Here is a 119,506-nt window from a genome sequence, read left to right on the forward strand (position 1 = left end):
AACAATAGTCATTTTAATATTCTCTCAGAAACTCTTTAGATGGAAATAACCGTGACCTTAACCCTGCCACCAAGTCTGCAAGAAAATACGATCTACAAAAATGCTGAATGCTCACAAATAAGCTATTAGTTACACTGAAGGCTATTTTCACTTCAGAGCTCGGCGTAAATGCAATCGAAGACATTGTGTGCTCCAAGATATAAAATATAATGTGACTATAAAAACATACAGTAATAGGAAATCATGATATTGAATATGATTATTGTGACTGAAAATGCACACGCGCTTGCATACACGCTCAAGGAATTGAGTTCAAATGTTCAGGTCATATTTTCCCCAAATAACATGATATTTTCTGACATTTAAGCCCTGACCAACTTACTTTAATGTAAAAATAAATAAAATGTTTGCATTGCAACGCAAAGTTATATATATATATATATACAATACTGTGAAAAGTATTTTAGATACAAACAGAAAATACAGGAAATATGTACACAACATTAAAAACAAAACATTTTCAGAGCTAAATTTCTTCTTCAGGCATCGGTCCGTATTTGTGACTCTCTTGGCACGACACACATCTTGAGCTTTTTTGAGGAGGCTGAAGTCCTGAAGTCATTCGATTAGAATTAGAAATTAGGATTTAATTTTATTTAATTTTAAGAGATCCTGCAGTTTCCTGATATTGCTCAAGTGAAAGAGGAGTTTACCTTTAAATCTTGACACTTCAGCTTATACTTATTTTATACTTATTATAGCTTATACAGCGTATATACTTTTTTTAATACTACATACAAATTCTCTGTATTTTCTGGTTGTATTCTTATAAAGAGACTGAGAAAGAATTATATATGATTGATAGGATAGCATCTTGCAGTTGATGGAGATTTGTGGGATGCACATCCAAGGCACGAAGCTCCCGTTTCACCACATCCCAAAGATGCTCTATAGGGTTGAAATCTGGTGACTGTGGGGGCCATTTTAGTACAGTGAACTTATTGTCATGTTCAAGAAACCAATCTGAAATTATTCGAGCTTTGTGACATGGTGCATTATCCAGCTGGGAGTAGCCATCAGAGGATGGGTACATGGTGGTCATAAAGTGATAGACATGGTCAGAAACAATGCTCAGGTAGGCCATGGCATTTAAATGATGCCCAATTGGCACTAAGGGGCCTAAAGTGTGCCAAGAAAACATCCCCCACACCATTACACCACCAGCAGCAGCCTGCACAATGGTAACAAGGCATGATGGATCCATGTTCTCATTCTGTTTACGCCAAATTCTGACTCTACCATCTGAATGTCTCAACAGAAATCGAGACTCATCAGACCAGGCAACATTTTTCCAGTCTTCAACTGTCCAATTTTGGTGAGCTTGTGCAAATTGTAGCCTTTTTTTCCTATTTGTAGTGGAGATGAGTGGAACCCGGTGGGGTCTTCTGCTGTTGTAGCCCATCTGCCTCAAGGTTGTGCGTGTTGTGGCTTCACAAATGCTTTGCTGCATACCTCGGTTGTAACGAGTGGTTATTTCAGTCAAAGTTGCTCTTCTATCAGCTTGAATCAGTTGGCCCGTTCTACTTTGACCTCTTGCATCAACAAGGCATTTCCGCCCACATTACTGCCGCATATTGGATGTTTTTTCCTTTTCACGCCATTCTTTGTAAACCCTAGAAATGGTTGTGCGTGAAAATCCCAGTAACTGATCTGAACTTTCTTTCCCATTCTGACATTCAGTTTGTAGTTCAGGAGATTGTCTGAATGAGAAATTGAACAGGTGTTCCTAATAATCCTTTAGGTAAGTGTGTATCACTATACAATTGTCAAAAAAACAAATCTAATGGAAGCATGGTGGCCTAAAACTTTAGCACAGTACTGTTCATCATTGCATTCTTTTGGTGTAATGCATTTAGTTTATGGTGATCAGTACAATAAGACATTGTGTATTTATTGCTATATCTGAAAAAGAGACTTTGAGAGTTTTATTGTGGGATGAAGCTATAGGGGCACTTCAAGCAAAGATGTTACCAAACACAGAAGGTGTAAAGCAGAAAAATGCACTGTAAGACATGCCCTGTGTGACAGAAAAGCATGTAAACGTCACACCGGCATTCCCTTTCGTTTCGAATCGACTCCTCAGATAATGAATCGATGTTTGGCTCACCATGAGAGGTTCACAGCACGACACTGTAGTACCATCACAGCTATACTCTTATCTCTCTGAACTGCTGTAGTTTTGTTACATAATTACATATATCAATATAATCACTTAATCCCATTCCTTTTTGGCAGGCTTTTGATTGGCTGGTCAGTGCCAGGCTGTTTAACACAGTCAGGTTCACAGACACGACAGCAAATCCCAGACAGCAGACAACGCCCACAGTGAAAGATGTGATGGATCAGTGGTTCGGCGTCCAATCGATAGCCTCTGACTGTCTCACGGTCTTTAAATAAGACCACAATAACAATCCATATATTGATTCCTGTTGTGAAAGTGAACTTTTTCCCCTTTTCTGCTGTTTCATGGTGCAGTAGAGCGCGTCAGGGTGATGGTATAAATAACACTGATGTACCTGATTGGGGGCAATTACCAAACTCATCACTGACGTCATGTGTTATGAAATGGCCAGAAGCCTCCTAATCCTCCAAATAAAAAGTGCATAAGCTGAAAATTGTGTTGGATCAATCTTTGTCTCTTACTGTCTATATCAGTGCTTTAAACTAGTTTTGGGTCACGACAGAAGCGGCATTGCTTGCACAAACCATTTATTCTTAAAGGGACATACCATGAAATTTGACTTTTAACATGTTTAAGTGCTATAACAGTGCTTTTATCAACCTAGGAAATGTGAATAAGCAGTAACTTACTTTTGGTGAACCATTCTCCACAAGCAATTTTAAAAAAAAAGTAATTGAAGTTTGGCTCCCCTGGTGATGTCATAAAGGGATAATACCGCCCCTAACCTGCACTATCCAACCACGACACTGCCATTTAGTGCAGAGATCAACTCATTTGCATGTTAAAGGACACACCCAAAAACAGCACACACCTATAAACAAACAATTTTAACTATTTATAATAAATTATTTATAGGATATTTTGAGCTAAAACTTCACATATGTACTCTGGGGACACCAAAGATTTATTGCACATCTTAAAAAGTCTTGTGAAATGTCCACTTTAATATAAACAAATCTGTATTTAATGCAGTGTGGCGTTTGAAGTTAAGGTAAGGATTTTTTTATCTGCACAGGAACAAATAGTTTTGAATTTGCTATTTAGTAGCTTGTTTGATATGGGCTGGTTCCTAATTGTATAGTGTTTATCCTGCTGGCTAGACAGCATGCGTTTAATGAGTTTGCAATAACATCTAATATGAAATAAAGTATATTTGGCATGCTATCCGAGGGGAGGGGTTGGAGCTTGGAATATTAGCCCGAAACATGAGTACTTCCCCCTCCCTAACTGGGATAGATGTACCAGCATAGAAAGAAGCCATGGGGTGGAGAAAGGATGCTGCAAAAAAACTGTCATGGGACAGAGGTGAGGGATGGCTATATAGAGATCTCTTTGTGCTGATTTGTTGAATTACATGACCATGCTCCTCCCGAACTTCGTTCAATAAACTGCATTTATGTTCGATCTTCAAACTGACCTCAACATGAGTCACACTTCTGCGAAAGACCTGCCAAGTGGTTGTGATGTGTGGTTGTAAATTGAATGCGTCCTCTTTAAACTTTAATTTGGCACCATACAGTATGGATAAAAATTACGTAACGGTAAGTATTTAGGTAGTATCTATCTTTCAGTTCATCCATCCATTCTTCCAATTTCCTTCTGTTATCCAAGACCGTGTCTAAAAGGCAAACAGGCCACATACTTTTTCTTTGGCCACTTCTTCCAGCTCCTCCTGTGGGATCCCAAGAGTTCCCAGGCCAGCCGTGAGATATAATCTGGAGTCTATTCCTAGTTGGACATGCCTGGAGCCCTGGAAGGCACCCTGGATCCATCATGTCCAATCGTCTAAACTAAATGGTAAATATACTTTATACACATCTGGAATAATGATTCATACTATATACAAAAATTTGACCTTATGTATGCTTGTAAATGTGTAGTGGCAGTTTTACTAGAAAATATTTCTAAGTTTATAGCAAAAGTTATATTTTTGGAAGCTAATAAAATGTTGTTTGAACTTAAACATTGCCAGCATGTCCTTTACAATACTTTTTGTTGTTTTTGTAGTCAGTGTATGCTTTTTTTGTAGTTTTTTCTTTTGTTAAAGAAAAACATTATTATTATTGCCTTCAAGATTAATTACTTAAATTTTTTTTCTTTGTAAATCTCATTTGACGTAAATAGTAAAAAGTGTCTGCTTTTCGATTAAATATGTTCAATGGTTTTTGTCACGGCGAAACTATTACGATTTTTTTTTACATTTCTTCATGAAAAAAACCTTTTTGATTGTTTTCCCACTCTTTGGCCATCCAAAACTTCTCAGCCAAATATTTTCATTTTTCTGGCAGACCAAACTCATGCCAGGACATTGCCAAAAATGTGCATTTTGTTTGGCTAGCCTCACGCCACATCTCCCCCGAATGTTGGTTCACACAAGGGTGTGAGAAAAAGAGAGCCAGAATTAAAGGGGATATTTCACAAGACGTTTTTAAGATGTAAAATAAATCTTTGGTGTCCCCAGAGTATGTATGTGAAGTTCTAGCTCAAAATATCAGATAATTTATTATAACATGTTAAAATTGGCACTTTGTAGGTGTGAACAAAAATGTGCCGTTTTTGGGTGTGTCCTTTAAAATGCAAATGAGCTGATCTATGCACTAAATGGCAGTGTCGTAATTGGATAGTGCAGATTAAGGGGCGGTATTATCCCCTTCTGACATCACAAGGGGAACCAAATTTCAATGACCTATTTTTTACATAATGGTTTACCAAAACTACTTACTGGGTTGATCTTTCACACATTTTCTAGGTTGATAGAAGCCATGGGAACCCAATTATATCACTAAAACTTGAAAAAAGTCAGATTTTCATGAGATGTCCCCTTTAAGACAGAAACGCCCAATGCAAACCAGATTTGTCCCAGAACATGTTGCTTTTTGGGAATTTGGGTATTGGAAAATCTCAAATCCATGGTAAAAACAAGTCATTTTAAATGCAAATAATTCACAAGTAGTTATAATATTAGGTTAATATAGCTTATGTCATATAATATTAATGGGTGTTCATAATGTATTTAAATATATTGCTATATAACTTACGATGTTTTTTCTTTTCTTTCTTGCATTCTGTTGGCATTATTGACCGCTCTCATTTTGATTTACCTTACTTAATTTACATAATATTTTAAATAGTTTTAATGAATGAGCGTTGTTTTCGATTATGCAGCTCCCTCGTGCGGAATTATGTTGTAAACGTCATCAAAGCGCAGAGGACGCTTGCGCATGCGTGATACCAAACCCGGAAGCGTTCGCTTTGTAAACACGCTTTGTGTCGTGTCTGCTCAAATTGCCACAATAAGATTTACGTAAAATATTACTTTTAAATGACTGATGGAGTTGATTCAAACGTAAATTCAAACAATTTTCTTGATACTACGTCGTGTAAAATTGTCGCTTGGAAAGCAGCAACTTCAGGAGTAAGGTAGCAAAACATGTTTATAATTGCTTCATCATTGATAACTGGAAAGTAAAATGTGTTTTGTGTCTGACTAGATGTACACCAATGCTTTACATAAATAGCATTGGTGCATGATGGTGTTTTTAAAATCATATGTTTGTTATACAGTCAGGAAAAAAGATGCCACCACGAAACATGATGAATTCTGGAGTGAGATACTCAAAACTGGCTAGTGATGATGATGGATACATTGATCTCCAGGTAAGAGAGAGCACGAGGCTTTTAATGCACTCGAGTGTAATTCACTTTAATATGAATCCATTTCAGAGAGTAATTCATACATCTGTCTGTTTCTCTCTTATCAAAGTTTTGGAGTTACATCTGCATTTGCGATGCACTTCTTTATTCATGCATTAATTCATAAATTGTATCATTTATCTATGTGGTTGCCTGTCTGTCTGTAAATAAAGTATATTTTATTTATTTTCACCCCTGCCCATTACTGTTCTTTATACTGAGGGCTGCAGTAATGCATCGTATTATTGTGCAATGTTATTTCTTCTCTCAGTTTAAGAAGAGTCCACCTAAAGTCCCTTATAAAGCGATCGCCCTGGCAGCAGGTCTCTTTCTCATTGGCTCTATCCTGATCGTCATCGGGTCTCTCCTGTTAGCAGGATACTTTGAAGTGAACGATGTGAGTGTTGTACAACATTATTATGGTTTTTATTACATTCTGTTATGTCTTCTCTTCAGATCAATATATACAGTATTGGTGATTTAAAAACCTATTCCTAAATTGTGCTTTGTGTGTGCATTCATTTGTTGATAATGTGATTTACACAGTCCAAGTAGTCTTATAGTCTTTTGGCTTTTATTAATGCATGTAATGCAATGTTATGCATTTTACAGAATAGTACCAAAGCTTAACCTGGATATGCGAATGTAAAATATCGGTTAAATTGTGAAACGGTCATTGGTTAAATGTGTGGCAATTGTGACTTACATGCTCAATACATTAAAATCTTGCTTCATAGTTCGATGATTTTTAGATCAAATTCATTTTAAACATCTTTTCTAGTCTTACTTTATATTATTCTCACCATGAATATAGCATTAGAAGCTGGCATGGCATTTAAAGAAAGAAAGAAAACCTTGTTTAGTCAATCTACACCAGTGGTTCTCAAACTTTTTCACGGCGTGCGGCCCCCCTTGTGTACGGTGCATCCTTTTATGGCCCCCAAAAGAAAATGTATAACATGAAACATTCCAAAAATAAAAATTTTAATTAAACAAAACATATTCAATTATGCAATGTGGGGCTGTTGGTTATTTGGTTTATTTTTCTGAGGTTTAATTACACAGAATTTATGATAAATTAATGTATTTTATAAAATGTCATTTAACTGCACCCCCATGGCCCCATCTCAGGGCCCACCACTGATCTACAAATCATTTGATGATACAGCATCACTATATCAAATGTGAGGATCTCAAACTGTTTTAATACATAGTAGCAGATTGAGATTAAACCGTGCTGCTCAGTGCACCCGATTCAAGGGTTAATCCCTGTAAGGTGTTCAGATTTAGTAAGAGATCACATGTGTGCCCCATTTTTTTTCCAGATTGTCGAAAGGCCAGAAAGATTGGAGTATTTTACCATCCAGATATCTAGTATTTAAAGGGTAACTAAACCCCTGTTCAGACCCTGACTCCACCCACTGGCAATATTAAAAAAATGCAAGAAAAGTGGGAAGACCCCAAAAGAGATAGAGGGGACGAACTGAGCTCATACCAAGGGTGTGGGGAGATCGTAAAAGGGGCGTGGTGAGCTTCAAATTGCTTAAGTAGGGTCGTATCACTTATGTCACGCGGTACTGCAACCTTCAATAGGAAAATTCAATTGCAGTAGCCACCGTTCAACCTGAAGAGGGCAGCACTTAGACGTTTTTACACCATATATTGTAGCATTGAAGCACTTAATACCCAAATGTCAAAAAAGTTACTCAAATCCATGAACAGCTCTAATAAAGGTTGCATTTTTTATGTTAATCTGGAGTACCAATAGTAGTATTTAATCCTTAATATCTCCGAAGAGTTAAAAGAAACATTTGCTTTACCGAATCTTTCCGATAATGTACGAAAAAATGAAGAAGGAGGAGTTAGGGAGGAGCGGGTACGAGTCATGCAACACTATACAACAATGTTTAACTTATGATTCACAACATGTTCGAGTCATTTATATAATATGCACGCGCCTATTTTCAACATAAGACAGAAGTGTTACTTACCACATGCAACTCATGACCCGGTTGGGACTTTTCAATGAAATCCAGTGCATCAAACACACACGCAAAAGCTACCCCAGATAATAAACTATATCCATTTTTTCCATAAGGCTGGCTTTCTTCTCCTTACATCCAAAAACACACTTCTTCTTTCGTGCCATTGTTGAGTTTTGAAATTAAACAAAGTTTGTCGCGTGATGTGATGTTTGTATGTTTTAGCATCTCCCGCTGATTGACAGGTGGGCGGGGTTTTTCAGGGGAAGTGCCCATTTAAATATGTGATGCGTATAGAAACCCCTGAAACGTAATCGAAAAAAAACTTTTACGAACCCTGGCGAAGTGCATTCGGCACAGAAATACTCCCTAGCACCCAACTTCTTTTTTGTTACTTTGCCTACTTTAAGCATGAGGAAACAACTCTATAACTGTGTTAATAAGTCAGAATGCATAAAATATCATTGAAGCACCCCTTTAAATAACATAAAAACTAAATATAATGATGAATGTAACCGGGAGGGTTGCTGTTTAAAACAATCCAGTTAGTTTAGGAGTGTCACATGCATTACATTTGTATGAATAATCTCACAGCTATGATTAGGTCTGTTGTGGGAACCAGGCATGCAAGATATAGCAAAACGATCGCAAAAGTACATATCACAATAACCAAATGTTTGAAGTCACATATAGTTAAAGTTTTAGGTTGATGCAGATGGCAGAGAGACTGATAAGACGAAGAGAGTGAACTTTTCTTTCTTCCAGAAGAAATGTGATGTATGTTTAAGTTTAATTCGACTTTACAAACTTAAAAGAATTATCGCATTTTTAAGCAAGTTTTCACATATTGCTTTTTTCCCTTCAATATCGTACAGCCCTAGTAGGAACGTAGCCTTTCATTTTAAGGCAGGTGTCAGGTGTGGCTTATTTATAAAGTGATGAATCATTAAATGTCCAGCTCTTGTTGTAACTATAGCCAAAGTCTTTGAGGTCTTCTGAAAAGCTGTGCTTTGTGACAGTTACCTGACATGTACTTGACATTTGTGTCTTTCCGTCATTTCACAGCACCGTGATCGAACCATTCCTGTCCTAATTATCGGAATCCTTGTCTTCCTCCCTGGATTTTACCACCTGCGCATCGCCTACTACGCCTACAAGGGTTACCGCGGTTACTCTTACGATGACATCCCAGACTTTGATGACTGAAGACAGCGGGCGTCCGAGGAATTGAGCCTCGTTCACATGCATGGAGACGCACCTGCGCTCTGATGCATCTAAATGGCCTGACCGGCTCTGTTTATTTAAATTTCATCGACTGAGAAAGTGGTTTGAATTCATGAAGTGCTATGATTACTTTCATGTGATGAAAAGCATTTTATATCAGAGAGAATTCATCATCAGATAACATTATAGAGTTCACTGTTCAGTTGCTATATTAGTATTCTGTAGTGAGTTACGGGCATGCAAAGCCTCCAGCAAGAAAACTACAATTTGTCTGATTTATTTGCAGTTTAGAGTTTAAATGTATTATTAATAATCTTTGGCTTATTTTTAAACCCAGTGCTGCTGTAAAGATAAAATGTTACTGTTAAGGCCACTTGGCACAGCAGTCACTGTGGTTTCTTTAAATTTGAAGCAGAAGTGGTTCATGTTTGTAATTTTCATAAATCACTTGCAGACTTGTGTATGACGTGACTCGCGTCCCCGCAATGTCTGCATGTCGTGCCACTGGATTTAAATTATTTTCCATGATGTGAATTTTTCCCACACCAGAGAATGCTCTGATTAAATAATTTGTCGTAAATCACAGAGAGCTTCTTTCCATGATTTTGTGGTTTTTGAGACTTCAGAATTAATCAGTTTAAGGTGAATTCAAAGGAAATGTTTTTCAATAATGTTCATGGAGTTTAGTGGCGCTGGTCAACTTACGCCCCCGTGTGGATGAGAAATGAATTTGCGCACATTTTAATTTAACTGTGCTTTATTGTCATGACAAAAACTACATGGTTTCATGGAAATCTTATCATAGTCTCAGACTAAAATGCATGTTTGAGCTGTCCTTATTTTAAAACATCTTGCACTGACACATCTTAACATATATCAATGGCATTGTTTTGTCTCAAGATGCACACCTGTATTGTTTTTTGCACGGTTTGTTTTTAAAAACTAATTAAATGTTCTAATATAACTAAGGCCTAGTCCTGGATTAATCTAAACCCTGTCTCGGAAACCGCCCCCATTTGCAGAAAGCATTTTGGAAAAATAAAAATGTATATTAAATAAAAGAAAATGTACAGTGCAATATTAAAAGTAAAGTAGTTAGTTAAAGTAATAAAATCAAAGAATAAGAACAGACAGCTAAACACAATAGAATAAAGCAGTAATATACATTAAGTATTTACATATAATGGAGACATTACGTCACAAAATAACTAAATGCATTGTTTAATTTGGATAACCTGATATTAAAGCGAATGCAGTCTGTATAAAAAAATTATAGTTTAACTAAATAACATGGTTTTGAATTTTAAAATCAGAAAACAGTTGCTCAATAATGGCTATATATAGCTAGTAAAAATACATTGAATTCTGTAAAAGTAGAAAAATATAATAAGAAATATGGCTTGGCTAATACTTCAGTTATTATAAAGTTACAATGTCCTAATTTTAAATATCCTAATTTCCTAATGTTATATATATATTTATATCTTTTATATATATATTTTATTTATATAGATATATATATACATATACATAGAGAGAGAGATTTAATATAAATATCGGTAACACATCTTACAATAAGGTTCATTAGTTAACAGTAGTTAATGTATTACCTTACATGAACAAACCATGAGCAATACATTTGTTACAGTATTTATTATTCTTTGTCAATGTTAGTTAATAGAAATAAAGCTTTTAATTGTTTGTTCATAGTTCACAGTGCATTATCTACACTGTAAAAGATACTTTGCTGCCTTAATTTTTTTGTTGAATCAACTCGGATTTATAAGTCCTTTCAACTTAGTATTATTTATCTTGACTAGAGATGAGTTGTTATAACTACAGGTCAGTTGTTATAACTTATAAAATTAAGTTGACTTCTCTCAACTATATTTTATAAGTTGTGACAACTCATCTCAGTTGACATAGCTTGTAAATCTTAGTTGATTTAACAAAAATGTTTAAGGCAGCAAAGTACTTTTGTAACGGTAACAAGACTTTAATAAAGTATTAGTAATTGTTGAAATTAACATTTACAAAGATTAATAATAAATGCAGTATAAGTGCAGTTCATTATTAGTTTACTAACGTTAACCTTATTGCAAAGTTATACCTAAATATCAAACAATTAATATAACAATTCTGTAAATAATTTATGTTTCTTATTCACTATACACCATAAAAAACAAATAAATATTGTACATTTTTGGGGCTCATAAAAGACATAAATGACAGCATTAAAAAATGAATGAAAAATTAATTCCGTCATCATTTATGTAACCAATGTTTGTAACCATGAGCCCCTTTCACTTCCATGCTATTATTATTTCCTTCTATGGAAGTGAATGGGGCTTTAAAATGGTTACATTCCTTAAAATATCTTTATCTGTTTACATCAAAACAGGTTTGTCACAACATATGGTTGAATAAATTATGACAAAATTTTAATTTTTCGGTGAACTACCTCTTTAAAAAAAATTTTTTTTTGAAAAAAATCTTTTTGTTAAACGTTTTGTGTTTCATATGTGTTCAAATGCTTTTGAAATGTGACATAAAAGGTTCCTGCCAAAAAATACTTTGAAACCGAGAGAGAGAGAGAGACAATGAGAAAGAGGGAGGGAGGGAGAGAGAGAGAGCGCGAGCGCGCGCTGTGAGAATCACTCCGTGTTTGTGAATGGATGGGCAGTGTTACGATGTTTCCAGCGTGTTTCTCTCTCTGTGTGTTTGTAACGCTGATGGATGAATTCAGAAACTACAGAAAGTTTTCACGGGACTCAAACCTTCAACCCTGAGAAACTTTAAAGGACACGAGACCGCGCGCACGAGGATTTTCACTTCGCAATCTGTATGAACGTCAAACTGCGTTTAATAAACACAACAGCAAACGCGTGCGCGAGTGAGTGAGTGGGATTTGTGTTTTTTATTGAGGTTGCTGCTCGAGGAACTTTGAAATTGTGATTTTCTGACAGTCTGAAGAAGACATCCTGAAGTTTCAAAGTACGGCACGATTCATTGTAACAAACGTGAAGACACATTCGAGTTGATACATAGTCAGTATTTTGTTTTTGTTGTTTTATTTATCATATTACTTCCCAATTGGAATTTGAGGAAAACCATAATACCATCGATGGAGTGAGCTGTTTATTTCATCATTACAGTCAAGTGCCTCATTAAGGTAAGACAGACACACCTGCTTATCTACAGTATATGTATATTATATGCATGCATATACAAGTAGCCATATTGCAGTCGTGTGCCCGCATATGTTATTCTACCAACATACATAATTCATAAATCAGGCTATCAATCACTTTTTATTTAAATCACAAGTTGCATGAAAGATTTGCAAATAGTATAAAATAAAATGAAGTGTTGCTCGTGGCTTGACTTCTCTTGCATTGAATTTCAAATGCAACATTTTTATGGGAACACATGCAGGATTCAGTTCTGACCAAACACTTGCTTCTTGTTCATACTGCTTCAATACCTTTCTAAAACTGCATTTAAGTATGCCATAAAGCAATAAACTCTGAAGCAAAGATCAGATGAATGATATGTATATTTCACATTCATTGGCCACACAGAGATTTAAATGTCTTTGCAGATGCATTGGCCAAAAGTCAAAATTTAGGGTTATCGTATTTAAATGTTGGCTTTGTGTGGCTCAATATATGACAAGATAAGCAATCAGGTGATAAATGACTTCATCAATGTACCCAAAGGAATTAAACGGTTGTCTAGTGTTTGCCAAACACGTGCTTTCTGCTCTCTTGGCTAATATTAAAGCCGTTTAACTTGTCTTGCCTGGATTAGTTTCTGGTATTCTCTGGTCATTGGATCATGGTTAACCATGTCATAATGCATGGCTTTAACTGGAATAGGGATGAGGGTCAGGCTTTACTGTCTTGCCTTCTGCTCATGGTCTCGTGTTCCTGAACTGTATTTAAGCAGGTATATTGACCCACATTAAAGAGCGTGTTGTCATACACACAGCTGCTCTGAGATCAAAGGTTGCACTACAGGAAGCACAGGTTCATCATCATACAGTCTCATTTCTTTGTCTTGTATTCTTCTCTGTCTGTTTTTAAGGCATCTATTAATCCATTCGTACAATGGCCACACACATACATTGATGTGCCTTTCATAACTCAATAGCTTTGACGTATGGTATTTGCTCATGTAAAACTAGCTTTGCATTACATTCTCTAAAGGTTTGCCAAAGCATGCATTGCTATTAGTTTCCAAAGCAGATTACGGTCATTTTGCAACAAATGAAAATGTTGTGTTTATTGTAATGAGATCATGCATGCAGAAATCACAAGATTAAGTCTGTGGTTTTATCTCATAGTTGATCAAGTTAAAGGGATAGTTTACCCAAAAATAAAAATTATTTCATTTACTCACCCTCAGGTTGTTATAAACATGTATAAATGTCTTTGTTTTGAGCAATGTTTGTAACCAGCAGCATTGACTTCCATAGTATTTTTGTTTTCTACTATGGAAGTCAATTGTGCTCCTGTCCTATAAAATCTACAGTTGTGCATGCTTGCGGGTGCAGACGAGCTGCTCTGTGCACAAATCAAAGCATGCAGTCAACATCTGTGTAAGTATGCAGGGTGTACCACATGTAAAATAAGTATAGGGTTTAATAGACTTACAGTATGTCAACCTTTTATTTTCCGCGGCATTCAGACACAGATGCTGTGTCTCACAACAGGTTTTCAGGAACTTGAAGTTGAACAATGTAGCTGACTACACTCGTATACAAAAGATTAATCGTGATTAATCGCAAACAAAATTTGTTTTTGCATAAGTGTGTGTGCACTGTGTATAATTATTATGTGTATATATATATAAATTAATTGTATATATAATTGACTGTCACTATTGCACATTTTGGCACAAAATACTGAAAGACTTTTAGAGCTGCCTAACGATTATTCGCGACTAATCGTTTGCAAAATAAAAGTTTTTGTTTACATAAACTTTGTGTAATGTGTATAATAATTATGTATATATAAATGCACACACATGAGTGTATATATTTAAAACAGATTTGCATGTGTATATACATTTTTAATATTTACATGTAATTTATATTATATATAAATATAAATATTTCTTATCAATATTTTTTCCTTAAAATTATGCATGTATCTGTATGTATATATATATATATATATATATATATATATATATATATATATATATATATATATATATATATATATATATATATATACATGATATATGTTGAGGTACTGTGTATAATAATTATGTAAACAAAAACTTTCGACTAATCATAAGGCAGCCCGAAAGACTTTCACTGTTGCCAACATAAGCTGGAGTAGGGATGCACCGATACCACTTTTTTTGAATACGAGTACGAGTACGAGTACTTGCATTTCAGTACTTGCCGATACCGAGTATTTGATTAAAAAACATTATTTAAATTTACAGGTAACAGCTTTAGTCATATAATTTAACAAAAAGTTTTCCAGTTTGTTGTAAACTCTGCCTCTTTGGACAACACAAGAGGCATTAACCCCTTACACGCCGCTCAAACATAGACATTTCTCAGACCATGGTATCGATTCGGGGTATCGCGGGACTTTTAACAACTACAAGTACTTTCGAAAATGTCGTATCGAGGCCGATACCAGGATCGGTATCGGTGCATCCCTAAGCTGGAGTTTATGTGACATTTTGATGTGACGCATTATTCATTTTTCTTTATTTCAAAAAGTGTTGTTTTTTTGTTAGTTTGTCGTTGTAAATGTTCCAATTGGGACAAAGATTGTGCCATTTTCAAAGAGTTTAATTTAGGGATGCACCGATACCGATACTGGTATCAGGTATCGGCCTCGATACCACATTTTCTAAAGTACTCGTACTCTTTAAAAGTCCCCCGATACCTGGAATCGATACCACGGTCTGAGAAATGTCTATGTTTGAGCGGCGTGTAAGGGGTTAATGCCTCTTGTGTTGTCCAAAGAGGCAGCGTTTACAACAAACTGGAAAACTAGTCGTTTGTTTTTTTGTTAAATTATATGACTAAAGCTGTTACCTGTAAATTTAAATCATATTTTTTTTTTAAGTACTCAGTATCGGTCTCGGCAAGTACTGAAATGCAAGTACTCGTATTCCAAAAAAGTGGTATCGGTGCATCCCTAGTTTAATTAATTGTTCATGTTATATATTTCGGTTGCATTTAAAGGTAAAAAATGTAACATAGAAATACCATAGAATGAGCTGAACCGTAACCGTGCCGAAGAAGCGGACAATGTATCAGCAAAAATCGCATTGCAGAGAAAATTGTGGTTTTTTTTAAATGTATTAAATCGTAATGAACTGTCAGATTTACACCGGATGGATGGATAGATAAATGGATGGATAGATTGTTGTTTAGTTAGATAGACATAGATAGATTTTTATTAGTGCTGCAAAAGGTTAATCGTGCTTAATCACATAAAACTAAAAGTTTGTGTTTTCATAATGTGTGTGTATATATTATGCATATATAAATACACACATACATTTATGAATTTAAGAAAAAATTATTTAGGTATATTTTTTATTTATAATATAAAATATATCAAAATATATATATATATATATATATATATATATATATATATATATATATATAAATACATGTAAATGTTTCTTAAATAGAAACATTAATGTATGTGTATTTATATATATAAAGTAATTTTGCACACGCATAAATTATGAAATAATGAAATTTTATTTTGTATGCGATTAATCGCAATTAATCTTTTGACAGCCCTAATTTTTATATATTTTAAATTGTATATAAATAAAAATTATTTACATGCCTACATGTATGTGGGTATTTAATTTATATAATAATTTCACACACAAATGTATTATGCAAACACAAACTTTTATTTTGTATGCGATTAATCGCGATTAATCTTTTGCGGCATTAAGTTAAAGTACTTCAAAATATCCATAACTTTCAGTTTGGCAAACTAAAAAAAATTTTTTTTTAATGTAGCTGCCCCAAACACAAGTTTAACCGGTTTAGATCACAGTTTCAGTCAGGTTTCTGGTAGTTTATGTTTCCTATGATTACTCTTTGTGAGGATAGATTTTTCCTTAAGGCTTTTAAAGATCTCATGACCTTTATTATCTAGACAGAAAGTTGATATTTATACCAGCGTACAGTAGTCGGTTATTCCAATATGCAGAGATTCAATTAAATCTCCGTGTAGCTTGATATTATAGCCTGAAGGACGTACCAGTATTCAATAGAGACACTGGACTGTCTATGTTTTGTCAGTTGTTCTAGTTGGGTAGACCACAGTACTTTATCAGCACATTGAAAAAACCCACCAGTTAAGAAGTAATTTCAGGTTTTGTCTGATGTATGAAATTCACTGTTTAATTGTTGGAGACATTTTGTTCACATAACATGATTTTTACACTCTTAGCATTAACACACATTTAAAAATGCATGGATAAGGGTTTTCATTGGTTTTCTGTTCCCAATTCATTCTGCTTGGCCTGTTTTAGCGCCCCATGGCAGCCTGGATCATCTTGGATTAACTACAGAATAATACAGCTGCTTATCAGGCTGTTTCTGGCACCAACAGTCTGCACAGTTAACTACGGTAAAGAGCAGGTGTACCACGTTTTATCTCTGTAGTCTGAAGTTTGTTATGTTATTACTTTGAAAAGTTCTATTTTTTAAGTATTTTAGCATAAGTTAGATGTGTTTTTGTGTGCATTCATACAAATGCTGCATATTCAACTATCGTACGAGTTAAGCTTTGGTCCCTTCGGGTCTTCAGGTTTGTCTACATTTAGATGGATTCTCTAGTCTACTATTATTTCACCACTAATACGTGTTTAGCTTCAGAAATAAAGCTCAAATATGAAAACCTTGAGTAGCTATACGGGCCACCTTTGGCCTTGACAGTGATAAACACTGGACGACACACTGCTTTTAAAGCGATTAAAATGGCAGACGTCCCAGCGAACAGCTTTAGTCGAAGTACGTACATACCTGTAAATCCTTGATGTTAATTCAATTGAAGAGATGACAGTCCTGAATCTTGTAAAGGTAAAGCTGAATATTTACATGTTTGTGAAAGGGAATAATGGCATCAGTGGAGTTTAGTTCATTTCAGTTATCCGATTGAGATTATAAAGTACCACACAAGATCATTTATCACCTCATGACAAACTGTGGGTGCACTTAGGTCAATAACAGATGATACTGATCTTAACTTATAGTGATGATACGGTCATTATTAGACAATTATAAGACAATAGCTGCGTTTCCATACCACGCAAATTGATATAGCGAATTGGAGATGTGCCCAATGGAAACCCAGCATTTTCGTATAAACTCCTTCATATATTGCAAACAAGTTTTTACGCTGAAGTGAGGTGGTTTTACAGGCAATTAAAAAATAATAATAATAAACTTTATTTTATATAGCGCCTTTTAAAGTTACATCTCAAAGCGCTTTATAGAATCATAAAAATACACACATACATCAAATTTAAGAACATATAAAAGAAGCATACAAAGGGAATAAAATCACTTATAAGCTAACCTAAAAAAATAAGTTTTAAGTGAGGATTTAAAAGTATTTAAATGCAAAAGGATGCGTGTGTAAAAGTCACATGATCATTTTTTAAATATGGCGCATATGTTTGGTTGGAGGACAAGACATAAAAGTACATACTTTGATGTCATCTGCATGTCGGTTTGCATAGTGCCGTGTGAAGTTGCCATGGTTTTTGGAATTACTTTAGTCGCATGAATTCAGTTAACTTATTCAGGGTTCCCACGACGAGTCCTTAAAAATCCTGGAAAGTTTGTGAATCTGGGGGAAAAATTCAAGGCCGTGGGAAGTTTTTGAAAATATACATACATGCATACAGGTCATTAAAAGTGCTTGAATCTATTTTATGCAAGAGGTTTTCTGGAAAAAATCCTTATTATTCCCTGTGTAGTGTGGGAAAATTTCATAAAAGTTGAAGACTTTTTAAGCACACGTGTTAAACTGTTCACTTTAAATGCTTATATCTTCTGTATGTGAATGTTGATTCATACCAAAATGCTTTCTTGCATAGTTGTGTTGGACACATGAAAACGTCTCGGGTTACGTATGTAACTGTTGTTCCCTCCCTGAGAAGGGAACGAAACGCTGCGTCTCCCTTGCCATACTTCCTGCGTCCCTGTAACGCCGTCTTTGGCAATATTTCAGATAGCGATATACTTCCTGGCTCCCGCATCACCCTGTCTTTGTCGTTAAGCCTCACCATTGGTGAATTTGATATACACGTTCAGACGCACTTACCCCTGGAGTCGTTCCCAAAGTGTCACCGCAGTGACGCAGCGCGAGTTCCCTCAAAAGGGAACTGTAACAATGTATCTTAAAAGGTAACTCGATGTAACCTTGCTCTCACTTGAAATGTGTCCCCACATTTAGTCCTCCAATTTAAGGTATTGGATCTGGAAAGTCCTTGAAAGGTCCTTGAATTTGAAGTTAACTAAGGTGTGGGAACCCTGTTTATTCCATGTCAGCATTTTTTTTTGATTTTCACAAAAGTTTACAAAATGCATAATATATGTTAATATATAAACATAAAAATATATCAAATGAAAGAACAGATCCTCTGCTTTCAAACAAACAAACAAAACAAGTTCAAACAAAAAAATGTTTAACAAAAAGCTGAAATAATTGCATTTTTGTAAAGGAATTTTATAACAGATCAGATTCAGAACTATTATCAACATACACAGAGATTAAAATTACTTAAATTAGTTTTTGCTTAAATTTTTTATAATTTAAAAAACTACAGATTACCATAAAAACTCGCCAGAAAGGCGTTATTGGCAGGGAAATGTTTTCTCTTAATTCAATGGTGGGGAAAGGGAAGAGTTAAGGAAACGCTGTCATTCCGCGATTGTTTTTGGTAGACATTAAGAAAATAACGCAAAAGTTTTAAGCAAATTTTTAATTGAAACGCCACGTCTGTGTCTTGTAATGTAGGACAGATTTTCCAGTGAATGCCGAGATCAAAGACCAAAGTATTTTCAGAGCATGTCCCATCATGCAGGTGATGTGACCTCTCCTCACCTTATAACCTGTCTTAAGCATCTGCTTCAGCTACTTTACCTTTTGAAGACGTTGCAAGGGCTTATTAAGAGAAGATGAACTGATTTCAGGTTAAACCTCCTACATTTTTCAACTTCAAACTTCGGTCTTGCAGATTAAGATTGACACGTCACAAAGATTAGATTTTCTCAGTTAGTTTTGCACTTTTGTGATGTTTGATACTTTCAAGGTTGTTTTCTAAAAACTAGGACATTTTGTATCAGATTGAAAACAACAAGTTAGTTCCTGTCACTGCATGTGTAGGGTTAAAAAAGCAAGCGGTGAGGTATCACATAAACACATTTGTTTTCTGTCATGGATCTTTCCAAAGACATTTAAGAGCTTCTGCAGTAATGATCAGGTTTATTTGAGACACCTGTTATTCGGTTCCTTCTTTTCTTTTATAGCCAGTAAAGTTCAGGGTCAAGCATGTGTTCAGCTCATGTGTCCTATTAACTCAATGAGTTTAGCTAGATCTTGCCCATGGAATTAAATTATGTTTCCTCAGAGGTACTCTTTATTACGCAGATATGAGATGTTGTGTCTTATATGTCTTGCTATCTGTGATATACCTGTGCACTTTGTGTTTCACAGAAGTTCATCATTCTTGTTAAAATGTTTAATAGTTTTGTCCAGAGCAGCAGGACACACCTGGAGTTTTGTCTGATGTCACATGGGGTTTTTTTCTGTGTCATTCTTTGCGTGTGCTTGGCGTTTGTTCTCGTCTCACTGAAAGACACTTTTACAAGGAGTCCTTGTTTAACAGCTTTCCTGGTCAGAGACTCATACAGATGGACACAATGCCCTGCCCCTCATCTGGTAAATCATAAGGGCTGATTCAGGATCTGTTCCCGCTGCCGTAAACCTGTGTGAGGTTTTTGTACAAGCAAATAAAGGACTGACTTGAGAACAGATGCATAGTTTAAATGGGATTATGACTTCTAGATCTTGGCTTATGCATTCACATGACTCCACTTTTATCGCCTACTTTGCATTAATGTTTGATAGCTGGTTTGGTTATTTTGTTACAATTGCTTGTACTATGGGTGATTGGGTGATTTAAACAAAGTATTAAACCACATGTCAACATCCTGGCAAGCACAAGTTTTGCACAGACAAACATCAGTCAATTGTTAAAATTTAGTGTATGCTATATATTGATCTTTTAATGTAACAAATAAAGACTGACAGGATTAGAGCGAAGGTTGTTTGGTGTTTTGTAAAGGACCGTGAACATTTAAGGATAATTATTGAGATATTTACCCTCCATTAAGAATTGTGCACAAATTAAAATGTTAATTTTGTAGTTTTTGTTGTTCTTCATAGCTCATTGAGTTGATCTCTTACTGTGTTTTCACATAATATATCCCAAATAGTCATAGACACAATTAAACCATTTTCATCATTTATATATTTCCCCTAAATTGTTTATCAAGCCTATTTTATTTAAAGATAAAGTGCATCATTCAAGTAGCTGACCCAAATGGTTAAACATTCAGGTCATTCTTTCGATAAAGACATCTAGTTTTATTATGCTGCGTTCACACCAGCCGTGGTAGAGGCGTCAAGCGTGATTTCAATGTTAAGGCAATGTGAAGAGGAGGTCTCGCCTGGAGGTCTCGCGGCACGAATGAGGCATTTAGCATGACAGACGCAATTTCGCCTTATTTGCGCAAAGTGAAACGCGCGAGTTGAAAAATTTTAACTTTGGCGGAAAAACACATCGCTTTAACCAATCAGGAGCTTGCTCTAATATTGACGTGATTACAGAAAGCAAGCGGAGTTGCAGATGCCCCTCCCATGACGCGAATATCCGCACGGCTTTCACACACGAATGAAGTGAGTAAACTGAAAATGTTCAAGCAGCAAACTAGACGCGGTAGATGCGAACAGTGCTGGCCCGAGCCTCTTAGGGGCCCTAAGCAGAATTTGTTTGGGGGCCCCTCTCACCATTTTTTTTATTAAAAATATTGCGAGCTGAACTGTGGATGGATCACGGATCAAATCCGATCTGTCACATACCTTTATCTTGCTCTTTTTTCTGCTCCTCTGTCCTTTTCTTCTTTCTCTTTTCGGCACCAAAGGGATACATCCTTTTTTGTGACATGGCTTATCATTTATTACAGTTACGAGCACTTACACGCCGGCGCGAATTGTCAAAGCACGCAAGGTGTCTATATTACGCATGACGCAAACGCTAGCACTTCAGACACACAGCAGTTGTCTGCAAATCAGATTTTTTTTGTCTTGAATTATTCATTTATATTACTTTTTTAAGTTATTTAATTGCAAAAAAAAAAGATTGGGGGGGCCCCCTGGTGGCTACGGGGCCCCGAGCAGCCACGTAGTTGGCTTATGCCTCGGGCCGGCCCTGGACGTGAATTTCACGCCTCAAACGCGGCTGGTGTGAACCCACAGTTAAGGCCGTTTCACACGGTACGCGGCAACCGCAAGTGTTTAGTTCTTTTTCAATAGGAGACGTGCGGAAAGCAGCAAAACGGGGGCGGTTACAGAGGTGAAGCGGAGTTGGTCCACATGCCTTGCTCGTGCACCCAAAATCCTATTCCTTCTCCGGACATGGTACTTTATGACAGGCGCCTTTGAAGATAAACATATTTGCACTAAATGCTGCACAAAACGCTTCCAATGCAAGAGAAAAGCTGAAGCCGCGCAGCGATTTTGCCGCTTACCGCGTACCGTGTGAAACGGCCATTATAGTCGTCTCTGCATGGATAGTTCCATTCTGTCATCATTTACTCACCCTCAAGTTGTTTTTAACTTTTATTTTTTTGTTTTGCTAAACAAACACAAAGATATTTTAAAGAGATTTTCTAACCAAGCAGACCTGGGGCACCCTTGACTTGTATGTTTGGTTATTAATATTTTTCAAAATATTGTCCTTTGTGTTAAGCACTACAGTGAAATTTATACAGGGTAGAAACAACTTAAGGATAAGTTAATGATGACAGATTTTTCATTTTTGAATGAACTATCCCTTTAAGAAATGCCAAGAGAAAATATTTTAACTTTGAAAATTTCACACTTTACTGTTAAAAATGAACATTTTCCAAGAAACCAAAAGCATTTTCACACGCTGTGGATATTGTGGTTTGTTTCATACCTGTGGATGTTAAAAAGCTAATTATTTTCTTTTGCAACTGTAAAAAAAAATGCAGCATGAAGTTAATTCACTTCTATTTTAAATGTTGACCTGTGAGAAGTTGACAACTAATAAAACAAGTTCAAGTTGTTTATCTTCATTTTTCAAGTAACATACAAATATATGTTGATTTGACAAAAATACTGAATTTTTGCCGTTTGGATTTAGACAAAAATTAGTGACAAAAAAGCAGATGAGGGATTTACATTGTCTTTTGTGGAGTTTGCTTTGACAAGTCTGCTTGCACAATCCAGGTTTCACGTGGCCTCCAAATCTTTTACCTGAAGAGATGGTTGTGAAACAGATGCTTATATCTTCATTTCACTGATCTTTGTTGCATTCTTTCAGATAAATGTGTGCTGAAATGAAAACAAACAAAGCGTGTGCATGCTTTTTCATCTTATGAGCCTCCTTTAATTAACCTACAGTAATAAGCTGGTATTAAAGGTTTTGAAGTTACTTTATAAATAAACCAAAGCCCTTCACAATGCTGGAGAGAGTTTATTACTGTAGACGCACAGGCGTGTGCAGTTTCTGCTTGTATGCAGGGTGATGTTCAAGATGATAGGAAGAGTTTATGATGGCCATTGTTGTCTGAAGTTTGCTAAAGCGATCTAAATCACTTTGTTTACAGTTTTAAAGGTTTTGACTATACATCTGAACAGAAACATCTGGTATGTAATTTATCAAGCATCAGACATACGTCAAGATTTACAAAAAAAAAACTCTTAATATGAAATAAAAACACATTGTTTTGATTATCTGAAGTATTAAATGAGGAAGTGAATGCTAGAGTTTCATGCTTAATAAGTGCATAATCTCCTCCTTTATTATTTTAAAGTGAAAAATAATCCTAAGCTAGTTCTTTATACCATATAGGACAAATGCATAAACTAGATATAGTGTGAAATGAAATCTGTAAAGTGAAACATAATTGATCCAGGAAGTATCCTGCGCGTTGTCTTATCTATTGTAAAGTGTTGGCAAAGAGTGACTGTTCTGTTGGTTCTCAAATGACTTTTGTGTGTGTGTCTTTGTGTTTCAGGTGGGGTATGTGTGATGGTATGTGAGTGTTTACCATGGTACAGAAGAGACTCGGGTTTCTGAATGTCACCATTGTCACCGCCCTCTGTATACTGTGTAAGTATTTTCCCTGCTGCTCAACCCTAGTGACCCACGACCCAAAACTGCAGTGCCCACAAAAAGTATTTTGACACTTTAGTCATGGGAATGCGGTAGAGATAATAAATCAAAGCCACTGGCATCTGTGAACAAATAATACTGGTGCTTTTCACTTTTCTGTGCAATGATTTACCAGTTGGTGTTAAAAGGACACTCCACTTTTTTTTTAGAAAATATGCTTATTTTTCAGCTTTCCTAGAGTTAAAGGTGCAGTGTGTAATTTTTAGAAGGATCTCTTGACAGAAATGCAAAATAATATCCAAAACTATACTATCAGAAGTGTACAAAGACTTTTTTATATTGAACCGTTATGTTTTTATTACCTAAAAATGAAAAGTTTTTATCTACATACACCATGGGTCCCCTTACGTGGAAGTCGCCATTTTGTGCCGCCATGTTTCTACAGAAGCCTTTAATGGACAAACTTTTTTTTACTAAGTTGTCACCGACAATAACATGTTTTTCTGGTGGCGGCTACCGTAGCTTCTCTTTGCGTTTCAAAAGCGAGGGGTGAGCAGTGAACTGAGCCTTTGGTTCCAATTCGCAACCTCACCACTAGATGCTGCTAAAATTTAAACACTGCACCTTTAAACATTTGATTTCTACAGTTTTGGAATTCATTCAGCGGATATCCGGATCTGGCGGTAACACTTTTAGCATAGCTTAGCATAATCCATTGAATCTGATTAGACCATTAGCATCGCGCTAAAAAATAACCAGAGTACTATTTAAAAGTAGACTTTTCTGTAGTTACATCGTGTACTACGACCGACGGAAAATTAAAATGCGATTTTCTAGGCCGATATGGCTATGAACTATACTCTCATTCTGGTGTAATAATCAAGGACTTTGCTGCCGTAACATAGCTGCAGGAGGCACAATGATATTACGCAGCGCCTGAAAGTAGTCCCCTTGGTAACTTTCAATAGCAGGGGACTATTTTTGCCACTGCGTAATATTATTGCGCCTCCTGCAGCCATGGGTATTACGCCAGAATGAGAGTATAGTTTCTAGCCATATTGGCCTAGAAAATCGCAACTTTTAATTTTCTGTCGGTCTTAGTACACGATGTAACTACAGAAGTTTTAAATAGGAAAAATATCGAAACTCTTTGGTTATTTTTAGCGGGATGCTAATGGTCTAATCAGATTCAATGGATTGTGCTAAGCTATGCTAAAAGTGGTATCACCAGACCCAGAGATCAGCTGAATGGATTTCAAAATTGTAAAAATCAAATGTTTAACTCTAGGGGAGCTGGAAAATAAGCATATTTTCAAAAAAAGTGCAGTGTCCCTTTAAAATTGATTTTCCAACTCTCCCCATTCTCTTAATTATACAGTGTTATCTCTCTGTTTGTGTCTTGTTTTCTTTATCTCCATGATCCCTCTGCTCACCTCTCCACCAAGCCCGAACCTGTGGTTTATAAGATTTAGTTGATTATTTTGCTACCACCATCTCTACATGCCACCAGGGGTTTGGTGCGACAGTGTTTACTCTCAAAACACGTTTGGTGGTAGGGGGTTAAATCTGGGTCATTAATAAACAGACGACCCTTTTTGCTCCGTATGGCACACAGTCTGGCCAGTGAGAGCGTTTGTGGTGAGGTGCGTGATTTAGGGGGAAACCTCACGACATCTCAGGGGGGAAAGGGAATCAAATCCCTGCCAAAAAAATGAAATCTGCAAATCTGGATTTAGATCAGCCTGGGATTAGATTTTCCCTTCTGTCAAGGCACGCTTTTGTCAGTGATGTGGTTCTTAAAGGTTTTTGGCCATATGCGTGCCCCAGGGTGTCATGCGTTAGGGCAGTGGTTCTCAAACTGGGGGGGGGGGGGGTGTTACACAATACATTAATTTATCATAAATTAAACCTCATTAAAATAAGGCTACTTACCAACTGCACTATATTGTGTAATTTAAAATGTTTTGTTTTAAAACATGTCTTTTGAAATTGTTTTATGTCATGAATTTGCTTTGGGGGGATGCACCATACTCCGAAATGTTAGAGAACCACTGGGTCTGAGGGAGGGAGGTTTTTTATAGATTTTAAATGTCTGCGTCTATCATCATCATCTTTGAAAGATTACCCCTAATCGCATGACTAGACGAGGTGCATACCACACAGAGAAAGAGGGGGTTACTCAAAGGCTTCAGAATGCCCAAAAGAGGTCATTTACACCCCCCCAAAAAAACATAAGACAAACAATCAAGGATGCTTCAACTTTCAGTAGTCGACTGAAAGATGTGATTATATGTAAAACCATTTAGGAGAGGTTTCCTAGACAGGACTTATCCTAGTGCTAGACTAAAATGCATTTTTGAGCTGCTTTAATTTAAAACCTTGCCCTGACATTTCTTAAACGGGACATATCATGACATGAAAATCTGCCTTTTTTCATGTTTAAGTGCGATAATTAAGTCCCCATGGCTTTTATCAACCTAAAAAATGTGTAAAAGAAAAACCCAGTAACTTAGTTTTGGTAAATCATTCTCTGCAAGCATGTGAAAAATAGGTCATTGAAATTTGGCTCCCCTTGTGATGTCAAAAGGGGATAATACTGCCTCTTACCGTGAGTTCACACCAGCCGCGTTTGAGGCGTCAAAAGTGATAGACCGATATATCGGCCGGCCGACATCGGGCCGATATTTGCGAGTTTTATGTGTATCGGCATCGGCCAATATGTGGCTGCCGTGTTCGCCGATTTTTTTCCGGCTTTATTTACAGACAGAGTGCTGGAAGCCGCAAGCGATTGCAGGTCATGTGACTAAAAACAACCAACCTTTCCATGACAACATCAAAAGATGGTTCTATAGCACCCTCCCCTGTTTTTACTATTTGTTAAATATAGTTTTTTTAAGTTCTATACATGTTACTTTTTTAAATTGAGACTTGTAACATTTGGCATCATCATTGTGTCATTTTTATGATGTAAATTGAGTGAGCAAAAGCAGTATTGGCTCCAAATATTGGCTCAAGAAAATCGGCAGCCTGTATCGGTCATCGGCTAAGGCTAATGAAACAAAAATCGGTATCGACAGCGGCACTGAAAAATCCATATCGGTCGATCCCTACGTCAAATTTGCGTCTACCGCCCCGAGTTTGTCGCTTGAACATTTTGTGTTTACTCCCTTCATTCGCGCAGGAATTCTAATCATGGAGACATTCATGCGGAAATTCGCGTCATGGGAGGGGCTTCTGCAACTCCGCTCGCTTCCTGTAATCACGTCACTTTTAGAGCAAGCTCCCGATTGGTTAATGCAGTGCGTAAACCCTATCTGCGAAACCACCCCTTAAAGTTTTCAAGTATTTTTTAATGTATTAAATGGAATTTGCAGAATTTAATTTCTGTATTGCATAATAAGAAACTGATGTTTTGCATAACAGAAATCTGATTTTTGAGGTAAAGTTTTATTTCCGTAGCCATTTTTCATGATATTTATTCACACAGCACTGCGTTCAAAGCACAGACTGTTGCGTCCAACAAAATGTATATGCTGTATGTTAATTTACATGCGTAACATCTTCCCAGCATCCCCCCATCCTTAATCCTCATTAAACGTGTGTGTGTGTGTGTATGTGTGTGTGACATCATCCCATCGCTTGTCCTTTGTGTCGTGTTTTTCCTCAGTCACGCTCATTTTCCATCTCACTTTCTCCTGTTGGCTGTTTTCCCTGTTTTCTCTCGTTCCTTTTTTTTCAGTAGCTGCAGATAAAATGGCCAAACATTAACAAATATGGGTTTTCCACATTGGGGATTTGACCACTGAGTTTAAACAGAAAGCAGATGTCAGGTGACAAATACAATGTGCTCATCTCTTCCTCTTAATGTTTAGTTTTTTCTACAGACCCCTTATGAGCTAAATAAAATGTATATTAATTGAGTAATTGAGGGTCAGCGTGTCATTGTTTTATGGGGCATACACGAGTTCAACGATTTGCGCGAGTAGATTACATAAAAAGTCAATACAAAGACGCGATCAGACGCCTCCTTGCGCGGGGCGATGCGAATGACGCGAATCTGGCTGCGCAATTGCCGCAAAAACACCTTCGCCTCAAATGTGCCTTCGTGCATGTTAAAAACATTCAACTCAAGTGAAAAATTTGCATGACACAAAATTATATCTTGCGAGTAATCTAGAGCAACCAACGCAATGCTATGCATTAGAATTGCATTACAGTCAAAACAGTTTGTCTTTGTTATCGAACTACTGTATATCCACAACCCTCCATGCTGAAACAATCAGCTAGCGACCAACATGTGTTGTGTTTTAATGCGGATGTGCCGGTGACTCTACCAGAATCTTAACTAGCAAAACTTCCTTGGTTAACCAGCTTCATAATCTTAGCTTTATTAACGAGCAACCTGATTAACCAGCCAGCATGGAAAGCTCATGAGTTTATCTCTGTATTCCTCAGGTCCATCTCTGAGTGCCGATTCGGTGGTCCAGGGAAGAGTCGGGGGTTTTGCCGAGCTGGGTTGCAGCCTGACAAATCCATCAGAAGGAGGCACCACCCCAAATCTCTTCCCTTTACATGTGGTGGAGTGGGTCCGGCTGGGATACAACGTCCCCATTCTCATTAAATTCGGCGGTTACACGCCACGAGTGCATCCGAAATACAGAGGTGAGTGTCACTGTAAACATAAATCGGTTTTCCATTAATGTAATGGAGAAAGACACCAAAAGCAATTTTGCTTGTCGAGTTTGTAATTTTGCGGGAGACGTTTTTAGAGATGCCGTGAAATGTGTGAGCACTTGCTTCTGAGTTATTGAAAGCTTTTAAAAGGTTTATTGCTACAGTATTCATTGGCTCTCTGTTTTAGAGGCACTTGTTTAGACGATGGGGTCATATCCGCACCACTCGAAAGACCCATGATATTTCCGGTTGTTCTTTCTGTAAAGTTCCTGATTTATTTTAGGCGATTCAGCACAAAACAACTTTCAAGGATTTTAAGGTGCTTCACGCGATCGCAGAGAGGTGCTTCCCGGGGTAATACAACCGTTTACCCTGCTGCTTGTAAAGGAGGGGTCGTGCTCTGGAATTTATTAAATGGGGGAAGGACATTGTGTTGTTAAACGAATATCCCCATATAAATGACCCACCCAAACAAGAGCCCTGTAATTATGTAAAGTGTCTGTGTGTGGTGGAGATGTGGTGCACTTGTAAATGGATGCAGATGGGGAGGTGGGGTGGGCAGACGTAACGGCCCCCGGGGGTCGAGGGGTATTGAGCGGGACCCTGGATTAGAGAACGCCGTTAAACTGCAGCGGGTTGGTAAGGGCCCACTTGTCTGTGCGGGGGATCTAGGGGGGTTGACCTAGTAGGAAGGAACGTTGTTTCTCAGCACAAATACATGAAGAATATATGTCACCCTGGACCACAAAACCAGTCAATTTTTTATTTATTTATACATAATCTGATAGCTGAATAAATACGCTTTCCATTTATGTATGGCTTGGTAGAATATCTTAATGAAACATGATCTTTACTTAATATCCTAATGATTTTTGGCATCATTTTGACCCATACAATGTATTGTTGGCTACTGCTAAAAAGATACCCGTGCGAATTATAACTGGTTCCTAAAGGATTATTAGGAACACCATACTAATACTATATTTGACCCCCTTTCGCCTTCAGAACTGCCTTAATTCTACATGGCATTTCTTTCAACAAAGTGCTGAAAGCATTCTTTCGAAATGTTGGCCCATATTGATAGGATAGCATCTTGCAGTTGATGGAGATTTGTGGGATGCACATCCAGGGCACGAAGCTCCCGTTCCACCACATCCCAAAGATGCTCTATTGGGTTGAGATCTGGTGACTGTGGGGGCCATTTTAGTACAGTGAACTCATTGTCATGTTCAGGAAACCAATTTGTGGCATGGTGCATTATCCTTCTGGAAGTAGCCATCAGAGGATGGGTACATGGTGGTCATAAAGGGATGGACATGGTCAGAAACAATGCTCAGGTAGGCCATGGCATTTAAAAGATGCCCAATTGACACTAAGGGGCCTAAAGTGTAAATTTTTAAATTTCCTTTTGTCTGTGTGCAACTGTCTCGACCTCTCCATTATCAGCCTGTAGTACCCAAGTTTGTTGAGTTTCGCCATGCATGTTATACACCTTCAAGTATGCATGAACATAAAAATGTATCCACTTTAATTTAAATTTTTGTAATGTTCAAATAAACCAAAAAATTTTACATTGTATAAAATGTTTAATTAGAAATATGAACATCTATGCTTTTTTATTATCTCACATGGCATGACGGGCTGAATAAGCTATAAGTCCATACATACCTTTTTCATCTCCATGCGTGACGTAACTCTGTCGGATGCACCCACTGCTAGCCTTAGCAGCTTAGCACAAAGACTGGAAGTAAATGGCTCCAGCTAGCATACTGCTTCCAATAAGTGACAAAAACACACCAACAATTTCCAATTTATATGTTGTGATTTGTATAGTCACAGCATGTACAAATAACAAGGTCATATGAGACACAGTCATCTTTTAAACGTATACATACTGGGAAATATATTCTTAGAAGACGAAGCACTGCTACTTGGGCGGAGTGATTTGCTTGCAGCACCTGAGAAGTAAATAGTTCCCAGTATGGTCTAAAGATGACTGTTTCATATGACCTTGTTATTTGTACACGCTGTGACTATAAAAATCACAATATTTAAATAGTAAAATGTTGGTGTGTTTTTGTCACTGAAACCCCATTCACACAGACCTCTGGTCCCAGAAAATACCCGTAAAATTGCCAGACAAGCGTCTGTGTGGACCTAGTAAGATACGCGGGTGACCCTCTGTGTGCACAGAAAGCCGCAAGAATGCCGTAATGGGCGTGTCGAAGTGAGGACACGCGCGTCATCATCACAACACAAGTTATGGTTCAGCTCCTTACAACGAGAGATAACATGCATATAAACATTCACCACGAGAAATGGTGCAAACTAGATTGAAGCAGTTATCAGGAAATTATAAATGAGACGCATAAACAATGACGCACGTGCCGTAGTGAGGACGCGCGTGTCATGGCAACATGAAGTTGGTTCAACACTTTAAAATGAGGGATTTACAACATTCACGACGAGAAAAGTCAGCAAACTGGACTGAAGCAGATATCAGGTAAGTTAGCTCGTTACTTACTGTGGTGAAACGGAGATCATTCAGCAGCATAAAAGAATATCGCGTCACTTGCTCATTTGAGCTATAATACTGGAAAATACACGCTCGTCATCCTAACAAGATATATCGTTCAGCTCCTCAAAATGCGGGTTTTAAATGCATATAAACAATCACGATGAGAAATGTCTGAAAACTGTATTAAAGCAGAGATCAGGGAGGTCGTCAAATATCCACTCAGAAGATGAGATCATTCACCAGCATAGAACTGTGCATTCACGCGCTCCTTTATAGTCTTATCATAAACAAAAATGCACGCGAGTTGTTTCTGGAGAGAGAAATAATAAAAAATATGCAAACTTCAGACGCTGCGTAGAAGAGAGGGCGGGACTTTCAACAGGTCACGTGTCTTTCCGGGACCGGGTAATCATGTCAGTGTGAATTAATAAAATATCAAACTGTCCCGGAAAATTCCAGGATGCCTTACCCGTGTACCTTACGGCATATCTGTGTGAAAAGGGCTTTATTGGGAGCAGTATGCTAGCTGGAGCCATTTACTTCCAGTCTTTCTTTGTGCTAAACTGCTAAGGCTAGCAGTGGGTGCATCCGACAGAGTTACGTCACGCATGGAGATGAAAAGGTATGTATGGACTTATAGCTTATTCACCATATCCCCCATAGTTAAAGTCCCAAAAAGTCGGTGTGTTCCTTTAAAATTTCATAAAATGAACAGTAGCAAATTATAACAAATTATTTCATGGACTCCCTAAGTATTGTGGACCACCAGGGTTTTCCGGATCCTTTGAGAACCTTTTGCTTTAAAGCTTCTTTGTGGAACTAAAATGGTTCATCTATGGCTAAAAATCTGCAGAACCCATCTGCAAAAATGGTTCTTTATTTCTACCTTATTTTTATGGGTGTATAATCTAATAACGTTTGTACCATAGTACCTCTACTCTTCTTTTTGTGAGGACCTCATTGGTTCACTTGAATGAGTTTTGATAGAAGATCAAATAAAAATTTCCATGTTGTCCCAGTGGGTCTGTTGTGATTGTCAGGAGGTGTGGTTGTTTCACAGATGAGACCCTCGCTGTCCTGACCCGACGCTCTTTTGTCTATCAGCACACCAGAGGAAACCAATCAATTAACATTAGTTCTGGGATGTTTGGATAATGAATCATGTGAGGAAGAAAAAATGAAAATATGGAATTTATTCCTGGCTAAAAGGCAAAAACAGTCTGAAGGAAAACAGCATTTAGAAAAGTAGAAGAGATTAAAGAAAGACAATGAGGGGAACAAAGGACACGTTAGTCAGAGCATGTCAGCAATTTCATGTATTTCCATCTTTTAAAATGAAAGACTGAAGCATGTCACATTCCTAGATCACATTACCAACCTTACATAAGACAGTGTGAACTGAACCTCTTCGGTTGAGTCTCACGAAATGCAGATTAAGAAGGTGTCCAGCATCAGAATTTTTAAAAAACCCTTGAAGCTATTTTTTGCACATATAAGATTAAGGTCTGAACTTACTATAACCATTATGTTTAGAGGATTTAAAACATATTTCCTATACAATTTTTTGATTATTATTATTATATTATGCCACGGGTCTGTTGAATGCTGTATTCTGATTGGCTGAGAAATGTTCCGTGGGTATGCATTAATTTCTGATAACCGCACCCCTAACTTGTCAAATGTCTTAAAAATGGGCACCAGAGCAATGTTTGTGGTAACCGTGGTATAAGAGGAATAATTGACTCCGGTCCTTTGAATTATTTGAAAATAATGCGCTTCGCGTCGTGCCGCATTGCACATTGGATGTGCATTATTTTCTTATAATTCAATGGCCCGTCATCAATTATTCCTTACAAAAAGTATAATTACCGCAACATGATATTACATTAAATATATGCATTTACTAACTCATGTTTCGGTAATGAGAACTAAAAAGTTGTCTAGGTAGTATGACAAACAAAATTTCAACTTTTATCTGGAGAGAAAAAATATGAACTGCTTACCTGGTAGCCATCTTGAGTGTCACAGTCAATTATGTCCCTTCCAACAATTTTTTTGTTGAAAATGTTAGTTCCTTGAGGGCTTAAACAATGATTGAAAATTGTTTCGGAGGATGAGAAAATTGGTGTTGGACACATATATTCCTTATTATTGTCTCTACATTTATCAATGATCACCAAATACCACATGTTTCTTTACTGTGAATGTTTATAATATAACATGCACTCAAGCTTTTTATTTTTTAGATTTTTTAAATTATAAATATTTCCATGTCAAAGAACCCAAATCCCGTCATGGACACATTGCGGTAATGAAAATTTTCCCATTAAATGTGGAAAAAACAACAAAATTGGTTTGTATGATGTCATTTGAAATCATGTGCAAAATAGTACACGAGATGTTTATAACTGTATGCTTCTTATTTTGATACTCTTCTTTGCATTTACTTTTTAATCAAAATGTTTCAGTCTAATTTCGCGAGAATCACCCCTTCGCATCTTTAAATACGATCCTGCTATGAGACCAAACATGTTTTTATGACCATGTACAGATGATTATTTCATAATGACATGTGTAATAATAATAAAGATTTTATTATCAGTGTTGTGTTCATGGCACAAATTTCTGTTTGGATTTCTTTATTGTGTTTTTATGACACAGAAACCTTTGGCACTTCAGCCATCTCATCTGTTTAATCTGTAAATGTCCAATATGTTTTTATTTGTAAATGTCAGCTTAAATTGGATTTTCAACCTCTTTTACTTCCATAATGTGACTCATTTCTGAGTAAAACAGCATATTCAATGAGAAAAACATGCAGAAATGAGCATGAAATCAAGTTTGTTGTGTTTTTGGAGGTCTTGCTATTATGGTCAAGTTCATTCTGCAATGCATTTCTGTATCGTGTCGTCTTTCTCAAAGCTATCATTATTTGCTTTATTACCATAACTGTTGCTATGCATCACTATTACGGTTACTATATGTGCATTGAATTAGTGCATTTTGATCTCATGTGCAGTATTGCGTATTGGATCAAATGAACCAGTGTCGGTTTGGTGGTTGTAGCCCTCATGACATCAGCTCGGTTCAGTCAGATGTCAAATCTGAGTTTCCACTTCTACCGCAGCCCACATGATAAGATATCTGCTCAGTTTCAGATTAGCATGAGAGCTGATTGCATTCTTGTGTGGTTAAAGTCGCTCCATGAGGTTTGTGGCTCATGTTGCTTTTAACAGAACCATATGAACATTAGTCAATGCTTTCAAGACTTGGAGGTCGTGCAACACAAACTCGTTCATAAAATACCTAAGTAACTCGTGCGTGTCCGCCTAATGGGCATTTACGTAGAATTGGGGGTTGTCCCTGAGTATAATTATTAAACGTAAAGTTTACTGCTTGAGGTTATAGATTTGTTGAAGGCTAAATCTGAACAGTAGTGCTGTTTGCTAAGATGTGCAATGTGCATGCATGCTATAGGTTATATGCTTTACCATCACCAGTCAAATCCTGATAGAAACCATCAACCTGCATTATTTTCTTTTAAAGTTATGTCACATTCAAGATGCTGCTTTGTTCATGTTGACATTTGCCTTTATGAGCAGGTGGATGTAGATCAGTAGAGCGTTTGTGTTTGGGTCTCGTATGCTCGGTCTGGCCTGTCAGGATTAGTTAGTTTTGGAAAAGATGATCAAATGTTTCCTTATGGGAAATTAGAGAAAGACCCCAAGAGGGTCAATAGGTCTGATAAAGACACAAGACACAAGACGGCCGTCTTTAGCTCTCACAATGTCTGCTCTTTTGTTTAGAGCCGCTCAGACTTTTTAAAGCCTCTGGGAGGAAAATTTTATCTCATGAGATGCTGTTGCATGCTGTCTGTGCACAGAATGATGTATATGTATTACTTTACTTTATTATCCTTGGTTTGAAAAAAAAATTATTTGGATGTTTACAAAAGATGTATGAACTTCTTTGTTGGCATGCAACTGAATAGCAAACCAGTTTATGCAAGGTTGGAATTTGCACAGAAGTGAAATTTTCCTATTTCACGTTTCTCATTTTTCTTGACTAATGTACAGTTTTCTTCTCATTTCTTCTGGGTAACCACAGTGAATAGCAACACTTTCCATTCTTAACTTGACCAAAAACCACCAAATGGTTAGACCCTCGTGTCCTGATCCCCTTCCCCCTGTCTCTTTCATCGCTCGACCTATTCAAAAGAGAAGTCACTTTACCTTTGTGTGACCTCTTGGCTTTGGTTTTCTTCTGGTTTTGGTTTCGCATTTCTTAAATTCCACACCTGACGTCTAGGAAACTTCACGTGTTTAATCGGCCAATAAGGAAACGATGAGAGAAAATAGCAGGGCGAGTTTGTGTGTTGAATGTGAAACCTGTCTTTCTGCCCGGACTGAGCAGGTACGGTCGTCTATAGCACGGAAAAAAGAGCAAGGAAACGAAACGCATCGTATTTCAAGAGCTTTAGGTGAATAAGGACTGTCCTAAACAAAGACAAGAGTTTAATCTAGGGCATCAAGGAACCAGATCAGAACATTTTTGTGCCAAGCTATTGGGATGTCCCAGCCTGATCTCAAGACAATTTATACATATTTTACAAGTTGGCTATGAATCGTATGAATTCATATGAAGTAAATTGAGCAAAAACGTATGATTCTCATGAAAAACAACAACAAAACCCAACCCCAACGTCACAGGGGTCGAGGCAAATACTTACAAAAAAAACTTACAAATGTAGAATTAATACGAATTAGCCAACTTGTAAAATATGTACGAATTCTTGTGAGATAGCGTTGGATGTCCATATATAGCTTTGCTCCTCAACAAGAAGGTTAAACACCTATAAGTACAGACAGACAAATGATAGACTTGAACTGACAGGTGGTTTAGAGGGGGGTTAAGATTTTGACAGCCCAAAAGCCTATAGGGCGTCTAAACCAGATGTGTACAGAGGCAACCAGACGGTTTTCATTATAATCAATAGCAGTCCCTATACCTTTTACGCAGATATTTCGGTCAACCTCATGTTAATCTTGAGTACCTATAGAGTACTATTGCATCCTTTATAATCCCCGGAAAGTCTTTAGTTTTATCAGATTTATAGAAGACAGATACAGTTGTATCGTTTCTTTCCGAAAACAGTCGAGCGTTCCTGGAGGCATGCTGTGGACGGAGCAAGGTATTTTCCCCTGGATTCACTATATCAGGGGTGCCCAAACTTTTTCCTACCAAGGGCCAAAAATCAAACCTGATTGAGAGCCATGGGCTAAAAATAAATGTTGCTGTTTTATATTAAAATTAAAGTTGCCCTCATTTATTATTTTCTAATATTTAAAAAATAAATAAGGAAACATCACTCTTTTTATGCATAACTAATGCATTTTTACTTTCAAACATAACTGTTGTAAAAAAGAAATCATTTTGCCAATGTACAAATGTACAAAATTGTTATATACAAATAAACAATAAATGTTACATTTTATAAAATGTTAATTAGAAATATCTGCGTTAATGACGTTTATCTTTTTTTCTTGTCTCATGTGGCGTGACAGGCCAAATTTAAGGTAATTTTGGTCCAACTTTGGCCCTAGTTTGGGCACCTCTGCACTATATGGTTGTGTTGTTTACATTATATGCACATAAGTGCAGATTGGCAAAAAAGCACAGACATTTAATGCATAACCAGGACCATAAGTTGGGACCGCTCCATCTTTTAGTTTTAAAAGATGCAAATCCAGCATCATACTGGGCCTCTTTTTTAAACTTTCATGACCGAAATGCCGGGAACAATCAAACGTACTGTTAAAAAAAATTGTTGATTCAAGTGTTCGTGCTGCCTTAAAATTTTAAGTTAATTCAACAAAAAAATATTACCAAACATTTTTTTCTTTAGTTAACTAATATTTTTAAGTTAAATTAACTTAAAATTTGAAGGTAGTACAAACACTTATTCTACGTACACACACCAAACGTGGGCCATCGCGTTACTCACTCTAGATTACCCACGGGATTTAACTTCGTGTGATACGAATTTTTTGCTCAAATTGAATATTTTCAACTTTGGCGAAGACACGTTTGAGGCGAATAGCTTGTGTTTTCGCGTCATTCGCATTGCCCCACGCGATGATGCGTCTGATCACATCTTTGCATTGACTTTGTATGTAATCTACTCGCGCAAAACCTTGAAATTGCATCTGGTGTGAACCTACACTTAGCCTGCGTCCAAGCTGCCGCCTTCCATACTAGTAAGTGAAAAAAATTATTCGTTCAATTTACTAATTTTTTTTAAAGTAAGTGGTTACAACCAATTTATTTAAGCCACATTTAAACAAAAGTTTTTTATTATATTTTACTTTACAAATCTTTTTTGTTTAAATGTAGCTTAAATAAATTGATTGCAACCACTTACCTTAAAAAAATCGAGTAAATTGAATGAAAAAAAAATTTCAGTGTAGTATCAGAATTCCTAGTAATATTTCAAAAACAGTATGCGAAAAGTACATGGATAACCTACTACTTCCGGCAAGATTCCAAAGTGTTAATTCGATGGACTTCTTGTAATGATGACGTTATGTCACGTGATGCATCAGCAAGGCAGATGTAGTGCGTCCGAATTCATTTATACTATCCATAGTTGTACTATATAGTACCTACTGTTTAAACGGTCGATGACTTTGGTACCTACTGTCACAGTATGCAATTTCGGACGCAGCCTCACTTTTTTAAGTTGAACCTGGAAAAATAAAACTGCAATGCTAGGATCTTTGGAAAGCTGAACCAAAATATATTTCCCTCACAACCAAAACACACTTTTGTTGGTGGTGAATTTGTTGATTTCATGATCTTAAAAACTAATTTTGGCTCAAATCCAGCATTTCATTTAGAGACCTTTAAACTACAGGCTAGGGCTGAAACGATTCATCGAGTTACTCGATTTACTCGATTCAAAAAATTCCTCGAGGCAAAAATTCTGCCTCGAAGCCTCGTTAAATTCCTATGACGCGCACTACACGCGCCGAGATCTGATTCACACGGACCGTTGTTCAATGTTCAGGAAGCACATCATAGCGCGTGGTTCATTTTGAATTTAGTTGGCGCGATGGCGGAGCGAATATGTCCATAAACGGCAGAGAGAGACTGTCTAAAGTTTGGGATCATTACATTCAGCATCTGGACTGAAAACATCCACTGTTGTTTCACCAAGCGTCGATGAAACAAGGTAACGTAGCTTCCGCTGATTTTAATCCCATACTGTATTTGTAGCGATGTCGTTATGCGGTTTGACTAGATATGATGTTTAGCTTTGATGTTTCTAAGTAGTAAACGTATTCACGTTCAATTGCAGGACAGTATAGATTAAAAAAGAACCCCCGCCTTCACACACACGCATGCACTACAGGTGTGTGTACCAAAAAACGGCACCACAGTGCAATCATATATGGGCAACTTGTAATCGGACATATTTTGTTCAATAATAATAATCTCTGTTTTATTGGAGTTTAGCATAAGGAAGTTATTCTCTCTCACGCGAGTCAGACCGATCGCGCAATGCATCACATATGCTTAAACTTATGTAACGTTAGCCACGCAACAATAATTTCAGCATGCATTCACTGTATACAGCGGGAGGTGATGTTGTGATTTTTCGAACGGATTCTTAGCCTAAAATGCACCGCAATGCAAGTGATGCAAACCAAATGCAGCGTTCTATTGAAAAGTAATGTATGTATTTCTGCAGTACCAAAATGCAATGAAGCAACTGAACGTCTGACTGGGGTGTCACTCTTCCTCACGCACAGAACGCGTGCACACGCACAAACACAAGTGCACGTGCGCGCATACACACAGGTTGTTACCATAGCAAATAGGCTCACCCCAGAAATGATATATTATATGTTAAAAGCCTAATGGTAAATGCTGCAGGTGTAGAAATGTACATAAACCAGATATTTACTTTGATGTCAGGGCTAGATTACAGCATGAAACCTGTTGTGCATATTAATAAATTAAAGTGTTTAATTGTTGGCACTGGCACTTATAAACACTAAATGGGTAAAAAATTGAAATAAATAGGCTTATTTCTTGGAGCCAAATACCTCTGTTTTTTTTAGAAATAAAAGCCAAATGCTTGAACATTTTACAGCCAAGTCATTTTCGTTATGCATTATTTGTTTTGGTTGTTTAAAAACACACAAAAAAAAATATCCGATTACTCGATTAATCGATCGATTCAGTGCTAGATTAATCGATTACAAAAAGAATCGATAGCTGCAGCCCTACTACAGGCAACTATTTACCGCATGGGAATTCAGACATAGCGAAGCTTAGGATTACTCGGTTGAATAAGTGTCATATATCACTAACTGACCTCTAGGGCCGTTTAAAGGCTTTTCCAATAAGCCATGTTGGCCATTTAGCAATTTCTGGTTGAAATTGGTGGCAGTAAACTTGCCTCTATTGATCCCTGTCTTAAGGCCATTCCAGAGGCTAAAATCACGTGTGTGTCTGTTTCTGAATCCTACTACACGGGGCACGACAGGGACGGCGTTAACTGTAATCTATCCCACGACAAAGACCTATTCATAGAGGCTTCAGGCGATTATAGTGGGGGTGAGTTTGTTGTCGAAAGGGGGGAGTTTAGGCCAAAGGGGTTTAGCGCAGGGAGCCGTTCAGCCCCCTCCAGATTTGTATTTAAATCAAAACACATCCCATAATGCAGCAGGGCCGTGTCATCCTTCAACGGGGTGGAACAAAGAAAAACAAGTTCAAGGCCTTTCTCATTATAATCCATTATCATAATCCATCTCTGTCCGTGGGTTGTTTCGAGACATATTTAAGCAGCATTAATAATTGGTGCTGCTAAGAGTTGCAGCTGTAGCGATCACATGTGACCGTAGACAATAGATGGGTTATCTCTGGATGGAGTTGACCGGTCTGAACAAGACAGAAAGAAAAATAAAGGCTGGGTTAAGATAAACTGAATGACCAATGTTTGCTTTACACAGGCGGACAGCGGAAATAACCACCCGCTGTGAGTTCTGATGCCTGGACATTTTTAATACGGTGACCAGATTGGGGACAGTGATAACATCTGGGTGGGTTAGAGTCAGCATTGGCAAGGTACTATAAATATAGCATTATATTGGTGAAATAGATTTTTACAGCGCCTATTAAAATTATCTTACGGGTGTGTCTTTTATATCCAGTAGAGACATACACTGCAAAAAATGACTTTCTTGCAAAGTATTTTTGTCTTGTTTTCAGTAGAAATATCAAAAAATTCTTAAATCGAGATGTTTAAATCGAGTTTTTAGACAAAAAAATATAAACTTAAAACAAGCAAAAAAAAATCTGCCAATGGAATAAGAAAAAAATTCTTGAATTAAATGTTTCTGAAAAAAGTAAACTTATTTCAAGAATATTTTTCTTATTCCATTGGCAGATTTTTTTGCTTGTTTTAAGCACTAATTTAATTAAAAAAAAAATTTTGTCAGTTAATTAAGATGCTTTTTCTTGATGAGCAAAACGACCCAAGAAAATAAGTCTAGTTTTTAGACCAAAAATATCAAATTTAAGTGATTTTGTGAATAAAACAAGCAACAAATCTGCCAATGGGGTAAGCGAATTTTTATTTTATTTTTCTTGAATTTTTCTTGAATTTTTCTTGAATTTTTCTTGAATTTTTCTTAAATTTTTTTGAATTTTTCTTGAATTTTTCTTGAAAATTTTTACTGAAAACAAGACAAAAATACTAGAATTTTTTTTTCTTTAAACATTTTTTGCAATGCACATGTACACTTACACTGCAAAAAATAATTTTCAAGACATTTTTTTTTTGTATTTTTGTCTTGTTTTCAGTAAAAATATCTAAAAATTCTTAAATTAAGATGCTTTTTCTTGATGAGCAAAACGACCAAGAAAGTCTAGTTTTTAGACCAAAAATATCAAATTTAAGTGATTTTGTGAATGAAACAAGAAAAAAAATCTGCCAATGGGGTAAGGAAATTTTTCTTGAATTTGTCTTGAATATTTTTACTGAAAACAAGACAAAAATACTAGGAATTTATTTTCTTCAAACATTTTTTTGCAGTGCATATACACTTACACTGCAAAAAATTATTTTCAAGAAAAAATTTAAGTGATTTTGTGCATAAAACAAGCAAAAAAATCTGCCAGTGGGGTAAGCAAATAAATCTCGAAAAAAAAATCTTAAACACTAAATTCAAGAAAAATGCAAGAAAAATTTGCTTACCCAATTGGCAGATTTTAATCTTAATTTAAGCATCTTAATTTAAGAATTTTTAGATATTTTTACTAAAAACAAGACAAAAATACTAGCAAAATATTTTCTTGAAAATAATTTTTTGCAGTGTACTATTTGAAAGTATTAAAATTTGTTCCTGTGGCTCGAACACCAAGGTGCAATCAACACAAACTTAGTTTACACATTGAATGCATAGTTTTGGATAGGATAAGCTTTTCTTTACATGCATGTGATGTTAAAATGTGGCACACAATACTGCGCATGCATGTACTTTAGGACTTTTAAAGTTGGTCCCAGCATCACATGAAGCAAATCCTCTGGCACCTACATAGAAAGAACCACACCGTTGCTCACGTGAGCTCTGCATAAAGGGCTGCTTAGAAGTCTGGCACATGACCCTTCATTAACAGGGTATACATTAGTGGTGTGTCGTTCATGAATGATTCGTTCATTTTGAACGAATCTTTAATATGACTCGGGACTACCGAGTTGTCTCAGAGAGTGATTCGTTCATTTTGTGTTGACTGCGCATGCGCATTGCGCAACATATGGGCTCTGAATCTGAAACAGAAATGATTAGTTCATCGTTCTCTTGAGTCTCGAGTTCGGGACAGGTTCGAGTCTTTTGTTCTTCCTGTCAGTCCCATAGAGGCTACACTACCAGTACCGGAAAGAGAAATGATTAGTTCACCTTTCGAGTTCGGGTTCGGTCGGGTCCGAGTCTTTCGTTCTTCAATAAGATGGATCTTTTATTTTTCAAATAATGTTTTTGCACATATTTTGTATTTAATTTACTAAATATAAAACAATATAGGATACATTCAGACGCAATCAATAATACGAATCTAATGTTGTATTTAATGTGATATACCAGCGGTCACGTGACATAAGGACTCGGACCCGGCCGAACCCGATCTCAAGACTTAAATGAACTAATCATTTATCTTTCCGGTACTGACAGCATAGCCTCTATGAGGCTGACAGGAAGAACGAAAGACTCGAACTCGTCCCGAACTCGAGAGAATGATGAACTAATCATTTCTCTTTCCGGTCCTGTGCTGTATATCATACGGCACAGCCTGGCCGAACACAGAGAGTCAGTAAGACAGTGACGAGTTGACAACTAACATCTGTAAGTTAGACACGAGAGGAGGCGTACAAATGTGATAAATATGGAGTTCCGTTTCTTATATTTTGGCTTTGGCTGCATTACCATGACTTGTACACGAGGACTGACTTAGGAGTAAGCTAATAATTTCTATCTCTTGTGTATGTTTCAGAGCTTGTGTCAAGAAATAATGAAATAAGGATTTTTATTTCTCATAACTTGTTAGAAATGTCATATTTGTTTGCATAAGTGGTTATTTTGGGGTAATTTGTGAAATTATAGGTAATCATATTTTAAATGAACAAAAAGAACGAAATGACTCAAAAAAAGATTCGTTCATTTTGATGAACGAGATTCAAAGATCTGAATCAGAAAAATGATCCGAACTTCCCATCACTAGTATACATCATTTGATTTTACTGTGGTGGGAAAAGCAAAGAATTATGAGAGTTATTAAAGGTTTAGTTCACACAAAAATGTTTTTTTCATTATTTACTAACCCATATGTCATTTGAACCCCCAGTGACCTTTGTTTTACTTTTGCAGACTTTTTGAACCCAATGACCACCTCCGTCACCTTCCACTCACATAGTAACCAGAAAACCCTTCAAGCTGACCCAAAAGCGTTAAATAAATAACTCCACTTGGCTAGTCATATATTTTAAGTGTCCAGAAAACATTTACTAACCTTTCTTCTTGCGCATATTGCTGTTGTTGGATATTGCACTGAATTTTCAAAAACCTGCATTTGGGTTTTGAAGAACAAAGACATTAAGGATTACGCAATGACAAAATATATATTTTTTGGGGGGGAAATATTCCTTTGAAGCAATGAGCATTTGAAACCAAAGTGATTTACCAGGGTTAAGGGGTGGGGCAGACCTTTGCAACCTTTAGGAAGGTTAGGCTACTCCCTTTACCATGGCAGCCTTGAGAGGTTTATTCAAACAAATGCAACCTTACCAGTTTTCAATTAAATGCATTGTATGAAGAAAATTAAATGGGCAAAACTTACAATGTTAGGGTGTTTTGTGTGCTTGCAAGTGCATGCATGATGTTCTGACTGGGTTATCGTTAAATTTTACAGATAAATAAAAGCAAATGTTGCGATTCCTCTGCCGAGTCAGGTTATAGATCTGGTTTAAACAAACACAGAAAGCAATGCAGAAAGACTGGAAGAATGCACGGTGTCAGACAGAAATGGTTAACAGAAAGCCAATAATGTTGAGGAGCTCATTGATGGGCTGGATGCAGAGCAATAAAAAGATAAAAGCCCCAAGGACGGGAAGAGGACAACACAAAAACATGGCTTTTTCGAGACAAAGCATTAGCTACATCTCTTTGTCTCCGCACGTCTAGAATCAGCAAACTTTGATTGGTCGACGGACCGACCATCATGTCGGTGGGGACCCGTGCGGAATGATGGACGTGTCTGGTGTAAAATTATGGGGTCATAGGTCACAGAGTGCTCATTGGCTGTTGAGGGTTCGTTCATTGATCCTGAAGAACCTTCCTAACCCTGCTTTGGAATTCATGCTATGCACTTGTCCCAGTAATTCAATTTTTGTCCATCAATAACTTGCCCTGTGGGATCATTAAGAGCCCATTTCAGTAGAGATCTCGAATATTCATCAAAATAGCCAAAGGAAATTTCTTTCATGATGTCATCATGGCAGTGCATCTTAATTTGTAGTCACATTTACAGTGTTTTGCTTTTTTTTGAAGGCCTGGGGCTACAAAGCGATACGAAACTCAATGTTTTCTTACCCAAGCAAATGTGCATCTGTCACTCTCTCTCTCTCTCTCTCTAATGCAATGCTATTCTCTCCCATCCCTTTTAACCCTCTCAACCCACGTTTTTCTTTCTCCTACGTTTTCCTTTCATTCCCACGTGTAATTTTTCAAAATCATGTGCACAAGCGTTTCCCCACGGTCAGTCCCTCCCTCCTCATGTTTTTGGCCCATCGGGTTTCTACGGCAACTGAATTCAAATCTAAACTCCCACCCCATGGTTTCATCGCTATGGCAACCTGAGAGAATTAAAAGAGGCGCATTCTCCGCTCGGTTCCCATTGATGATGAAATCGCCCGTGGCGGGAAAGGGTTAAGCGTCCAATAATGGGGCGGTTTCCCCCTAGATTGCACATTGTGTGTGCGCTCGGTGTTGATAATCACACAGTGTGTGTGGTTTCCCATGCGTGTTTATGTGCACATAAAATTGTTTTATGTTTAATTGACTGTATGCGAGCCATTCTGTGCTTTTTCGCCCTAAAGCAGCTGCTGGTTTCTTTATAGCCTTATATTCAGCTGCAGGGACTGGATTTTAATATTTGTGCTGGCGATTGTAAACCCAGAAAACTAGTGGACAATTGCACATATAGTATAAGATTTAATTGATACGAACACCTTAGCAACCCCCTAGAGAAACCGAGCATCCTGTCAGTAATACACATGCTGTCAATCACTCAAACTTCTGAAATCCAGTATCCAGAGATTAAAGCATACATTTGTTTCAATACACCTGCTGTTTTAACCCCCCTCCCTTAATAACCCCCATCTGACCCCAGATCAGAGGAGTCTTTTACTGACACCATAAACACAGCTTCTCCTGTGAGCCATCAGCCTCTTTTTAAAGTCGAAATGACTTATCTATCGGCTTCATTATTTTTTTTAAATTCATGTGGCCTCATAATCTTTCATCAAAAACGCAAATCTCTTCCCCTCCATGAACCTCGAGATCTCTTTACTTCCAGTCATATGGTATTGCAGGTGGTCGGGGTGCAGAAAAAGATCGCAGCGATTAGCGACAAGACCTAACTTCAAATGATCAAATCAATTCTCAGTGAATGAATTCAAGTCCCACCCTACCTTTTTTTTTTCATTTCAGCAGCTGTTTCACTCGGCCACCAGCCCACCACTGGGAAAATAAGATGATCTCTACTTTCGTTTGCGTCTGCTAAATGACTAAATGTTTCTTGGCAACTTTAACATGCGCCATTTTAATGACCCGATCAGTTACTAACTAACTTTCCCATATCTCAAATCGGAGTTTATTGCTTAGATTTTTTGCTGAAACAAAATCCTCAAATTGCATTTTATAATTGTAGTCTTTGTTTTAAATAAAAAAAATGATCTCAGATGTTTCTATTAGACTTTCTTAAGTGAAATAGTTAATGTGGACACCAGAGCCGAGGTCATTTGGCTTTGGGAGACGTTGGGGAGTAATATTTAACAGTGTCTTAAAACAAAAGACTTTAAAGTTGGGGCTTCCATAGCCCCGATTTTATGCGCATTTTAAGGTAAAGCATATGAAACGAGTGATGGAAACGCCAAATTTTGAATAAAAATATCTTAATTCGCAAAAAAAAAAAATTACTCTCTTTCGCATTTGTTTGTTTTCTTTTCGCTTCAAAACGTCCTTTAATGACTATGTTACATGCACTCTCATAATGCGTTATTAACTCTTTCCCCGCCATTGACGAGTTATCTCGTCAATCTGCAATACCGCTATTATCTACCAAGTGGTGCTCTTCTGCAAATAAAACCCGGAAGTATTGCCCTAGGGTAAACAGCTGTATATCTGTGTATGTTTTAAAGATGCTCTGCATCTGATCTCTTTCAAAAGTCCTTCACAAAAATTTAATTATCTCAGTTTTTTGCTCAAAATTTGGTGTTTTTGATGAAACCTACACATATTTGAGAGATGATAAAAACAGAACACATGAAGGTAGGATGAAACTGATTTTTTGTTTGAAAGCAGAGGGTCTGTTCTTTTATTTATTATATTGTATGTTTATATATTTAAAAAGGAGCATTTTCTTGAAGGCATTAAAATTTTGTAAAAATGAAAAAAAATGCTGGCGGGGAAAGAGTTAATGAGATTTTGGAAATAATGTTGTTACACTACATTATGTTAACAAAATAATTCGATCAAAATAATGTGATTAAGCTTATAATACGGTACAGTATATGTTTCGAACGTCACATGACCAAGCCGGAAAACTGTGTTGATCGCTTCCGGTATGTGCTATCGTAGCTTGTTATTGTAATTCGTATAATTATTATTTGTATTTCTAATGTAATTCTAATATCTGTATGTATGTATGTGAAAAGAAAATGCCTTTGTCAAAAGCTTAAAAAAAAAGTATAAAAAAGTTAGTAAATTTATTTTACTTAGGTTTAAGATGTTAACGAGTGAATCCACTGGACATTGGTCGTTCTCGCCTTTTGATAGCTTCTAAAGGCTTCATGTATGATAACAGCCCCATGTCAGCGTAGAGCATACAGAACTGGAAGCGATCTACTATGTTTAAACAGGAATGCGGAAGTAAGTTGCGCATATACCCTATCACAGCAAGAATAGACGGTTTCATCGGACGCACGTGACACGATTATGCGTCTGAACCAACCTTAAAGGGGCATTCCACTTTTTTGAAAATTGCTCATTTTCCAGCTCCCCTAGAGTTAAACATTTGATTTTTACCATTTTGGAATCCATTCAGCCGATCTCTGGGTCTGGCGCTAGCACTTTTAGCATAGTTTAGCACCATCCATAAAATCTGATTAGACCATTAGCATTGCGCTAATGATATTATGCAGCGCCTGAAATAGTCCCCCATGGTAACTTTCAATGGCAGAGGACTATTTTCGGACACTGCGTAATATCATTGCGCCTCCTGCAGCCATGGTACAGCAGCAAAGTCTTTGATTATTACACCAGAATGAGAGTATAGTTCCTAGCCATATCTGCCAAATTTCTGTCGGTCTTCGTACACGATGTAACCACAGAAGAATCAAGTTTAAAATAGGAAAAACAACTCTTTGGTTATTTTTTAGCACGATGCTAATGGTCTAATCAGATTCAATGGATTGTGCTAAGCTATGCTAAAAGTGGTAGCACCAGACCCGCAGATCAGCTGAATGGATTCCAAAACAGTAAAAATCAAATGTTTAACTTTAGGAGAACTGGAAAATGAGCATATTTTCAAAAAAAAGTGGAGTGCCCCTTTAACTTACGGTCTCTGTTTAATGGTCTGACTAGTTGCTAAACTGAACTCTTGAACAAATACCTCGTCGAAAATAACAAATGTTTTGGTTTCCTAAAGACGAGGGAAAACGGCGATCATGGATTACCGCTATTTGATGGCAGGTTTGGCAGCCGATCTGTACATTATATATTACACATTTTACACAGTAGTGTTAGCTAAGTGTAGCTAACGTTAGCTTTAGTGTACGCTTTAGCTATGATTTGAACTAAGGTAATGTACGTTTTGTTTATTTTGCTTGTTATCAAAAATTAAACTACTCTAAAAAGACTTTGTTGTTACAGATTCTTTGCAAAGTTAACCAGAAGTTACATTTGTTTCACAAAAGTCGTTTGTTTATGTTGTTACTGCTGAAACCGTCTATAATCATATTGAAACGTTGTGCATGTCGATTTTAATCGCAACACACGCCACACTTTATTCGCATCTATACCAAACTAACCAATGTATGCATGTGTTTTTGTCATTCAAAGTAAACTTCCCTAAACTTCCTAATGTCAACACAATTATAACCACAATTGTGAATAATCAACTGCATGTAAACAGGAGTGAAGAAGTGGATTCATCTGCGATTAAGGCCTTACTCTGATTATTGAAAATAATCACATTATATGTTTACATCTAAAATGGGTGTAAATGCAGTGGCAACCTGCTTAAAATGTTAAAAGTGGTAATAAAATGTTGGCACTACAGTGCATGCATCACTGGAGGATTTAACAGGATGTCAAAATGAAACAGGTGTTTTATATTGTGTCTTCTCAGCTGTAACATTTGCACATTAAATTGTCACAGTATGATTTGTGCTTTACATGGGAAGCGTGTCGCATCACGACAGCTCTGCTTACTTTTAAATCCCAACGGCTGCCTGCCGACACAGTTGGGATCCACCGTTATTATCAGTGTCATCGTTTACAACCGCCGGAATGTGAAAATAGCTGAATGAAAGGGAAGGAGGTGCTAGAGGAGAGGAGGAGACGACAGTGTGCTGCTGACAAACCAGACTTTAGTCAACACATGTATCCGATATCAAAGACTAACCAGTAGAAGTACAACATAACTCATTCAAGTGCTGGAGTGTCTGTCTGTCTGTCTGTCTGTCTGTCTGTGAATGTGTTTGCGTTCCTATGTCATATTTCAGTAACTCTTTACTTAGCCAGAGAGGTTTGTTTTTTATTTTTGTGCAATTGCAATGACACGCAGAGAGATCTCTGTGAAGTTCTTCTTTCCATCATAAACAACAGCAGGTGGCTCCGATAGAAGAGATTTTAACACATTCATGATCTTTTTTGCTAAAGAAAACATCACTTTTACTGATGCCCTTACTCGCCGTTAGAGAATTGAAAGCCAATTGTGATCCTGGACTACAAAACCAGTCATAAGGGGCTTTTTTAATTGAGATTTATACATCAAAGCTGAATAAATACGTTTTTTATTGATGTTTGTGTTTGTTAGGATATGCCAATATTTGGCTGATACACAACTATTTGAAAATTTGGAATCTGAAGGTGCAAAGAAATCAAAATATTGAGAAAATCGCCTTTAAAGTTGTCCACATGAAGTCATTAGCACAACACATATAACAAATAATAAATACATTTTATATACTTACGGTAGGAAAATATATTTTTTTTAAATGTACAAAACATTAACATTACTTAAAGGAGTAGTCCACTTTATAGATGGGGCCCATTGACTTACCATAGTATATTTTTGTCCTACTATGAAAAGTCAATGGACCCCATCTTTAACTCTTTCCCCGCCATTGACGAGATTTCTCGTCAATTAAGAGAAAACGCTTCCCCGCCAATGACGAGATATTCCGTCTTTCCGCAATACCGCTATTATCCACCAGGTGGCGCCCTTCCGCAACTTTTTAAAACCGGAAGTATTGCCCTATGCCAAGCTGCTGCATGTCCGTGTCTGTTTTAAAGATCGCTCTGAATCGGATCTCTATGAAAAGTCCGTCATAAAAATGGAATTATTTCTGCTTTTTGCTCAAAATATGGTGTTTTTGCAAAAACCTACCCATATTCAAAAGCTGATTGCAAAAGAACCACTAAAGGTAGGATGAAACGGTTTTTTTTGTTTGAAAGCAGAGGGTCTGTTCTTTCATTTGGTATATTGTATGTTTATATATTTAAAGAAGAACATTTTCTGGAAGGCATTAAACTTTGGTGAAAATCATGAAAAACGCTGGCGCTGGCTGGCAACTTTTTTTAAAAACGCTGGCGGTGAAAGAGTTAAAGTGGACTACTCCTTTAATATCTTAATGAAATTTTGAATTTTGACTCATACAAAAGTTGTTGGCTATTGCTACAAATATACCCATGCGCCTGGTTTTGTGGTCCAGGGTCACATATACCAGTGGTTCCCAAACTTTTTCAGTGTGCGGCCCCCCTTGTGTACAGTGCATTTTTTTGCGGCCCCCCGAAAGTAAATTTATGATAAAAAACGTTTTAAAATGTAATATTTTAATTGAACAAAACATATTAAATTATTCCTAGTAGTGCTGTTGGTTAGTTGGCTTATTATTTTTGAGGTTTAATTACACAGAATTCATGATAAATTAATGTATTTTATAAAATGTCATAAAACTGGGGCCCCCCTGGCACCATCTCGCGGACCCCGTGGGGGCCCTGGCCCCCAGTTTGAAAACCACTGACATATACGATACATATACGCTGTCGTCCTTAATAAAAGGTCCTAATGCACTGCAAAAAAATAATTTTCAAGAAAAAAAATCTTAGTATTTTTGTTTTGTTTTCAGTAAAAATATCTAAAATTCTTAAATTAAAATGCTTTTTGTTGATGTGCAAAACGACCCAAGAAAATAAGTCTAGTTTTTAGACCAAAAATATCAAATTTAAGTGATTTTGTGCATGAATTTAGTGTTTTAAAAAAATGTTCAAGATTTTTTTGCTTACCCTATTGGAAGATTTTTATTGCTTGTTTTATACACAAAATCACTTAAATGTGATATTTTTGGTCTAAAAACTATACTTATTTTCTTGGGTTGTTTTGCTCAACAAGAAAAAGCATCTTCATTTAAGAATTTTTTGATATTTTTACTGAAAACAAGACAAAAATAAGAAATGTTTTCTTGAAAATCATTTTTTTGCAGTATGTGTACCATTTAGTTTGGGAAATGTACCAAAATGTACCTCAGGGGTACTATTATGAACTCTTTTGGTGCAAATGTATACTTTTTGAAAGTGTGCTGCCCCAGTGACCATGTATGTGCGTTTTTTCTGACAGTGTATTAGAGACCAGACTGTCATAGAGGTGGGTTTGTTGACTTTGGCCTGTAGGCACCCATCCAGAACACCCTAGCAACCACACAGCATCATCTAAACAACCAATCAAAGCAACTTGGCAACCGCATAACACTGCCCTGGATACCAACTCTCGTAACATTTTAGTGGAAACATTTGCATGAGCAAGAAACTGTCACAGTTTTATTTCTAGATTTTGTTGGGTTAAAGGTTATGAATTAACTATAACCTAGAAGTTTTATTGTTTGTAATGTTATTGTGAAACTTCGTTCCCTCAGACGTCTGATACAAGAGTTCAAAACTGTTACCTATGCCAAATTTAGTATTACCGTATTAAATTCCTCAGTGGTTTGTGGCATGGCTATAGATGTCTCATTTGGATGTGATTGTTTGTGCTGGTTGTTTCAGGTATATAAAGACCCCCCAAATATTAACAATTTTAAGCATAACACATTTCTACTGAGTTATGCATTAAATATTAATTTTGTTTTATTTACTGTGTGTAATTAATTTAGTCTTAATCATGCAGACGTGTACACTGTTTTTGTAAAGTGCTGTTGAATAATAACACTGTGATCTGTTTTGGGGCAGGTCGCGTGTCTCTGACCCGTGGTGCATCGCTGCTGGTGGATAAATTAACTCTGGATGATGAAGGCTGGTTTGAATGTCGGATTCTTCTGCTGGACAAAACCACCGATGAGTTCCAGAACGGCACCTGGACCTTCCTTTCCATCTCAGGTATGATGAGATATTTTATTGCTTTGTTTTAAAAGACTTTAGGTAACGTTATAAAAAGGCATACAGTATTTGTGTGTTAAAGGTGCATGGTGTAACACTTAGAAGGATCTCTTAACAGAACTATATTATCAGTGATGTATAAAGACCTTACATAATGAACTGTATTGTTTTTATTACCTTAGAATGAGCCGTTTTTATCTACATACACCGCGGGTCCTCTTACATGGAAGTTGCTGCCATGTTTCTACAGTAGCCCTAAATGGACAAACTGCTCTACAGAGCGCATTTCCTCACTACGTTGTCTCAGACGATGACATGTTTGTCCTGTGGCAGCTACCGTAGCTTCTCTATGCATTTCGAAAGGGGAGTGGTGAGCTGTGGACTGACTGTGCGTTCACACCAAATGCAGAAGAGGCAGCAAAACGCACTATTCGCTCGCACGTAGTTGGACGCTTGAACATTTTGAGTTTACTTGCTTCATTCGTGCGTGAAATTCTAGTCATTTGAGATATTCACGCATAAATTCGCGTCTTGGGAGGGGCTTATATAGCTCAAATTGAGTAAACGCCCCAAACAAGATCCTTTTAATTCCTGTAAATGTACGAAGATGTCTCGTGTAGCGATAAATTTTGTCCTCCATTGTTGTTGTTTTTTCTGCCTCCGCTCGCTTCCTTTCATCACGTCACTGCTAGGGCAAGCTCCTGATTGGTTGATGTAACTCGAAAATCCGCCAAAATTCAGATTTTTCAAGCTCAATTTGCGCGGAATGTGCCATTCCGTGCCACACATTTCGCGCTAACCGCGCCGCAGGATGCCTATTCGCATCTTTGCATTGACTTAACATGTAAATCACTCGCGCTTGCCGCCTCTTACGCGTCTGGTGTGAACGCACCATGAGCCGTTGGTTGCAATTCACAGTCTCACCACTAGATGCCGCTAAAATAAAAATAAAAAATGATTCTCATTGCACAATTAGACTCCATAGAAAGATAATATGCGTGTTTATTATTATATATATTTTATAAAATTATGTTTTATGTTGTTTACATGCAAAAATAAAAAAGGATTGCGCAATTTCTTCAGACTAAAGATGGTTTTCTGTGAAATCACAACTTTTGGCAAATATAAAACATCTTGAAAACATTATGTATGCCACTAGTGGCATATAAATGATACCAATCTTCTTTAAAACTTAAAGAATTTGTCTATTTTAATTGGTTTGGATTCAGTCAAACTGTTCAAGGGATGCTGGGAAATGTGTTTGTGTGGCTTAGCTTTAGTTTAGTCAATGTCTGTTATTAACTTTTGAACTTTTATTGAGTGATGATTTGCATCTCACCACACCTTTCTAGTAGACCTGCATCAAACACAGATCATCCTAACAAATCACTTTAAAACTTAATTTTATTTTGTCAACCAGATATGAACCAAAAAAGCCTTTTTTTCACATCTGCCCACACTGGACTTTCTCTCACACAGCTAGAGGACTCACACATACACGCTCTTATTGACATGCAAACACACTTTCTTCACTGGTGTGTGAATATTGTGAATGTATCAGGCTGGCTTTTAGTGTTACTGTGGTGCGTATAAGTGATCAGAAGTGAGGACACAATGTCACTCTCTCAGCCCGAGTCTCTTCAGTACTCCGTTTAACGCCCATTATATGCACAGTGTCTGCTTTCACCGGTTTTGTAAGCTGTCACTGTGTGCAGTCAAACATGTCTTTGTGTTGACAGGGTCATGAGAAAATCACATCCTTTGTTCTCTTCGTTTTGCATCATTGATGTCCATAATCACTCAATTACATGAGAAAGCTAATAAGCACTGAAAGCTCTGATGTTAGCCAGCAGAAATCCATGATGTCATCACTTTTCTGACTAAATATATTTGATAAAATGATCATAGATTGGATATAATAAATAGTTTTACAAACATACGATTATCAGGTTTTAATCTGCCAGTTTGGACTTTGAATGGTTTTAATGGTTATTATGTCTGTTCATAGCTCCTCCAGTGTTCATAAAGACACCACCTGCTCTTTTGGAGGTCATGTTGGGTGAATCTCTCACTCTTCGCTGTGATGCTCATGGAAACCCCAAACCCACCATCACCTGGAGGAAAGATGATCGTACTGCAGAGGACTATGATGCAGTTCAGGTAAATGAGACACTTAAAAGTCAATATAAAGTCAACAAAATTTGTGAATTTGATTTAAATCTTTGTGTGATTTTACTATAAATCAAGTCCCACATTAAATTATGTAGTTTGCAAAAAGGTTTTCCTCAGTTTGATCCTGAATATCTCATGCACCTCTTAAACATTCACTTCCTCCAGCAGGTATTCAATGAAACCTTGTCTTTAAGTAAGGTAACAAGAGAAACGGCTGGAATGTACAAGTGTCATGTGTCCAACACTGAAGGAAACCTTACCCACACCACCCAGCTACAGGTCAAAGGTCAGTGAACCATTATGTCTTGGCATAAGAACTGACCATAGGGTTGCAATTTGAGATGAAACGAGCAAATGCTGCCCCCTTTTGGTTCCACTGGCGCATTGCAGTTCATTTTGATTTCTGTTGCGAGTTTGCAAATGCAAAAATGCAATTTCAAATGCAAATCATTGCTAGTTATATTCAGACTTCTTCCATATTTTCAAACAGGTCCTCCAGTTATCATCATTGCCCCTGAAGACACCACCATGAACATGTCCCAAGATGCAATTCTGCAGTGTCAAGCAGAGGCGTATCCTTCTAACCTCACGTATGAGTGGTGGAAACAAGATCAAAATGTCTATCACATCGAGTAAGTCTCCTGCTGTTACAAGATTCACGGGTTATCTTAACTGACCTATAAACCTTGGTGATAGTAAATTAGTACTGTCAATATACTAGTTGGTAATTAAAGAGTTAAACATCCATCAAATACGGGTTATTGTAGGCTAATGGAGAGGAGTAGAGATGTGCGAGAATAGTCGTTCAAATACCCTAAACAAAAGTTTTTATCGTTCAAATCATTTTTCATTCAAACAATCGTTCAAAAGATATTTTTTAAATAACATCCATGAAAAACCCTTTATATCTTTTATCTCAAACTCATATTTTAGTAATGTAATGGGTGAAGTTGAAAGAGACAAAATATCTTGATTCTTAACGTATTTACACCCACATTATATTAGTAATCATTTAGCCAATTACTGTTTTTTTTCCCAAGTTACCCCTTTTTATATTTGCTTTCTGGTTGACTATTTTCAACTACTTTCAACTCTTCTTAATTTGATATTTGTATTGACCTGTGCCTTTTTTTTTTATGATATTTAGTGTATTTCCTTTATTGTCATGTTATTTATTGTTATTATGTTAAAAGAGATCTAACTATTTCATTTAAAATATTTTTGAAATATACTGGGAGAATTTGTTAAATCTCAATAAACAAATTGTTCAAAAAATAACATCCATGAAAAAATAATACATTTTTTATTATTTATTTTGAGCGGAAAACAAATAGTGTATTTTAAACTTGAAATTTTTCTAGATTTAATTTTAATTGTTACATAAAATTTTAGTTGCCAAAAAAGCTTATACAGTACAACAAACAATGACCGCAACCGCAGTTATTAAATATTTTTCTTCATTTTGTTAAGCTAAATACCCACCTTGTTTTACATTTCAGGCATGTGTAATATATTTGTGAATTAAATGTAAATATATTATTTATAAAATCGTATATCAGTGGATTTCCAAAGTCACCCGCAAATACATTTGCATTGTGCATTGAGTAAACCCTGAAAACTTTTTTTTCTTTATTATTATATTTTTTTTCTTTCTTTTTTTCCTCTGTGTAAGCTATGTATGTTTATTTAGTAAGGTCTGTTATGTGTCTCCCCCTGTTATATATGTTATGTAATGTTGTATGCTTTCTTTTATGTAATAATGTTTAGTAAACATGCATTAAAAAAAATAAAAAATAAACTTTATCAAACACATAAATAAACCCTGAAAACTGACAACTTTTACACAACAAGCATATGATAACCCAGAATAAATCAAAATTATGAATTTTATATCAATTATTATATAAGTTATGAGCTCATAAGTCCTTAATAGAAAAGCTTATCTGGCATATTTAAAGCACAAATTAAAATGTTTTATTACAAAAAGTTTTTTTTAATCACAGACTTATGTCATTTATCTGTGTTAATGGTCGCTTGTTTGTGTTTATAGAACTTTGAAATCACGGATAAAAATTCAGGTAGACGGGACCCTGCTCATTTCGGGTCTGATCCCTGAGGATTCTGGGAATTATACCTGCACACCTTCCAACGGTCTCATGACTCCACCCTCTGCTTCAGCCTACCTCAAAGTTAAACGTGAGTACATTGCATATGTGTTACAAGATTGATAGTTCAACATCATAAATATTAAAGTCCAATGGCCAGATTTACTAAACGGGGCAAATTAATTAGCGTAAGAGCGCAATTTCAAAAAAGCACAGATGGGAGTGGTAATATCTGCAGGTTATTTACAAAAAAAAAAATGCAAATTAAATAACACAGGTGCAACAGCTGATTTCCATTAGAACCAACAGCAGCGCAAATTAGTTCAGGGTCACAAATAAGCAGAGCTGATGCTCCTCAGGTGCGAGTGATCTACTAACGCCTGATGCACTTGAGTTCAGCACCACTCACATTAAAACTAAAATTTCGGGGTGTGAATATAATACATATAATAAAGCTATAGTACTGTACACTGAAAAGAAGGTTTACAAGACGTTTTGAAATGCCTGGTATTGTGTGACTTCTCCTAATGACTCCTCTTTTATTTCCTTTAGCAAATAAAAAATAATATGGCTTGGCAAACAATCTGGCATTCCAAATAAACTGTTAAGTGTTAAAAAAAAACTCTACCTTGTACCGTGCACTTTCTGATCTCTGCAAATCCTCCCCCGTCAGCTACAACTGAAGCAATTTTCAGCACAAAATGATTTAAGACATGCTTTTTGGGGGGTTAAAATGGTCATAGTGTGAAAATCTGACTTTTTCCATGTTTAAGTGCTATAATTGGGTCCCCAGTGCTTCTCTCAACCTAGAAAACGTGAAAAATATCAACCCATTAACTTTGTTTGGGTAAGTCATTTTCTGCAAGCATGTGAAAAATGTGGTCGTTCAGATTTCGCCTGTTTTGTGATGTAGGTAGCAAGGCGAATTACAATAAAACTGCCCCGTAATCTGCACTATCCAACCACGACACTGCAATTTAATGCAGTGAGAAAGAAAAAATAATTGACAGTACAATTGAGTTTTAATTACAACAAACCAGCATCATTGTGATCAGTGTTTGCATTTAATCCGCTCATTTGCATTTTAAATGACACACTCAAAAATGGCACGCTTTTGCTCAGGCCTACAAAGTGACAATTTTAACATGCTATAATAAATTATTTGTGGAGTATTTTGAGCTAAAACTTCAAATAAGAACTCTGGGGACACCAAATATTTATTTTACATCTTTAAAAAAATCTCATAATATGACCCCTTTAAATAACAGTAATATCATACGTGCAAACATTTAGTAAATTGCGTTGAATAATTAAAAAACTCTCCTACCATAAAATTTGTGTCTAAAAGGAAAAGTCCTAGAAATGCATATGCAATAAGGTCAGCCGCAAAAAACACCTTTTCAGCGCTGATTATCCACTGCGTGTCTTTAATAAATCTCGACATTCTTTTATTTAACCACAAGCTGTTAGTAAATCTTGGCCTAAATCTTTTAAAATAGGTGAACTGTTTTGAAATACAGTAACAGCCTGATTCATTGTCTCTTAAAGATCCCGCACGAGTGATACGGATGCCCCGTGAGACGTATCTCCCCGCGGGGATGGGAGGAACCATCACATGCCCGGTTCAAGCTGAGCCGCCTATGATGTATGTTAACTGGACCAAAGATGGAGCCTCTTTAGACCTAGAGCAGGTACATCATGAATGTTAATATCATATAATAGCATGCTGTTTCATTTCTTGAAATAATAACTATTTTCTTCATCTTCAGTATCCAGGGTGGATGGTGAACTCTGAGGGTTCTGTGTTTATAGCCGCAGCCAATGACGATGCAGTGGGCGTGTACTCCTGCACAGCCTATAACAGCTACGGTACGATGGGCCAATCAGAACCCACCAAAGTTATCCTGGAGGTACGTGACACATCATATCCACCTTATTTTATACAGAATACACTGGAATTCATTATTTATGAATTTACTTGAATCCACAGGACCCACCATCGTTTCGTGTCTCGCCCCGTGCCGAGTACCTGCAGGAAGTTGGCAGGGAACTGATGATACCCTGTCAGTCTCAGGGAGACCCCGCCCCTAACATCACATGGAGAAAGGTGAGAATGTGGATATTTGCATTTCCTATTGAAACACAAGGCGACACAATGAATACTTTTCTCATAGATAGTGTTTATGCTTTATCATCTGCTGTAGGTTGGCCCCGCCCCTCGTTCACCATTTACGGTCTTATCCAATGGCTCTCTGGTCCTGAGTCCGCTCACTAAGGATCATCAGGGGGACTGGGAGTGCCTTGCCACCAACCGTGTGGCCACTGGCAGCGTTACAACTACAGTTTTAGTGCTAGGTGAGAGCAAACAATATAAGGGAACTGTTTTTTTTTTATAATAGATCTAATATATCATGGGATTCACCTACCGTTCCCTATCTCTGCCTGTGGTTTTAGGCACAAGTCCACATGCTGTTACATCTGTGTCTGTGGATCCGGGGATAAATCAGGTCAACGTGTCCTGGGAGCCGGGCTTTGATGGAGGTTACACACAGAAATTCACTGTGTGGTCAGTCAACTCAAATTCAATACGACAGTAAAATTGAATTGAGTGTAGTATGCAAAAACGACTGCTGCTTTGATACTATGCTGATCATTTATTGCGTTTTACATTTTTTCTATCAGGGTGAAGGCCACTGTACGAAGGAAACATGAATGGGCATCAATCCCTGTACCAACGTCTAAAGCTTCAATGCTGGTGACAGGACTGCAATCTAACACTAGTTACCAGTTCAGTGTTCTTCCCCAAAACAAACTGGGCTCTGGCCCTTTCAGTGAGATGGTCACTATCAGGACACTGGGTCAGCACCTTTTCATGCATTTTTTTATATCAGTTTCATATCACATACATGGTAGTATATTTCTGATAACAAGCAAAATAAACAAAGTAGATTACATTAGTTCAAATCATTCCCAATACGCAGCAAAAACTACACTGAGCTAAGGGGGCATGCACACTAAAGCTTTTTTACGTGGCTGAAAACGCCCGGCGGACAGCTTTATTTCAGCCAACTGTCAGCTTTCTTCAGCTGAGCACTTTGGTTGATACTTCTGCTTTTTTATCAGTCGTTGTTCGATGTGCCAATGGTTGTTTTGATATATGTCCCGCCCCTCCTCCACTGTGATTGGATGGCCGTGTGAGAGCTGACATTGACGAGCTGAGCTTTTCACCCAAAGTTGAATATTTTTCAACTCTCGGTGTTCAGCGCTGAACGTGGAAAATCCACCGAGTGCCCACTTTCAGCACAGAAAAAAGTGCCAGCTGCTGGCTTTTTTGAAAAACGCTGCGCTTCCATTAAAAACCATTGAAAACATATGCCAGCCGGCGTGAAAGCTTTGGTGTGCACGTCCCCTATTGTTACTGTGTAAAATGTGTACTACATAATGTATACAACGTTAACTACAGATCGGCTGACAAACCTTCCTTCACATAGCGGTGATCCATGATCACCATCTTCTCTTGTCTTTAGGAAACCAAAACATTTGTTATTTTTGATGAGGTATTTGGTCCAGAGTTCAGTTTAGCCACTAGTGAGACCATTAAACATAGAGACCGGAAGTTAAGTTTTGTCCTGACGCATAACCATGACAATGCATTGTTAATGTTAGTTAATGCCAATACAATAAGATCACCCAGTTGTGTTACCTCAAGTTTGATATGTATGTTTTTAAATTGCAGCAGCTCCTGCAGATGCTCCTCCCACTGGGATGACCTCCGTTGTAACGTTGCCCCCTCCCACATCACTGTCAGCCAATCGAACGTCAGTGGGGATTATACTGCAGTGGTTGCCAGCTGCTGAAGTGTCTCCACCAATCACCGCCATTGTCCTTCAGGCAAGGCGAGAAAAAGGGGAGTGGCTCAGTCTGTACGAAACGATCGCTGTCAATGCGACAGAATTGATCGTACAGGGACTGGCGAAGGTAAAATGTTTAAAGAGTTTGTGAAGTATTAAATGATAGTCAGGTGTGGAATGCCCCTAATGTTTGCAATTTCCTTTATAGGACTCAAACTATGAGCTTCGTCTTTTATCTCGCAGAGACAAGCTGATCGGTGTGCCCAGTGAATCGATTTTCATCTCCACTAAAGGTGAGGCTAAATCAAAAGTCATAAGAAAGAACAGGCATATGTCTAAAGAAGATTAATACTTTTTTGGTCATCCCAGAGATGCCTGGCACAAAATATCATGACTCCAAAATCTTTCTCTATTTAATTGTACATTAAACATTTTTTATGTATAGTGATTTGCTTTGACAGTCATATCACACAACAGTTTTGCATTCATTCAATCTGATGGTTGACACATTGCACATGTTTATTTGTGTTATCTGTGGCTTTCAGGTATGGAGATGTATCCAGCTCCACCCAATCTGCTGGCCTCTGTTCCTGAGCCCCTGCTGGCTGGTGTGATTGGAGGCGTGTGTTTTCTGTTTGTTGCCATAATCCTCTCTCTGGTGACAGTTTGTGTTAGGAACAAAAGAAAAGAGCAAAGGCGAAGGAAGAGGAAAGATGGTAAAAGCAATGATAAGCCAAAAACATGCCGTGTATTTAAATATGAAATTTTTATATGAACCGAAAATACATTCTTTAAAATGCTGTTAGATGTTTTTAGCATGCTGCTAAAGTGCCCAAACATACTGAACATGCATTATCTATGGCTATAATCATAAAGACATGTAATGCATCAAAGACTAATACAACTAAACATTGACATTTTGTTTTTAACTGTCAGTGGTTTTGTCATGCATGGCATCTCTGTTCATCATCTTTTGATTCATTGTCTGTGGCATGATATGAACTTTGCACCCTCCCCACGTTTCAGATATCCCCCCTGCCTTCCAGAAGAGTCTGTCTCCGCAGTAAGTGTTCATTTTTGCTATGCATGTGTCACACCTATGCTTCATCTTTGTTACTGTACTACAGTCGGCATTTCAATTGATAGCCATATTTCTTTCACATTATAATCTTTATCTGTTATTGTTTTCTCATTTTTCCACTTTTCAGAGTTGGCTCACCTTCTGACAGCCCGGACAGTGTGCTGAAATTCAAGTTGTGCCCTCTAAATTTCTTTCCTAGCTCATCTTCTTCCGATCGTTCAAACCGCTCCTCCTTTAATAAGGGCAGCCGCAGTGAGGACCAGGATCAGAAAAAGCAGCTTCTTTCCTCACCATCTCCAACTCCATGCTACACTCAATTTGAGAGCCACTTTGGGGGCTCTCCATCATCCACATCTGCCATTGAATCCATATCCAGAGGTCCTGATGGCCGCTTTATTATTCAACCATCCCTTAAAAACTCTAGTCCAACTCGCATCAACAAAAACCTCGAAAAAGAATTCACACAATCCCCTGCTAGAGCCCATATTGAAGGCAGTAACTGTGGATCCAACGAATCAAATTCTGTAAGTTCGGAGAGGATTGGACAGAGAGAGAAGTCTTCAGCATTGACACTGGTTCCTCCAGACCAAGAGAGACCCCCTCAGTCCCCTGGAAGGGTCAAGGCAATGGCCCGAAACTTATCCCGCCATGGCTGCTTTTATTCAGATGATGAACAGGGTTTCTCTGAGGCTTTGCTGGAGGGGGCCAGCTTTTATTCTGACCCCAGCGAAAAGAGAGTCAGTGACTCACTGAGAAAATACCGGAGTGTCGGCCATAAGGATGACATATTCCCAAGCTTAACCAGGAAAGCCCGGGCCTTGGAGAAAGAGAGGCTGTTTTATCAGGCAGGATACAAGCCTATTGGTGGAGACAGCCAGCTTACAGAGCCCAGCACTATGATTTCTCAGCTTGATGGAGAACAAGAGAGAGACAACTTAAGCAAATGCCTGAGGCTAGTGAAGGAGCGTGAAGAAATGGAAAGGGAGCTAGAGCACTACACAACCAGCCGAAGGGCACAGGTACATGAGAAAGAACAGAGGCGGGCTAAATCGGTAAGCCCTTTAAGAAAATGGACAGGTGCTGAGTCTGAGGATCCCATTTGGAAGCATCAAAAGATCCATTTACGGCAAAAAACACGACCCAGCAGCTTGGCACAACATGTCCCAGATTATAGGAGGGGCTGTTATTTCGGCAACACCAGCAGTCCTATGGAGAGGTTACTCCAATCATCTCCCTTATACATTCAATGGGACATAAGTCCTGTGACTTCCCCTACCAGTTTGGTGCCAGTGCAGAGCCTTTCAGAAGGAAACACTCCTCGCTGCCTGTATCCTCACAGACCTCATAAAGATACTCCCAAAGAAGAAGACTCTGTGGAAGCAGACATCACATGTTCACCAGCCACCCTGTTCACCTCTCTTTCCCTTCGGCCTTTTAACAGGAATAGTCTCTCTCCCATTAGAACTGACCTGAGCAGAGCTCAGACTAGATGCTCTGAAAGATCCCTAAAAAGAGACCAAGACCTACCCAACAGGACTTTAGCTGAGGATGATTGCATGCAAGAGAAGAAAATGGTAACCGATGTTCCAGCATGTGGCTCATCATCTCCACTGAGTCTTCAACCACCAAAGTTGCACCATGTAATGGCAGGGCAAAATGAAGACCCTAGCCATGGCCCATATTACTCTGACCTTACTGACACGGAGGATGTAAGAAATGAACAAAGAGTCAGTCTTAGCCATACTCCCTCAGGTTGCTCTACATTGCCTTACGATCATCTAAAAGTAGGAGCAAAAAGAAACATGGTGGTGAATGATGAACCCAGCTCCCTGTTGCAATACAATGAGCAAGAAAGGGAGGGTATCAGGGCTCGATCCCGAAAGAGTGACAAATGTGTTTTCAGTGAGAGTCGGATATCTCCCTTGACCCTGTTTGAAAATGAGGTTGAAAGTGACAGGTCAAATTTCTCTAGAATGTCTGAAACAATGAAAGTCAAAGTTGCTCCCCAACCAGCCAGGATGTCCCCCATCCAAACCAGTAATATCCTGGAATATTTGAGTCTTCCAGGTTTCATTGAAATGAGCGTAGATGATCCTGAAGAAGTGACTGAGCCTTCAGAAACCATTGAGCCCAGTGAACAACCAGAAACAGGGAAACTGTTTGGAGATGAACCAGATGTTGTACCCAAAATTTGGGATAAACATGATGAACACCACACCAACACCATTAGTCATCACAATGCAGATGTTTATGAGCCTAGCACCCAAACAATTCCAATGGGACATTCTAAACCTGGTAGTATTTTAAATTCTGAACCCTGCACACAATTACAAGCAGGACATTCACATGCTAAAGCAGGCACTTTAGAGGTAAGCCGTAAAGGTTTGTCTTCACATAAACTGAATAAAGAAAGTTCTGAGCCTTTACTTTCTCTGAAGACATTAGGGTCTCCAAGACAGGAATGTAGTAAACGTAGTCCAGCAGAGACATTAATAAACACGGCTAAAAGTATGGTAGCAATAGTTTCCAGTCCTAAATATGCTGAAAAAAGTTCAGACTCTACATCTGAACAACCTCACAGACCTCAGGGTGAGAGAAACAGGATATCCTCACGGATATGTCAAGCTCCCATGCCTTTAATGAAGAAGTCACTTAGCATTGGTCCATGCCGGACCCTATCTCAAGTTGGGCAGCCTCGTCCTTTTCTCAAGAAGTCCATTAGTATAGGTTTCCCTCGATGGGAACATCATGAAAATCCAAGACCTTATATCTCAGAGACCTGCTACAGAGATGAGTTTCTACATCCAAATGTAAGGGTTAAATCGTGTAGTTTGGGTCATACCCCTGCACGTTACTATCCCATGTCAGGCCCATTATGGCGAGGGCCAGTGCCCTTTCCTCCAAGATTCATGGAACCATCCCTTTCTTCCAGACGGGAGTTAGATCCACGTCGACAGCCAGCCATCTTTCCAAACATCTCCAGGTGGCCTCTGTCCTATCAGGAGACACTTAGGTCAGTTCAACATAAGTATATCCCTCAAGACCCTCCTCGACCATTTTGCCCACCCAGACCGGTGGCCAGGGGGAACTATCTGCATCCCACAGAACCCAGAAGGGGTCTTCAAAGGCCTTTCCTTCCCAGGGGTTACAGCTGGCCCTCACCATATCAAACAGCTTTTCCCCTACGAGAGCAGCACCTTCCAAGAGAGGTCGACAAGGGGGTGAGTGCAGGCAGGGTTTGTACAGAGACAGAGGGCAGGGATATAAGGGGCGAAGGGGGTAGAACCAGTTACGCCAGCCAGAGCAGTGGAAGGGGTAGTGTGGGCCCATATGGACACCTACGCCAGTCTCTCTCAATTACGCCAACCTTACTAAGCTCACCAGAGACCACTGAGGAGAGTGAGAGACACAGGGCAGACTCAGACCTTCGAGAGCAGAAATCCAAAAGGTGAAGCTGATGCACAAACACATCTGAGGCAAGATCTCAGCTTAGATTAAGTAGGATAGTTCCCATTGTCTTGTTTTGTCTGTCGTGTGTTCATACCATTTTTTGTAAATCTCACTGTGCATTGTGTATATGTGTGTGTGTGTGTGTAGAAGAAATACCTCTGTAGATGAGAGTTACGAATGGGATGCTGTGGAATACTCTGTGGATCCCTCTATCCTGGAGGCCACGAAGATGGGCTTTGGGGGGGCAGGCAGGGAATTGAGGGAAGATCTGCCCCCTTCCACAGCTGGCCTCCAGGACAACCAGAGTAAACGTAAGTACTTGATCCTTCAGCTCTTTCGCCTTTTTATTTAATCACCAAATTATGTATTGCATGAACTTTTCCCATATTTGGCACTCCTCCTCATCTCTCCTCTTCTTCCTTACTCGCTCCTTGCACTCTTTTCCTGTCTCAACTTAGGCCTACATTCCATCAGCCTTCCCTTAGTATCCCAGCCTCCACAGCGGCGGTATAATCGCTCCCTCAGCGACGCTCGCTTCAATGCCCTGCGTCAGGAGTTTCAGGAGTACCGCAGAGCCCAGGAATCCCAAGACCCCTGCATCCCCCCTGACCCAGACTCCGATTCCAGTTCTGCACTTCTCTGACAACTTTAGCCCGGTCCGTTACCTCCCTTCAGTCCTTTGACCTAAAATAATCTGTTAAAGAAAGAGTTCACCCTAATGTTTGATATCAGTCACTCGTTCTGTTGCAAACTTGATATTTAAACTCACACTTTTCACCAGTAGGTCACTAACCTACAAGCTTTCTTTTTCTTTTTAGAGCATCCTCAAGAAGATGTATTAAAGTACAAACCACAGAAATTCTGAGAGATCCAAGCATTCCGACTTAATAGCATTGAGACGCTTTGATGCACAGTCATCTGCCTAAAGGTCCATTCACTTCCTAATGGTTTTGCTAAACTTGAAATGTTTATACGGGCTGAAGTTTTGTATCTGTCATTTGTTAATGTTTGTATTAACCTGTACGTCTTTAATACTGTCCAGACTACTAGCTATGAATACATGTTGTGTAGGTTTCTAAAAAAGAAACAACCTACACGTTAAGTATTAATGTTATTATTTGTCAATGTTAACGGACTCTGGAAAATAACCAAACCAAAACAACAGCATAGTTGGCTTTGACAATCCAATACAGCAAGCAACAAAACTGTTCATATTTCAAACAACTCTAATATATTGTTGACATATCTGACATGTAAATGAATACATGCAGTTCTGTTTACTGTGTTCATATTTGAACACATTCATTGTTTCTCCTCATGAAACTAAATCTGCTCAGTTTTTACTTACCAAATTCTTACTGTATATGAAAGTGAAGTATTTAAAACATGGCTGAAACAAATGATCTTTACATTAATGTACACAGTCGTTCTTGACAAGATGTGTTCTTTGTGTTGTACATATTGTCGATTTTTAGGTTTCTTTTTCAGATTTTTATGAATGTTTTAAGAAAACATTTATCTACAGTATCTTATATTTAAGATGTCACTGTAAATTTTTGTAATACATGTTTTTCGACATTTGAGAAAGAATTATACAGTTTTGTAAGAAGTGTTTTATATCTGTTGCATTTTTTATGTTGTTACTCATTTTTATATGATTGTAAAATAAAGTGAAGAGTCCGATGCAAAACGCTTTAAGTGTGTCAGACATGATTTCTTGTAAATTAGTTTTTTTATCAGGCTCATACATTTAGGTTCAGTAATTTTACTTTAATGGCAATTAAAAGGTTATTGTTCAGTAATTGAAATGCCATATTTTCACAAATAGCATGCAAGTGCATGCTTTTATGGCCAAAACCTCTACTTCTTTGGGCAAGACACAGTGAACAATTGCAAAATCACTAAAGATGTAACTAGAAACTTGCAAATGATGAAAGTCAGAATGTAAAAAATAAAATAAAAACTTTTGCACACTCAAGTTTGTATGCGAGTCCCGGTTGTTTTGCATATCATCATTCATCTAATCATTTTTCGTGCACAAACTTCTCAAACAAACCTTTACAAAGAACCAAAGAATGCATTGAAATAATCTCTTAAAGGTGCAGTGTGTAATTTTTAGAAGGATCTCTTGACATAAATGCAAAATATTATACAAAACTATATGATCAGGGGTGTATAAAGACCTTTCGTAAGGCACCGTTATGTGTTTATTACCTTAGAATGAGACGTTTTTATCTACATACACCGAGGGTCCCCTTACATGAAAGTCGCCATTTTGTGCCGCCATGTTTCTACAGAAGCCCTTAACGGACAAAGTGTTTTTACTAAGTTGTCTCCGACGATGACATGTTTGTCCAGTGGCAGCTAATGTAGCTTCTCTATGCTTTTTAAAACCGTGGGGGGAGCAGTGGACTGATGCGCAATGCGCAACCGCACCAAGAGATGCCGCAAAAATTTACACACTGCAGCTTTACATTTTTCTCTGATATCTATATAGAAGGTATGTGGCTTTATTAAGTGCAAAAATTATCCAGAGATGGTTTTACATGACAATTTTCAACCCTATGATTTGCCTTCAGAATGAAATGGTCTATTATTATCTTATTTGAAAGGGTCATGAATAATAATGTTGAGCTCAGATCTTATGTTTGAGTCTGTATTAGATGAAAATACAGAATTTGAGAAATAATCAATTATTTGGAGATTGTTAATGGACGTTTCTGAGTTTTTTTTTCTCAGTATGGACCTGCAAAATGTAACTTTAAAGTCAATAGTAGAACTTAAGGCTAAACGTTAGCATACAGCGCTAACTCAGCAGTCACAACTTTGTTTTAGCAATGTAACAACATTGTACTTAATTTAATGTTAGGTGCGTATATCTCGACTGTACCATCACACTCTGTGTTATGTTGTTGGGATTAATGTGTTTTCCAGCTGTCTTTTGCATGCACAAGGTTTACATAAGAAAGAGGAAACAATCGTGTTTGGGGCTCATTATATGTCATTACCATATACATAGCTCTTATTATTCATCTATGCCTAGGTAAATACAGCTTTCCATTCTACGGCCCCTTTAAAATTCATAGCCCACTATTGAAATCACACATACAGGTTGCATTGCATGCTTTTCTTTATTTACTCTCTGTATGCCCACAAATAGCAGGTTCAGGTCAACCTAAAGTTACGTCTGAAAGCCTTCTGTCTTGATTCAGGAGAATTACTTGGCAGTCATACGCATGACGTGCTTGACCATGTTTCCAATACCATCAAAGATATAATGATAATGATAGTCGGTCTCCCACATAAAGGTTGGAGTGCTGATGACCTTGTTCTTCTCGTCCACTTGAACCTCGTGAGATGGACAGTTAAAGACAATATTTTGTCATGACATCATTGACATGCCTACAGATTCAAGTTGCACTTAGTTCTTTCTAAAATTGAGTTCTGCTTTGTTTGTTTACATTTTAAGATAAATTTTCATCAATTTGGATAAAAACATCTGCTAAATAAGTGTAAAATGGTACCTTGTGTTTTTTTCCAGCAAAAATCTATGACCACTGTTATATCAGCCAGTGAAACAAATGATTTAGTGCACATTTCCATCACAATTCATTTGTTTTGTCTTCGACTCATTAAAAGGATATATAAGGTTCACGGTTGTTGTGACGGGCACCCATGCTCTTCACCGCTTGCACCATGTTAGTGTTCGGCCAGCGACCCCAGCGGCTGCTTTCTTCACGCTCGTAACCCATGGTTATCTCTAGACTGGGCAGCACTCGACAGGCCAGGAGAGGAGCCATGCTAGCCAGACTGAGATAAAGATAAAGAAAATGCAATCATATCAGGTGATGCTTTCAGGAACTGAGATCTCATTTAACTACAGTCATCTGTTTGGGGCACTAAAGTATGAAGCCATTTGTAAAAGCTTTAAAAATAGATATAGTACCAGTGGCAGCCAGTGACTTCTTTTATCGAGGGCGCTCTATGCGAAGTTCGTCACAACTTGTATGTAGCCCGTCATGTGCGTGGTTCGTAAATTCAAAATATGTGTTCTGCGTGTCGAGAGATCCTGTGTGCATCACGTGTCTTGTCAAAATAAGTGCCTGCTGCAGACGCGTCTAAAGGGTTTATGATAAAAGAGACGCTTGTGTTTGCCAGATACTCGCGGAATCGCATGCGTAAGTCTTGCGTGTATTTTGTGAACGTGAGCGTCTCTTTTATCATAAACGGTTTTGACGCGTCTGCAACAGGCACTTATTTTGACAAAACACGTGATGCACATGACGAAACAAACGCAACAAAATTTTGAAAACAAAAGCAACACACATGACACTCCGAACACTTATTTTGAATTTGCGCCCCTCTGATGAGCACTCTATAGACGGTTTTAGCAGTAACAACATAAACAAGCGCCTGTCGCGGTCCGCACGTAACTTCCGGTAAACTCCGCTAAGAATAAATAACAACAAAGTACTTATTTATATAACAAGCAAAAAAACAACAACACAAAGATTACCTAGGAAACCAAAACATTTGTTATTTTCGACGAGGCATTTGTTCAAGAGATCAGTTTAGCAACTAGTCAGACCATAAAAAAACGAAACTGGAAGTAAGGTTCGGATCCAGATGTGCGTCCGATGAAACCGTCTATAGTACTGCAGATTTTCTATACCACAGGGCTGTTAAAAGCTTCATTCTGATTGGTTAACAAATGTTCTATGGGGGTGCATTATTTTATTATTTTTGAATAAACGCACACCAATGAAGTAGTTCCAGGTCTTTCGATTGCATTACAGTTCCAAAAATCACTACACCCAACCAAAATAACAGAAATATATGTGCGGCAGCGAAAGAAATACATTTAAAATAATAAAAATGAGAAGAAAATGAATACAGTAAATAAACATGATTTAAAATGATTCCCTGCTTTGGATGCCCCTTGTGTCATTGCCGCATTACTACCCCGGGTGTGCATTATTTTTGAATAATTTAACAGAGTGTCAACAATTATTCTTTTCATATCCTATCTTTTTTTAAGAGATTGGTCAGCTAAAATACTGAAATGGGTAAGTGAAATTCTGAAAATACACTTGCTCTACAGCAGGGGTTTTCAAATTGTGGGCCACCAGGAGGTTCCCAAAAATTCCCCAAAAGTTTACATTTCTAGTTTGTTTCTAGTTCCTTTTTCATTCCTTATTACAGTTGCCTTTATCTCGCTTATTGTGCTTGTAAGGCAAAATTCCTTGTAAACTTGAGTTGCTAAAGTACAAATAAATTTGAATTGAATTTTTTTTCTTCAGGTTTATACATCTAGCGACTCCAAGTATAGCAAATTATATTTGTTATATGTAACAATTGATAAACATATTTTAGATAGGGGTCCCTCACAAAAGGTTTATCATATTTGGGGTTCCATGGTTTCATAAAGTTTGAAAACCCCTGCTCTACAGAACTAAATATGAATGATATACTGTATATTTATAGTCATAGGTACCCAATGGGTTTGCGAGCGCGATGAAATTCCTTCAGAATCCGTTCCACGTCATTATTCAGCTTGCAGTCTTTCCCATCTTTGTTGAAGGTGGACCTGATTGTGAAATGTACATAGCAGTAAAAGTCAACAAACATCCGGCATGTTTTCATGTAAATGAGAAGTTTTTAATCAAACTCTTAACAGATTCTGCCAACAAAGCAGTATTTCTGGATGAACTGAGGCCGGAATTGAGAGTTTTTGAAGCAAAATTATTAAATGAACGTATAATGTGCCAAGGCAAGACCATTCGGTCATCTCATTTTTGACAATGGCGGCGTTTGTCAAAAAGTAGTAATAATATCTTGCAAACTTTGAAGTAACTTTCTCAAATCATCTTATGGTATTAAATCTGAATGTTTTAAACTTCACTGTCTGTATCAAAACCCGGCAGGCATATGACCGACCTTCAACGTTGAAATATGGTTGAAATAATGTCAGTTCTTGTTTCAACGTTAATACAACAGTTAGTGCTAAACGGTTGCAAAAGGTTAAGAAAATCAACATCAAATTTGCTTGAAATCATTTCAGTCGTTTGTTCAACATTGATTCAATTTGCAAAACCAAAAGGTAATTCAACGTTGATTCAACCTTGTCCTTGACATGGTGAATCAACATAAAATGCCGGCTGAGAAGTGTTGGAGCTCTGATTTGATCTGTAACTGCTCTAGGATCAGACGTGGATTAGTGTCATTCATTGCCTTGGATTTCCTCTTAGACTTTAGCATTTGTTTGTTGATGTAATGAGCGATAAGAGGATTTTCGCTTCATGAATAGAGATAGAGCCGGGTCATCACAAATTAAGATTAACCGGATCATACAGTATATTTATGTGTGTGCATCTTTCCTGTTGGGATATGCAATTAATTTAGGATTTGCATTAAGACTAAAGACCGTCTCTCACAGGTTCTTGACTATTCCATGGCCTCCAGGGAAGATGACGGCATCGAAACTGTTGACGTCGAGTTTGGACAGATCGTTCATCTGCGTCATACCCTGACCGTGACTGAATCGAGCCGATTCCAGCATCATGTTCCTGCAGAGAAGAAACTTATATCTGAATCCTGGAAATACCCTGGTTGGTATCAGACCATGGTATTTTATTATGCACTTATTACATGGCACTCCAAGGTACTTTGAAGCATATAACCATGAAGATATAACCATGGTACACTTCAACGGTCAAAATATGTACTACAGCTGATACTGGGGCAGTTAATAAGCACATTTATCAAGATACTAATATGAACTCCTTAGGTGGACGTTTTCAAAAGGTACAGCCCCAGTGACAGCTAGGGTACATATTTTGACAATTTTTTTCTGACAGTGTAGTATGGCATAAATTAAAGGTGACATAGAATGATTGAACGGGTATTTATCCTTGTTGTGTGATGTGACATATAGACAAAAACTTTTTAGTTTGGTCTGTAATGCTTTAGAAGCTTCCTAAAATCCTCTCTCAGATAGCTCTATTAGGGTGGGGGATTTTAAACAAGTGGTTTTGCACCTATTTGGCTCCCCCTACTGGCTTAACTTGCAATCTCATTACTGATTGGCTGACTTTGCTGCCACTCAAAAAATGTAGCTAATTATTTTAAAGTGGAGGGGCAGTGAGATGCCTGTGATGTCATAAGCATCAGTTTTTCAGATTGGGACGTTTTCTGGCTGACATTTCTAAAAGAGGAATTTCTATGAGACTGAGATGTTTAGCATGTCTAGCACTTTTTGTATGTTCGTGAATGCGGGTAGACTACTATTATTCAACAAAGACAAGGTAAAAATTGTTTTTTAACATAAAAGGTAGTTAAGAAATGGATTAAGTGATGTTCACCTGTTGTCACCAGATGTGGGCTGCATCTTCATATGGTCCATAACATGCATCTGCTGTTGGTTGGGCGCAAAGATCTGAAATCGGGCTCCATTACGGCTTAGATGGTACATGGTGCTTTAGAAACATGCATGAAAATGCATCAATTCACACTTCATTTTCTAAATATTCATTAATTCGAGATGCCAATATTTTTAAATGATGGTACGAATTTGTAAATTCACACTTACTAGGTGGCTTCATGGACATCGGTGCCATCCCACCAGCCGCAGCCTGAAAAAACCTTGAACGGCAGTTATACAGTATTAGTTATTTAAACCAAGACTATACTAAACCAAGACCTCCATCTATGCATTTGGTTTCCTCTAACTTTTGCATCTTGATCCTCTTACCACAGCTACGTTGGTGTTGCCCCAGTTGCCCCAGTCTCCGCCATGATGCATCAGACATGCGGACTGGCGTGCCAGCACAACTGCAGTTTGCTTGGCAAGGAGTGCGCGTGATGCCAACATCTTTGACTCTTGAATTTACAGTAGTAGACAAACAGAAGTAACAGGTGGTGACACGAGGTGCCCTGCAGACTGAACCCAGTGCAAGAAAACTCAGGTCTTATATACCAAAGTTTTAACCTTAGACGTCACATCGTAAGCCGTTTCTGAGAAGATAAGATCATTTGTCTGAGCGAGTCTTTTTCTTTCTTCATTGCCTATCTAATAATACCTTACTTCATTATCTTATTACCGTAAGTCACTTCTGTGCTACTCTGGCCAGCTGATGACCCGTACTTACTCCTTAAACAGAAGTCTGACCATCTGACCTGTGGACTCACATCAGATCTCCAAATGTTTTATAAGCCGTGATGTAATTTGTAATACAGTATATTTTGTATGTAAATGTGAGGATATGCTAAAGTTGTTTTCTCTTCTGTAGATATAGTTGCTCTCAGTAGCCGTCTCTTCGTGTAATCTCAGACCTGATAATGTTGAGATCAGCGCTATTGGGCTCAAACCATCGTTGCTTTTTTCACAAATGACTTTGAAATCTACAATTGGTGTCTCATGAGTCTGACACAAAATAATGGAATGGTCAAAATGGTCTCAATCGTTCACTGGGGCAGTACCCTTTGAAAAGGTCCTAATATGTACCACTCAGGTACAGATATGTACACTCTAAAGAAAATGCTGGTTTTTTTTAACCCATTGTTGGGTAGAAAATAACCTAGCATTTTGTCAGCTTTTAGGTTCAAAGGTGTACATTTTGAAAGGGTACCATCACGTTTCTTTGCATTGGCGTCTTTCTCAGTGTTCAAATGTATTTATTGTGTAGACTGAATTAGAGAAACGTGTTAAACATTGATTGAGATACTAGACTGTAAAGCCCATTACTTAATAAGATTCTTAAACCTGGTAATTCAGAGTGGTTTGTCTGCTGTGAACTTTGGCGATGATCCAACAAGATAGTAGAGTCGACAGATCCTTAAAAAAACAGCCGACACTTCTCAACATCCAAAAAACAAAAAGTCAGTGAAAAATGATATTATCCCATAACTGCATGTGCGCAAATGTGAGTTATATTTCATTCATTTACAGTATTGGATTTGCGCTCATCTCTGAGTTTGTTGTGATCTTCCTTTAGGAGAATGAGCAGCTTATTCCTCATCCTGGACGTTTGGCTGCAACCCTGGAAAGTTTCTTATTTAGTTCATTAGGGAATTCAACGACACAGCTTCCTGTGTTAGATCGCTATAAAAATTCAGACTTCACTTGCGTTTCTTCTTCCTTAAAGGTATCGTAAAATGGAAAACTGTATTTACCTAGGCATAGATAATTAAAGGATTAGTCAATTTTCTTAAAAAAAATCCAGATAATTTACTCACTACCATGTCATCCAAAATGTTGATGTCTTTCTTTGTTCAGTCGAGAAGAAATTATGTTTTTTGAGGAAAACATTCCAGGATTTTTCTCATTTTAATGGACTTTAATGGACCCCAACACTTAACAGTTTTAATGCAGTTTAAAATTGCACTTTCAAAGGATAGAATCTCAAACGAGTCATAAGGGTCTTATCTAGCGAAAAGATTGTCATTTTTGAGAAGAATAAAAAATATATACTTTTAAACCAAAACTTGTGACACGTCAGCCCGAACTCACAAAATTGCGTAATGATGTGGAAAGGTCACCTGTTACATATATGAAAAACACATTTGCAAACTAGTTTAAACAATAAACTGACACAAAGACATTAATTAGTATCATTCGACATACAACAACGTCTGAACGGTCCCCTTTCTCCACACTTGTAAACACTGGGGCGTAGTTTCGCATACGTCATCTGTGACCTCTTGACGTGATGATGTATTAGGCTACGCGAGGTCACGCTGGCGCGTCACACAACCGGAGGAAGATGAGAAGTTGTGGTTTAAAAGTGCATTTTTTTTATTTTTCTTGCCAAAAATGACAATCGTTTCGCTAGATAAGACCCTTATGCCTCGTTTGAGATCATTTAGATTCTTTTGAAACTGCAATTTTAAACTGCATTAAAACTGTTAAGAGTTGGGGTCCATTAAAGTCCATTAAAATAAAAAAAATCCTGGAATGTTTTCCTCAAAAAACATAATTTCTTCTCGGCTAAACGAAGAAAGACATGGTGGTGAGTAAATTATCTGGATTTTTTTTAAGAAAATGGACTAATCCTTTAATAAGAGTTATGTATATGGTAATTGTTTCCTCCTAAACCTTGTGCATGCAAAAGTCCGCTGGAAAACAGGCCAATCTCAACACAACACCGTCTGTGACATTACAGTCGAGATGTACGCCCCAACATTAAATTAAGTACAATGCTGTTACAATGCTAAAATCGAAGTTGTGATTGCTGACTGTTGTTAGCGCTATATGCTAGTTAATGCTATATGCTAACGTTTAGCCTGAAGTTCTACTATTGACGTTACAGTTACGTTTTGCAGGTCCATACTGAAACAACACAAACGTACAACTCAGAAATGTCCATTAACAATCTCCAAACAATTGATTGTTCTTCAAAATTTTGTCTTTTCCTCTGATACAGACTCAAACATAAGATCTGTTTGCACACACACAGAGCTACTGAAGGAGCTGCTCTGAGAAACAGCCAATCAGAGCAGAGCTCAACATTATTATTCATGACCCTTTCAAATAAGGTAATAATAGACCATTTCATTCTAAAGGCAAATCATAGGGTTGCCAATGGACATGTAAAACCATCTCTGGATCATTTGTGCACTTAATAAAGCCAGAAACCTTTTATGTAGATATCAGAGAACAATTTAACAGATTATTTTAATGCATTCTTTGGCACCTTTAAAGACTTATATTGACATGATGCATTTGTCTGCTATGCTAAAAAAATAATCATCTCATTAATTGCAATTCCAAGACCATCGGATCATTGTATGACAAACTGTACTGCAAAACTGAAAATATCACATTTAGTTGTATTTTATTATTCTTTTTTTTAACAAAATGTCAAAGTTAGGAGTTCACAGTTCCTCTAAGACGCATTTTGTGCATGTCTTGCGCCTTTCTCTGACGCTCTGACATTGTGCTGCTGAAGTCACGTTTGATGGCTGGCAGAAGTTTCTCCACGGTTTCACTTCGGTTGCTCATGTGTCTAGGGGTAAAAATGACAAAAATATGATTATTATGCCTATAGTATGCTGCTGGCAGACTTGATAAGCACAACCTACTGTTTTTTTGGCAGTGGTCCGAGAGGTAATTTCGGAAAATGTTGAGAGGTCTCTGCCCTGAAAGAAAGAGGTAATGATGTTTTACAAACACAATCTTGATTGTATTATAAAGTAAATAGGATGAACCTCGCAAAACCTGTCCACAAAAACATGCTCGGGTCACACTTGACTTAAAAAGTGAAAAGAAATTTGGCATAAAGCCAATGGAAGAGATTGAAACAGCATGAGAGTGAGTAAATAATGATTTTTTTTAGTTATTGCATACCAAATCTTTTTATTTTAAGTGTTGGCAGGTTTTGTGAGATTCTCCCCACTGATCTCACGGAAAGTCGTGTTATAGTCACGCAAAATTTAAGTAATTTATTCATGTCCATGGCACGAAATTCATCTATTTTTCGAGCCTTGAGCATGAATGTCTTTTTCGTGTCACACAGACATTCGGACAAATTTCTCTAAATAGTTATGTGTCCGTTGCACGACTTTCTTTTTAGTTTTTGATTTATGTATTGTTTTCTCGTAGTTTTTTCCTATTTTCTTACCATTGTCGCTTGGGGTTGGGGTTAGAATCACTTTCTGTTACATTTTTAGACATCCTAACCCAAACCCTAACTCTAACCCCAACTCCAGACGAAAATAGTTTTAAAAGCGGAAGAAAAACATGTAGAAATCAATACATAAAAGTACATCCTAACCCAAACCCCAAATCTAACCCCAAGCAACAATGATTTAAAAATAATTTAAAAAAATGTGCAAACAATACATAAAATGACACTAAAAAGAAAGTTGTACCACGGACACGAAATACTACACTGCAAAAAAATTAGTATTTTTGTCTTGTTTTCAGTAAAAATATCTAAAAATTCTTAAATTAAGATGCTTTCACTTGATGAGCAAAACCACCCAAGAAAATAAGTCTAGTTTTTTTTAGACCAAAAATATCAAATTTAAGTGATTTTGTGCATAAAATCTGCCAATGGGGTAAGCAAAAAAAAAAAAAAAATTCTTAAACACTAAATTCAAGAAAAATTCAAGAAAAATAAGCTTACCCCATTGGCAGATTTTTTGCTTGTTTTATGCACAAATTCACTTAAATTTGATATTTTTGGTCTAAAAACTAAACTTATTGTCTTGGGTCGTTTTGTTCATAAAGAAAAAGCATCTTAATTTAAGATTTTTTTTGATATTTTTACTGAAAACAAGACAAAAATACTAAGAATATTTTTTCTTGAAAATCTTTTTTTGCAGTGTATTTATAGAAATTTGTGAAAAAGACATTCGTGCTCAAGGCATGATAAAAAGCTGAATTTCGTGCCATGGACATGAATAAATGAATCAAATTTCCGCACGACTTTCCGTGTGATCATGTTACTAAAAAATAGCAGCGCACCTGGCATTATCACAGAGACAGGCCTTTGCGAGAGAGACGGCTTCAGTGGATGATTTCTTTTTGTTTAACACGATGTCTCTGAGGATATCCTTAACCCGTACAAGCTGAGATAAAGATGGGGTCATTTATTCATCCTGCTCACTGAAATATTCATGCTATAGATCCTGGCAGACATAAGCACCTGACCTCCTGATAGTGTGAGGTGTTGGCGTGATGGAGCTGATGGATGATGACCTCACACTCCCTTAAGGTCGGGGTGCGGGGATGCTGAGACGGACTGCAAGTGATCCTCAGAGGGAGAAGAGATGTGACGTTACCTCCGGGAGGCCCTGTGGTCTCCTCTTCAGAGCTGGTATGAAGTCAAACAGAAGAAAGTGAATTATGTGGTTAAGCAAGGTTAGTTAATCACAGATGCTGATGGCAGGATTATAGAGATTTACTTCAACTTGTTATCACCTGATGGATCTGCACTGACTATTCTTTTCTGTTGAACCATTGTTGCTGCATTTCGATGTGCTACTGTTGGACCGTATCGTATCTGAACGAAATGCATTGTTGTTGGTTTGCACAATACGGTTAAAAAGCAAATGAGACCGTCCATAGCACAGACAGCAAATGCAAGATTAGACATTATTTTAAACTTAATTTAAAATCTAGATTACCTTTAGGAGAATACTGATGCTTCATAACCAACTGATATTGTAATTCTGTAAATAAAAACAAAATTTGTAAGACTGCCACTTGCAAACACTCCTGCAACTTAGGCAAATTTGGTACCCAATGTCATAACTACTGATATATTAAAATTGGACATTGTACTGCATTTCCTGTATATTTAAAGGGCACATATTATGCATTTTTACAAGATGTAATATAAGTCTTATATGTCCCCAGAATGTGTCTTTGAAGTTTCAGCTCAAAATACCCCACAGATTATTTATTATATCATGTCCAAAATGCGCCTATATTAGTGGGAGCAAAAAAGCGCTGTTTTCGTGTCTGTACCTTTAAATGCAAATGAGCTACAACTTCTTACCAACAGACAGCCAGCGCTTTTGGTTTTGATTCCTGCAAATACATTCTGAGACAATAGTGTCTTTAGCTGCGCTACAGTGTGCAAGCAAACACATTTACAAAAGCTTTTGGGTAAAATTAACCAGTAGGTTAGTGGCCGTGGGCGGGGCTTTATCAATGTGACATCACATTAACCATTGAATCAAAACGTGGGTGGATTTTATTCTTTCTAGGGTGGTTGTGTTCACACTGCAAACACACATACACACAATATGTGCCCTTTAATAAAATTAAATAAAAAAATAATTTTAAGTTTAGCAGTAACCTTTCCAGATGAAACAATCTTAATTGTATACCTTTATTAATACGCTTCAGATCTTCAATTTCTGCATGCAGTCTCTCCAGTGTGTCTTTATGTTGTTGTTGAAGGAACCGAATATCTCTCTCTAAAGATGCTATGCGTTTAGTGTTTGCACCCATGCAGGGTTGTGCGGTCGGTTTTGGGCTCCTGATGTTCACAGGTGGAGATCTGTCCATACAGTCTCTTTTTTTTTTTTTTTGCAAACTTTATTTAACCAGGAGAAATCATATTGAGACTTATAGTCTCTTTTTCAAATGATCCCTGGCCAAGAAAGGCAGCACTTAAAATCTAATAACATCCCAGTAGAACATAACACAACATCTAACAAAACAAAAAATCAATACAACAAAGTTTAAAATAACATAATAATCAAGACAGACAAAACAACAGTCTATATACATTCACAAATATAGCTGAAGGTTTCACAGATATATGATTTAAAATCCTTAAGTGATATAATAGTGCCTAGTTTCATTTGTTTCTGCAAAGCATTCCAGGTTGAGGGAGCATTATAACGGAAAGCGTTTTTGCCAAATTCACTTTTAACAACAGGTATATTAAAAAGAATACTGCTTTTTGATCTAAGATTATATCTGTTGTTTTCTACTAAAGAAAAGACTGATAAATAAGAAGGCAACAGTCCAATTATTCCCTTATAAATAAAAATAAACCAATGATGTTGTCTACGAATTGAAAGCGGAGGCCAACCTGATAAACTATACAGCTTACAATGATGTGTAAAATAATCTGCTTTAGTAACAAAACGTAAAGCAGAATGATAAATAGAGTCCAGTGAACTTAAAACAGACTTTGCTGCATGCATATACAAAATATCCCCATAGTCTATAACAGATAAAAAGGTAGAGGCAACGAGTTCCTTTCTTACTTTCAAAGTAAAACAAGCCTTATTCCTATAATAAAAACCTAATTTAACTCTCAATCGTTTTACCAAATTATCTACATGGGGTTTAAATGTAAGCTTATCATCCAATAAAAAACCCAAGTAATTATAAAATGACACTCTTTCAATTTTCTGACCATCTTGCGTAATAATAGGTGGCAAATCCTGTACATTGCTGGAGTGAGTAAATAACATAAATTTTGTCTTTTTGGAATTAAGTACCAATTTTAATGTAAGTAAATTATTTTGTAGAGTTATAAAAGCAACCTGCAATTTCTTTAATGCCTCATATGGAGTTTTAGCAATACTGTATATTATAGTATCATCCGCATAGAGATGTACAGCTGCATTTATATTTGTACAAATACCATTTATGTAGATTGTAAACAACAAAGGTCCTAATATGGAACCTTGAGGTACTCCAACACTTAGTTTTGCCTCCCCAGACATAATACCTTCGCAAGAGACATATTGATATCTACTATTCAAATAATTATTAAACCATTTAACAACATTATCAGACATTCCAATTTTAGACAAACATTTTAACAAGATGGTATGATTAACCGTGTCAAAAGCTTTTGAGAGATCAATGAATAAGGCTGCACAAGATTCTTTACAATCAATAGCACTAATAATATCATCAACTACCTTTATGGCCGCTGTGATGGTACTATGCCCTTTCCTGAAACCTGATTGAGAAGAAATGAGAACATTATTTACTGTTAAAAAGTTCTTTAATTGATCACTAACCAATGACTCAAAAATTTTGGCCAATATGGAAAGTTTTGAGATAGGACGATAATTGTCCATATTAGTTGGATCCCCTTTTTTAAAAAGTGGGATTACATGCGCTGTCTTCCAAGATCGAGGTATACTGTTTTGATCTAAAGATAAGTTAAAAATATAAGTTATTGGATCAACAATAATATGAGCTACAAGTTTCAAAAGGAAAGGGGCAATCCCATCAGGACCAGCTGACTTTTTACAATCTATATTTTGTAAAGCAAATAAAACCTTATCCCTTAAAATAGGTTCAAAAGTAAAAAGGTTCGAACCCCCAACATTGGGGTGAAAAAACCCTGGAGATGAAAGCGATTCTGGCTCTGATTTAAATAGGAAACCAGCAGTGGCAAAGTGATTATTAAAAAGATCAACTATATCTGTTTTATCTGTGATTTGTACGTTATTGACATTTACAATTTTTGGAAGTGCTGAAAATGAAGAGTTTTGTACCGTTTTTAATGAATTTATAGTTTTCCAAAATTTAGCTGGATTTTTTAAATTTCTTGTTGTCTCATCAAGATAAAACTGTGATTTAACTTTACGTATTTGTGTAGTACATTTGTTTCTTAAATATCTAAAAGAAACCCAATCAATTTCTAGCCCAGATTTCCTTGCCTTTGCCCATGCTAAGTCCCGTTCATGTAATAGAGTAGTTAATTCATCAGAAAACCAGGGATTATTCCTCCCCTTTACTTTAAACTTTCTTAAAGGTGCATGTTTATTTAAAATACCCATAAATGAATCTTTAAAATAGGACCATGCCAATTCAACATCAGGAATTAAACAAACCTTTTTCCAATCAAAATGAAAAATATCATGGATAAAAGCTTGTTGATCAAACAATTTAAAATGCCTTTTCACTACAATTTGTGGAACTGCCTTTTTAAGTTTACAATTTCTAATCATGCCAACAGCACAATGATCACTTATGTCATTTGGGAAAATACCTATTTGTGTGCATTTATCTGGGTTATTAGTTAAAATCAAATCTATTAATGTTGACTTTGTTAAGTCCTTTACATTTGGACGAGTTGGAGCATGTATTACTTGAGTTAAATTTACAGAATCACAATAATCTTTAAAATCCTTTGATACATCTGTCAACCAGTTCCAATTTAAATCACCAACCAAAATAATCTCTTTCTGATATATAATATTTGCAAGTACAGTTGAAAGTATGGATAGAGCTTCCTTGTTAGCTGAAGGGGGTCTATAACAACAGGCAACAGTTAACCTGGTATTTCCCAACATTAAATCAATAGCCAGTAATTCAAAACACTTAGGAACAGTCATAGATTCTATCAAAATGGCATGTAGTTTACAATTAACATATATAACAACACCCCCTCCTTTGCTCTTCCTATCTACACGAAATATATTGTAACCATCAATGGCGATATCATTATCTGAGAGTGTCTTCTTTAACCACGTTTCTGATATAGCAATAATATCTGCCTTTGTAGACATCGCCCATACTCTAATATAATCAATTTTAGGCATCAGACTACGGACATTCAAATGAACAATCTTCAATCCAGGACGACATGAAAAATCAGAAGGAACATACAAACATTCAAGTTCGGGTCCCGGATTAGATTGAACATTTCCTGCCATAAGTAACATCAATAGAATAAGACGACGTTGCCACACATGTTTTGATATTTCGTTTTCAGACAAACATTTCAATGAGTCGAACGACTTCACATTAAAACAACAAAATTTGTCTTTGATCAAAAACAAATAAACTAAAGAGAAATCAACTTTGTGTCCATACTGAAACAGTTTGTGAAACTCCCGTGTAGGAGTATGTGTATGCGATGTACATTCCAGGTCTCTAGACAGAAGTTTTGGGTATCTCACCCGGTCCAGATCTCTTACCCTGGTCCAGCTGGGTAAATTTCTTAGGGGTGGCAGATTACCAGTGAACATGGTGCTACACGGATGGTAAATATAAGATTATTATAGTATTTACTTTGTGATACTATAGTACGGAAGCCAAGAGAGGTTGTGTACTATTACTATTTTTGCTTGCTTGTTTTGTCGTGATCTGTTTTGTTTGTAGCCAGCAAAAGCATATTTAGCGAAATTAACATGTATGAACAAATGAGATTTTACTTGGATCAGGGATTCTCTCAAGCTGGAATATACTGTATTTGTCAGTAATTGACAATTTGATAGTGGTGAATTTAGGGACCGTCTCTAAAGTTACACCTTAATATACACTTTCTAATTTTAACAGTATTTAAATGAAATGACTTATAAGCTGTGTCCCAATTCGAAGGCTCTGACCTTCAAAGGACTTATTCTAACTGTGGGTTCACACCAGACACGTTTAAAGGAATATTCAATTTTCTTAAAAGAAAAATCCAGATAATTTACTCGCCACCATGTCATCCAAAATGTTGATGTTTTTCTTTGTGCAGTCGAGAAGAAATTATGTTTTTTGAGGAAAACATTGCAGGATTTTTCTCATTTTAATGGACTTTAATGAATCCCAACACTTAACAGTTTTTTCAACGGAGTTTCAAAGGACTCTAAACGATCCTGAAACAAGGCATAAGGGTCTTATCTAGCAAAACGATTGTCATTTTTGACAATAAAAATAACAAATATACACTGTTAACTTCTCGTCCAGATCCGGTCGTGATGCGTCAGCGTGACCCCATGCAATACATCATGACGTCAAGAGGTCACAGAGGACGAACATGAAACTCCGCCCCAGTGTTTACAAGTGTTGAGAACGAGGACCGTTCCTACGTTGTTGTATGTCAACTGATACTAATTAATGTCTTTGTGTCAGTTTATTGTTTACAATGGTCCGCAAATGTGCGTTTTATATATGTAACACGTGACCTCCCTACGTCACTACGCATTTACGTTAGGTCGCGCTGGACCGGATTTAGACGAAAAGTTGTGCTTTAAAAGTGTATATTTGTTATTTTTCTTGTCAAAAATGACAATCGTTTCGCTAGATAAGACCCTTATGCCTCGTTTGGGATCGTTTAGAGTCCTTTGAAACTCCGTTGAAAAAAACTGTTAAGTGCTGAGTTAAGTGTTAATTGTTGGTGCCTATTAAAGTCCATTAAAATGAGAAAAATCCTGCAATATTTTCCTCAAAAAACATAATTTCTTCTCGACTGAACAAAGAAAGACATCAACATTTTGGATGACATGGTGGTGAGTAAATTATCTGGATTTTTCTTTTAAGAAAATGTAATATTCCTTTAAGGTGTCAAAAACGCACTGTTGGACACTTTAACATTTAGAGTTTACTCACTTCATTCTGGCGTGAAATTCTAGTCATTCGAGACATTCATGCGGAGACATTCATGCGTTTTTCCGCCAACGTTCGGATTTTTCAACTCACACGTTTCCCGCGGCAACGCTCAATTTGTGTCATTGAGGCGGAATAGCGTCTAGCTTGCCGCGAGACCTCCAGACGCGCGTAAACGCTTCTTTACATTGACTTAACATTTAAATCTCTCGCTTGAAGCCTCTACCGCGGCTGGTGTGAATGCAGCATAAGACATCTTCACTGTGTCCCGCTGACAGGGGCGTACAGCAGGTGACGCAAATTATGGATCCTCCGAAGGCTAGGTCGCAGTCATCGAATTGGGATGCAGCTGGTGTCAACAAACTATTCATCTGGTTGTCAGCTATAATGCACACTTTTTTATATTTATTAAAATTAACTCTTAAATGCTATTGAAGATAGAAACTTGTACATTGTAACTTTAGATATGGTCCCTTAATTCACAAACACCAACCGTCTTTTAGCTGCCCTACTGAAAAATCCAACTAAGACCAGCATAAGCTGGTGAGCTGGTTTTAGCTGGTCTCCCAGCTTGGTTTTAGCTGGTGTAGCAAGCTGGTCTAGTTAATCATTTTTTAAGTTGGTGAACCAGGACTTAGCTTGTCAGCCTGCTGACCCACCAGCTTGATGAATTTTGCCAGCCTGTGAGAACCAGCTTAGCTTATGCTGGTCTTTGCTGGATTTTTCAGTACTTTTGGTCGAAGACCCCAACTCGTATGCATCAGCAGTCTACTTCAAAATACACTAAATATTATAGACATAAAATTACATTATGACATTTGTATTATGTCAGGATAACGAGAAACAACGTTTGTTATCTCGGGGTCATGAGAAAACACGATATAACAGAGATTGATTTCTCGTGATCACAACTTACTTTTCTGGTGATCTCAAGAAAACAACCTTTATTATGTCGTAATTACGAGTAAACAAGCAAGCAAATATAATAGTTAACTTACATGGCGTCTCTCGGCTTCCGTACTAACTTATAGCGTTATGCTGATTATGCCCCATCAACACAATATAATGTAAACCTAAACACACTACCCTTTTGAAAATTAACCATGGTTTTACGCCAATAAAAACTGTTGATTTTTAACTTGATGTAATGCATGTTTAGTATAATCTCAACTAAGCACGTGCAATACGTCAAGTTGATTTATTAAGCTCATGTGTCTGTCACGTATTTGTCCTCATACCTTATTTCCATAATCGATATCAAGTCAACAAGGCACCCGTCACCACCTGGTCAATATTTGATCAAATAAGCACCATGGCCGTGAATATCTGAACATATGAAGATAATTTAGGTTTGTATTTGATCAAGTAAAGCTCATCGTTTTAGATTTAAAGCCGCCGGTGAGTCGCTCTGCCTGCGTCCCTTCCTGGAGCCATCATCAAACGTTGCCGTGACAACCGCGAGCGCAGTCCATAAACACACATGCACGCGCACGTTGTTTTTACTCAAATCTTTTTACTTTTTAAACCTTTTTACAGTCAGTAAACGCAATTCAAATGAAACACGAAAAGGAAAACAGCGTAAAACACAAAACCACCAGATTACTAAACATCAGCCAACCGAACATCTTAACAATCACAGAGTCCATTTATGCAACACAAGTGAAAAAAAAACTATAAAAATGTCATGCAGTGACTTTATCAAAAAATAATAAAAGATCAGAGCAAAAATATTGATGGGTAAATCGTGGATATACAATCATGATCAAATTTGTTAAGACTGTCATTTGGATATTCACACTCACACTAGATCTACAAGCAAACACCAAACACAATTTCACTTAAATCAGACAACGAAATAAGGTGATGTTGGCAAAACTTAACGCCGCAAACTTTGCTTGCTAGTTTTTTTTTATACAATTTAGACCCAATGTCCTATAATAAATAATAAATAAATTGTCTTATCTGTAAATGTTCATCAACCTTTATAGTAAAATTATCATAACTAAAAGCCTTTAAAAATATTTATTTTTCAATGTGATGGGGATTCAACAAGTTGGTATAGAAGCTAGATTACTGATGAAATAAATAAAACTGATAATGATCCACAAATGACCGCTTTAAAAAAATATTACACAGCAGGTCATAGGTGGCGCTCTGATACACCTAAAATGTTGGGTAGCATTTAAAAAATAAAGTGAAAGTTAACAAAACTGATGTATGAATAACAACAAGATAACATAAAGAGACGTCCATTATCCCCCTAGTTTGGTTTGCCACAGTGGCTGTATGTAAACACATCTTTATGCTTAGATGCTTCGCAAATCTTTCATTTATAATAAGGCGTGCGTGCCAAAATGCCGTTTTCTAGATCTGTGCTGCCAGATACATGCAATCTACCTCGAGATGATTTCAAAGATATTTGGGAATCTACAAGCACGCCACAATTTAAACTTTGTTTAATCTCATGCGAACAAGCTCTGTCTGACAAATAAAAAAAAATTCTTTCAGTGTGAATGAAGGTGATCCAGAATACTGAATATAGATAACTTCTTTAAAGGGGCGGCTAAAATCTGTACGTCTCTTAGTCTGTACATTGTCTGAAGGCCAATGGTGGCACGCGAGGACAGGAGTGGCGGTAAAGCGTGTGAGGAAAGTAACAGAGGTCGATGATCAGGGCGAGTATGCAGGCGGAGGCTGGAATTGGTTGGCAATGTCGTAGTCAACTGGATATGCATCATTACTGTCCTCCATCTCTGAGAGGAGCTCCAGGGCCTGCTCCTCCTCCTCGGTGGGATAATGACGAAGCAGGTTGGCCGCCGTGGCTAAAATAGAGGCTCCGCCGGCGCCGGCCACCAGGTAGAAGCTGATGGCGAACGTGACGTAAATGAGCGAACCGTGGTATTTCTTGTGCTGTTGCTGCAGGGACAAGATGAGTTCAGAGGCCCAGTAGCAGAAGCCGATGACTGTGGCACACTGGAGCACTAAAATCCAAAAATAATAAAGACATTAAGGTTTATTTATATACACATGACGAGAACCAGTTAATCTACACACAAGTTGAGAAAGGACAATTTAGCATCTCCAATTCGTCTATGATGCATGTCTATGGACTTTGGGAGGACACCGGAGTCTCCATTATACCCACACAATCACTGACACCGGAAGAACCTCCGAAAACAGCCAAAGCTCGAACGTTCTTGCTGTGAGGCAACAGTGCTACCCAATGAGCTCATGGGTGATCCAAGAAATGTATGTAATAATGCAATTTATAACCCAAAAAGGGCGTTTAAAGAAAAGATGGGGACTGTTTACAGTGCGGAGTTCAGCGTTCTCATACCGGTAAGGATGTGAGCGAAGGCGTATCTGCGTGTAATCTTCAGAGCTGGATGTTTGGGTCCAAAGACATCCAGCAAAAACGCAGTCAGGCTGCACAGAATACCCAAGAAACAGAAAGCAGCAATGACCCTCAAGAGCAGGACGGACTGAGAGTTTATGCAGTAATCTGTGGGAGAGAATTAAGAAAACATCATAACTAAATAAACTCATCACATAGAAAATTTGATACAATATTGCAATTCATAAAATCAAATTTCATTATGATCTCTCTGCTATCTGCATCAAGCCAAAACCTAGAATATACACGTATCAAAATCATTCGGTTATTGCAAACCATTGTGATGTGCACATTTGCGATAAATGCCTTTTATCTTGCTGCCCTATTGTTACTATAATGTGATTGTAGTGTGCAACAATTTAAATCTTCACATACACTGCACATGCGTGTATAGCCATTCATTAATCCATCATACTAACCCTCAACGAGTTTCTCATCTATATATCCCAAGACGTCTGCGACACCAAGCTCCTGTTTGGGACAGGTCCCCCCATGGACATGGAGCCACGCTGGTTCTGCTAGGGCCGTACACAGTGCCGTGATGGACAGAGCTCCGGGCAGTGCTGACGCTAAACTCCGCTCTGGCTGTTTGGGTAGAGCCGTGCCAGGTCCCCGCCTTCGGTTTCCGGGCACAGCATTTCCCGGTGGTGCATACATGATAAACCAACTAAAAAAAACTTGATCGAACTGTAACCGGAGCGAGGGTGAACAGCTTTGGGGTTTTATCTCCGCTGGGCACTACAGCTGATAAAAAAAATCAAAAAACAAATATTGAATGACTGACTGATGATGATAAATGTTAATGTTTATGAATGACTTTGTGGGCTTAATGGGATTGATCATGAAGATAAACACTTGATAAAGGGGGATTGAACTAACTGATTATTATTGATGAATCATTGTGAGTAGGGATGCACCGATCCGATATTCTGGATCGGTATCGGGGCCGATCCGGCCTTTTTTGCTGGATCGGGTATCGGACTAACAGGACCGATCCAATTCCGATACTGCACGTCACCCATGGTTGTCACTGACAAGCGATTAAAACGACCAAGTATTATAAGAGCACCATAAACGTTTTTATGCACTATAATCAAAGTCATCTTACACTCAATAGCTTCATGTGAAGGAACAAACGCACATTTAAGATATTAATGTTCACAGAAACGCTGTAACTTACTTGCAAACTGAGTTAATCCACTGGTGAGAAGCAGACGGATGAAAACGCGTCATTCAACACACGCAGACACACAAGATAACTGTAACGTTAGGCTTTATTAAAGATCTGATTTTATAAAGTCTCAGTAAGCTGTTGGATGGATGCAATTCAGTATGTGCTGAGTTAATGCACAGGTGAAGCGGACGGATGAAACGCGCCATTCAACACACGAACACACAAAATAACTGTAGGCTGTTTTAAAGATCTGATTTTATAAAGTCTCCGCAAACTGTTGGATGGATGCAATTCAGTATGTGCTGAGCACACGATGCATCTAATCTCTTTGGGTTTTATTAGTTATGAACGTAACTTTCCTTTGCGGAGCGAGGATTCCCATGTGAAGATGCTTCTAGAGCATCAATGCTGCACCCAGGAAGCGCAGTATGATTTAGACGCACTCACTATGATTTAGGCGCATCAATTCTGCACCCGAAATGTGCATAAAAGGTCCGGTTAAGTGCATAATTCCCAAAATAACCATCTGCACACTAAAGCTTTTTTACTGTGACTTTTTGCGCAAATAAGGAAAATATATTTAGCATACTTATTTGATCAAACGTGTCTATTTTATTTTCTCCTAAACACTGCCATGGTTAATAATTACTTATGTTCTTGTAACTTGTAAATCATTTTAAATTATTGGTTTTTACATTTAAAAGTATAATTATATATAATATAATTATATTATGCTAGATTTAGCAGAAAGCACTATACACATTTATATAGTGTGTGTGTGGGTGTGCATGTGTGTCTGTGAGTAATTTAAATTGTTCAAGAAAAATACAGTAGTATCGGATCGGCAGATATCGGAATCGGCCGATACTCAGAATTCGGATATCGGAATCGGATCGGAGATGGAAAAAGTGGTATCGGTGCATCCCTAATTGTGAGACACCTAATACAAACTTGAATGATAAATTATCAAGTTCTTACAAACAATACATTCAATTGTTGACTTATTGCAAACTATTTATCAATGATCACTAATTAAAACAAACAGACACACGTTTAAAAAATACTTATTCGTTATTTGACTTATGCTATTTATTAATTTTTTACAACTGAAATAACACTAGATTAAACTAGTTATACAAATTATTTGATAATAATGGTTAATCAGAACAGACTTTTAATTAAAGATTAGCATAGTGAATTGACCACAACTATAGTAACAATATAAGTATGATAATATTTAAATGTTTTATTACCTGTTCGCTGTTTCTAAAGCTCCTTTGGTTGATATTTATTCACAACTAATCATTTGTGACTTCAAATGGCCTCAAATCTCCACAACACAAACAGAAACCTAAAAAAAAACCACTAAAATATACAACAGTCCTCTAAAACAAATAAATAATGTTTGTTGTTTCGTATTATCCCGCCGATTGCCGTTACACTGTAGGCATTTTTTGTGTGTTTCATTGATTATTTTCGGAGAAAAACATAAACAATAGTGCGTCCTCTTCCTTGATCAGACAGAGAACGATCGTTCTGCTGCCTTCCGCTTCCGGTGAGAGGCGGTTTAAACCAATCAGCGCCATCCTCAGTGATGACGTCTGTCCTCAAGCACAGACATGATGTGCTGTCTGAAATATTGAAACTATTTTTTGTAAGTCATGCTGTACTTTCCTTTCACAATGCACTCATGACCAGAGAGAAAAACAAGGAAATCCGAACAGACAGAACCCATGTTTATTATTTAAACGATGATAATCATGATGATGATGATTATTATTATTATTATTAGTAGTAGTAGTAGTAGTAGTACTAGTAGTAATAATAGTATTAACACTAACATATTATTAGCCTTAACACAAATTAGTATTACCACAAAATAATTATGCATACAGAAAAATATCATAATACAGGTACAGGTGTTGCCCTTTTTTGAAATAAAAAAAATCGGTAATTATGTTGTAATGTTATACCGTCTATGTGTATACATATAAAGTTATTTTATAAGTTAAAAAGTTACTTATAATTTTTTTATTTTTTATTTTTTTTGCATACAATAGGGGCACACACATTTTCAGAGTTTATTTTAAAGTAAAACAAAAACAGAAAGGTGACCCGCCACGAACCCATCCATCTCCAATAATATAAACTTTTTGTTTTTACATTAATTTTATTTTCTTCTTTTCCTCTTGTCGTATTCCTGTGTATTTTCGTTGCGGTCCTGATGGAGGCGCTGTTGACATTTGAATCATGATCAGTAATCGCTGAAGAAGACAACAGGAAGTTGACAGGATCTGATAAGCACATCAGAGAGAGGAAAGTGGTACAGACAGCGCATTTTATGTCAAATAATTATTTATATCACAGTGTCGTATTGAAATGAAGTCCACACTAGAGCTACTGCACAGGGTGAGTGCGCACCCGGACGCGCGCTGCTGGTATGTCGCGTGGAACCCCGCGGGCACGCTCCTGGCGTCATGCGGGGGGGATCGGGCGATACGAGTATGGGGTAAAGAAGGTAAAATATACGTTTAACACATTCACCTCATTATTAGACTTGTAAGTGCAACCATGTTTTTAATAAGAACATGTCCTATGGTAGTACTCGACTTGTTTTAAGGTGATACTATAATCTTATGGACGTTTTATCTCGATATTTAGATTTTTTATTCCATAAAAAAATACATTGGAGAACCACGTCAATTCCATGGCATATAAATAGGGCAATAACTTAGTACTGTAGTATATGGGGAATGACCACGGTATTATCATGTTGCACCCTCACAGAAACCAGGATACCACCATACTATGAAGCTTTAATATGTGTATGCAACAATTAAACCTTTTCAGACTAAACTAACTAAGTTCAGTCCTATCCATGTATAAAAGATGTGTAACTGTGTGTGTCTCAGGTGACAATTGGGTGTGTAAGTGTGTTCTGGCTGATGGACACCAACGGACGGTCAGAAAGGTGGCCTGGTCTCCCTGCGGCAAATATCTGGCATCAGCCAGCTTTGATGCAACTACATGCATCTGGAAAAAGACCAATGACGATTTTGAGGTTTGTTATTACATCAACTGCATCATTTTTGACTACTGACCACTAGCTAAGTGGTAGAGCATTGGATTACCAGCACAAAATATTGTGGGTTTGTACCCAGGAAACGTGCATATTGATAAAAAATTTCTACTTTGTGATGCACTGTAAGGCGATATGGATAAACGCGTCTTGCAAATGCATCAATGTAAACTTTCTGTCAGTCTGACATGACTGTCATATCTGTTTACAGTCCCTGACAGTGTTGGAAGGCCATGAGAATGAGGTGAAGTGTGTGGCTTGGGCTCCATCTGGAAACTTACTGGCCACCTGCAGCCGAGACAAAAGTGTGTGGATCTGGGAAGGTGCGTATGCTTCAAGCAACTCATTTAACTTTATTTCATCAAACACAAAATAACATATAATGGTGATTTATTCAGTTACATTTGCATTTATTTATGTAGGTGAATGACAAGACATTTTGTAATATAGTAACCAGCGTCTTTTTTGTTTTTAGCACAAAAAGCATGGATTAATAAAATAACTTTTTTTTTCATCCAGTGGATGAAGAGGACGAGTATGAGTGTGTAAGTGTCGTGAATTCACACACACAGGACGTGAAGCATGTTGTTTGGCACCCGACACAGGAGGTACAAGCTTTATGTGTCTTTATTTATCGATATTTTTTACATTAGGTACCTGATGTTCTCATACTGACAACTATTATTAGCTGCATCCCAGTGCGAAGGGCACAGACTTTAAAGGCAAGGACTCGGTCTTTGAAGGACACGGCCTCCGAAGTTCACAAAGCGATTCGAAATGAGACGCTCTAGCTTATGGAGTATTATTTCTGTCTGTTACATCACCTGCTGTTCCTGGCCACCACACCTGTTAGTGGGACACACCAAAGTCGCTTCTGCCTTTTTAAGACAAATATGGATCTAGAATTTTTTGCTTTATTTTGGATAATATGACAAATGGTTGTAGATTAAACTACCCCAACAAATGAACCAACCTTAGAAATATCCAAAAGTACAATGCAACACGCATAGTATTGCAACAATGATATTAATACACAACATCATTTATAATATTAAAACAGTGACAGGGACTTTTTAAGGGGACACGCAGTGATTCTTGGGATAGCCAAGGCTATAAAGCATCAATTCGTTTTCTTCCATACAGCATGGGGAAATACAGATGCATTTTGAGTCTGCATTTTAAGAAGCCATCGAATTGAGACGATCATACCAACCTTCAGTCGCGCAGCTTTGATGCAGTCAAAGACCTTCGAATTGGGATGCAGCTATAAGTCATAATTATCAGCTGCATGTAAAAACGCCTTCATAACTTGACACAATGACTGAAACTCTGCTTTTGCAGCTTCTTGCTTCGGCCAGTTACGACAACAAGGTGTGTATTTATAAAGAGGAAGATGACGACTGGGTGTGTAGAGCCACATTAGAGGGACACGCGTCAACTGTCTGGAGTCTGGCCTTTGATCCCGAGGGACACAGATTGGCTTCTTGTAGTGACGACCGAACTGTGAAGATCTGGAAGGAATCCACATCTGGAGATGGTAAGAGCATTGACTTTTATATGATTGTTTAGGTTTACGATTATGTAGTCCTCTTTTGAAAGTAATCTGTATCGGTGGTGATGTTGCAGGTTCAGCAGATGAGTCCTGGAAGTGTGTTTGTACTTTGTCTGGATTCCACGGGAGAACGGTTTATGATATTGCATGGTAAGAAAAAAATACAAATTACTTTGTGTATATGTGCATTCTGTATGTGCAAACGTGTCTTTAAAAGTTGTCGACCAATGCTGAGGCTTAGAGAGCAGACAGCCTGCCCTAAACAATGTTGCTTTAAAGGGCATATATATTATACATATTATATTGGACATAAATGTGTGTTGGCACAACATAACCACCCTAGAATTAAAAAAGCAGTCTTATTAGACATGTTTTGATTCTCTTGTTAATATGATGTCACACTGATAAAGCACCGCCCACAGCCACTTTTCTAAATGTGTTTGTTAGCATGCCGTAGGGCTAATGCGGCTAAAAACACTATTGTACCAGATTGTATTTACAAGAATAAGATCTATTTTAACCAAAAGAGCTCACTATCTGTTGGTAAGAGAGTGGGGAGCATGAAGCAATGAAAACAGCCCTTTATTTGCTCCCACACAATTTTTGACATGCTATAATAATGATCAGCGAGTTATTTTGAGCTGAAACTGCTGGGCACATTTGAAACCTTGTATTACATCTTCTAAAAATAGGCGTAATATGTGCCCTTTAATTGCCAAATGCAATTTTTTTATCCAACACAAATCCATTGCTAGGAATTTGTAATTTTTTTTTATATGTTTACTTTAATGTCAAGGTGTCGTATGACCGGGGCAATGGCCACAGCATGTGGTGATGATGGAGTCCGTGTGTTTGAAGAAGATCTCACGGCTGACCCCGAGGAGCCCATCTTCCTGCTGTCTGCACACGTTCCCAAAGCTCATAGTCAGGATGTCAACTGTGTGGCCTGGAATCCAAAGGAGGCGGGACTGCTTGCGACCTGCAGCGATGATGGAGATCTTGCATTCTGGAAGTACAGCGCTGACACATGAGCCGGTGAATGAAGCAGCACTGAATTTTAAAATGCTGTGGTGTAAATCAAAATGGGGAACAACATTTTATTCTGGACTGTAGAGAAGTCTGCTTTTGGTTTATTTTTTCCAATAAATGACAACAGACTGAAAATTTTTACACATTTTCTGCAACTGTTATGTTAATGTTTCAGTCATTGTTTGTTTGGGACAGGTTCGGTTGTAATATTATTGTTAACCATTTTAATGTTGCTCAAAAAACCTGCAGTGTTTGCCTTAAGACTTATGGATATTATATTTCTTTAACTGAAAACTAAAGCAGAAAAAAATCTTAATAAATATTGTCCTCTTTATTACCATGTCAAAAAACATCATCTGGCAGCTGTTAATTTCTGTAGGGAATTCTTTCTCTTTATTAATGAGTAAACCAACTGAAAAAAGACTTCAAACAAGTATGTTTTTATTACAATAACAGCACTTTACATGTACGAATGGCAAAAACTGAAAATAAAAAGTCGGATAAATTGTAGGGTAATCTTTATTTAAATTATTTGGAGAAATATGCATAGAAATAATAAAGAGAACAGGTCTGGTCATTTCCTAAAATCTTGAAAACCCTGAAAGAGATGCATCTGTCAAGCCAGTTGCAAAATAAAGTTTCTAACACTTTTTTTTTTCAAAAATGCTGTAAAATTAAGGTCCATATGAAAATCCAGGTGTATGTCATCAAACAACAGTCCATCTTGAGTATTTCACTTTTTTACATGGTTATTCAAAAACAGTTGTTAAGTTTAGTGATGTGTGTTCAGGGTTTTCGGCCTTTCTTTCGCAGAGACTGTCCTTCACCAGAAAATGCAATGAAGTTACTGGCAGATTCATCCTGGACACAAAAATACAATTAAAATCAGGAAGATATTCACTATTTTAACTGACTATGTTATAACTCTTGCAAATGTATTTCTCTTATCATATGACTTACCATCTCTGTTCTGCGTGGCTGTTGTCTGGAGTTACGAATGAAGGTGAGCTTTCCCATTTTAAAATCATAGTTTGGAATTCCACTGCATGGAGAAAAAAAAAATTTGAGAAATGCACATGCTAGATTGTGGCAAACTGTCATAAAAGTTTAACTAAAGCTGGTACCGTTTGATGTCGTTAGGATCAATGGGTGCTGGACTGGGCTCAATGCCTTTTTTCTTTCCGTCTAGACGATTTCCAGAGCCTGTAAACGCCTGTGGAGAGAAATCAATGGAGACATTGAGGTATTATTCTAAATGGTTACGTGTCAAGATAAAATCGAATTTCATAACCACTATAAATATATTTAACAAAATAACATCATCTGATTTGACAATAAGTGTGACGTACTCTGAAGCCCAAGTCCATCTCATAGTTACTGGGATCTGTTTCCTCCTCCTGCAACAGAGTCAGAAAAATATACCGTAAACACGTGTAAATCATTTCTACATTTATGTAAAAAACATAAAATTACTTTAGCTGGGTTTTTACAAGCAGGGTCACATATAATTAGTTAAAAATGACTGGTTGTAGTCAGAACATACAGCTGGTTCTTCACGATGCGGCATGTGTCTCTCTGGTTCTTTATAACCAAGGGGAGCATCAAAGTCAACCTGATGGGAACAAAATTGTTTAATAATGAGGGATAATAAATGAAAATGAGTTAACAGTAAATATACTGAACAGATGCAACAAGATGGTACGTAAACAGTGTAGAAAAGAAATAGCCCTACGTTCATATCACACTCAATGATGGACACAGCCTTGTCCGGTTTGGTCTCCATGACCCGTAATTCGTAGATCTGAAAAATAATGAGTATAGAATAATGAGAAGTTATTCAGAAATATGGAAATTACTACAGTGTGTAAATCCATAACATTCACCTTTTCATTATAGTTGATAGCGATCACATCTCCTTTGGTCAAACAGGCAAAATTCCTCAATGCATTTTCCAACCTTTAAAAACAAATATCAGATAAAATCTTAATCGATATGCACATACAGATTCAGATATGAGCCGTTAAGAAACGTTTTTCCATGTCGTTTTGACTTACACAGCTTTGGGGTTTGTGATATCAAGGAAGTCTGGACTCTGCGGCTGAAATTTGGAGTATGTGGCCACCATGAGATTGACGCTTTCCACTTGGACCAAACCACCCTCCTCCAACAACAAGTTCTGCATCATCTGATAAAATCAAACATAATCATTACTGCTGTTTGAGAACCCTAAAGATTTTGGTCAAGAATCTGGTAATGGTTTATAAATAATAAAGGTTTATACCCAGTGGGGGAGATAACAGATGCCTTCATCTGCGACAAACTCCAGAACTCCACAGTGAGTCATTCTGTCTGAATTCTTGTTGGTGAGTTTGAACAGCATAGGGTATGTGATGTTAAGTCTACCTGAAATGGAAAATACAGATTAAATGAACACACGGGAATATATGATCAAATGTTTTAATGTATAGTTGAGCCAAAAATTTAAATTCTGTCATCATTTGCTTGAATAAATGTCTTAGTTCTGTTGAATACAAATGAAAATATTTAAAGGGCACCTTTTATGCAAAATCTACTTTTACAAGGTGTTAGGACATAAATGTGTGTTGCAGTGTGTGAACACAACCACCATACGATAAAAATAATCCACCCTCTCCTCTTTTTTTTAAATCCCCTGTAAACCAGAGCAGTCTCATTAGACATGCTGTTTTGATTATCCTGTAAATGTGACATCACACTGATAAAGCTCCACCCACTTACTGGTTAATTTTACCTAAAAGCTTTATTAAATATGTTTGTTGTATATTAACCAAATAAATCAGGGACACTATTGACTTATGTAGTATTATGGAAGTCAATGGTGCCCCTGATCTACTTCTTGGCAAAAAAAGATTCAAAATATTTTAATTTGTAAACAAAGACATTCATACAGTTTTGTAACAACTTGAGGGGGAGTATTTTCATTTTTAGATTAACTTTAATGCAACACAGCAGACTTACTGAGCTGGTCCAGAGCAGAAGGAGGCATTATAACTGAAAATACACAAAATAACTTTAATTAAAGAACCGGCTTTGATAAATAAATAGCTTTTATAGATAAAACCTTCACATGCTTTAGACCACAACCTACTTTTTCCTCCTTTCTCCACATCTGAGCGGTCATTGGGCCCTGCCAGCATGGACACAGAGTAACAGCGGTACTGTGTAGAGAAACGGTTCTGGAAGACCCGACCCACGTGGGGCTCAAACATGTTGAATGAGAACTGATGGAGCAATACAATCAAAACACAAGACATGTTTTAAATATAACATTGTAATGTATCTCAAACTGTTAGATAGACAGGCAGACATATTTAATATTTAAATAGATTTAGGCAAGACTGTAAGGTGAATTAACAACAATAATAATAAATCGCATGTTGTCACTGTTGTGTCCATAAGATAAACAACATCTGCTTTTGTTATTCCTCTCTGTATGTCTATTAAATAGAAGAATCTGATGAATAAACTAATTTAAATTCAAGAAATAAACAAATAAGAAAACAATCCATGGCAATTCCTGCTAACAATGACAGTGCAGCTATCTACTCCTCTTAGCTTAGCATTACCAGTTTTAACACGAACTATAAAAGACATATGATGTTAAAACTCAAATATAGCAATAATTTAACATTGATTACACACCATGTTAGTTGTTTATATGCTTGACAGCAGCACCGCGGCAATAATAAAACAACAGTGAACAACTCAACAACAGCTTTCCTTTCACTGTGAAGTGGTGCAAGTGCAGGACGTGACGCAAAAACACAACAAACGCTTTAGCCAATCACGTCTCTCCGTTTTGCGTAGCGTACAGACCTAATCGCAAAAAAACGCTTAAATACAGAATAATAATATTTTTTGTTATTATTTGTTAGGTACATTTGCCGTATTTATACGAAAATGTAAAAACAATTTTAATTCCGTTTATTTATACCGAGGACGGTGAGAAGGCCCGCCTCTGCACAAACGCCATTGGATAGCATGGCTACTTGTCACTGTAACTCGTTATTCTATTGGTTATTTCTACAAGAGCAATTTTGGCGCCACGGATCAAACACGGAAATCTGAGTTTTAAACAACAACTGCTGTATTTTACAGCGAGAGCTGACGGTGTAGTGATCGTTTTATATGTTTAAAGTTTGTAAGCTTATATTTTAATATGTTTGTTACAGATATTCGAAAGGAATTTTATGATGTCGTCGTTAATCAGGCGAGTATTGAATGTTTTTGCTCGTGTCGTGTGTTGTTGCTGGGAGCCTTTTCGGGCCAAACGATATTATTGTTTTTAACTAAAATGCTAATGCTATTCTATTGTTATTATCATTAAATTACAATTTGTAATTATGTGCTATGATGTATGTATTAATTTGTAATGTACAAGTGATGAACCTGAATTTATTTCGTTTCATTGTAAAGCTTTTTTAGGCTTCCGTAATAGATATGATTTATATTGACGTATTTATTTTGACTCTTTCACATGTAGAGAGTGGCTCTGCTGGTGTCCGCAGATATTGATGCCCTTTGTGCCTGTAAAATTTTGCAGGTTAGTCCCTAATCTGCATGTACTGCAGGTGTATATCTGTGTATTTAGACTTCCTTTATAAAGTGCTGAAACATCCAGGTGATGCACTATTGAGGATATACATAAGATAAGATACAATAAGTGACTGATACATCAGCTGAAACTGTATAAACTAGAAATTGGTTATACTACATATCATTGGCAATATGTCACCCTGTTTATTAGATATTATTAGCTTTTATTATTAAAATGATATTATCCATTGGCCATCTTATAATGCCACTCATCAGTTTACCCATATTTCTCTGTCGGTTCAATCTAGGCTCTGTTTCATTGTGATCACGTCCAGTACACACTGATCCCTGTCGCAGGATGGCAGGACCTGGGTACTGCTTTTCTGGAGCATAAAGAGCAGGTACATCAAAATAATTCAGTTATACAGGTGCCCTGTATGCATTGCTATTGCAATTGAACATTCAGATCAAATCTTAAAAGTATTTATATTTGTGTCTTTTTTATGTTTCTAGTATCAGTATTTTGTTTTGATAAACTGTGGGGCAAATGTGGACCTGCTGGAGACCCTTCAGCCTGAGGAAGACACCGTTTTCTTCATCTGTGATACCCATAGACCTGTAGATGTAGTCAACGTTTACAATGACACTCAGGTACGGACAAGCATTCACACTTGGAAATGATCCAAATAGAAAAAAATGAGAAAATACTCGGATATATTTAGTTTATCCATTTTTCTCCCCTTATTTGTGCTCTGTCCTATTGCAAATTTTTTGAATGACCTATAAAAGTAAAATACACTTGCGTTGTTCATCATCAGATTAAGCTTTTGATAAAACAAGATGATGATCTTGGAGTCCCGCCTTATGATGACATCTTCCGCGATGATGAGGACGATGAAGAAGGTGATGGAGACGATTCTGGAAATGAGAGCGATGGAAGCGCAGAGCCTTCTGGGAAACGGAGGCGTTTTGATGAAGTATGATTTTATTTCACACACATTTTGAGTCACTAAGTTTAATATTTTCTCATTTAAATGCTTGTTTATTGTTTTAGGGGGCTTTGGAGAGACGAATCGAGCGGCAGCGAGCCAGGCGTGAATGGGAAGCACGCAGGTTGTTTATGAATACGTTTCATAATCTTCATTCTGTAATAACATGACCAATATTTTCATGTATTTTGTGTAGTAAATCCTAAAGAGTCTCTGTATGTTTGCAGGAGAGAGATTCTGTTTGACTACGAGCAGTATGAGTTTCATGGAACATCAGTAAGTCACAGTGTTTGACAATATGGGCTTGACATATTATTTTTATTATTATATCTCAGTATTTATGGTTATTCTTGGAAATGGCTTATTAAAGTGTGCCCAGAATGTGTATGTGAAGTTTTAGCTCAAAAAACCCCAAAGATTATATATTATAGCATTTCCAAAATGCCCCATATTTAGGTGGGTGCATAAACGTGTCTGTACCTTTAAATGCAAATGAGCTGCTGCTCCTCACTTCCTTACCAACAGACAGTAGGCACTTTTGGTAAAAATGGATCTAATTCCTGTGTATACAGTCTGAGACAATAGTATCTCAATATTGAGAGATGGGCTGAGGGTGGAAACTATAGTAATGCAAGACTGTCAGTCAGGGACTGTGGGTGGGGCTTTATCATTGTGATGTCACATTAACAAGACAATCTAATGAGAGATAAAAAAGAAGTGGGTAAATATTTTTGTTGACAACTACCAACATGCATTTCTCTCTTTACACCTTGTAAAAGTGGATTTTGCATAAGAGTGCCTTTAAAGGGCACTTATATCATTAACTATAAAATGAATAATTGTTCAGTGTCTATGATGGGTGATGTTTTGTTTATTACTCTATAGGCAGCACTGCTGATGTTCGAACTGGCTTGGGTCATGTCTAAGGACACCAAAGACATGTTGTGGTGAGCTTTATACTTTTTTTAAAACTCTAATAGTTACAGAAAATGACATGTGCGTGTGTTTTAAAATAAGCTTTGACTGTTTGATTGACAGGTGGAGTGTTATTGGTCTGACTGATCAGTGGGTTCATGATAAAATACCGCAGTAAGAATCTCATACGTTTCTCAAATGTCTCAGACTTTCCAATAACATTTAATCCTGTGTGATGTAACACCAGTTGTATGTGTGTTTGTCATGTAGTATGAAGTATGTGACCGACATCGCTACTCTTCAGCGCCATGTGTCCCGTCACAACCACAGAAATGAGGATGAGGAGAACTCGCTCTCCATCGACTGTATGAGGATCTCTTTTGAATACGAGTATCCTTAAAGCGTTGCTGTTGCATGTGTTAGGGAATGGTTGCGTTACAGTTAAAATAAATTTTCCTTCATTTCCTATAACATGGTACCTATACTGCACATGTTATGCATACTGCATACTGCTCTGTCAAAAAAATAGTTAGTGTCTATGTTTGAGCCTTGACCGGGTCCGTCCGTCAGTCTGAGGTTGGTGTTGTACCAGCACTGGTCACTGTATGAGAGCATTTGTAACTCTTGTTACACCTCCTGCAACTTCAAACTTTGGTCCATCAATGGTCAAAAGAAACTTCAAGAGTTTCTGGCAGATATGGGGTGAGCGCACCAGTCTTCTATTCTCCTGCTCTTACTGCACATTTCCTTAAAAGATATTTGCTCATTTGTTGATGTAAGCACCTTTCTTTTACTTAAAGTAATGTGATACATAAGTAGTAGTTCTTGTGGTGGTGTCAAAGTGTTAACTCTTTCGCTGCCATTGAGTTAACTCGTCAATTAAGAGAAAATGCTTTCCTGCCAATGACGAGTATATCTGGCTTTCCGCAATACTGCAACTTATAAAACCCGGAAGTATCGCCCTAGGGCAAGCAGCTGCATGTTCGTGTATGCTCTGAATCCTCACAAAAATTTAATTATCTCAGCTTTTTGGTGTTTTTGAAGAAACTTACCCATATTTGAGAAGTGATAAAAGAGAACTAATATAGAGGAAAGAGTTAAAGGGATACTCTAGCCAAATAGAAAAAGTTAATTCATCCTTCACAGAAGTAATGCATACGGCTCCAAGGGGTTAATAAAGGTTTTCTGCGGGTAATCGATGCGATTGTGTAAGAAAAATATCAATATTTGCAAGTGGTTTTTGGGTATTTCATCACAAAAAACTTTGGTATTGTGGCTTTAACAAAATAAATTAATAAAGGCACTGTTGAAATATAGATGTGCGGTAAGCAGTGGGCTTTATGCCCAGCCAGCTCCTTGTTTCCTGTCTGCCATTATTGGACAAACTGATTCATCCAGGTGTGCCTGACCTCAGTAGTCACAACAACAAAAATCAGACACACCTGGATTTATCAGTTTATCCAATAATGGAAGACAGGAAACAAGGAGCTGGCTGAAGTTCAGGAAGTAGTGCAGCTGGGCATAAAGCCTGTTGTCTACTAAAAATGTATAATTCATTAATTGTATGTAACTGCATTCATTACTGTATCTTTTCAAGCTATTTTGCAGTGTCATTCATTTGATCAGGCTTAAATGATCAGATTTTTAATAAATGTTTCTCCTCCAGTCTTCCACTCAAACAGGTGCGACAGAAGTTTAACTCCATGGACATGACGATCAAAGAGAACCTGCGTGAGGTCATCGAGGAATCGGCCAATAAGTTTGGGTAGGAGAGAGTCACGTAAACATTTCATTTATGTGTTAGTCAGTCAAAGTTTGATTACTTTTTTTTTACAAATGTGTTAAATCATTTATTTATCTTCAGCATGAAAGACATTCGTGTCCAGACATTCGGCGTTCACTTTGGCTTTAAGAATCGCTTCCTGGCCAGTGATGTGGTTCACGCTGCTGGCGCCCTTCTGGAGAACGTAGAGAAGGACGAAACGTCAACTGACAACTTCATCAAAGCTCTCGACTGCCTGTCCAGGTATGAACCTATGACTTGCATTGCTATTTCAATAATCTGTTAAATGAGCTACATGAGCACTGACAAAAGTTGCATTGTAACTCTTTAGGATTTTAAATTTAGGATTTTACCCTTTTCCTGTTCTGCAGGAGTAACCTGGAACGGCTACATCAAGGCATTGATCTGGCCAAGAAAAAGTTAAAGGCAATTCAGCAGACCGTGGCGAGCTGTATCTGCACAAACCTCATATTGTCACAGGGACCCTTCCTCTACTGTCACCTAATGGAGGTCTGAATTTAAAATCTCTATAGCTTACATGATCATACGATTACACTGACTATATACAGACAAATGAATTTTAAAGATGAACACAAGTCTTCAGATTTGAAGAAACAATTAAACACAGACTCCAAAGATGGACAAGGAAACAACATGAATGAATTTCCTATAAATCGTGCTTAGGACTAAAGTCTAATCAAAACCAAACAGTAACCAATGTGTACATCACCTATACGTTAATCATCCTTTAAAGCAGGGCTAGTCAACTGGCGGGCCAAATGCATCTTTAGGATGAATTATCTTTAACCGGCCCGCCGGTCATCTTTGTGTGATTTAAATTCAGCGTGGTTACTTTTACCTTTCCGCTGTACGTGATGAATGAAGACCGAAAAACCGGGAGGAGAGTCGGAAAGGGGCTGCGTGGGGTGCCATCCATCTGCGGGTGTGTAATTATCCGATGCAATTTGCAGACCTGCCAACCTGTACGCATTTTGCGTAGCAGGTACTCATTTTGACCTCAAAGTACGGTGGTACGATTTGTCACTCTAAACTACGCAAAAACCTGATGACGCCCTTTGCCGCGCGAAGTACTCAAAAGAAGCAACAGAAAAAAGAAAAATATGTCCAATCATAGCACTGGGCTCATCCACCACATAGAAAGTGGGGATGATTGACAAGTGGTATGGCCAATCAGTAACAAGAGTCTGCTATCGATGGAATCACAAAATCCAGCGTGATCTCCTTCCTCCACCCGCAGTTTCTGACCATCTTTTTCAACGGAGAGTCAAGACGTCTGACCCGCTAAGGTAAACTGGTCAGGGTGGATGTGCAAATAATGAAATAATGCATTAGCTTAATCCTTTGAAGTCGACGGTCGCGCGGGCTCCGTTTCATAACGTGCACTTGACCGCAAGATGCGCTAACATTACTTCTGATTTGTAAATGAGCATCATTTACGTTATAGTTGAGCGCTTACGAAAAAGTACAATGATTTTACCATGGGGAGAGCATCCAGTTTTAGTCAAATAAAAACGGAAAGTTCACTCTCAGTGAAGGGAATCCACCTGACATCCGAGTGAAGCGGATTAAATGCGTTCTGAAATAACGCGCTCTTGATAATTGTCAATAAAATAAAACGTCATATACAAACCACATCAAATAAAGTTTTATAAATGGAAAATATCTCGTGTCTCGAGCGCCCACGTGATAGGTGCCTATGCCGTACTGTACTGCACTGTAAACAAAGCTACAATAAATTACAGACAGACAGACATACAGTTAACAGCACTACTGTCACAGTTATGGTTGAATTTAAAGCAGTGTAAACTCTAAAATACTGTCTTAAAGGTATAGTTAACTTAAAACATGTAATTCAGTCATAGTTTACATAACAGAACAGACCATCCAAACATTTATGAGTATCTTTATTGTGTGATACACAAGTTATTTTAAAGAGTGTTGATAACCACAGTGTCTGGTCCCCACTTCATTGTATTTTTTGCTAGTCAGGGAAAAACAAAAACAAAAATTCTAAAAAAAATTTGTGTGTGTTTCACTCAAGAAAGAAATCATGAAGGTTAGACACAATATGAGGTTGAGTAAATGATAACAGAATGTCATTTGTGGGTTAAACATCTCCCACTATTTAACAGTAATATCACTTTTAACAGTGTTTGTGCAGACTTGCTAAACTTTGGAGAATACAGTATTTAACATTAATAATGTTATGAATCACCATATAAGGCAAATTTAGTAAAACATGATTTTATTCACATTTATAATTATTTTTAAAGCAGATTATGGCAGGATGGGGAAAAAAGTGCAATGTTACCTTGAATTTTACCTTGAAAGTTACCAAGAGGTGTGTGTGCGTGCATGTGCGCGTGCATGTGTTAAATTATATGTTAAAAACCCGTGTTCTGTCCTTTCGGCCGATGCTTCTGTACTCAAAAAATTTTTCCAAGGTTGGCAGGTCTGCAATTTGAGCTTTGGATGCACCGCATGTGACTAGTCGCCCGGAAGTGATGTATTTCACTGTGTTCCAATTAAAACGCTTTGTGCAAGGTGACCTTTTTTGTTTAACTTTATCAGTAACACTTGAATCCTTTAAAAACGAATAATTACTGAGATTTAATAATTATAAATACATTTCTAGATTAGCGGCTCTTGCGCTGGAATGAGCTTCTCTCATGTTGACGTGGGTTAAACTGAAATTTCTTTACGACTGCCACTAGGGGGCGAACTCCGACTGTCGTGTCCGGATGTAGTGTACAATTGAAAGGCGGTTTACCCTATATATCTTTAAAATATAAAAAAAAAACATGAAGTGCAATTTTAGTCATTCGGAGAAGACTGGCTATATGTTGTGAATACTTAAAATGTAACGATTAATGAAAGTTAAACCGTTATAAACAAAATAAGTTTAAGAGCTCTACATGTGTTGGTATTTGCACTTTTTTTTGTGCAATGTTCATAGTTGAGCTATTAAAATTTGGCTGTTGAAATGTTAAACTGCAATTGTTTTTAAAATATTAATAAAGAAAATGAGTTTTCAGTAATTAAAAGGCAAAATACTGGATACAAGAAGTGTGCATCATGCATGCATGCATACATACATACAACATATACCAGATCCTATATAATGCTCTTTGTTTTATTTCTCTCTGCAGGGAACGCCGGACGTAAAGTTGTTTTCCAAACCTATGGCTTTAACGCTGCTCTGTAAATATCTGCTTAAAGCTTTTGTCTGCTCTGTAAGTACATAAAAATATGCTAATTTAAATATTTATTAAAGTTGCATTATGACAATAAATATAATGTGGTGGTCAAATCATTGTGTGTTGGTTTGTTGCTTTTTTTTGTAGACGAGGAATAAACGCTGTAAGATCTTGCCGTTGATTATGGCCGCACCACTGGATGTGGAGAAGGGAACCCTGATCGTCCTGGGAATCCCACCGGAGTCGGAGACGTCCGACAAGAAAAAGTGATTGAAGTTTTTTTATGGGTTGACCTCTTTACTACTGTAATGAATAATAAATCTTCAGTCTATGTTTACATGAGCATTTTTTTCTCTAGTTTCTTCGGTAGGGCTTTTGAGAAGGCCGCTGAGAGCACCAGCTCCAGAACTCTACACGATCATTTCGACACATCCAGTAAGTTATAGCACATATTATACAGTCATGGGTGATAATCTCACACAGACCACTAGGTGGCAGAAGTGCAGTCTGCTGTCCATGAGCTTGCATTTTATTAACAATGATTCAAGATCTTATAAGTAGTGCTGCTCAATTACAGCACGATTATTTTGGTAAAAGTCATAATCAGGATTATATGCCACAATTACTCTGTGCATTTATTTAACCCATTTATCTAGCAAGTGTTACAATAGGCTACACGTGTAAAAAGCAGTGGTGCCTTACAAACACATTGGTCCAGCAGTACACAATTTATATTTTAGTCCTGTTAATTGTCATGCTAACTATCCATAATGTTGCTGTATCCAGTGTTTATAAAAGTATTTGTTTATATAATCGTGATGCTTTAAAGGAAAGTTGGTTTTGTCCTAAAGGTTTGGTTTAAGTATAAACCGGGTGAATTGTTTGACATGATCCGGTCCGTGGGAATCTGGAGAGTTTTCTCATGGTATCTGACAGTTTGGTGGCAAATACCTTTAGCGATGCGGCAGACCTCAAAACACACAGTCACGTAAATGTAGTGCAGCTGTAGCTTAAAGCACAGACACATGCAACGATATGAAATACGTTATATACACTCACCACAAAGGATTATTAGGAACACCTGTTCAATTTCTCATTAATGCAATTATCTAATCAACCAATCACATGGCAGTTGCGTCAGTGCATTTAGGGGTGTGGTCCTGGTCAAGACAATCTCCTGAACTCCAAACTGAATGTCAGAATGGGAAAGAAAGGTGATTTAAGTGATTTTGAGCGTGACATGGTTGTTGGTGCCAGACGGGCCGGTCTGAGTATTTCACAATCTGCTCAGTTACTGGGATTTTCATGCACAACCATTTCTAGGGTTTACAAAGAATGGTGTAAAAAGGGAAAACATCCAGTATCCGGCAGTCCTGTGGGCAAAAATGCTTTGTTGATGCTAGAGGTCAGAGGAGAATGGGCCGACTGATTCAAGCTGATAGAAGAGCAACTTTGACTGTAATAACCACTCGTTACAACCGAGGTATGCAGCAAAGCATTTGTGAAGCCACAACACGCACAACCTTGAGGCGGATGGGCTACAACAGCAGAAGACTCCACTGGGTACCACTCATCTACACTGCAAATAGGAAAAAGAGGCTACAATTTGCACAAGCTCACCAAAATTGGACCGTTGAAGACTGGAAAAATGTTGCCTGGTCTGATGAGTCTCGATTTCTGTTGAGACATTCAGATGGTAGAGTCGGAATTTGGCGTAAACAGAATGAGAACATGGATCCATCATGCCTTGTTACCATTGTGCAGGCTGGTGGTGGTGGTGTTATGGTGTGGGGGATGTTTCCTTGGCACACTTTAGACCCCCTTAGTGCCAGTTGGGCATCATTTAAATGCCACGGCCTACCTGAGCATTGTTTCTGACCATGTCCATCCCTTTATGACTACCATGTACCCATCCTTTGATGGCTACGTCCAGCAGGATAATGCACCATGTCACAAAGCTCAAATCATTTCAAATTGGTTTCTTGATGGTTATGGGGATTTCAAATGATCTGCTGAGGGCACAACATCGTTCATCTAAATGTTGTTCCTTTTTAAAAATTTTGTGGGGATGCGATTGGTTATACAAAGATTATATTTGTGATCCCTTACAAGTTTACTGTTATACACCCAGCTATGGTAGAGATCCTTTTGCCAAGAGGAGTCAAGTTTTGTTTTAAATCTCTCTCTCTCTCTCTCTTTCTCTCTCTGCAGTTATTGAGCTAAAGATGGAGGACAGGGGAAAGTTTCTGGATGCTCTCATCACCCTGCTGTCATAAAGATCCCCTTGCATGCTGGGAATAATCATTAAACTGCCCACAGAAAATGTAGACACAACTTGGTGTGTGTGTGTATGTAGGAGTTATCTTCATCTGATTCCAGTACTTCAAGAGAAATTCATGCCCACTCAGACATGCTCTGGGTTTTTAAATGGAATTTTACACCTCTTGTGTAAACGTGACATTTGACATGTTTTAGCCAGTTTGGTGCCAAATACCTTTAGAGAAGATCATCTTTTATACCATCTGGAGACCTTCCTAAAGACATCAACATCACCTCGGACCAGCTGGTGCTTTGGTCATGTGCTTTCCTTCCAGTAATTCTGAGACTAAAACTGTGTTTGTGTGTCTGTACAGGCTTGATTTTACTGTGTTGTGTGGTTTAGTAGTGTTTTGTGTCCTGTAATTTACTATGTTTTTATGTGTGTGATATATATGCGAATTTAAATAAATGCTTTTTATTATCTTTTGAATGTTTAACTGGAAATTTGAAAGCCAGGAAACGTTAAAAGTGAAGCATTTGAATTTTAAGGTCAGCGTGAACGTCTAACTGTATCTTTCATTATAACCTACTTTAGTAATGTGACTTATTTACAAGATATTTATTATGGAAATGTAGTCAGGACTTTATTTTAGACACGGAGAATTGATTGATGAGAAGAATTAAACATACGAACAGTCATCAACAAAGGAGGTTGTTTTAAATGTATAGGCACTATATGACCAGATACATACATTAGCAAATCAAATCCGTTTCGATTTCATGTTCCAGCAAGCAATTTTGTGTTTAAAAGACGTCTAATAGGCGTCTACACTAAGCTCAGATAAGCTTGGTTTAGGCTAAAACAAGCTCATATTTTCTGATTACCAAACACCTTGTAATCACTGATGAACTTTACTTAGACAAGTTATTTTGGCCAAAATGACACGTTACCACATTTAGGTTTATTTTGTCTTTAAGCGGGTTCCCTGAATAAAGAATATAGACCTCATATTTTAGGTTTATGGTTAACTTTGTGAATTGTTGCTTGCATGTGTTTTTTCAAGGTGACAAAATATATTTTTCTAATATTTCTTTAGCTTAGAGCAAAAATATTTCCAAATATGATGTAAAATATATCTAAAATAATGGCCAAAAAATATATGTACTGAAATATATTTTGAAAAATGTTTACAAAAATGTATTTTTCACTATTATATTTTTTGGCAATTTTTGTACACTCACCTAAAGGATTATCAGGAACACTATACTAATACTGTGTTTGACCCCCTTTCGCCTTCAGAACTGCCTTAATTCTACGTGGCATTGATTCAACAAGGTGCTGAAAGCATTCTTTAGAAATGTTGGCCCATATTAATAGGAGAGCATCTTGCAGTTGATGGAGATTTGTGGGATGCACATCCAGGGCATGAAGCTTCCAATCCACCACAACCCAAAGATGCTCTATTGGGCTAAGATCTGGTGACTGTGGGGGCCATTTTAGTACAGTGTACCCAAGAAACCAATTTAAAATGATTCGACCTTTGTGACATGGTGCATTATCCTGCTGGAAGTAGCCATCAGAGGATGGGTACATGGTGGTCATAAAGGGATGGACATGGTCAGAAACAATGCTCAGGTAGGCTGTGGCATTTAAACGATGCCCAATTGGCACTAAGGGGCCTAAAGTGTGCCAAGGAAGCATCTCCCACACCATTACACCACCACCAGCAGCCTGCACAGTGGTAACAAGGCATGATGGATCCATGTTCTCATCCGGTTTACACCAAATTCTGACTCTACCATCTGAATGTCTCAACAGAAATCGAGACTCATCAGACCAGACAACATTTTTCCACTCTTCAACTGTCCAATTTTGGTGAGTTCATGCAAATTGTAGCCTCTCTTTCCTATATTTAGTGGAGATGAGTGGTACCCGGTGGGGTCTTCTGCTGTTGTAGCCCATCCGCCTCAAGGTTGTGCGTGTTGTGGCTTCACAAATGCTTTGCTGCATACCTCGGTTGTAACGAGTGGTTATTTCAGTCAAAGTTGCTCTTCTATCAGCTTGAATCAGTCGGCCCATTCTCCTCTGACCTCTAGCATCAACAAGGCATTTTCGCCCACAGGACTGCCGAATACTGGATGTTTTTCCCTTTTTACACCATTCTTTGTAAACCCTAGAAATATCTGTACTTGAAAATTTGAGTAACTGAGCAGATTGTGAAATACTCAGACCGGCCTGTCTGGCACCATCGACCATGTCATGCTCAAAATGGCTTAAATCAACTTTCTTTCCCATTCTGACATTCAGTTTGGCGTTCAGGAGACTGTCTTGACCAGGACCACACCCCTAAATGCATCGAAGCAACTGCCATGTGATTGGTTGATTAGATAATTCGTTTAATGAGAAATTGAACATATATTTTATACATAGTTAGACATTTTATACAAACGTTTATATTTTGGCCAGAAAAAAAAATTGTTATTTGGGTTGTAAAATTAGAAATAAACTTTTTATGCTAAAATATTTTTTTTACCATATGGGCAATCCCAGGGTAAATCTTGTAATGCAATTGAAATTGCTTTAGATTAAAGCATCTGCTGAATGCATCAATTGTAAATAGATGCACAATTCTTATTTACCGGGTAAACTATTCCTTTCCTATACTATTCCTAATTTTTCCTTGACAGCACAGGAATGTAGACGAGCTCTCTTCTCTAATGACCGGGTGGATTTGTTTATGTATGGTACAGTAGGTTATTATCAAATCCTGAGTCTGCTGTTTATGTTTCTGCCTTCTTTTCTCCTCTGTGTTTCTCACGTCTCTGTCATCTCCGTAAACGTGCACGACGACATTTGCAAAACCTAAGTTGCTTCAAAGATCACGCTGCACAGAATGTGTACAGAGTAACAGCAGTAGTTGGGGAATTGTGGGCATACTACTAAAACATTGCTAGGTGGTTGCTAGGTAAAGGCTTATGGGCTTAAGAAAGTCATGACAGCCCCTTCCAAGTCTCAGTAAAATCTGGGGGATTTCTTGTTCACTTGATTCATTGTTCACCAGGCAAATCTTTGAGTATAAGCAATAATAAGAGATGACCACGCCCCAGCAAACACTGTTAATAACACCAGACTTGTTATTCTTTCCTCTGAGCTGCTTTGCTGGTATGTAATGGATGGGTTGGTTGATCATCCACTATGCTGTAGTTAGCTTGTGTTTAATATAAGATGCATTGCTGTTGTGATGTTAAAACACTAGAGGAGAACGATACAAACATCTGTTTACAAAACTGTGATGATCACCAGCAAATCTAACAGTAAAGCTCTTCGACCAATATTTTCTGGCCTGTAGCGTTGGGTTTGTTTTTTGTTTCATTTTGCCCTTCAGTGCTTTGATCCCATGAGGATTAGCAGCTCTGGAGAACCAGGAACAATGGAGCATCTCTGTGTGGCCATATCACACTGGGTGTGGGTGTACGTGCGTGTGTGTGTTCGACTGTTTTTAACATGAAATCACCCTAAAGAACATTTTGTGAAAATATAACCATGATATCTTTAATTTTCTCGATTGAATAAACAGCTTAAACCAGTTTAAGATGGATTGCTGGTTTAAGGTGGTCCTTCCAGCCTGGTAAAGTGCATGGTCCTCCCAGCCTGGTGGGTCAGGATGGGGCCGGCTGCATAAACATTGCTGCTAGGTTAAGACTGTGTCTTACGTACTAGTCTGACTAACTAGCAATTAGGTTAAAAAAGATAAAAGTTAAAGGTGCAGTGTGTAATTTTTAGAAGGATCTCTTGGCAGAAATGCTAAATAATATACAAAACCATATTATCAGGGGTGTATAAAGACCTTTTTATAATGAACGTTATGTTTTTATTACCTTAAAATGAGACGTTTTTATCTACATACACAGAGGGTCCCCTTATGTGGAAGTCGCCATTTTGTGCCACCATGTTTCTACAGAAGCCCTTAACGGACAAACTTTTTACTAAGTTGTCTCCGACGATGACATGTTTTCCGGCGGCGGCTACCGTAGCTTCTCTATGCTTTTCAAAAGCAAGGGGTGAGCAGTGGACTGAGCTGTTGGTTGCAATTCGCAACCTCACCACTAGATGCTGCTAAAATTTACACACTGCACCTTTAAGGCTAATCAGTCTTAATTTTTGGATTAAAATGAGATCACGTTACATTTTTATGTAGCCGACTTAAAACTATGATCAGTTTTGAAGAAAAAAATTGATGATTAACTTGTAAGACTAGTCTAAACTGTTTATGCAACCGGCCCCTGTTCTTCACGCTTCACCAGAAAAGTTCAGCTTGACCATCTTAAAAAATGACCGAAACACATCTAGTCCAGCTTGCTAAACCAGTTCAGACCAGTCTGGGAGACTCACTAGTTTATGCTGTTTTTAGCTGTATTTTCAATCAGGTTTACTGAGTAAGGTCATGTCAGAGATTGAAATCAATATGAAATCAAACTTCCATGCTTCAAATCTCATCATTAGATTATGAGATTTTATCTTGGATTTCACAGACAGCATTACATTTGGGTTTAACCACCAGATAATTTAAAGGAAAACACCACAGTTTTTCAATATTTTAATATGTTGTTGTTACCTCAACTTAGACGAATTAATACATACCTATCTTTTTTCAATGCGTGCACTTAATCTTTGTACAGTGCGTCGTGAATGTGTTAGCATTTAGCCTAGCACCATTCATTCCTTAGGATCCAAAGAGGGATGAATTGAGAAGCCACCAAACACTTCCATGTTTAAAAACTAGTAAGTATGGTGCCACAAAATGAAACTTGGTGATTTTTTAAGCGGATAAAACCATGTGCCAGAGGTCAAAGTGCTGCAAACTAAGTGCTCTTCCGCCATACAATATAGTTCTCATTTTTTATCCACTTAAAAAAATCGGGAACCTTTAATTTTGTGCCCCCATACTTACTCGTGTAACTACTCATGTAATAGTCTTTAAATATGGAAAACATGGAAGTGTTTGGTGGCTTCTAAATTCATCCCTGTTCGGATCCTGAGGAATGAATGGGGCTAGGCTAAATGCTAACACATTCACGAGCCACTGTATAAAGATTAAGTGCACGCATTGAAGAAATTTGAGGTAAGAACATAAAATATTGAAGAACGGTTACGTTTCTCTTTAAAATCTGCAAGTTTATGATGTGTTCATAATGTAAATTATGGTTTCTTATCAAGTAACCTCTCCCTATGAAATCACTTTTATGGCTTTTAGTCCACATCTGTTAGCTCTGAGGTCATATATGTGTGCACTTTAAAAAATGGTACAGCTGGTCACCAGTGTTGGCTATCTTGTGCTGTATTACCACAGGTGTATGAATGAACAAACTTCTGAATATACAAGAAAAGATGGACAAAACATTCATGCAGAATCTAGCCAATTAAAACTCAGTCAATCTGAGAAGAGTCAGTTTATTGTGGGTTTGTGCAGGTTTTGGATCCATGCTCTGTTACATTAAGAGAATGATGTTCATTTTGTTATAATGAAAAGCTGAAAGTCTTGAGCTCTGCTAAAGCAGAATAAGGCTGTCCCATATAGCTGTGCTTGTTCCTTAAGCTGCCGTCCCAGCAGGAGGTTAAATCCACGTCCACTCTGATTTACTTTTAACCTGCAGACATTCCATATTTCATTAAGAACATTCCAGAATCATTCTTTCTCAGACATTCCTGAACCTGCAGGGTTTGGTCAAGGATGCCAATCAATGTCTGAATAAGAAGAAACACATATGATCTTGAAGATCTCAATTGTTTCACAACAATGCGATGAAAAACAAATATAAAGTTTTGCTTTAAGACTTCTGATCAGGGGTGGGGTTCAGAAATTATCAAAAGTAAAAAGACAAAGCAAAAATTTTACAGCGTAGCCAATTATTTAAGTATGTAAACAATTTAGTGTCTTCATAATATTGCAATTACTATTTCATACAAATTATGGAGATAAAAATATAAATTTTACACTGTCAGAATAAAAGCTACAAAACTGTATCTTTTTTTGTTGCTGGGTTGGTACCCTCAAACCTTTTTGTACCTTTATGGGTATAATGCATTAACATGTTGTACCTTTTGAGGGACAATTTTATACCCCCTATTGTGTATCTTAAGGACCAATTTTGTACCAGTTAAATTTTATGGGTACAAAACAGTTATCTGTACCTTAAAGGTAGATCCTTTATATCCTAGATTGACTTTTTTATGTTTAAGTGCTATAATTTGGGTTCCCAGTGCTTCTATCAACCTAGAAAATGTGAAAAAAAACCTATCCAAACTACCTTTGTTTTGGTAAACCATTCTCTGCAAGATTAGGTCATTCAGATTTCACCTCTTTTGTGGCGTAGGTAGCAAGTCTTATTACACTAATACCGCCCCTTAATCTGAACTATCCAATAACGGCACTGTCATTTAGTGTCAGTGTTGGGGGTAATGCATTACAAGTAACATGCATTACGTAATAATATTACTTTTCTGGAGTAAAGTAACGCATTACTTTATAAATGTACACATTAATATTTTAGTTACTTTTTTTCAAGTTAGTTTAATTAATTAGATGTAAAAAAAAACAATGTACTATATTAAACTGAATGAATTAACGTTGAATTATGTACTCTATGCATGAGCAGATTCAGTCAGAAATGGAGATGGCAGACCAGAGCTTGACATTTTTGCGATGAAAAAAATATACAGTTTCTGAATGCAGAACTTCTCAGTCATAAAAAACACCTGCAAGTAAGAAAACGTAACTTAAAAGTAACGTAAGTATTACTTTCATGAAAAGTAACTAAGTAACGCAATAAGCAGAGGTGTATTCTACTTACGTATTTTAGTTACTTTTTCTAAGCATTTGTGCTTTATCAGAGTGTTTGTTTTGGGGAAAAAAATTACTTTACTTTACTAAAAAAATGTTCACTACATTCTAAAGCATAAAATCATACTGTGTATTCCTTTTATATTGCATATTAAAATTAATTTAAAATTTAAAATAGAAAAACTTGAAAATTTAATTTTATGTAGAAAGTAAAATTAATTAATGTGTAGAGTAAAATTACGGGTATAAGTTCCATATACCCTTGCCTGTTACTTAACTTTTTCGCCGCCATTGACAAGATATCTCGTCAATCAAAAGAAAACGCTTCCCTGCCAATGACGAGATTTTACGTCTTTCCGCAATACCGCTATTATCCACCGCAACTTTTTAAACCCGGAAGTATTGCCCTATGGCAAGCGGCTGCATGTCCGTGTCTGTTTTAAAGATCGCTCTAAATGGGATCTCTATGAAAAGTCCGTCACAAAAATGGAATTATCTCTGCTTTTTGCTCAAAATGTGGTGTTTTTACTGAAACCTACCCAAATTCAAAAGCTGATTACAAAAGAACCACTGAAGGTAGGATGAAACGTTTTTTTTTTGTTTGAAAGCAGAGGGTCTGTTCTTTCATTTGGTATATTGTATGTTTATATATCTATATTATAAAGAAGAACATTTTCTGGAAGGCATTAAACTTTGGTGAAAATCATGAAAAACGCTGGCGCTGGCTGGCAACTTTTTTTAAAAAACCCGGCAGCAACTAAAGTAACTAAAGTGGTAATTTTAACATGCTATAATAAATTATCTATATGGTATTTTAAGCAAGAATTTTGCCTACACACTCTGGGGACACCAAAGACTCATTTTACATCTTAAAAAAATCTCATAATATGACCCCTTTAAGGTACGCTCAATATTGTATTATTTTGTCTATACCTGTAAAGGTAGATTTGTACCTTTTTTCTGACAGTATAGAAGTGTGTCTCTCGCTAAAGGTTTGTCATATGTGGAGTCCCTGCCATCGTAAAGTTTGTAAACCCTTGCCTTACATTTTTCTCCTGACCTCTGACTTTGGTCTCTTTACATTTCCAAAAGTCGTACTATCCAGATGCAATTTAAATGCAATGAAGAGTTTCGTTACAAAACGAGATAACTCTGTTTATTTTTTATTTTTCAGAAATCTCGTTTTTTGGTTGTGCATTCCAATTAATATGAATTCAACTGCAGTTGGTTTGTTTTGATTTAAACCTTCATAACTTAAAAAAATACAGCTAAGTAGCACCATAAAACAAAATAATAACATGATAACATAATAATAAACATGTTTGAACAAAAATGTTAAAAACGGAGTTATCTCGTTTTGCAACGAAACTTTTCGCGTTTATTTGCACATCATCAATTTTGTTCTCCTTATAAGGAAACATCAGAGAGACATTGAGATCTTTTTGAAGTCTTTAAATGTTCTTCTCCTTGCATGGACCGTAATGACTTGTAGCACGTTTTTTGTATTTTCATGCGTCATCTCTCCTTGATTATGATGACACTCCCATTTTTAATGCATAATAATGACCCCACACACATGCCCCTCCTCATTTATTTCCTTCCTGTTTCCTGTTCAGCTGACCTCAGTACAGGAAGTCGGATCATTCTTTTGCTCTATTACAGTCCTGCATCATAATCACATCCAAACACAACACAGCTTGTTCTTGTTTGTTGATTAAACATTACATTGTGCCAAAAAATCAGCATTAGTAGACCTAAACCAAAATTAGCAACACATGTTTTTACAAAAGCTTAGAAGAATACTTTATAAAAACAGTAAAATTACCTAAAATCATTCATGTGCTTGATGGCTATTTGCAAATGAGCTGAAACAGGTGTCATGTGAGGTGTGAATAATCATTGTGTGCTAATGATACTTTGTTTCCGGGCGGATTGTTTGATTGACAGAGCGAGCGTGGACACTGAGTAATCTCTCTCAAAGGGTGTGAGTCAGGGTGAGAGGTTGTTCACAGGGAACCGTCGCTGTGGCGATGGTGTGGGTGATGATATCACAATTGGTCATTCATGGGAAGTGGGAAATGACATTTGACCTTTGTAGAGCAGAGGTCAGCATAGTGTGTATGTGTGTGTGAGAGAGAAAGAGATAGAGAAGGAGAAAGTGATCTTGTGTATTTATGTTATAGCCACAACTACAACCATAACTTTATTAATTAACCTGAAGGAAAGCTGTATTACTTAGATGTCGCTCTTTCAAAGCTCATGAAGTTGCAACTTAGGTTTGGTTTAAAAAATTTAAACTTTTTTCTTCTTATGTTATCTGGAATTGTAAATAAATGAGACAAATGAGTTCATTTTTGACATACAGTGAAAATAGAGCTGTAAAATTAATGTGCATCATTGCTGAAATTATTCAGAAAAATTATGAATATCTGAGTTCATTGGTAAATCTGATTATAGTTTGAGACATTATTAAGATCTCTTGTGAATAAAGTCTGTCAAATACCTTACATTTAGGTAATGGTCTCCAATAGTTAACTATTTATTTTAATTGCTCGAAAAAACTAATGTGTAGCAAAAGCCAAAAATACATTGTATAGGTCATAATTATCAAATTTTCTTTTATGCCAAACATTATTACACTGTTAAAAAAACTTTTTGTTGAATCAACTCAGATTTACAAGTCATGTCAACAGAGATTAGTTGTCACAACTTATAAAAGAGTATAGTTGAGAAAAGTCAACTTAAATTTATAAGTTATAACAACTCACCTGTAGTTATAACAACTCATCTCTAGTCAAGATAAATAATAGTAAGTTGAAATGACTTGTAAATCTGAGTTGATTCAACAAAAATTTTTAAGGCAGGAAAGTATTTTTTTACAGTGTAGGAGTTATGTAAAGATTACACTGTAAAAAAATTCAGCAATTTTGTCAAATCAACACATATTTTATGTAAACTTAAATATTGAAGTCAAACAATTTAAACTTCTTTTATAAGTTATGTTGTTAAGTTGTTTGGTAACACTTTGCAATAAGGTTTATTAGTTAACATTATTAATGTATTAACTAACATGAACAAACCATGAGCAATATTTGTTGCAGTATCTATTAGTTAATAGAAATAAAGCTTTTAATTATTTGTTCATGTTAGTTAACAGTGCATTAACTACTATAAACAAGATAGTATTAGTATTAGTTATTATTGAAATTAAGATTAACAAAGATTAATAAATGCTGTATAAGTGAAGTTCATTATTAGTTTATGTTAACCAATGTAGTTGAACCTTATAGTAAAGTGTAACCAGTGGTTATAACTTTACATGCTGCATTTGTTTCATAAAAATATTTTGTACATTTTCTACCATAAATAAATAAAAACTTTATTTTTGTATGTAGATGCAGTTGCTAATGACTTCATTTGGACAATTTTAAAGGCAATTTTTTCAATATTTTGATTTTTTTGCACCCACAGATTCCAGATTTGAAAACAAATCTGCAGCTAAATATTGTCCTACAAACAATACGTTAATGAAAAGCTTATATATTTAAGCTTTCAGATGACGTATACATTTCAATTTTTAAAAAAATTACCTAATGACCTCTATGGTTTTGTTCACAAAATAAATTACACTTGTGATTTTTCAATGTAATCAATGTAAAAAAATATCTTTGTAAGTCCTGTAGAGCAAAAATAATTTGATTCAACTATTAGTAAGCCATTTGAGGTTGATTCTCTTGGAAAGTGTAATCACAGTAAAATCACAGTAAATTGTTGTGGTTGCCATGACGCCTCAAAATGCCTCAGTTATCTCTTGTGAATGGCACTGCTCTTCCTTTCGTCCCCCAATGAGTCTGTGTAGGACCCCCACAGAAATAAAATAACTTGTAATGAGTACTCTGTTCATTGCCTAATTGAAAAACCATCAGAGGTGTCATGATGACTGCATCGATTTTCCTGAGAAACTTTTTGAAATTGAGATGTATACATAATCTGAAAGCTGAATTAATGAGCTTCCCAATGATGTATGGTGTGTTAGGATATGAAAATATTTGGCTGATATTTACTATTTGAAAATCTGAATTTGAGGGTGCAAAATCTAAAATTTTAGAAAACAGCCTTTAAATTTGTGGAGTCATTAGCAAACTGCATCCAGTCACAAAAATAAAAGTTTTGATATATATTAACATTAGAAAATGTACAAAATATCTTCACAGAACACGATCTTTACATATAATACAAAAAGAAAATATATAATTTGGACATATAACAAGGTATTTTGCTACAAATATACCGCCATGCTACTCAAGACTGATGTTCTGGTTCATGGTCACATATTGTTTAAATATGAAATATATGAGAATGTGTTTTAAAAAAACTTCTTTCTCTCCAAACTTGGGTGCTTTACTAAGTGTTAAAGTGAGTCATGATGTTTCACCTTAACTGAGGTCTGAAGATAAAACAAACAGGCATGAGTCTTATCTTTCGTTAAAATAAGTATTGTAAAGCACATTTTAGGTATCACAAAACATTTTACAGCATCTGTGTGTGATTTGTTTATTTGTTTGTTTCAGTGAGTATGTTTTTGTTCTTTTCTCACATTCTTGTCCCTCATTTTACTCCCGTTTTCTCCCCCATCTGTGTCTTGGAATGTCTGCCGACGGGTCTTTCATTGTATTCATCCATATGGCCACATTATGGGGTCCCGTCACCAGGCAACTGCAGGTTCTTTTGTGGTTGCCATGACGAAGATTCTTAAATGACGTCGTGGCTGCCCCCATGCGCCTCTCTTCATTATGGATGGAAGGTCCTTTTAAAAAGTCTGGACACCTCCCCCAAATACCCTCCTAAACTCCCCACCCAAAACACACTCGTTACAGCCTCGTAACCTTCTTTGCCTCCGGAGGGTGACTGGAACTAACAATCCCACAATGGGATTAGAAAGCACTGCTGTAGATGTTTATACAGACTATATTGTGATTGACACTTGGAAAAGTTTGGGGGGTACAATTATGTTAACAAACTTATAAACTACAGAAATTTTACACCAAACAATTGCCTTTTACACTATATGTTGTGAAATAATCTAAAATGGCTGTGATAACATCTAAAGATTTTTTGTCAGATGTTATTTAATTATTTAACTGAATCCACAAATGAAAGTACATTTAATGAATACATTAATTTAATCTCATCCCTATGATTTTCAAACAACGTAAAAATAAACTTGAATTGTTTATTGGTCAAGTTAACAGCTTACTAACCTCTGCTTGTAAAGGCAAATGGTTTTAAAAATACAGTTTAATACCAGTTACAAGGATAGTTTACCCACAAACAAAAACTTTTGAACCCGAAATTTATTTTTTCCTTTAGTACCCAATCTCGGTCACCATCAGTAAACCCAAAACACTTTTTTTTTAAACTTTACATTTCAAAAGGACCAACGTTTTAAATAACTCCACTTGTCCTAAATTTTAGGTAACCTGAAGACATTTGCTTCTCTACTTTCTTGTTATGGACTTATTAAGACTTTCATAAAATAATGATTTTTATTTTGATTTTTTTCCACCAAAGTCTTCTGTATGCCTTCAGGACACTTAAAATATATGGCACAAGTCGAGTGAAGTTATTTGTTTAACATGTTTTGGGTCCTTTTGAAGCTAAAAGTGGTGGTCACCATCCACTCCTGTAGTAACCAGACGTTGGGAATCAAATGACATGAAGACACTGAATGAAGACACTTGTTCTGCTTTTTTATTCAAAGTGTCTGACCGGTTCATGTCTTCTGTATTAAGCAGTAAAAGCAGGTCATGGAGTTTTCCAGCACAATCTAAGTGTGACTGACATGTTTTCGCTGCTATGATCAGCCATATGACCAGCTAAGCCTTAAGCATGAAGATTTTGGAGACCTTGGGTACAAAAGTTTTACACTTTACTACTGACATGACTTGGCACTTTTAATTTATTAACCTCTCCGTTTTCAGATAATCTGTGATATTATTTTAGTAAACTTGACACCTGTAGTGTTC

The 119,506-nt window shown here is 37.2% G+C and overlaps 8 protein-coding genes across 13 annotated transcripts; 4 read left to right on the forward strand and 4 right to left on the reverse strand.

The window, feature by feature from the left end:
- The first annotated feature begins 3,904 nt into the window (after positions 1 to 3,904).
- tmem230b (transmembrane protein 230b) lies at positions 3,905 to 9,726 on the forward strand. 3 transcript variants are annotated; one of them, XM_065248238.2, is made up of 4 exons: positions 3,905 to 4,039; positions 5,807 to 5,899; positions 6,207 to 6,332; positions 8,983 to 9,726. In XM_065248238.2, the coding sequence occupies exons 1-4, from the start codon at positions 4,037 to 4,039 to the stop codon at positions 9,121 to 9,123; spliced, it is 363 nt and encodes a 120-aa protein (XP_065104310.1). In that variant the 5' UTR covers positions 3,905 to 4,036; the 3' UTR covers positions 9,124 to 9,726. The 3 variants fall into 3 exon arrangements, with proteins under 3 accessions (XP_065104310.1, XP_065104309.1, XP_065104311.1); XM_065248237.1 differs by lacking the exon at positions 3,905 to 4,039 and adding an exon at positions 5,462 to 5,657; XM_065248239.1 differs by lacking the exon at positions 3,905 to 4,039 and adding an exon at positions 5,504 to 5,662.
- Positions 9,727 to 11,794: 2,068 nt separating this feature from the next.
- On the forward strand, positions 11,795 to 65,837 carry igsf9b (immunoglobulin superfamily, member 9b). 4 transcript variants are annotated; one of them, XM_065248240.1, is made up of 22 exons: positions 11,795 to 12,313; positions 23,483 to 23,577; positions 28,036 to 28,242; positions 51,064 to 51,210; positions 53,219 to 53,370; positions 53,548 to 53,668; positions 53,873 to 54,014; positions 55,433 to 55,578; positions 57,036 to 57,178; positions 57,257 to 57,397; positions 57,478 to 57,594; positions 57,692 to 57,842; positions 57,942 to 58,053; positions 58,170 to 58,345; positions 59,224 to 59,465; positions 59,547 to 59,631; positions 59,884 to 60,054; positions 60,365 to 60,401; positions 60,547 to 63,867; positions 64,017 to 64,180; positions 64,328 to 64,525; positions 64,688 to 65,837. In XM_065248240.1, exons 2-21 carry the CDS (start codon positions 23,517 to 23,519, stop codon positions 64,510 to 64,512), a joined length of 6,021 nt encoding a protein of 2,006 aa, XP_065104312.1. In that variant the 5' UTR covers positions 11,795 to 12,313; positions 23,483 to 23,516; the 3' UTR covers positions 64,513 to 64,525; positions 64,688 to 65,837. The 4 variants fall into 4 exon arrangements, with proteins under 4 accessions (XP_065104312.1, XP_065104314.1, XP_065104313.1 ...); XM_065248242.1 differs by having other exon boundaries at positions 59,227 to 59,465; XM_065248241.1 differs by having other exon boundaries at positions 53,551 to 53,668.
- A 1,249-nt stretch (positions 65,838 to 67,086) lies between these two features.
- On the reverse strand, positions 67,087 to 71,739 carry gatd3l (glutamine amidotransferase class 1 domain containing 3, like). The gene is made up of 7 exons (XM_065247869.1): positions 71,620 to 71,739; positions 71,458 to 71,510; positions 71,231 to 71,344; positions 70,304 to 70,435; positions 69,364 to 69,456; positions 67,514 to 67,679; positions 67,087 to 67,221 (listed from the first exon to the last, which is right to left on the reverse strand). The coding sequence occupies exons 1-7, from the start codon at positions 71,737 to 71,739 to the stop codon at positions 67,087 to 67,089; spliced, it is 813 nt and encodes a 270-aa protein (XP_065103941.1).
- A 2,870-nt stretch (positions 71,740 to 74,609) lies between these two features.
- On the reverse strand, positions 74,610 to 84,105 carry LOC135730353 (uncharacterized). The gene is made up of 10 exons (XM_065248244.2): positions 84,084 to 84,105; positions 83,910 to 83,955; positions 81,172 to 81,330; positions 77,706 to 77,914; positions 76,998 to 77,042; positions 76,792 to 76,873; positions 76,522 to 76,684; positions 76,336 to 76,439; positions 74,949 to 75,005; positions 74,610 to 74,872 (listed from the first exon to the last, which is right to left on the reverse strand). Exons 1-10 carry the CDS (start codon positions 84,103 to 84,105, stop codon positions 74,734 to 74,736), a joined length of 1,026 nt encoding a protein of 341 aa, XP_065104316.2. The 3' UTR covers positions 74,610 to 74,733.
- A 59-nt stretch (positions 84,106 to 84,164) lies between these two features.
- Positions 84,165 to 88,793, reverse strand: tmem127 (transmembrane protein 127). The gene is made up of 4 exons (XM_065248243.2): positions 88,493 to 88,793; positions 86,485 to 86,809; positions 86,009 to 86,173; positions 84,165 to 85,652 (listed from the first exon to the last, which is right to left on the reverse strand). Exons 2-4 carry the CDS (start codon positions 86,720 to 86,722, stop codon positions 85,342 to 85,344), a joined length of 714 nt encoding a protein of 237 aa, XP_065104315.1. The 5' UTR covers positions 86,723 to 86,809; positions 88,493 to 88,793; the 3' UTR covers positions 84,165 to 85,341.
- Positions 88,794 to 89,495: 702 nt separating this feature from the next.
- On the forward strand, positions 89,496 to 93,409 carry ciao1 (cytosolic iron-sulfur assembly component 1). The gene is made up of 7 exons (XM_065248245.2): positions 89,496 to 89,757; positions 90,152 to 90,300; positions 90,530 to 90,641; positions 90,838 to 90,926; positions 91,660 to 91,855; positions 91,945 to 92,020; positions 92,667 to 93,409. Exons 1-7 carry the CDS (start codon positions 89,619 to 89,621, stop codon positions 92,899 to 92,901), a joined length of 996 nt encoding a protein of 331 aa, XP_065104317.1. The 5' UTR covers positions 89,496 to 89,618; the 3' UTR covers positions 92,902 to 93,409.
- ufd1l (ubiquitin recognition factor in ER associated degradation 1) lies at positions 93,319 to 96,735 on the reverse strand. The gene is made up of 12 exons (XM_065248246.1): positions 96,581 to 96,735; positions 96,027 to 96,159; positions 95,897 to 95,929; positions 95,181 to 95,302; positions 94,954 to 95,084; positions 94,783 to 94,855; positions 94,632 to 94,700; positions 94,443 to 94,511; positions 94,249 to 94,296; positions 94,024 to 94,112; positions 93,860 to 93,941; positions 93,319 to 93,760 (listed from the first exon to the last, which is right to left on the reverse strand). The coding sequence occupies exons 1-12, from the start codon at positions 96,581 to 96,583 to the stop codon at positions 93,686 to 93,688; spliced, it is 927 nt and encodes a 308-aa protein (XP_065104318.1). The 5' UTR covers positions 96,584 to 96,735; the 3' UTR covers positions 93,319 to 93,685.
- A 256-nt stretch (positions 96,736 to 96,991) lies between these two features.
- Positions 96,992 to 107,128, forward strand: cdc45 (CDC45 cell division cycle 45 homolog (S. cerevisiae)). Its single transcript, XM_065247870.1, has 18 exons — positions 96,992 to 97,148; positions 97,422 to 97,481; positions 97,783 to 97,875; positions 97,988 to 98,125; positions 98,293 to 98,451; positions 98,529 to 98,587; positions 98,691 to 98,739; positions 99,349 to 99,410; positions 99,502 to 99,552; positions 99,649 to 99,768; positions 99,949 to 100,080; positions 101,045 to 101,143; positions 101,243 to 101,404; positions 101,533 to 101,671; positions 104,332 to 104,415; positions 104,527 to 104,645; positions 104,738 to 104,814; positions 106,591 to 107,128. Exons 1-18 carry the CDS (start codon positions 97,098 to 97,100, stop codon positions 106,653 to 106,655), a joined length of 1,719 nt encoding a protein of 572 aa, XP_065103942.1. The 5' UTR covers positions 96,992 to 97,097; the 3' UTR covers positions 106,656 to 107,128.
- Positions 107,129 to 119,506: the final 12,378 nt, after the last annotated feature.

This window comes from Paramisgurnus dabryanus, chromosome 11 (assembly GCF_030506205.2).
Source record: "Paramisgurnus dabryanus chromosome 11, PD_genome_1.1, whole genome shotgun sequence".
Taxonomy (NCBI): Eukaryota; Metazoa; Chordata; class Actinopteri; order Cypriniformes; family Cobitidae; genus Paramisgurnus; species Paramisgurnus dabryanus.

What these genes read in the sequence shown, in the direction of transcription:
- tmem230b (XM_065248237.1), top strand. Translation starts at nt 5,565, where the DNA reads ATGACTGATGGAGTTGATTCAAACGTAAATTCAAACAATTTTCTTGAT. An exon ending in GGAAAGCAGCAACTTCAGGA is followed by an intron (nt 5,658 to 5,806) that starts GTAAGGTAGCAA and finishes TTTGTTATACAG; the next exon opens with TCAGGAAAAAAGATGCCACC. An exon ending in GATACTTTGAAGTGAACGAT is followed by an intron (nt 6,333 to 8,982) that starts GTGAGTGTTGTA and finishes GTCATTTCACAG; the next exon opens with CACCGTGATCGAACCATTCC.
- igsf9b (XM_065248240.1), top strand. Translation starts at nt 23,517, where the DNA reads ATGGTACAGAAGAGACTCGGGTTTCTGAATGTCACCATTGTCACCGCC. An exon ending in GGTCACTATCAGGACACTGG is followed by an intron (nt 58,346 to 59,223) that starts GTCAGCACCTTT and finishes TTTAAATTGCAG; the next exon opens with CAGCTCCTGCAGATGCTCCT. An exon ending in GATTTTCATCTCCACTAAAG is followed by an intron (nt 59,632 to 59,883) that starts GTGAGGCTAAAT and finishes TGTGGCTTTCAG; the next exon opens with GTATGGAGATGTATCCAGCT.
- gatd3l (XM_065247869.1), bottom strand. Translation starts at nt 71,739, where the DNA reads ATGTTGGCATCACGCGCACTCCTTGCCAAGCAAACTGCAGTTGTGCTG. An exon ending in CCCACATCTGGTGACAACAG is followed by an intron (nt 70,436 to 71,230) that starts GTGAACATCACT and finishes TCTTCTCTGCAG; the next exon opens with GAACATGATGCTGGAATCGG. An exon ending in ACAACAACCGTGAACCTTAT is followed by an intron (nt 67,222 to 67,513) that starts ATATCCTTTTAA and finishes TGTCCATCTCAC; the next exon opens with GAGGTTCAAGTGGACGAGAA.
- LOC135730353 (XM_065248244.2), bottom strand. Translation starts at nt 84,105, where the DNA reads ATGGCTCCAGGAAGGGACGCAG. An exon ending in GGCTCCAGGAAGGGACGCAG is followed by an intron (nt 83,956 to 84,083) that starts GCAGAGCGACTC and finishes AATATTGACCAG; the next exon opens with GTGGTGACGGGTGCCTTGTT. An exon ending in GGACCACTGCCAAAAAAACA is followed by an intron (nt 74,873 to 74,948) that starts GTAGGTTGTGCT and finishes TTTTACCCCTAG; the next exon opens with ACACATGAGCAACCGAAGTG.
- tmem127 (XM_065248243.2), bottom strand. Translation starts at nt 86,722, where the DNA reads ATGTATGCACCACCGGGAAATGCTGTGCCCGGAAACCGAAGGCGGGGA. An exon ending in AGATGAGAAACTCGTTGAGG is followed by an intron (nt 86,174 to 86,484) that starts GTTAGTATGATG and finishes TCTCTCCCACAG; the next exon opens with ATTACTGCATAAACTCTCAG. An exon ending in CTTCGCTCACATCCTTACCG is followed by an intron (nt 85,653 to 86,008) that starts GTATGAGAACGC and finishes TTTGGATTTTAG; the next exon opens with TGCTCCAGTGTGCCACAGTC.
- ciao1 (XM_065248245.2), top strand. Translation starts at nt 89,619, where the DNA reads ATGAAGTCCACACTAGAGCTACTGCACAGGGTGAGTGCGCACCCGGAC. An exon ending in AGACCAATGACGATTTTGAG is followed by an intron (nt 90,301 to 90,529) that starts GTTTGTTATTAC and finishes ATCTGTTTACAG; the next exon opens with TCCCTGACAGTGTTGGAAGG. An exon ending in ACGGTTTATGATATTGCATG is followed by an intron (nt 92,021 to 92,666) that starts GTAAGAAAAAAA and finishes TTTAATGTCAAG; the next exon opens with GTGTCGTATGACCGGGGCAA.
- ufd1l (XM_065248246.1), bottom strand. An exon ending in CTATCAACTATAATGAAAAG is followed by an intron (nt 94,701 to 94,782) that starts GTGAATGTTATG and finishes ATTATTTTTCAG; the next exon opens with ATCTACGAATTACGGGTCAT. An exon ending in AGCCACGCAGAACAGAGATG is followed by an intron (nt 93,761 to 93,859) that starts GTAAGTCATATG and finishes TTTTGTGTCCAG; the next exon opens with GATGAATCTGCCAGTAACTT.
- cdc45 (XM_065247870.1), top strand. Translation starts at nt 97,098, where the DNA reads ATGTTTGTTACAGATATTCGAAAGGAATTTTATGATGTCGTCGTTAAT. An exon ending in ATGAGTTTCATGGAACATCA is followed by an intron (nt 98,740 to 99,348) that starts GTAAGTCACAGT and finishes ATTACTCTATAG; the next exon opens with GCAGCACTGCTGATGTTCGA. An exon ending in GAGACGTCCGACAAGAAAAA is followed by an intron (nt 104,646 to 104,737) that starts GTGATTGAAGTT and finishes TTTTTTCTCTAG; the next exon opens with TTTCTTCGGTAGGGCTTTTG.